The 125198-nt window shown below is 47.5% G+C and overlaps 5 protein-coding genes, 1 long non-coding RNA gene and 1 other non-coding gene across 21 annotated transcripts in view; 4 read left to right on the plus strand and 3 right to left on the minus strand.

Moving 5' to 3' along the window:
- Positions 1 to 2518, plus strand: part of Med20 (mediator complex subunit 20) — a 13436-nt gene extending 10918 nt beyond the window's left edge. For both annotated transcript variants that reach the window (XM_059244058.1, XM_059244057.1), the window contains exon 4: positions 1074 to 2518. In XM_059244058.1, the coding sequence (XP_059100041.1) occupies positions 1074 to 1289 (216 nt within the window). In that variant the 3' untranslated portion in view covers positions 1290 to 2518. The remainder of the gene's footprint in view (positions 1 to 1073) is intronic.
- A 3268-nt stretch (positions 2519 to 5786) lies between these two features.
- On the minus strand, positions 5787 to 7661 carry LOC131893904 (uncharacterized). The gene is made up of 2 exons (XR_009374765.1): positions 7615 to 7661; positions 5787 to 7099 (listed from the first exon to the last, which is right to left on the minus strand). It is a non-coding gene; the product is annotated as an uncharacterized LOC131893904 (long non-coding RNA).
- A 745-nt stretch (positions 7662 to 8406) lies between these two features.
- Positions 8407 to 78965, plus strand: Usp49 (ubiquitin specific peptidase 49). 13 transcript variants are annotated; one of them, XM_059244023.1, is made up of 10 exons: positions 8472 to 8616; positions 9677 to 9758; positions 9920 to 10080; positions 33427 to 33501; positions 67961 to 69335; positions 70679 to 70883; positions 76883 to 76991; positions 77484 to 77538; positions 77621 to 77689; positions 78572 to 78965. In XM_059244023.1, the coding sequence occupies exons 5-10, from the start codon at positions 67989 to 67991 to the stop codon at positions 78875 to 78877; spliced, it is 2091 nt and encodes a 696-aa protein (XP_059100006.1). In that variant the 5' UTR covers positions 8472 to 8616; positions 9677 to 9758; positions 9920 to 10080; positions 33427 to 33501; positions 67961 to 67988; the 3' UTR covers positions 78878 to 78965. The 13 variants fall into 13 exon arrangements, with proteins under 13 accessions (XP_059100011.1, XP_059100006.1, XP_059100012.1 ...); XM_059244029.1 differs by lacking the exon at positions 9920 to 10080 and adding an exon at positions 44138 to 44299; XM_059244022.1 differs by lacking the exon at positions 9920 to 10080.
- Positions 21458 to 21576, plus strand: LOC131893979 (5S ribosomal RNA). The gene has a single exon (XR_009374775.1). It is a non-coding gene; the product is annotated as a 5S ribosomal RNA (ribosomal RNA).
- Positions 78966 to 84979: 6014 nt separating the features above from the next.
- Positions 84980 to 86589, minus strand: Tomm6 (translocase of outer mitochondrial membrane 6). The gene is made up of 3 exons (XM_059282122.1): positions 86347 to 86589; positions 85437 to 85537; positions 84980 to 85262 (listed from the first exon to the last, which is right to left on the minus strand). The coding sequence occupies exons 1-2, from the start codon at positions 86472 to 86474 to the stop codon at positions 85441 to 85443; spliced, it is 225 nt and encodes a 74-aa protein (XP_059138105.1). The 5' UTR covers positions 86475 to 86589; the 3' UTR covers positions 84980 to 85262; positions 85437 to 85440.
- Positions 86590 to 86943: 354 nt separating this feature from the next.
- Positions 86944 to 93193, minus strand: Prickle4 (prickle planar cell polarity protein 4). Its single transcript, XM_059282121.1, has 7 exons — positions 93060 to 93193; positions 90915 to 91054; positions 89755 to 89862; positions 88961 to 89098; positions 88471 to 88674; positions 87707 to 87908; positions 86944 to 87265 (listed from the first exon to the last, which is right to left on the minus strand). The coding sequence occupies exons 2-7, from the start codon at positions 91044 to 91046 to the stop codon at positions 86949 to 86951; spliced, it is 1101 nt and encodes a 366-aa protein (XP_059138104.1). The 5' UTR covers positions 91047 to 91054; positions 93060 to 93193; the 3' UTR covers positions 86944 to 86948.
- A 545-nt stretch (positions 93194 to 93738) lies between these two features.
- On the plus strand, positions 93739 to 103773 carry Frs3 (fibroblast growth factor receptor substrate 3). 2 transcript variants are annotated; one of them, XM_059282119.1, is made up of 7 exons: positions 93739 to 93826; positions 95365 to 95507; positions 97303 to 97391; positions 98139 to 98325; positions 100676 to 100837; positions 101635 to 101786; positions 102413 to 103773. In XM_059282119.1, the coding sequence occupies exons 3-7, from the start codon at positions 97326 to 97328 to the stop codon at positions 103325 to 103327; spliced, it is 1482 nt and encodes a 493-aa protein (XP_059138102.1). In that variant the 5' UTR covers positions 93739 to 93826; positions 95365 to 95507; positions 97303 to 97325; the 3' UTR covers positions 103328 to 103773. The 2 variants fall into 2 exon arrangements, with proteins under 2 accessions (XP_059138102.1, XP_059138103.1); XM_059282120.1 differs by lacking the exons at positions 93739 to 93826; positions 95365 to 95507 and adding an exon at positions 95526 to 96165.
- Positions 103774 to 125198: the final 21425 nt, after the last annotated feature.

A 125198-nucleotide genomic window follows, 5' to 3' on the forward strand; every position in this document is an offset into this window, starting at 1 on the left:
CCTCTGTACCTCTCTTTGTCTTATGAGAGGTCTCCAGAGCTGTGGAACCTTCCTTCTGGCATGAATATGCATATGAGATGCCTTCATCCAGTTGGTTTTTTAGTCAAAAAGATTGCTCTATTTATTGTAGGTGTAGGTGTACATGTACACAGCACATTAGTGGAGATCAGAGCAATCGGTTCTTTCTTCTTACCATGTGGGTCCTGGGGATCAAACTCAGGTTATCAGGTTTGATGGCAAGCATCTTTATTGGCTGGTAGCCTTCATCTCTGACCGTAAATATATAGGTGTTGAAAGTGGCATATGGGGAGTATGGCAGTAGATAGCTTTCCAAATCAAAGTCCACAGCCTGTTCTGTGTCCAGCATTACCTGAGGTTTTAACAAACAAAATACAACAAGATACAAGCTTGCAGGGCTTAGCTTTTGAAATGTATCCTTTAGTAAGCAAGCAAAGCTGAAACACAAACTTTTTTGAAGCTAGTTTAGAAATACCAGCTGGGCAGTGGTGACACACACCTTTAATCCCAGCACTTGGGAGGCAGAGGCTGGCGAGTCTCTTGAGTTCAAAGCCAACCTGCTCTATGGAGCAAGTTCCAGGACAGCCAGCACTGCACAGAGAAACACTGTCTTGAAAAAAACAAAAACAAAAAAAACCCTGAAAGGCATTTGGCGTAGGGAATCAGGCTGTTGAGAGTCCTGCAGACTGTAGTTTCCTGTAGAGCATGTATAGAATAAGGATTCCCAAGGCTGGTGCATGCCTCCTGTCTCAGCACTTTGGAGGTAGAGGCCAGAGGATTCTGAGTTTGAGGCTAGCTTGGCTACATAACAAGTTCAAGGCCAGCTTGAGCTACACAGTTAGATCCTGTCACAGAATAAGAACCAGAGGAAAGTGATTCTGGGGAGTATCCCTGGTAGAGAAATGTACCCTAGTGACAGTTTCTTTTCAGGAACCTCCAGGACCAAGATCCTGTAGTCTTTTCAATGTGTAACTCTGAATGGTAGCAGTGGTAGTAGGAGGGAGAGAAGCAAGCCTCGTCCTTGTCCTTACCCTTGCTGTCTTCTTCTGTCCCAGGTGGAGTATGGCCCTTGTGTGGTGGCTAGTGACTGCTGGAGCCTCCTGCTTGAGTTCCTACAGAGTTTTCTAGGTAGCCACACGCCAGGGGCCCCCACAGTATTTGGGAACAGACATGATGCTGTGTATGGGCCAGCAGATACCATGATACAGTACATGGAACTCTTCAACAAGATCCGAAAACAGCAGCAAGTGCCAGTGGCTGGCATCCGTTAGTGACTGGCAGCTGCCTACCTGCTGAGCTGTCACCAGGGTACTGCCCAGGAGGAGCAGGTGCTGCACTCGGGGTCCTGGGCCCCTGGCCCCAGCTGGTTTCCAGCTGTAGCCCATGTGCTGGGGCTCTGGACCCCCCTCCTGACCCATTTCAGCTGTTTTTTACTTCATGCCTTAAATGGATTTGGCTTGTCCTCAAGGATGGTAATTGTGAAGAATGGAGAAGCTTGGGCCTTTCCTGCTGTAGGTTATCGGCAGGACAGGGTTGTCCCTGCCAGCTCTGAAGGTGAAGACTGTCTGTGACCCCAGCTCCCGAGGATTTGGTATAAGACACAGTGGCCACACACTGCTGTATGTGGCTGTACTGGGTGGAGCCCCTGCTTGAGGACATGGCTGGCCTCTCCTGGAGATGGTTGGGTGGCATGACGGGATTGCTGTTGCTTTCTGGCTGTTGGCCGTAGTGATGGCGAACAGAACTGAGTCTGCTCGAGTGTTGCTTTCATCCTTTGAACTATGATGGCCTCCCTTTCTGTTTTGGAGTGTGTGAGCCCATAGGCTAGGCTTCTAGCAACACCAAAGTGTGGGCTCTTCCTGCACATTTTATCTTTTCTTACCCAATAGTTCAGAGGCAGTCAGTTCCCCAGGGCGAATTAACTGTAGGGTTAGCACAAACTAGGCTTCTTACGTCTTATTGTTGGGTCACCCCAGTAATGTTTTCCTTACCACAGGATCTGAGCACACTCATTTGCTCCATGTTCACAGTCCACTGAGGGAAGAGAGAGAGAAGGGAGGTTTCCCGCCAGAGTTGCTCAAATCACTTTGTTTAGGATCTCCTGCTGTGCTTCACAAGTTGTCTTCTTGTCAAACGTGAGCCTTGAAGTTACTCATTGATACCATTGCTTACCTACCTCATCCCTGCCACAGAAACAGTTAACCAGGCTAACATTCGAGATGCACATAGATAGGCTTGGGAAAATTGTTAGTATACAAAGTGTAGGGTGTCACTGAGAGTCTGTCCTCAAGTCCGCTAAGCAGACTTCCCAGCGCATGTTTTACACACCGCAGCTGCCAGGCGCTGCTCACACTTACCCTAGCTCTGGCTGTAGGGTCTGTTATCCACGTTGCTCACTGCTCCTTTCCCTCGCTTTTGTTGTTAATGTTTGTTCGTTTTGTTTCTGCACTTTAAAAATTGAGGTATGTTTTGGGTATCACAATAAAATCTACAAATACTACATTTGGGCCTTCTATGTTTGGTCTTGTTGCAGTCTATTTACTTTGTACTCTCTATAGGTTGCCTCAGATCTTTTGTGGTTGAGACAGTGTGCAGGCAGAATTTGGAACATACATGCTCCTGAAAACACAGCTGTTAAATGCAGTAAACATGGACTCCTGGCACCTACATAAGAAGGGGCCCAGTTCTTAGAAGATAAAGAGAAGCGTGTACAATCAACATCTTGTTAGTTGTAGTTGGCTTACTTGCACATTCCCAGTGTTCTTTATTTTGGTGTTTTTTTTTTTTTTTTTAAGATTTTTGTTTTTAATTATTTGTGTGTGTGTGTGTGTGTGTGTCTGTCTGTCTGTCTGTGTCTGTGTGCGCGCGCACACTCCACGCCATGCCCGCCAGGCCATGCGCACGGTCCCCTTAGGAGCCAGAGGGAGGCATCCGATTCCCCGGCTCTGGTGTTCCAGGCAGATGTGGGTGCTGGGAACTGAGTCAGTCTTCTGTAAGAGCGGCAAGCACTCTTAACTAGTAGGCTGTCTCTTCAGTCTTTCACTCTGTTCTTTTCCATTTGAACTCAGGTCTGACTAGCTTTAAACCTAGTGACATGAGATGAAGCTTGAAGAATGGCCACATGAGTGCTTTGCTTTGTCCTTGTCACTTAACGGGAGCATGGCACTGAAAGAACCTGCCTCAGCAGAACCCCTGATAATGGAGCGGGTGACAGCTCTGCTGGCAGAGCACCAGAACTGAACTGTGACTGGTGGGAAGGCCGTGTGTCATCTGGCCACCATGTGCAAATCTGGATGCGGCTTCTTGGAATACTGTGGGACACATTTGACATCATGTAACTGCTTGAAAGTTCCAGTTGCGTACACGTTGGGATTATTTGTATAAATTTAAGGGAAAGAGGGATGATTATCATCATTTTATAAATACTAGAATCTGGGGCTTCTGATTCAGCCAGACTTGCTGGCCAGCAAGCCTCAGGAATCTGCTGCGATTACACACGTATTCCTCCACACTTGCCTTTTTACCTGGCTGCTGGGGACTGGACTGAGGTCCTTGTGTGCCCAGCAAGCACCTCACTGACAGAGCTATCTCCTCAGTTCCAAGGCAGAGTCTTTTTTTTTTTTTTTTTTTTCTTTTTTGAGACAGGGTTTCTCTGTGTGGTTTTGGTGCCTGTCCTGGATCTCTCTTTGTAGAACAGGCTGGACTAGAACTCACGGAGATCTGTCTGGCTCTGCATCCCGAGTGCTGAGATTAAAGGTGAGCGCCACTGCCGCCTGGCTAAAGATTCTTGATTTTCTTGCATTCTGTTTCATTTTCCAACATAGCTATTCTAGGCCCTATCACATAGTACAGGCTAACTTTAAAATATTTTAAATTGTGTGCGCGTGTGTGTATGTGCATGTAAGTGCAGTGCCTGAGGAAGCCAGAAGAGGGCATATGCCCTGGAGCTGGAGTCATAGATAATTGTGAACCTGCTGACCTAGATGCTGGGAACTGAACTGGGTTCCTCAAAAAGAGACTTTTACACTCTTAATCCCTGAGCCATCTCTCTACCTACATATAGGCTCATTTTTAAGGGTTATGTAAATTATACTGAACTTTCTTTGGAGTTCATTAAAAAGAGAATGCAGCCCAGCACACCTTTAATCTCAGCACTCGGGAGGCAGAGACAGGAGGAACTCTGAGTTTGAGGCGAGCCTCTATATCGTGAGCTCCAAGACATCCAGGACTATATAGACACTGTCTTTTTGTTGTTGTTTTGTTTTTCGAGACAGGGTTTCTCTGTGTAGCTTTGTGTCTTTCCTGGAACTCACTCTGTAGCTCAGGATGGCCTTGAACTCACAGAGATCCGCCTGGCTCTGCCTCCTGAGTGCTGGGATTAAAGACTCGCGCCACCACCGCCCGGCTGACACTGTCTTAAAAAAACAAAAGTAAATAAGCCTTGCGAGAAGGCTTGCCAGGTAAAGGCACTTGCCGCTCAAGCCAAGCCATCTGAGTTCAGTCCAAGGAAGGTGGAAAGAGAAGCAAGCCCACAAACGTGCTGATTTCACAGGTCTGGGTACAGCATGTCATGTGTGTACTCCCCCTAACGTGCGCACATGCCCGCACACACACTAAATACTTCAAAAGGGAAGTTTGGAGAGTACATTTATGTCACCTGGGTTGTCCTGGAACTGAATCTAACAGTGGGATCTTTCGTTGTGTGGGAAAGGCAAGGCTGGGCTTGTGACAGGTGTGCTGGGGTTGCCAGTCAAAGGGGTGGGTAGGAGACAGCTGACTGGGAGCTAGCTGTAGTACTGGGCTTCACTAAATCAAATTTGCTCTTTGGGTTAGATCTGTATTGTGGGAATAAAGCCTGCCTTCTGCATAGTGGAATTGTAGAGATGTTGAAAGAGAAATAAATATATTTTGCTTTGTGAACATGGAGATGCTGTCTCTGGCTTCTCTTTTATCTTTATCTTTTTTTTTTTTAAATTTATGCTTTGTCTGCATATATGTGTGTGCCCCACATGTATGTCTGGTGCCCACAGGGGCCAGAAGAGGGCACAGTTACAGATGGTTGTGAGCACCCATATGGTGCTAGAATCAAAGCCAGGTCCTTTGGACGAGCATCCAGTGCTCGGAACCACTGAGCCATCTTTCCAGCCTGTCTCTGGCTCTTAATAGTTCTGATGTTGATGATGGACTGGAATGTTTAAGGTGGAAAGTTAGGCATTGAGGCACATGACTGTAATCTGGCCACAGGGAGGCAGATGCAACAGTTGAAGGCTAGCCTGGGTTATAGAATGAGAACCTAACTCACAAAAGACAGAAAGCAGACTGGAAGAAATGATGGGAGGTTGTGGACTCATTGCTTAGTAGCAGGGCACAATTCACTTGATACAAAGAATGTTCTGTGTTAGGGAATGAGAACTGTGGAGTCCAGAGAAAATGATTTGTTACACAGCTTTCTTCTTAAGACAGTCTTACTGTGTACCTCTGGCTGTCCTGGAACTGGCAATGTATGCAAGGCTCACCCCAAATTCACAGAGATCCATTCTGAGTGCTGGGATTAACAGTGTGGGTCCCCATGTTTGGCTGATGTTAGTGGTCTATCTTGGTTTTTAGAGACAAGGTATCTTCCTGTGGCCCAGACTGTTATATACTCTAGACCAGCCTCCAATACTCAGTGACCCCCCTGCTTCCCTCCCCTAATAATATGGGTGTAGTTTTTGGAACAAGGTAAATGAGCTATGGTTGTATAGATCATCTGTGGACTATATATATAAAATCTGTAATATATGTATTTTATTTATTTTGAGAAGTGTTTTGGGGTTTTGTTGTTAAGAGTTTGAGACAAAGACCAGTCTGTAGCCCAGACTTGTGTAGAACACATTATGTACCTTCAACTCGAGGTGATCTTCCATGCCTTACAAAAACAACAAACAAAAGAGAATTTGGGGGTTTGCTTGGGCTTTTTTTTTTTTTTTTTTTTTTTTTGAGACCGAGTCTCATTTACCTAGATTGACTTGTACTCTCCATGGATCTGAGTATGACCATGAACTTTTGCATGGACCTAAGTGTTGGGATCCTAGGTGTGTGCCACCATACCTGGGGGATGTCTACTTAGAACTAATAACTTTTAGTGTTTAACCTGAGATTTAAGTGAGACAGCTGTTTTTGTATCGTGCCATCAAAGGACACTTGGATGCTACTTTGGTTTCTTGCAACTGATTTGTGCCTTTGTGGTAAGTCAACAGCAATTGTATTCATTGTTCTTTTTCTGTTGTTTGTTGGTTTTTCAAGACAGGGTTTCTCTGTGTAACAGCCCTGGCTGTCCTAGAACTTACTTTGTAGAGCAGGTTGGCCTGGAGCTCTCAGAAATCCCCCTGCCTCTGCCTCCTGGGATTAAAGGCGTGCGCTGCTGCCACCACCACCCAACTTCATTGTTCTTTTTAAAACTTTTTCAAAATTGCATTCACAATTTGTATGTGTGTGTGTCTGGGCACACGCATGCTGCTGTGAGAGGACAATGTCTGGGAATTATTTCTCCTTCATGTAGTCCCTGTATCAAATCCAGCTGTCAAGCTTGGTGCTAAGTGCTTCATAGGCTGGATCACCCTGCCAGCACTAACCTTAAGTCACATTCATGCATGCGTACGTGCGTGTGTTCCTGTTTTGTTTATTGTCTGGAGGTCAGAGGACAACTTGCAGAAACCTGTGCTTTTCTACTGTGTGCATCCAGGGGATGGACCTGGAGAGGCAGGCTCAGCAGCAAGTGCGTTTACCCTCTGAGCATCATGCTTTGCCCTTACTGTTCTTTTTTATTAGCAATGTAAATGACATTCCCATAACAAAGAGCGATTACTTCCAATATTATTTTAAAACTAGTTTGGGTCTCAGAGAACCTCTGGCGGCAGACTTTGAGCGCCACAGATGTAATGTGTGCTCACAGTGGTGGGACTATTTTCCTTCTAGCTAGGCTGAGCACACAGCTTCCTCAAATTTTAAGTGGCTTCCAGATTCCTCACTCAGAAAAGCACCTTGTTAGGAACATTGAATAAGATGCTTAAATGTCTTCTCCAAGAAAAGTTGTTGGGAACTGGGAAAGAGAAGGAAAAACAGCCTTTAAATTTTTATTATTGCATTCACTTAAGGTAAAGAGTTACACCTTAGAATTCCATAAAGAGAACTGTTAAAGGTGACATGCCTCCACCAAGGTAACTGAACCTAGGGCCTCAGTCCTCTCCCAGGAGGCTCTTTCCTCCTAGGCTACAATCCAGACATGGTCTTGTTACTTAGTTAAAACTGTCCCTGAATTCATCATGCAGTCTATAGAGACCAAGAACTCAGTGCCATCCTCCTGCCTCTGTCTCCTGGTTGCTTTGATTACCACGTCCGGCTTTATTTTTTAATCTGCCTTTTTTGCTTCCTTATTTCATATTTACAGACATAAAGCCTTGATCCACTGTAGCATATACTATACATTTATTTCTTAAATTAAAAATGTCTTTACCAGCCTTAGCCTTGTCTTGGGTGTTCTAACACTTTATCTTATTTGGAGGGATCCTTCCCTGAAAGGTTTGTCAGGGCAATGTGCCCAGGAAGCTTGCCTACCTTGCAAGCCAGTCTTTCCTTTCTGTTTCAGAATGGACTTCATCCTTCTCGGAAGTCCTTAGGACCACTGCCACCTCGGTCTGATTTATTTCCCAGGCCCCATTTGGGAGCAACAACGATCTTTTCCCTCTCCCGTTGAAGAGGATTTTCATAAAACAGCTGAATCCCGCCTGGGTCGTCAGTGGTAAAAGTCCACACGTGTGTGCTTGTCTAGGCGCCAAGAGTAACTTTTGCAAACGCTGCCCCGGGGAAACTCCATGGTTCGCTGGCTGCCGCCGCACCGTAAAGAAAACAACAAAACCAAAAAACAAGCAGGAGTGGAAAAGGCCTCTTTGGAGCGGTGAGACATATTAAAGGTAAGCCGCAGAGTAAGCGGAACTCGCGCAAATTTCCTTTACGGGTCCGGGGAGACCGAGGGCTGGGAAGAAGGAGTGGCGCTCCGAGAGTGTCTGGCCCTTTAAGGAGGAGGGCCAGACACTAGTCTCTGCACCTTTAAGAGTCTCTTTGTCTAGAAATCTTCTGTACCCTCTTGTGCCTCAACCAAACTTTGCCTGCGACTCCCGCGCCACTCCGCGCCTGCCCTCTCACGCCGGCCGGCCACCCGCGCCTTCACGGCTGACCCGAAACTTGGTGCCCGCGGCCCGAACCCGCGGAGAGGGCGCTGAGGCCAGGGGTCGCGGCCGCAAGGCGCGCCGTTGGCGCAATGCGGGGCCCTGGGGGCGGGGCTCTGGCAGGCGGACCAATGGACGGCAGGGGGCGTGGCCTGCTCGCTTGTCTCGCGCCCTGGTGACAGCTCGCGCGTGCTGATGATGGCGGTAAATAGAGGGGGGGTGGGGAGGGGGCGGAGGGCCGGCGGAGCGGCCGAGGGGGCGGCCCGGGGGGCGTGGGGGGCCGCGGCGGCTGGGATCCCGCGCAGACACTCGGAGGCGGGGACACGCGGCCCCGGCATGCCGGCCCTCCCCTTTTAAAGGAGAGGAAAAAAAAAATCCCCTCAAACACCGGGTGAGGGGCGACAAAGGCGGCGCGCGCCTGGCGGGCGGGAGGAGCGGCGGCAGGGGGCGGGACCGCGACGCCGGCGGTCCTGGGGCGCCCGGGGCGGGGACGACGGGCGGCGACAGCGAAGGCGCGAGCCCCGGCGCGCGGGCGCTGCGTTTTGGCGGGGTGGGCGACGTCTGGGTTCTGAGGTGAAAGCCTTGAGGGGAGAGAGGGGCAGGCAGGCTGCGGGGGGAGCGGTCGCGGAGTGTGAGATGCGGAGGATTAGGAGAAAGGGTTAGAAGCCGGGGAGAGGAGTGGGAAGGAAACCCAGGCTGGCTCCGGGATGAGGTTAGGAAGCCCCGGGCTGGGAAGAGGGATCCGGGGTCAGGGCTGGGAGCAGGGGTCTGGAAGAGGCAAGGCTTGGCAGGTGGGTGGTGCTGGGGTGAGGGTACCAAGGGCAGAAGAGTTGCAAGTGGAAGACAAGGAGCAGAACCGGGTAGTAGTTGGGAGTAGGGGAGAGAGAGTGATTAAGAGCCAGACGTGACAAGGGTGTGAACTAGTGCGGAGCCAGGGATGAGCTGAAGGGCTGGGATCGGCTGGGGTGGGAGCGACAAGGTGTGGGTCAATAGCTGGGTGGTGGGTGTGAATTCTGCGAAGTGAGGGAGGCAGAAGAGACCTGGATTACAACCAGGTGGAGTCAGAAATTGGAGCCTCAGTGAAAAGGAAAGCTTGCGTAGAGCTAGCTGGGCGTTAGTAGGACAGTTCTGGGAGAAAAAGAAAAAGCTGAAGGGACACTAGAAGAAGCAAGGCTTAAGGAGTGATGGTGCTCTGGGACAGGGAGACTGGGGAATTGTGGATGGAAGAGGGAGGTTCAGCCAGGTACAGATAGGGGAGTGCAGGGACCGGCCGAAAAGCAGCCTGAGAAGAGGAGCAAGGAAGAGATGGGCCCTGGGATTTAGAGGATGGAGTGGGGAGCAAGGGAAGAGAAGCAAGGCTAAGGGGAGCTGGGAGAGTCCTGATGGGTAGAACAGGGGTGGGCTGCACAGCCGTGGGGACTGAATGTGCGTTTTGCCCTGAGGTGCCCCAGAAGGTCTGGAAGGGGCAGGGCACAAACGCTGTAGTGAAGAACACAGTGTGGGGGCCGTTGGTGAAGAAGATAAGGAACCATGGTGAGTGAAAGGGGCCCTAGAAACCAGGATAAAACCTGAAAAGTAGGGGCCCAGGTGGGGTGCAGCAAAGGAGTTCTTTGTTAAGAGAAATGTGGATTGAATTTGTGAGTCCTTTTGTCCCTAAAAGTGGGAAATTCCAGAAACCTTGTTCTCTCTTCAAGGAGTCTTGGCGCCGGTTTCCATCTTTCCTTGCTTGAAAATCCACTTTCATGTCCACTTTGAGAGATGAGACCCATTTTGGTTGCATTTTGTTCTTGTGTAATGGAAAAAGTGGCAGCCTTAGGTGCTTAAAACCCTTTTGATTTCACCAACGTGCTAACAGGTAAAGTGTTTATTTTCACTGTGCTTGTGTTCTGCCATAGTTTGGGTGGGTGGTGTAGTAGTTTTGTACCTGACAAGTGCCGGCAGGGCATCTCATCGACAGCATTTCCTTTTCCGTTGAAGAGTGCACCATTGGGATAGAGAAGGATAAGACCCTTTTTGTTTTCATTGATCAGCCAGATTTCTGCCTAGCTGTTTTCAGGGACTGAAGAATGAGGATAACTCATTCAGAGAAAGGTGAATAACCCACCAGGGAAGTTTACTGAGGGGGAGATTGAAGTCAAGGCTCTGAGAGCCTTGAGTTCCTAAGCTGCTTTCAGCTTTGTGGGGGACATTTTTGTGGAGTTGCTTACTCCCCAGTTTTGCAGACTAAAAAAGAAAGGTGGAGTGTAGAGTTGTGGAGAGTCTTAGAGCTGTGGACTTATCTTTTAGATTATATAATGAATTTATGAGTACCTTTTATGAAAAAAAAATTCTGTAAGATAAGATTGTAGTCCTTCTGCCTGCTATATTTTATGATTGTGAATAGGAAGGGCATATTAATATTCTTTAGAACCTTTTGATTTGTAATACTTATTTTTAATTAAAATATTTACATTTACTTAATTGTATGTATGTAGAGCACATGTGGAGGTTGGAGACAACTTGCGGAAGTTGGTTCTCTCTTTCCATCATGGGGTTGCTAGGAATCGAACTCAGATTGTCAGGCTTGGCGGCAAGCTCCATTACCCAATAAGCCATCTCCCTGGCCCTGTAAGACTGAATTGGAGATTAAAAGGAAGATTAGAATTTGGGGACAGAATTTAGGTTATTCTTTCTTGGTAGTGTTTTAATGATTTTCATTATAAAGTATTTACATTTAGCTAAAAATATTGATGAGTATTTACTTTGCATTTGATAATGTGAAAGTAATGTATAATTCTCTTTCATGGGGAGAGAGGGTACAAACTATTCTTGAGAATCTTTTTTAAGATTAAATTAAAATTTAATTTTTATGTGTATGGGTGCTTTGTAGGCATGCATGTATGTCTGTATACCACATGCATGCCTGGTGCCTGCAGAGGGGCACTGCAGAAGAGAGAATCAGAGCCTCAGGAACTGGAGTTGCAGGCAGTTGGGAGCTGTATGTGGGTTCTAGAAATCTAACCTGGGCCTTCAGGGAAGAGCATTCAGTGCTCACCTGCTGAGCATCTTTCTAGTCAAGATTATTTCATTGTGTACATTCAGATACACAGTGATACCTTTTCTCCTTGAAGTCTGGTAGAGGTTACAAGTGTTGCTGATGGTCCAGCACTTGTCTAGCATGTGCAAGGCCTTGCATTGGTCCTAGCACTGCGAGCTAGACAGCAGACTTCAGCAACCCTAGTCTAGGGACTTGGGGTGTAGCTCAGCTGGTAGAGTGTTCGCCCAGCATTCCTGAAGGCCTGGGTTTGATCGCCTGGCACTCTATGGTAGTGCATGCCTGTCATCCTAAGCACTCCAAGGTAGAAGGGTCAGCCTTGCCTACATGAGTGACTTTGAGGCCAGCGTGGGTGACATGAGACTCTGTCACAAACAAACAAACAAACAAACAAACAAAAGGAGAAGCAAATACCCACCTCTGGGATTAGTGCTCTCTCTAAAAAGCAAAGCCTAGCCCTCTTTTCCAAAGTTGTGTGATTTTACATTGCTCTTGTTTGGTGGATGTTTGCATAAGTAGCAAAACTTAGGTTTCTGGCAAAGTTTGCTTTTGATTTGTGGATATCAGAAACACACACACACACACACACACACACACACACACACACACACGGATAATTTAGAATCTGAACTCTGGGTTAACTTTTAACTGCTAGGGCAAGCTTATCGTTCAATGGTTTATTTTCTGGATTCTTCTAGGCAGATTCAAGGTAGGTAGATTTATTTACCAACTTATAGAAAAATTTAATTACAAAGTTTTGCTTCTTAATTTGAGATTAGTCTAGAAATAATAACTTTGGAAATGAAGAGTGACTTTAATATGAGATGCCTGTTTCTGCAAGGTATGTGCGCATGCCTTTGTAGCTGTGTTTGGCTGCCTGTACTCTGATTAAGATAGTGCCGTTTTTATGATGCTGTTGTCAAAAGGTGATCTGTTTATCTGTCTGCCTGAAAATACAAGCTACAAGCTCAGTCAAAAGAAGGAGCTTATTTGAGTCTTTATTTTGTTTCCGTTACACTGCTGTAGTGTGCTGAGCCACTGTTGTTGTGAATGGTTGTTTCACAACATCTCCTCTCTCCCTTTTTCTTTCCTCCTTCCTTCACCCTCCTTCCTTTCTTTTTCTTCCTCTGTGCTGGTAGTGAACTCCAGAGCATCACACATGCTGGCCACACTCTCAGTCCTCAGTTCATATTTCCAAAACTGAAAATGGATGATCTTTTCTGTTTTTGAGACACTGATCTCAGTATGTAGCCCTGGCTGGCCTGGAACTTGCTGTGTCGTCCAGGTTGGCCTTTAACTCACAGAGATAGGCCTGCCTCTGCTGCTGTTATGCTGGAATTAAAGCAGTGGGTTACCATGCCTGGCTGAAAATGGATGATCTTTTAATATAGACGCTATTACTTATTATAAGGACTCCAATGTTAAATTTAAGCTGTGATTTCTTTTGTTCTCCAAGTAGAAATGTTTTGTGTTGAGACAGGGTCTCACTGTATATCCCTGGCTAGCTAACTTACTAGATAGACCAGACTGGCATGAACTCATAGAGACCCACCTTCTGCTTCTCCTATGCTGGGAGTAAAGGTGAGCTTTACCACACCTGGCTTATCTCTAGTTTTTTGGTTTTGTTTTGAGATCCGACCTCACCCTGTTGAAACTGACTGTGTAGTCTCACCTAGCCTTAAAGTCATGGAGATCCTCCTGCCTAGTCTTAGTGCCAGGACTGTAGGCACTGGCTGCCATACTCAGCTCTCAGTGGAACATCATTTTTATTTTGCTTATTGTCTTATTTGCTAAGAATAAAACTTATTTATATTTTTAGATTTGGATGAGTAGGTTGTACATAATTATTTTTTTTTTTCTGGTTAATCTTAGAGTCTTTGGTCCTTGAAAGGACCTTGGGTTTATCCTGCAACTTCAGTCAATATCCCACCTAAATCATCCCAGGTAGATCAAAACACCCCATTTTCTTATAAATCTTCAGTGGCAGGAGGGCAACCTTGTAGGTAATCTCTTCTAGCATTTTATTATTATTATCAGGAAGTCTTTTTTTTTCTAATCAGCACACATTTAATGCTATATTTGTATTTATTCTTGCCTTATCCTCAATCTTTTACTAGAAAAAAATAACTGCTTATTATGGTGTTTATAAAAGCTCTAGCTGGTGTGGTAACCCATGACTGTAATTCCAGCATTCAGGAGGTTGAGGCAGGAGGATTTCTAGGAGTTTCAAGCCTAGCCTAGACTATGTAGTAAGTTCCAGGCCAGTCTGAGCTGTAAGGTGAGACCTTGTCTCAAAAACAAATAAGCAGACAAGCAAACAAACAAAAAATGAAAACCTTACTTATTCCCTGGTACCAGAAGGTATCAATGAAATGCATGACCCTCGTTCCAGATTCTGTTGGAAGTCAGCACCTCACAGTGATCCTAAAGCAAGGTCTACTGTATTGAAATAAAGTGTCTTTTGAGATGAAGTGACTTGCCTATATCTATAAAGACGTACTTGGTTGTTAATAGTCTCTCAGCACAAATACTGTTTTTGTCAATTGTTAACTCAAGGATACATTTACTCTTATTTTTGATGATGGGGATTGTACCCACTGCTTCATGTACACTAAGCTTGTGTTCTACCGCTGATACCTCTCGGCTCCTCACTCTCGTGTGTGCACATGTACGTGTGCAGGTGGAAGTGTATGTTCTTCCTCGTCTCTCATTCCCCACCTCTTTCTGGGACAAGGTCTCTCTAAATCCGGACTTCCCGACTAGGCTGGGCTGGCCAGTCAGGAAGCCTCAGAGTCTGTCATTTCTGCTTCCCTAGTCCTAGAGTTACAGACAGTGTTACCCTGTCCGGCTTTTTATGTGGGTACTAGGGATCTAAACTGTGAGATTAGGCCTCTTAGGGGCTTTGCCAGTCTTTAAATGCTCTGTGGTCTGTTTTGAAACAAGTCTCATTCTTTTTTGTTTTTGTTTTTGAGATGGGGTTTCATATGGTTTAGATTGGCCTAGAATCTGAAACTGTCTATGTATAGAAAAGGATGACCTTTAATTCTTTGTTGTTGTTGTATTGTTGTTTGTTTGTTTTTCCAGACAGGGTTTCTCTGTGTAGCCCTGGTTGTCCTGGAACTCACTCTCTAGACCAGGCTGGCGTCAGAGACCCACCTGCCTCTGCCTCCCACCAGGATTGAAGACCTGTGCCATCACCCATGGCTGACCTGGAATTCTTAGCCTCCTGCACTTACCTTGGTTCTGGGTTCCAGGTGCCTGCCTCCATATGCCACCCTCTGCTTCTTGTGGTGAACCTAGGACCACAAGGGTGCCATCTCATACACATATGGCATCAAAGTTCTCCCGTGTTTTTTCTTAAATTTTATTCCAAGATTGTTCTTACAAAACCAACAACCCCAAACCAATTTTATAGCATCTTACTGTGTTGCAAATTGCCTGTCTACTTTTGAAGTTGGAAAAATATTTTTCACTCAGTTGAAAGATTATTGCTGTTTGAGGAAAAAATGGAAGTTATGCTTCAGCGCAGATATCCATAAGTAAAAATCTGTTCAGAACATTGCTATTTTACTTTTTTTATTTTCTCTTTATGTATGCCTGTCTAAAAAATGTACTAAGTACTCTGCTTTTATTTGGTGAAATAAATCAATTTATTCGTTAAAAACGTAGCTGGCCTGAACCCACAGGGATGGGCTCTCCCAGCCTTGCGCCTGCTGAGATTTAAGGTGTGTGCATGTTTGCACTAGGGTCTGGTGTAGCTGTACTTGCCTTGGACTTTTGAACCTCCTGCCTCCACCAAGTTCTGCAAGTGTAGGCCTGTGATACAGTCTAGGGGTCTTGAAAGGGTATGGATTTGGTTCGTTTTCTCTGACAGTTAAAGAATAACAAGAGAGGAAAAATCTGAATCATGACAGGCAACACCAGAGAAATCTCAAGCACCGCAGCTAGAATGACAGTTGAAAAACAGCCGTTTATTGGGGTAAGAAAACACATGCACCAGGCAAAGCAGAGGGGAACTCGGAGGCTGTTCTTTAGGGCTGGGGTTTAAAGCCTTGGAGAGTTTTCCTCCTCTAACTTAGGGTGGCCAGTTTGAAGACAGGTAGGATGGCTGACTGCTCTGCAACTGTTGTGTGACATGTTCTGATCTGGCCTTGGACTTGTTGAGTGGGTCCATCAGCAGGGCCTGCTGGTGGGAGACAAGTCTGAAGGGTGAGGAAGGAGCTGGCCATCTTGGAAACTTGACACCTTTATTACCTATCTATGACCTTTCTCCCTGTCTGTCTGTCTGTCTATCAGGGAGTCTGTCTAACTCACTACCATGACCTGCAAAACTATTTTTTTTTTGGTGACTATGGGTTTTATTACAAGTTTTCCATCTGGAGGAAAGTTACAGAAATGATACTCAAAATTGCTACTTGTTTTCACATCACCTGACTTGCTTTATATTTTCTAAGTATTTTTAAACAAATAAAATAGGAAAAATTAATATGAACACATTTGTTTTAAAAAAGAAAAGGGGGGGTTTACTGATGAGGTGGCTCAATGGTTAAGAGCACTTGATGCTCATGCAGAGGATCCAGGTTTGGTCCTCAGCACCCACATGGCAGCTCACGATCGCCTATAACTCCAGTTCCAGGGGATCCTATGACTTCTTATGTTCCAGCATCACCAGGCCTGCATGTGGTGATCGCATATACATACGGGCAAACACACTCATGCACATAAAAAATTAAAATAGAGGCCAGGTGTGGTGGCCCACACTGGAGGCAGAAGCAGGAAGATCTCTGAGTTTGAGACCAGCCTGCTCTATATAGCTCCAGGACAGCCAGGGCTACATAGAGAGACCCTGTCTCAATAAATAAATTATTATCTTGGGGAAAAATGAAAGGGAATAAGTTTGGTATAAATTTTATTTTAGTCAAAGCCTTTAGGGCAAAGTAATGTCAAGATGGAATTTAGAAGTCAGAGGTATTGGTACAGGGCCTGGAATCACAGCACTCAGGTTGGGCCATAGGGTTACCATAAATTCCAGGCCAGCCTGGGCTATATTGTTTCTGTACAGCTTGGGCTAACAGTGAGACCTTCTCTCAAGAAACCTAAGTAAATAAATATTAGGAGGACTTTGTAAGGTTATACAGTGTGCTTTCTTTAGTAGATGCCAGGAAAGATTCTGTGACCTGTGAATGACAGATGTTTAGGCCCCTGCTATTAACAAAAAATTGTGTTGTCAAATGCTTTTCTGTTGAGAACTTCTTGGAACTCGCATCCTTAGGATGTGGTAGCTGCTAATATTGCATGATGATGATTGTGTGAGAATCAGGACTGTTAAGCCATGCCATGAAATATTTGAGATGAAATTCCTACCTTGAAGATCTCTATGCAGCTTCAAGGAGCCAGAAAGGACCAATGTACACAAGGGTCTACTTCAGAAGTGTTGACCTGAATTCATGCAAATAGGTCTGCCTTACAGTGAGGTGATCCACAGAAATAGTAACATGGCCACCCCCCCCCCCGCCCCAGACGGAAATGAACTGACCCCATCGTCTCCAGTCACTCTCCAGTGTGTAGGATGTTAAGTGTGTGAATGGAGACAGGCCTGTCACACCTAAGCCAGAAGGCTGTTGTTGCATCCTGACAAATGTGAAACACAGAACTGGTGGGCTTCGTCTCCTTTTCTCCCTCCTCTTTAAGCTGTTATCAGAGCTATGAAATATAGCTCCTTATAAAAGCTGATTGTAATAATTAGAAACACTTTCCTTTCATAAGGACGAGAAAATTACAAATTATTTGGGAAGCATTGTTTCTAGTCATGTGTTATTGTTTCTGAGACACGGACAGTTTTTAAAGACTATAATACTATTCCTTTCCATTCACATGTTAATAGAAGTCTGGGAAGTAAGGGCTCCTCTGAAATGTTCAGGGCTGTTTGTATTATATGTCAAGTTGTAAACAGCACTCTGTGACAGGTATTTTCTCTCTTTGTCTTCCTTTGAGCTAATTAGTAATTTACACTCTGGTAGCATCTCTCCAGTCTCGCTGTGTGAAATGCCTGCTGCTCCATGCCTTCCATGCAGTGGGGCTGACAGATGACTGGGGCAAACGTTGGCTAGCACATTAGAGGAATCAGGATAAAAATTAGTTTTTTTCATGTTTTTGATAGGCTTTTGTATGTGTCTCTCTCCCTTTCCACCATGCCCTCCTTAGATATAAGAATGTTAGGAACTTCTGGAACCCAGAGCTACTGCCCGTGGTTCAGTTTGATATTTTGTGTGCTGTTTCCCACCCCCACCCCAGAGCTGTGGGATTTGGGGAGGATTAGCACAGCACTCTGCATAGTTTACTGCTCCCACCCCATTAGAAGAATAGCAAGTGTCCAGCATTGTCCTTAGAAGCCACCCGGCAGTGCTGCTCTACATGGGCAGTGACTCCTCAGTGGTAGGAGGGCAGCATCGTTGCTGGTGCCTTAGGAAGATGCTTTTATCTGCTGCTCAGCTCTCCAAAGGAAAGACAGTCTTGCTGTGGTATCAGCTTTTTCAAAAGGCAGCTGAGTTTTAGCACATATCACATCAAGGTCCTGCTCTTTCCAGCCTCTTGCTCTCTTTCTTCGTTCAGTCTGACATGGAGAGTATGTGTAGGGTCACTTGTGTGTGTTCACTTGCACAGACCCGTGTGGGGGTGTGAAAGCAGCAAGAGCATTTGACTCTTAAAGTAGCCTGAAGGACCCCTTTATCTGTGAATGTAAATTTTACTTGACAATTGACTAGGATGGGTAGAGGTTTATTGGGTTATCAGTTTTGAGCTGAAACTCTTCTAGAATAGCAGGTAAATTATGGTACTTATTTTTATAATAATAGCTACTGATTTATCAGGATAGTAAGGTCAAAGTCCCTGTTAGAGCTAATTTGATTCTCCTTGAAAAAAACTGTTACCTGGAGATAATCTTGAAGAGAACTGGGTAAGAAAATGTGTGACTAGCTTATTTCAGCCATCATTGCTAATAGGTTTATCTTCATAGGCATGAGCCTTTGACAGCGAATCAGCACTTGTGAACAGAGGTCATCTCATTTATGTGATTACTTACAGAGTATGTGGGTCTGAATTAGTGTTTTGTTTTTATAAACTCAAATCCCAGCCAGGCATGGTGCAATCCCAGCACTTGGGGAGGAGGGGTGGAGGCAGAATGAGCTGGAATTCAAAGTAATCTGTAGTTTTCATACCTAAGCATCACAGGAGACTAGATTTTGGTTCTCAGGACTACTTTGGGTATCTGAAAACTATCTGTTACTCTAGCTCAGGGGATCCATTGCCCTCTTCTGGCCTCTGCAGGCACATAAACCTAGTGCACATAACCCCCACTGCCTCATACATATGTACATACACACAGTAATAATAATTATAATAGTAGTAGTAGTAGTAGTAGTAGTAATGATAGGCTGGAAAGATGGCTTAGTGGTTAAGAATTCTTATTGCTCTTATAGAAAATCCAGGTTTGGTCCCAGCACCCACAATGGCAGTTCACAACTATCTGTAACTCCAGTTCCAGGGACTCTAACATCCTTTTCTGGCCTCCTCGGGCACCTGCACCTATGTAACGTCCATATACTTACTCGGGCATGTGCACTTACAAAGAAAGTAAGCAAATCCTTAAAAAAAAGAACTCTTTAAGTCTATTAGTCGTTGTTTTACTGCTGTGAAGAGACACCACAGCCATGGCAACTCTTATAAAGGAAAGCGTTGAATTGGGGCTGGCTTTGGTTTCAGAGGTTTGTCTATTATCCTCATGGTAGGGAGCATGGCAGCATACAGGCAGACATGGTAGCTGAGAATTCTACATCTGAATCTGAAGGCAGCAGAAATAGAATGAGCCTCTAGACCTGGTTTGGGCTTCTGAAACTCCAAAGCCTACCCCCAGTGACACACTTCCTCCAATAAGGCCACACCTACTCCAACAAATCACATCTCTTAATCCCTCTCAAGTAGTACCACTCCCTAATGACCAAGTAGTCAAATATATGAGCCTACAGGGACCATTCCTATTCAAACCTCCACATTAAGAAACAAATCTCAGAATGTCTAGGATATCCTCATGGATAGCTAAACTTTAATCTTTTTTTAAAAATTATTTATTTAGTGTATGTGTGTTGTCTGCATATGCTACAGATTATTCATGGAGGTCAGCGGACAATGTGGGAGTTGGTTCTCTCCTCCCACTAATGTGGGTTCCAGGGATCAAACACAGGTCATAAGGCTTGGTGGCAAACGCTGTCACTCGCTGAGCCATGTTGGCTGGCCCCAACGTTTACTTTTCTGTTCCTTTCTCTGTGTTCATTACAGCTATCTATATCTTAATTTGATTGGATACTCAGGGTTAGACATCAATTGCACCTTTGTACTTTATAACATGTAGAAAAGATCAGATTCATTAGCAACACTACATAAAATGTATTGATCAGAGAGATATTATCAGTAAAGAAGAGCTCTAAAGGCTGGGGATGTAGTTCGGCAGTTCCCTAACATGGGCAAGGCCCGCGTTCTGTTGTCAGTGTGGCAAAACTAAGTAAATGCATAGACAGGAAAGTGAGAACGTGACTGTAGAACCAAATGCACTCTTCAGTGTCTCGAATGTACTGAAGAGCCTAATGACCTTGTCACTGCATGTCAAGTGAAAGGCAAATAAGTATGCCTTGATGACACATCTGTGTCATTTGGTTGATGCCGTGGTGTACCCCATGCTGAAATTCTTAGTTTGTAAGTGACACCAGCTTCCCCGGTTACACTGTTAATGTGACTCTTGACTTTTTTCTGTAAGCAGCTCATCTTAGTCTACAGCTATTATTAATTGTAAAATGCACCTGAGCTTTAAATTCAGTAGTTTAAAACATTTAGATATAAAATGAAACATAGTTTACTGTACCTGGAAGACTGGCGTTTTAAGTCAGTGCTTGCCAGTAGGCTGTGGGAAAGCCGAGAACCTCTTACACTGTGATCAGGAATGGGAGCTTTTGTGGAGGTGAATTTGGCAGTGTTTGTTAGAATTTAAAATGTGTATATTCCTCTCTAGGAATTTGTCCTATGTTCATATATTTGAGATAAAAAGAGAGGGACAGGCTGGGCACGCCTTTAATCCCACACTCGGGAAGCAGAGCCAGGTGGATCTCTGTGAGTTAGAGGCCAGCCTGGTCTACAGAGTGAGATCCAGGACAGGCTCCAAAGCTACACGGAGAAACCCTGTCTGGAAAAACCAAAAGAGAGAGAGAGAGAGGTATAATGCCCGACATGGTGGCTTATGCTGTAGTACCAGCACTGAGGAGGCTAAGGCAAGTTGACAACCACATGTTTAAGCTAGCCTGGGCTACATAGCTAGACCTTGTCTACAAAGATCAGAGAAAAGGGGGAAGGTAACAGTTTTGTTTGTTTTTAACCCCATGTTCTGTCCTAAGAAGATGTGGAGTAGAACTGTGACTTTGCACTGAACACGTTAATCGGGTTTTTTGTACATGCATGAATGTACATGTGTGTGTTCAAGTGTGTGTGAAGGTCAGAGGTCAAACTCATGTCATCCTACAGGAGTCATCTATGTTGTTTTTTGAGAGAGTCTCTTACTGGAACCTGGGGCTGGCCAGCCAAAGAACCCAAGGGATCCTCCTGTCTCTACCTCTCTGCCACCATGCCTTACCTTGTATGAGGGAACGGAGGTCCCCACGGCATGTGCAGTGAGGGCGGAACTGACAGCCACCTGCCAGTGTGAGTCAGTCTGTGTTAGCATGTGGTCATGAGCACATGTGAGGACCAGTGTCAGGTCCCCAGTCTGCCTGTGCAGTCTCTCAGAGCAGGGGAATCTGCTGAGACGCTTCCTGAGCAGGTGGAAGGTTTTGTGTTGTTGTTCGCCTGTTGTTGAAAATTCTCCAAAAAGTAGTTGTTTTTCCAGTGGAAGTGTGAGGGAACGTGTCTTCCTTGTGGACTGAGGCATGACTGTCACTAGAGGTTTAGATTTTGCTTTTGTGTCCCATCCCAACTTCTTGTTTAAAGAACTTAAAGCTGCCTTTTAGTATTTCTGTTTCATTTTGTTTTTTTTTTTTGGAGATAGGGTCTCATGTAGTTCAGGCTGACCTTGAATTTGCTATGTACCTAGCATTAGTCTTGATTTCTTGATCCTTCTGCCTCAGCCTCCCAAGTGCTGGCATTAAAAGTGTGAGTGGTCTACGGCCATACCACCCTGAACGCGCCCGATCTCGTCTGATCTCGGAAGCTAAGCAGGGTCGGGCCTGGTTAGTACTTGGATGGGAGACCGCCTGGGAATACCGGGTGCTGTAGGCTTTTTTTAAAAAAAAAAAAAAAAAAAGTGTGAGTGACCGTATTTGGCTCTCAAAATATATTTCTATTTTATGAACAAAATTGAAGGATATAGCTTAGTGGAGTATAGCACTTGCCTAGTGTGCACCAGGCTCGGGTTTGAGTACAGCTTCATTTAGTTTTAAGAATGATGAGTTCTGAGGTTAGAGAGATGGCTCTCAATGGTTAAGAGCACAGCTGCTCTTCCAGAGGACCTGAGTTCCGTTCTAGGTTATCTGATGCTTTTTTCGGAAATCTATGGGCACAAATGTAGTGCATATACGTACATACAAACAAAACACTCATACATATAAATAAAATAAATCTTTTTTTTTTTTTTTTTTTTTTTTTTGGCTTTTCGAGACAGGGTTTCTCTGTGTAGCTTTGCGCCTTTCCTGGAACTCACTTTGGAGACCAGGCTGGCCTCGAATTCACAAAGATCCGCCTGGCTCTGCCTCCCGAGTGCTGGGATTAAAGATGTGTGCCACCACCGCCCGGCAATAAATCTTATTTTAAAAAAAGTTATGATCCTGGGAGATTGCTTAGTCAAGAAAGTGCTGCTCCTACAGTCTCAGTGCCGTAGGGCCAGGGAGCAGAGAAGCTCATCAGCCAGCCAGCTTAACCAAATCATGAGTTTCAGTGAGACTCCACCTCCAAAACTAAACAATGGTGGCACGTGATCAAGGAAGGAAACCTGGTGTTGACCTCTAGCCTCCACATGCACATCCACACACATTCAGAAGTACACACACATACAAACCCACAATAACAAGTACATACAACACAGACACATGTTGAGCTTCTCACTTTGTAGTAGTAATATATATAATTGACTTGTCCCCTGTATGTCTATTTAAATGTAACTCTTGCCAGCTAAGAGATTTTAGAAGGTTTCATTGCATCAATTAATGTATGCATGAGTACAAAATTGTTCTTCAAATTTTGGGAGGTTTTTGTTTTGGTTTGGTTTTTTTGAGACAGATTCACTATGTAGCCCTGATTGGTCTGGAACTCACTGTGTAGACCAGGTTGGCCTCAAATTCACAGAGATCCAGCTGGCTCTGCCTCCTCGGTGCTGGAATTAAAGGCTTGTGCTACCATACCTTGCCTTTTAAGAAAGATTTTTTATTATTATTATTATTATTATTATTATTATTATTATTATTGGGTGTATGTGTAGGCTGAAGGATAACTGTGGGTGGGAGTTGGCTTTCTTTTTCTGATATATCCTAGGGATCAAAACCAGCTCATCAGGCTTGGAGACCTTTACTCTTCCATGGTTTGGGCACTCTTGCAGTGGACAAAGGCCTCTGTTCACCTTTCCCGTATTCCTTCCCTAGAGAATCCTCCCTAACCTAGCTTATATAAGCTCTTAATTCTACATACATCTTTGTTGTAAAACATTTAGTAATTGGGTGATGTTTATCTTTAGTCACAAAATATTTGGTTCCACCCTGCTATTTTAGAATTTGGCTTTAGAATCTCTTGGAAATGCCGTCTTACTCTGGTTTTCACTTTGTTTACTATTTGAAGATCTATTTATGCTGGATACAGACTTAGCTAATTGGTCTTAACTGTTGCATAGTATTCCATGGTGTACGTAGATCCCCATAGCAATGGGTACCTAGGCTACTGTAAACAATACTACCAATAGCAGTCTTGCAGTGTCTAATACGGGCATGGTTTAGAATTTCTGGGAAACAGACTCCGGCTTGCCATGATGGCATAAGTACTGTTAGGAACTGAGTGGATATATCACTTTGCACCCCACAAGCGCAGCATTTCTATACTGCCCCAGTACTTGGTCTCCTCTTTACCATTTAGTAGTAATGTCTGAATGTAACTTGTGTAAGGCACTGATGAGCTGGAGCGTTTCTTCATGTTTCAGTTGATTCCTTCCCTTTGTGCGCTGCCTCTGTATGTTCTTGGTTTCCTACAGAAACTAGAAAGTACATATGATCGTAATAATCATAAACTTAATGTCTAGACACAGTCACACAATCCCTGGTTGGTTTTGAACCATAAGAATATCTGAGTTTCATCTATTTGTCTATGTTGTTCAAATGCTTGAATTTCATGTAGTCAGACCCATTAAGACTTTTAGCCTTAATGTGTTTTCCTTATTAGTGCTTCTTGGACTTAACATTCCCAGGTTGTCTCCTAGATTTCTTTCTTTTAGCTTTATGGATTTACTTCTCCTGTTATATTTAATGTATGTAGACCCCTTCCTTCCTTGCCTCCTTCCTTTCCTTTATTTCCATCCTCCCCTCCCTTCTTTTCTTTCCTGTGCTAGGGACCAAATCTAGGACCTTGTGTATGATGCTAAGCAAGCCCTCCACAGCTGAGATGTCCTCAGTCTCCTATTGCAGTTTCGACTGATATTGTTTAAACTTTAGGCTAATTTAGCAACATCTGGCATAGCGTACACGCATACTTACACACACACACACACACACACACTCACTTATGAGCATGAAAGAATAAACGTGGTTGGTTTTTTGTTTTTAAGATAGAAGACATTTTAAGGATAGTAATCCAGTTTCTAACACTTTAAATGACACACATTTTGTAGTCTCAGATACTGGGGAGGCTAAGATAGGATTGCTTTATTATTATTCCTTTTCATTTCTTTGAAAAAATATTTTGAGAAATTGTTTCACTTTGTAGCACTGGCTGCCATGGAGCTCCCTCTGCCTCCAGAGTGCTGGAATTAAAGATGTGTACCACTGCACCTGGCTAAGTATTTTTTTTTTTTTAAATTTTTACTGTGTATTTGTGTGTGTATGATGTGTGTGTGGAGGTCAAAGGACAACTTTGTGGAGTCACTTCTCTCTTCCCCCTTTTGTGGGTCCAGGGATCAAATTCAGGTAGCTGAGCTGTGTGACAAGTGCCTTTGACCGCTGAGTCATCTTGCTGGCCCAGGAGGGTCTCCTGAACACAAGATTTCAAGGCCTGTTTGGATAACATAGAGTCTGTCTCAAACAAAAACACGTAAAGGGGGAGATCACACTTGGTGCAGAAGTATGAAGTGTGAACTCTTGCCTTCCTGATGCTAGGGGAATTTCTCCCTTGAGTGTTCTACATAAAGGCCGTGGGGCATGCTACAGTTACCCCTACCTTGCCATTTATCTTTTCTCATTGTCTTCATTCATGCTGAACAGGGACAAGTGGCTTTACTGGAGTGAACTTGGTTTAGTTTGATTAAAACCCAAAACCCCCAGTACTCAAAACTCAATAAATAGACTATCAAAAGGTATCAAAAATCATTAAGCATGGCGGCATATGCCTACAATCCCAGCAATTTGAGAAGCAGAAGCAAAGGATCAGAAATTGATGGCCACCCTCTGCTACATAGCCAGCTCAAAGCCAGCCTAGGCTGTATGATAACCGTCTCAAACAAACAAGGAAACAGGAAATCAGAGCATGGAGAAACAGCCACAGTTGCTTTCCATGGCAGAGCGGTAGTTCTGCCTGTTCACAGAGAGCCAGCATTGATCAACAAGTACAGGGTTAGGAGTGTGGGATAAAGATGAGTTGTTAGAGTGCTCATCTATCATGCACAAAGCCCTGAGTTCCATCCCCACTCAGTCCTTGCTAATACAGAGTTTAAAGCCAGGCTGGGCTACATTGAAACTATGTCTCAAAAAGCAACACCCTCCACCCCTCCACCCCCACCTCCCGCAAAAAACAAAACAAAACAAAAAAACTTTGAGATTTATTTTTACTTTTAGATGTGTATATGTGCATTTATCGTATGTGGGATATGTGCACAGATGCCCAGAGGCATCTACAATGCCCTGGAGTCGTAGTTAAAATTGGGAGCTCCGTGAATGCTGGGAATCGAACTTGGGTCCTCTGCAAAAGCAGAAAATGTTCTTAACCACTGAACCATCTCCAAATGTTTTGGTGTTTTTGGGTTTTTTTTTTTTGAGACAGGGTCTCTATTATGTAGCTCTGGCTGTCCTGGAACTCAGTGCGTAGACTAGACTGGATTCAAACGCACAGTGATCCCCCTGCCTCTGCCTTCCAAGCACTGGGAGTAAAGGTGTGCCCCCACTCCCAGCCTCCCTTAGCGTTTTTAAAATCATCTTATTTGTCTTGGTCTTTTATCTAGAGAATTGCCTTAAATATATAACTGTGAGTGTCTTATTCATTCAGGAATGAGCCACTAAAATTCTAAAGTCTGGTTTTGTCAGACTTCTTACATTTATCCAGAGTTCTTCCCTGTAAAATTGATTAACCAGGGACCTAATTTTTTTGAAGGGTTGCTGATAGTTGGCATTTGTAGGTGTTTTTCTCATAGCAGAGCTTGCAGACCTGAGTACAGCATTTAGGAAGCAGAGTGGAGAAAGAGCTGGATGCCTCACCTTTCAGGATGTTAGCTTTCTTCCTCCTTCCCCAAGTAGCCCAGGCTGGCCTCAGAACTACCAGCCTCCTGTTTGTGAGTCCCAGCTTGACAGGCATGTATCACCATTGTCTGCCTGCACGTTTCTCATCCCCCCCCCCCCCACTTTGTCACTGCTGTACTGTCCTTGGTGTATCTAAACCCAGAGTCTCTAGTCATCTTTCTGGAGAGTAAACCTCTCAGCCTTGGTCAGTGGCCACTAGGAGTTAGAGGAAATCTGAGGGTAGAAGTTTTCGCCATTCTGCAGTTCTGCCTGCTGTCCTCTGATAAGTCTTAGGTCTCCCTGAAGGCCTCTCTGCCGACACAGCAAACCGAATCAGACCGAATTGCAAAGCCCAGGTTTAATGGGTAAAGTGCTCCCGGGTGATTCCCAGCACCACAGAGAGGAAACTGGGATGTGAGACCGGAAGAACCACATGTCTGTTTTTGGAGATGCCATTTACATCCCCTGTGAGAGTGGTCTTGAGCCTCTCTGGGGGAGGAGCTGTGTTTGGTGGGCTTAGGGAAAGAGATGGAGAGGGGAGTTGAGGTGGATCTTCCACCAGACTCCTTCCAAACATACCAGACTCTTTGGGTATAGGGATGCCAGGGTGCCAGGGGTTGAGGTGGAGCTCCCACCCAAACATCCTCCTTTTTACAGGCATTCCAAGGTCTTCTGGTGTAACAGGCTTTCTTTGGGCTACCAACCAGCTCCCAAATCATGACATGGAGACTTAAAATTAGTTATGAATGCTTGGCCTTAACTTATGCTTGTCCCACTGGCTCTTATAACTTAACCCGTTTCTCTTCATCTATGTTTTGCCTTGGGACTTTTAACCTTACATTCTGTGTCCTACTCGTATCTGGCTGGCTGGCCCTAGGCATCTCCCTTTTCTTCTCTCATTCATTCTCTCTCTCTCTCTCTCTCTCTCTCTCTCTCTCTCTCTCTCTCACCTAGATTCCTCCTTCTACTTATTCTCTCTGCCTGCCAGCCCTGCCTATCCCTCTACTGCCTAGCTATTGGCCATTCAGCTTTTTATTAGACCAGTTAGGTGCCTTAGGCAGGCAAGGCGAAACAGCAACATATCCTTACATTATTAAACAAATGCAGCATAAACAAATGTAACACATCTTTACATAGTTAAAGTAATATTCTACAGCATTCTGGTGTGTCTTAGCTCCATTCAATTTGCTTTCCAGTCTCTACAATTTTACTTTTTTTAAAAAAAGACATCTCAGTTTGCCATCCTGGTTGTCAGAAACTCCCTATGTAGACCAGGCTAGCCTTGAACTCAAAGCTCTCTGCCTGCCTCTGTCTCCGTGGTGCTGGGGTGAAAGGTGTGTGCCACCACATCCAGCAGTCACCTGCACCCGAGGTTGTCTTTTGACTACCACATATTGTTACAGGCACGTGTCTGTGTTCACAAACAGGAGTGCACACATACTCATGTTGTCCGCACGCACGCATGCATAAATCCCTCAAAAGATAAAAACAGTGAATGATTAAAGGCTCATCTAAGAGTAATTTTTCTTAAATTTGAAGTGTTTTTGTGCTGAGTCCTTTGGGGTCAGGGAGCCCATTGCTCACCCTGCTTCCTCATATGGATCCGTGTTTGTAGTGTTAGTGGAGTAACTGCTGGAGCAGAGCTACAAGCCGATGTTTGGTCCATGTAGTTCCCTGGAAACCCAAGCGCATCCAGTTGATAAGACTTCAAAAGTGGATGGCTGTGGCAGCTGCCAACTTTGGCTGCAGTGGAAGAATTGTACATCGCAAGTTCATTTTAGCTCTCCTCCTTGATTAATGCACAGGATAGAGCTTGATCAGAGAATAATAACATCTGAAGGATTTTGCAAGTTAACATAATAGAACTCAAATGTTCCATATACAGATGTGGAATCTGAGATGCAGCGTAGAAGCGGCTAAGCAGTGTTAATCTTCTGTCTGGGGCTACAACAGTCTCTCCTCTAAGTGTTTCTTTCCATGCCTGTGTGATATTCTCGGCAATAGCACTCCATGGTGCTAGGATTAAACCCAGGGCCTCAGGCATGCTAGGCCAGGGATCTACCACCAAGCTAGACATTCCAAGTCTTCTCCAAATGATGTATCCGTGGTTTACCTCACCACATGTTCTCTTAGTTTACTTACTGTTTTGTGAAATTTTGTTTGTTTGTTTGTTTTGTTTTTCGAGACAGGGTTTCTCTGTGTAGCTTTGCGCCTTTCCTGGAACTCACTTGGTAGCCCAGGCCAGCCTCGAACTCAGAGAGATCCACCTGGCTCTGCCTCCCGAGTGCTGGGATTAAAGGCGTGCGCCACCACCGCCCAGCCTGTTTTGTGAAATTTAAAAGTTATATTTTTCTTCCTTGTTGGGGTCTAGTTTTATTTTGGTGAATTTTGTTTGTTTGTTTTCAAGACAGAGTTTCTCTGTATAGCCCCGGCTGTCCTGGAACTTGCTCTGTGGACTAGGCTGGCCTCAAACTCAGAGATCCACGTGCCTCTGCCTCTTACTCCAGAGTGCTGGGATTAAAGGAGTGTGCTACCACTGTCTAGCTTATTTTGGTGAATTTTAAAATTGTTAAAATCTATGCTTTATATTTAAAGATTTTTTTTTTCTTTTGGTTTTTGGAGTTAGGGACTTATTCTGTAGTTCAGGCTGGCCTTAGAACTATGTAGCCAAAACTGGCCATGAAGTCAAGGCATTTTCCCTGACCCAGCCTCCTGAGTGCTGGGGTGCCAGTACTGAAGCACCACACTAGGCCAAATGTTTTGTTTTAAAGAACTGAAATCAAGCATTGAAAGGACTTCTCTTCTACTACTGTTCCTGCTTGGTCGGTTCTAAAAGGGAGCTGTGGAAAAGGGTAGGTTCATCGTTCAGTAATTTCAAACCATAGGCACAGCACTGTAAACTGTGTTCCTTGGTCACTGGAATACACCAGTAAAGCACTGGCCCTTGCTGCCTCTATTTCCTTAGCCATGCATGGGCTAGTCATTTACTGAGCAGTCTGACCCTGCTTCGTTCTATCAAATATCACTGACACCTATCTCATTTTGACACCTGACAGCAAATGTGTTTGAGACACTCCAGCAGTAGTGATGTCTGGTAGAGTACAGTGAACATCCCCACATGTTCCCTCCCTGTTAAAGTTGCAGCTCTGTGCTTTTAAAACTAATGTCTAGTGTTTCTTGTTTAAATTTTTAATTTATGTGGTTATATATGTGTGTGCATTTAGGGTGGGGATATTGTGAGTGTGAATGCAATGCCCACAGACTACAGGTACCTGACATGGGTACTTGGGAACCAAACCTGGGTCCTTTGCAAGAACAGCCTTTGCTCTTAACTGTAGGTGGACTTTTCTGTCCAACCAGCGAGTTTCCAAATAACCACACATAGACTTATTAATTATAAATGCTCGACTGATAGCTCAGACTTGTTATTAACTAGCTCTCTTTTATTTTATTTGTGTGTGTGTTTATATGAGTGGTTTTTTGCTTGCACATATTTCTATGCACCCCCCCCTTTTATCAATTTATTATGTTTATAGTGTTCTGCCCAGAAGAGGGCACTAGATCTCATTGTAGATGGTTGTGAGCCACCATGTGGTTGCTGAGAATTGAACTCAGGACCAAGAGCAGCTAGTGAGCTTAATCTCTGAGCCATCTCTCTAGCCCCTATTAACTAGCTCTTACATTTTAAATTAACCCATATTTCTTATCTGTGCTCTGCCTCATGGCGGTACCTTTTTTCAGCATGGCAAGTTCGCCGGGCGGTGGTGGCGCACGCCTTTAATCCCAGCACTCGGGAGGCAGAGCCAGGCGGATCTCTGTGAGTTCGAGGCCAGCCTGGACTACCAAGTGAGTCCCAGGAAAGGCGCAAAGCTACACAGAGAAACCCTGTCTCGAAAAAACAAAAACAAAAACAAAAACAAAAACAAAAACAAAAAAGCATGGCAAGTTCATCTTGCTTCTCTGTGTCTCTTCTGAGACTCCTCCCTTCTTCATGTTCTCTTTTTGTCTGCAAGTCTCCCCTAACCTCTATCTGTCCAACTGTTGACAAATCAGCTCTTTTTTTAACCAATAAGAGTAATACATATTTACAGTGTACAAAGATTGTTCCACGGCAGTTAACCACTGAAGTCATCTCTCCAGCCCATTGTCTACTCTGTCAGATTCTCTCCTTGTCTGTCTCTGTCTTTCTTCTTTTTTAGAACTTTATTTATTTATCTGTGTGTGTATTGGGGGGTACCCTTGGAAGCCAGAAGAAAGCGTAGGTGCTAAGATTTGAGGCCAGGTCCTTTGGAAGAGCAGCAAGTGCTCTTAACTGTTGAACCATCTTCCCAGCCCATTTTCTAGTATTTCTTTTTTGTTTGTTTGTTTGTTTTTTGTGTTTTGTGTTTTGTTTTTGTTTTTGTTTTTTGTTTTTTGGCTTTTTCGAGACAGGGTTTCTCTGTGTAGCTTCCTGGAACTCACTTTGGAGACCAGGCTGGCCTTGAACTCACAGAGATCCGCCTGGCTCTGCCTCCTGAGTGCTGGGATTAAAGGCGTGCGCTACCACTGCCCGGGTGGTTTTTGTTTTTCAAAACAGGGTTTCTCTGTGTAGTTTTGGAGCCTGCCCTGGATCTCACTCTGTAGACCAGGCTAGCCTCGAACTCACAGAGATCTGCCTGGCTCTGCCTCCTAAGTGCTGGATTAAACCTATGTTAAAGGTTAGACTTTTTCCCCAATTAACACTATTTATTGTCTGTATAGGTATAAAAGTAGGATTAGAATTCCCAACTGATGAAATGGTAACTCCAATGCATGCTAAGGTGATTGCTGTGCCTGCTTCTGCTGCTGGTCATTATAGGTGCAGTTTGGGATTGCTTTTGTTTACATTTAACTAGCAAGATTGGGAGAAACACCAACTGAGCCATTGCTCTTAGCTCTTTTGTGTGTGTGTGTGTGTGTGTGTGTGTGTGTGTGTGTGTGTGTGTGTGTGTAAGAAGAAATTCCCAGTCCAGTAGAATTCTCATCTAATTATGTCCTTCAGCTCCTGTGAAGCTTGTTGGTTAAAACTAGATATTATTTAACTAAAATGAAGACCCAAATGCCCAACACAGTTCAGAATTCTTTGAATTCTGTGTAGATGATCTGGCTCTTTCCTCACAGCTTGCTCAGAGCTCCTGGAATGTTTGAGTACTAGGTTCTCCTCTAACCAGAATAATATCACACATGTACAGTTCTTGTCCATTTATAATGTATTTATACACATTTTTCTTATTGATTTTTGCGACATCTTTGGGAGTACAGCTGATTTTATATTCATTATAGGGAGGAAGTGTAGGGGTCTCAAGTCATAGGTGAGTTGTCCAGGGTCTCACAGCTCATAAGCCTGGGCCATAGGCTCAAGCCCCCTGATTCTAAATCTATATCTATAGCTTTTTGAAAACTTCCATGCTCTTGTGCCCCTTATAAATAAACAGGTCCTTCTAGTGTCTTATTAGATATAATGAAATACAGAGCCAGATCTCATTTGAGATTTGTGGTGCTGGAATTTGAACTGAGGGCCTTGAGCATGCTAGGCAAGCACGTTGTCACTGAGCTATATAGCCTCAGCTTCTCTTATGAAAGTGAAGGTTGTAGGCTCGGGATACAGTGTTTATTGGTAGACTGCTTGCCTCATGAGCACAGCCCTGGATTCAATATTCAGTTCTGTACTTAGCACCACAGAGCAGGCTGGCCTCGAACTCAGATATTCACCTGCTTCAGTCTTTAAAGCACTGGCATTAAAGGCATGTGCTACCACACCCAGCATGGCCTTTTGATCCAGATCAAATATAGGATGCTAAACATAAATTCCATGTGGTTACATATCCTACATGCTATTGAGTATAGAGGTGGTTAACTAGTTAGCTTAGGGGCCATCTAGATTAAAATAAAATCACTTGGTTTTAACTGTAATTAGTTTTTGGGGGTGTTGTTACTTTGGAAATCAGGTTTGGATAGGAGACTAGGGGACTGTTTGAATTTGAGGCTCCATCCATACAGTTTTGGTGTAGTTTGTCTGAGTAAGTGCCTCAGACCTGCAGCCTATAATATATAGTCGATAAAAGCTCTCCCTAAAAGTATTTGTGAGTTTCATGGTCTTGCAACTCTTTCTGCCATGTGGGGCCAGACTTTCTTGCCCCGTGCTACTGATTTGCACCAAGTGCACCCAGATGTGAAACTTGGAGCCTCTGATTTTCAGAAAGGCTCTATTCACACAGGGCATTGTGGATTTGTATACCTAACTAAAGAAAGGGAGCAGAATAGAGGTGGAGAGCCTAGCTTTGCATTAATGCAGACAACTTTCAGCTGTCCTTGGCCTGGCCGCCTCACCCCCACCCAGTCCCAGCTTGGCCCTATTGTGCTAGCTCTTCCTTTCTTCTCTTTCCCTCTCATCATTCTTCTCTCAGTCCCTTTAGGGATAAAACAACAAATTCTTCCCCTTGGAGAATGCAGAGCAATTTCCCTTTCTTGACAGCCATTCTGGGATCTTGACAGCCATTCTTCAGGGAACCACGCACTCGAAGGGGACTGGACCTGAGAGGTTGGGGCCCCATATCAAGGGTGCATATTTTTGCAAAGCAAGTTTCTTGTAAGAGGAATTCTTGTGTTCCCTGTTAGGCTGATAAAATGGAGAATTTGTCATCCTGTTACACAGCAGCTAATACACCAGTCAAGTTTTATTAAATCCTCAATAAAGTGTCAGAAGTCTAAACAATGGTTACATGTATAATTTATTGAACTCATAAACTCTAGTTATCTTTGCTTATATAGTATCCTTGTGTATAGAGTATGTTGCCTTTAAAGATACTTGCTGCTTACATATAGGACATAAACCCAGTTAACACAAAGGAGTCGTCTCACACCCTTTCCGAACCATTATGCATTTCACTTATGCATAAATAAGTTTAGCTTTTGATACTTGAATATTTTTGTTAGCATGAATTTTCAGTTCTGACAGTTTTAAAGACAATGTGTATTCTTTACAGAAATCCATTTTTTTTTTCGGAAGAAAACCTTTATTTAATTTTTTTATTTTTATTTATTTAGTTAGTTTTTTTGAAACAGGATTTCTCTGTGTAACCCTGGCTGTTCTGGAACTCACTCTGTAGATCAGGCTGGCCTCGAACTCAGAGATTCACCTGCTTCTGCTTCCCAAGTGCTGGAGTTAAGAGCGTGCGCACCACTGCTGGGCCTTTAATGCTTGTGTTCGTGGTTCATTCTCCTATAATGACTGAATCTTTGGTTGCTCTTAGCTGAAACATGGGTCATATTTTTTTCCTATTTTTTAAAATATCAATGTCAAAAAGTTGTAGGGATTTTATTGTGTTGTAGTATATTAATCCTTTTCTGAATTTATAAATAAAATTTGTGAAATTGCTTTTTTCTTGCCATGTATCAGCTCAGGCTCACAGATTGTTTCCCCTCCTAGGTAATAGAGAAGAAGAAAACCCAGCCAATGATTATGTGATAATATGGAAGAAGATGGAAAAAAGCTGTTTAATGGGTAAGGAACAAAGCTGTAGTAAAATCTTATTAATGAGAATCATTCCTGATGGTATGACCAGTCTGTCTATAGTCTTGTTGAGGGAGTGAGTGTTCATTATGATCTGTTTCTTGGTGATGTTCTGAACTTCTGATCCCAGCGTCCATCTTAACCTTGCACATTTTTCACACCATAAATTAAGAGGAGATACAGTTGTATTTAAAGATAAAATGAGCCTCGAGACTAGCAAGAATACTGAAACAAAGCTTGAAATCGATTGGTGGTTGACTAGAGACTGCACTCGCCATGCCTGTCAAGAGTAATTACCCACTCTTTTTCTCCCCGCCGTCCCCCCAGTACTGCCAGCTGCTGTGACATCAGGCTCACGATGTGTGTGTGTGTGTGTGTGTGTGTGTGTGTGTGTGTGTGTGTGTGTGTGTCTTGTTCACTTGAGCAACTGCAGATGTGTGTCAAGCGGCAATCAAATAAAATTTCACAAGCTCATAGATTTTTATTGTCTAGAATTCAAATATTCTAGACAACCAAAACTGTCCATGAATGTTAGTCCCTACCAGAGTCTAGAAGTTTATGCAGCATTTATTTGGGCAGCCTTCTTCTCTGTCTGGTGCAGTGATTCCCAACTTTCCTAATGCTGTGACCCTTTAATACAGTTCCTCATGTTGTGGTGACCCCCAACCATAAAACTATTTTTGTTTCTACTTCATACCTGTAATTTTGCTAGTGTTATGAATCAGAATGTAAATATCTGGCATGCAACTCCTGTGAAAGGTCATTCGGTAACCCCAAAGGGTTCGTGACCCACAGGTTGAGACCACTGGTCTAATGATGGAACACATGAGCTTTGATAGCAGACAGCTTTGGGGCAGTTGTTATTAGCTTGCTGGGCAAGTTGATCTCTGAGCTTCATTTCCCTGACTTAAAAGTAGAGACAATAAAATACTTAATATGTTGATGCTGAGGATTAATTAGTCTCTATGACAAATGTGCAGTGATGCCTGGAACACAGGGAGTACTTGGTAACTATCATCTACGGGTGTCAGGTACTGTCCCAGTTAGCATGTTATGCACACATGCATCGCTCTGTGATGTTACACTCTGGGGGTTCACCTGTCGTAGGGAAGGCTAATGCTGAGGGCAAGAGAGTCTTTAGGGAAAGTTTCCATTTTAGCCTCATTTCATTCTCTTGGAGTGTGTTGTTAAACTGTGAGAACAGAGTTATACACCTCCAGCTCTTACTGGGTATCTTACAGTATATATGAATAAACAACCATTCTCGGGCTATATATAGTAGTTCTACCTCAGCTTGTGTCAGCTGCTGGCGGCATGCACCAGTAGTCCAGCCCTCAGGAGGCTGAAGCAGAAGGATCATGAATTTGAGGCCAAACCTCAGCTCCATAATAAGATCCTGCCCCCCCCCCAAAAAAAAGTTCTGTCTGTGCAGGATGCACGTAGTTTTTCTTCTTTCTAGATAGCTATGCCAGATTTTTGCTTCTGAGTCTGGCAGCCTAGTTGAATGAAGAGTCCTCTGAATTTCTTTCTTTTTTTTTTTGAGACAGGCTGGCCTTGAACTCACTATGGAGCTGAGGGTGAGCTTGAACTCCTGATCCTCCAACATTCATCTCAGCCTTGGGAAGGAGATGTGTAGCCATGCCCCTGATTTTGAGTTTCTTTTATCTTATTGTACAGTATTATTGTACCTTTGAAAATGTGTTGTTGGTTTGTTTTTTTTTTTTTGTTTTGGTGTGTGTGTGTGTGTGTGTGTGTGTGTGTGTGTGTGTGTGTGTGTGTGTGTGTGTGTTTTGCTTACATATACCTGTTTACCATGTGTGCTTGGTGTTCATGGAGGCCAGAAGAGGGCGCTGTATCCCCTGGAACTGGAGTTGCAGGAGGTTGTGAGCCACTACACAGGTGGGAGAGTAGCAAGTGCTGCTTTTAATCACTGAGCCATCTCTCCAGCCCCTCAAAATGTCTTTAATGCTTTCCCCATTGCTTGTCCCCACCTTCTGAGGTCATGCAGAAGATTGCCTACCTTGAGAAAGCACATACAAAACATCTCTTTCTTGTAGTAGTTCCCTGTTGTTATCCTGGGGTGCCCTTCCATTATGGATTATCTCATCTGCTCTGGCCAGTAAGACTGTTTATTAGGGTTTATATAAACAGAAGTCAACATTTAGTATTTTGTGTTGGGCAGTGTTTTAAATGCTTTATTCATTTAATCCTGTCACCCACTCAAAAGGTTTAAATACTGTTACTAATCTTAAAGTGAGTACTAGGCATGGTGGTGTGCATCCTGTCATCTCAGCACTTAGGACGGCCACACACCTTTAATCCCAGCACTCAGGAGTCAGGGGCAGTGCGGCCGGCCTGATTTACGTAACAAGTTCTAGGCAAGGCTAGGCCATACAAAGGGGCGTTGGGGGGGGGGGGCGGTGGCAGACAATTTGTAGTCTTTTTTTTAAAAGATTTATTTATTTATTATGTATACAGTGTTCTGCCTGCGTGTGTCCTTGCAGGCCAGAAGAGGGCACCAGATCTCATTACAGATGGTTGTGAGCCATCATGTGGTTGCTGAGAATTGAACTCAGGACCTCTGGAAGAACAGCCAGTGCTCTTAACCCTGAGCCATCTCTCCAGCACAGACCATTTGTAGTCTAAATGGCAGTTTCAGGATTCCAGTATAGGCTATCTGCTCACCAGGGGGATGTGGGTTAGTTAATATAAACTTGTAAGGTTTGAGATATAAACTTAGGAATAATGTGTGACTTTAAATACGACTAGAAGGCCAAATATTTCTCAGAAAAATCACAATAACTAAATGTTTTTTCTTGTGTTTGTGAGGGAAAATTTGTGATTGTGTGTTGTAGGCTGGGGTGGGTGGGGTCCTGAGGATTGAACTCGGGGCCTTGTTCTCAGGTGCATGCTATGTAAGTACTCTACTACCGAGCTACCCCAGCTGTCTTTTTCCTCCCTTGGTCTATTTTGTTGTTGTTGTTTGAGACAGAGTTTCTCTTTGTGGCTCTGACTGTCCTTGAGCTCTGTAGACCAGAGATCCACCTGCCTCTGCCTCCTGTGTGGTTTTTGTTCTGGGCTCTGTCTTGTCAGAGGAAGCATTGGTTTTTCTTTTCTTCAAACAGCAATTCCCGTATTGTTAATGAATGAGGGAAATAGATGCTGACGGATGAAGAATGATAGTTCAAGAGTCATCACGCTGACCAAATGTCTTGGCTTTGTTCTAAGTGGCATTGCATGCAGGATGGTTTCCTTTCTCTTTTCTCATCCCACCCCATCCATTGTCTGAGCGTCTTTTCTAAATGTTGATCCAAGTATGGCTTTTAGCATTTCTACCCTTAACAATGTCTTGCAGGGATTCCAGGAACTGCTCAGACTTTTGGAGGTTGAGGTTGACTTTATTTTAATAACAATATTAAAACATGGTTTGTTTTCCATCCTTATCCATTCCTGGGAATGTGAGTTTTCAGAAGGCTCCATACTATGAAACTGACTGGATGTAGAAGTAGATGAAGAGTCTCTTTCTTAATTAGTCTTGGACTTTAAAAAAAATTGTAGAAAGTGTACACTCGCTCTTCTCTGTAGGCTTGCTATGAGCAGTAAGCCCAGAGTGCCAGAGTCAGGAGCCCTGTTCTTTGTGTGGCATGTTCCTGGCTTCTTGCTTTATAGTGTTAGCTGAGCATCTACTGTGTTGCAGTCCTGTGGTTGGGCTGGAAGCAAGGCAGTAAACAAAATGAGAGAGAGCCCATGTCTCTTTCAGCCTTTGAGTCTGTTGCCCCAGACATCGCCCTCCCCGCCCAACCCCCCAGGAGAATCTGAGTTCACAGTTACTCTGTGTGTGTGTGTGTGTGTGTGTGTGTGTGTGTGTGTGTGTACACATGTGTGTACTCAGGGTCTCATCATGAAGCCTAGGCTGGCCTTGAGCTCATAGCTCTCTGTAGTGTGTGCTACTGTGCCTGGGTATCACTGTGGATCTTACACACTTACTCAGTGACTCATATTTCCCCGGATATCTTAAGATCAATCCACATGAGTCTATTAAATGGGTAACAGAATTTATTAAGATATAAACTGAGGAAATACACTCATGATTACAGAACAGAGTAGACAGCAGAAGTCGTCCTCTGATCTGAGTGAATCCACCTCGAAGCCAGGAGCCTGGAGAAGGGGCCTGTGTCTTTTCTCCAGCTCCTTCTCAGAGGTGACTTAAAAACCACACTAAGCACCGCCTCCTTTGGGCTGTGTAGCCCAGGGTCATGGGTGGAGCAAATACCACTACACAGATGCTTGAAGGATAGTGTGGTCTGACATTTTGTTAATTTTTTTAAAAAAATATTTTTAAAGGCAACAAATGACTTAGAAAGGTTATTATCAATTATTTATTTATTTATTTGTTTGTTTATTTAGGGTTTGGTTTTTGGAGACAGGGTTTCTCTGTGTAGCCCTGGCTGTCCTGGAACCCGCATTGTAGTTCAGGCTGGCCTTGAACTTCAGAGATCCACTTTCCAGAAGTTTAGTATCTTAATGGAACCCCAGTATAGCAATAGAGATGGGTCTGCCCAGCATTTCTGTTATATCTGATTTGATTTCATTTGTTTTCAAAATTAGTGCCAGTTTTGTCAAGATATTTAATGGAAATAAAATGCCAGTTAGTTTTAAGTTTGTTCTTTCTATTATTTGAAGAAGAATGTTCTTGCCCATGTGAGATTTTCTTTGTGTAGCAAGTTGCTCCCAAGGCCCTGTAATTGTGTTGAAGAGATTTTCATATCAAAAGAGATTACTTGGCGCATTAGATTGAGTCACGTAATAATGATTTGAAGGTTAATTAATGCAGCCATCAGACCCCTATATCAGCTAGATGTCTATCTGATCACTCACCAACTCCAGCCATTTCTAACTGCAGATAATCACGAGTATCAATAGAATACTAATGAAAAAAGAAGCTGACATTCAAAATGTGAATGACCACAGAGTTTCTCTAGTTTTTATTTTAACCTCAAAATACACTTTAATTGAACTTTTTTTTTTTTTTTTTTTTTTTGGAGACAGGGTCTCTCTATATATCCCTGACTGTCCTGGAACTTGCTGTGTAGACCAGGCTGCCTTGGACTCACAGAGATCCTCCTGCCTCTGCCTCCTGAGTGCTGGGATTAAAGGCTTGTGCCACCATACTCCACTTGTAGTGTTTTATTACGGCAATAGAAACCCTAACTAATACAGTATCTAGCCAAACTTATTTTTTTAAAACAGGGTCTCATATATCCCAGGCTAGTCTCAAGTTCCTGATCCCTGATCCTCCCACCTTTACTCCTAACAGTTGGGATTATAAGAATGCACCACCACACGTTTTAAATGCGTTCCTATATATGTGTGTATTTATGTGGGCCATAATCCAGAATTCTCTGGGAAGGGAGTCTCATGAGGGATTGTAGGGGTTATTTTGATTGTGTGATGAGGTAGGAATGTTTGACCACTGTGGGTGGTACCATTCCCTGGGCAAGGGTTCGTGAGTGTGTAAGATCGAAGAAGGTGATCTGAGCACTAGCACATACGCATTAATTCATTGTTCTCTGCTCATCACTGTGAATGTCATGTGACCAGCTGTGTTGAGTTCCTGCCACCTTGACCTCCCCACAGTGATGGATGTAACCTGGAATTGTGAGCCGAATTACCCCTTTTCCTTAAGTGTTTTTGTCAGGGTGTTAACCACAGCAACAGGAAAGAAAACTAGAGAGTAGAGAAGGGGCAACTTCAGGTATCACTCTTCAAGTATTGTTTACCTTTTTATTTTTAGATTTCCTTAGTTTTAATTCTGTGTGTGTGTGTGTGTGTGTGTGTGTGTGTGTGTGTGTGTGTGTGTTTCTCGTGCATGTGTGTGCTCGGTGCTCAAGAGGGCATTAGATCCCCTGCAACTGGAGTTACAGATGGTTGTGAACCACCATGTGGGTGCTGGGAACTAAACCCAGGTCCTCTGTAAGAGCAGCAAGTGCTCCTTACTGCCAAGCCATTTCTCCAAACCCCATGTTTGTTTTCTTTCACTAGTTGGTGAGGCCCCAGCTCAGATCCTCTTGCTTGCTAGGCAAACACTTTGCGATTGAGCTATCTCCCCAGCTCCTAGATCTGTTCTCAAACAAGACTGTTGTTAGCAAAGAATCTAGATAGGACCTGACGCTTTTTCTTTTTTAGACAAGTACATATTTTGTAGCCCAAGCCCTCCCCTAGTTCTGAGTGGCAGGTGTGTGCCACCTGCCTGACACTCATTTTTTTTACGTTAGTAGTTCTTGGTGACTGACTGGTTGTTGTAAATAGGCTTTTAAGAGAATGGCAGGGCTGGGTGCTGCTCAGTGGTAGAGTTCTTGCTTAGTACATGTGGCTCTGGATTAATCATAGCCCAGTAAAGGGAGAGAGGGAGGGAAGGAAAAGAATGGGAAAGGGAGAGAAAAGAAAGAGAGGAAAGTGAAAATAGATGAATATGAATGAGAAAATGTATGTTTGAATGAATTTTATTCCCTTGCTGCTAACTGGTTTTCTTTTTGTTTGTTTGTTTTTGTTTTTTTGTTTTGTTTTGTTTTTGTTTTTGTTTTTTCGAGACAGGGTTTCTCTGTGTAACGGAGTCCTGGCTGTCCTGGCACTTGCTTTGTAGACCAGGCTGGCTTCGAACTCACAGAGATCCTCCTGCTTCTACCTCCCGAGTGCTGGGATTAAAGGCATGCGCTACCACCGCCCGGCTGCTAACTGGTTTTCAAGTCAGGTAAACCAGAAGATCATACTCAAGTCTCGGAACAGTTTATAAGTATTGAATTAAGCTGGGCCATCGTGGCACATGTCTTTAATCCCAACACTCTTGAGGCAGAGGCAGGAGGATCTCTGAGTTGAAGGCCAGCCTGGTCTACAGTTCGAGTTCCAGGACAGGCAGGGCTACAAAGAGAAACACTATCTGTAAAAAAAAAAAAAAAAAAAGAAAAAAAGAAAAAAAGAGAGAAAGAAAAGAGAGAAAGTTAGAAATATTGAATTAAGGGGAAATTTTTTATTTATTTTGTTTTTTGAGACTGAGTCTCTATTATGTAGCTCTGCTATCCTGGAGCCAGATAATGTAGACTGGACTGACCTTAAACTCACAGAGACCCGCCTACCTCTGCTGGGATTAAAGGCCTGGGCTAACACATCTGGAACAGACGCCATGTCTTTTGGACATTTGTTTGAATATCCTATTCTTGCATCATATGCTACATGTCATTAGAGACCTGCGTTCAGTAAATCATATTGTTTACTGCTATGCAATTTGTCGTCTTGTTTTTAAGCTGATTGTAAGTATTGTATTTATTTATTTGTTTGTTTTGAGACAGGGTTTCTCTGTGTAGCCCTGGCTTTCCTGGAACTCCCTCATAGACCAGGCTGGCCTCGAACTCAGAGATCCACCTGCCTCTACCTGTGCTGGGATTAAAGGGAGTATATAATTTAAGGGCCATTCTCCCACCACCCACCCTTGGAAAATAAGTACTTTGAGTTCATTAGAACACATGATTTTTTCACAAATCAATTTTTACCAAGTCCAGTAAAAAAAAAAGATTTCCACCAACAATTCACATAAAGCAAAAAAAAAATTGATATTTACCATAATTAAAGCCATACAAATGAAAAAATGTGTATATAATTTTTCAAATGTCATACTGAAACATACTGAAGATGCCACTTGTTAGGGAAACACAGCTGGTAGAGAGTGTAAAAGGGGCTTATAAAGCTTTTCTCCCAAATTTCAATAAATATATCCCTGGATGTGTAAATTACTTCACGGGCATAATTGTGTGTGTCATGGTACTTATTCAGTACATGAGTACTGAAAACATCATGGTCTCCTCTTGAAGGGGCGGTAACTATGGGTTTCATTGGGACACTTTCACACAGGTCCTTTATGTATCTTGATCATTTTCACAACTCTGTTAGCCTCCCACCCCCTCCCACTCCTGCTGATCCTCTTTCTCTTCCCAACTAACCAGACCTATTTTCTGCTTCATTTCTTTTTACTTTTTGGTGAGTCAGTGAGTTCCATTAGGGTTGTTTGCAGGAGTGTCAGTGGGAATTTATTTGACTACACCACTAAAGAAAATGTCCCTGCTGGGCATGGTGGTGCTCAACTTTAATCCCAGCACCCAGGAGGCAGAGACAGGCAGATCTCTGTGAGTTTGAGGCCAGCCTGGTCTAAAAAGCAGGTTTCAAGATAGCTAGGACTGTTACACAGAGAAACCCTGTCTCGAAAATTCAAAAACAAACAAAAAAAGAAAATGCCCCCCTACACATATTAGTTTTAAACTTTTTTATTATATTAAATTTTAAAGATTTTTAAATTTTATTTTGTGTGTATGGATGTTTTGCCTGCATGCATGCTATGTGTCATACTTTTGGATCCTCTGAAACTGGAGAATTGAACTTTGAGTCCTCTGCAAGAGCAACAGGTGCTCTTAACCGATAGCCATCTCTCCAGCCCTATTATATTGATGTTGGTAATTTTAAAAAACTGCTCTTAGAGAGTTCTAGTGATGCGTAAGACAGAGTAAGCACATTCTGTGTGGCCTCTCACCGCGAATGTAGCCAGAAATCTGCACAGAGCAGCAGCCAGGGGTCTGAATTGTAGACGCTAGCAGCTGGATGAGAGAAGAGCAGGATTTGAAGTCTCACAAGCCAGGTCCCTGGGGTGGTCGAGGCAGGCAAACCCAGAAGTGCCCCAGGCTCAGTCATGCCCCAGGCGTGACAGCACTTCAGTCTGAAGCCGCTAATGTGGCTTTACTGACTTTGTGTGTTTGAATGCGTATGTAGAAGTCAGAGGAGAACTTGTAGGAATCGGTTCCCTTCCGCAGTGTGGGCTCTGGGGAATCGGAGCCAGGCTGTCAGCCTCTGCAGGGTGCAGTCGTACTTCCTAAGCCATCTTGTTGCCATAAAGCCTTCAGTGCTGACAGGGTGGGAAGGGGAGAGCGTCCTACTTCTCCATTAGTCAGTCCCCTCAGCGGGGACCTTCCTCCTCAGTGCAGCAGGGTCTGTGGTAGTACAAACATCAGAGGAAACACCCGTTCCTTTTTCCTTCCTCTGTCCTGCAGCCTTACTCCTCTACGAGTAAAATCAATGCTCTCATAGCAACGTGTTCTAAAGTGGGCTCTCAAAGGCCTCAGTCTTCTGGCTGGCAGAGGATAGTACCTGGGAGGAGGTACAGAAAGACAGCCTATAAAAGGGTTATGAGCTCCTGGGCCTACCCCTAAATAGCACACATGGAATCTAATGCTAAATATTGATCTTGAAAGACTGGAATGAGACTATAGATCAGAGGTTCTCAACATGTGGGCCACAACCCCCTGGGGTCAAATGGCCCTTTCCTAGGGGTTGCCTAATACCATCAGAAAACACAGGTATTTACATTATGGTTCATAACAGTAGCAAAATGACACTTACGAAGTAGCAATGAAATAATTGTATGGTTGGGAGTCACCATACCATGAGGAGTTGTATTAAAGGGTTGTGGCATTAGGAAGGTTGAGGACCACTGCTCTAGTGGGTCACTACCCAGCTCCTAGAATGGCAATGGAGGTAACACTCACAAAAGACAGCCATACAGTTCTGCAAAGCTTTGTGTAAGTAAATTTACCAATATAAGATTTTCTGAAACTGACCTAAACTCAACCAGGACTATAACTTACTAAAACAGACAAAAACAAAATAAAACAAAACCCCTCAGGATTCTTGAGAGGACAGAAAGGACTCTGGGACTCACAAAATTATGCAGCCTACAAAGAACTAGCATGGCCTCAACTCATGTGGACAAGAGAACCAAGACACCATCACTGAGATGACAACTCGCTCCTTAATGTGGATCACTCCCTTCTTGTCTGTTTGATGGGCTAGCCTTGGCCACATCATGCCCTCTGATGGGCTAGTGACCATAACTGCCAGGCTAAACTTTGCAGAAAATGGCTTAGACTCTCGACTCCCCTGAGCTTGTCCTGAGACCCAGCTGCTCTGAGTCACATGGCATTGTGCAAGAGGAGTAGATACTTAGGGTAAAAAGCAAGACTGTTTTCAGTCTTCCTAATCCATCCCTCTCTAACTCCTAGGTTTCAAGGTAGGTTTTTAAATTGATTTTAGTGATAGAGAGTGCAAAGAGGGTTGAGAGGAGTTGGCTTGTCATATGGCTCAGTACAAAATTGAATAGTCCCGTTGTGTGTTTTCCCTTTGTGAGTGAGCCTCTCTCCATGTTCCATTTTTAGGCAGATGAGTAAATGCCTTGTGGCCACCTGTCACTGTAGCAATAAGATAAATAATCAACTGAAGAATGCAGATATAGAGAGCCACACCTGATCCTTTGTAGTTGAAGATGACACTCACTGACCAGCATTTGCTGTGAAGCCAGCAGATTCCCACCAGCTATACATCCCAGCCTGTGATTTACAGCCACAGAGCCCACATTCCACACTTGGCACAGTTTGCTCCTGCCATCTTCTTCAAAAAGACTCTAGATGCTCACTAGGCCCCCTAGGTAGATCTGCTACTGCGAGTCTGTGTCTCCAGTGGAGCTGTACCATTTGAAGTGACATTTCCATGTATCTGGCAAATACTGCTTGATTTTTGTCTGTTCACCCAGCAGCTACTGGAGCATGCAAAGCAGAGGCTTTCAGAAAAAGGACGCTTAAGAGAGGCTGCCCAAGTGTCGGAGCTACAGTACTACAGGGTCTCCAAGCCCCCGGTTGTGGGGGCACACAGTTGAAAGTCATAACCCAGCAGTCGAACGGAACTCAGTGGCATGGTAGGTTGTGTGGAACTAAGTGGCTGGGTTTCATTTGAAGAGAGCTAGCAATAACCCAGAGTCATGATTTCCCCAGTCATACTCTGTCCGTTACCTGGATCATTTGACTGCTAGGAAGGAGAGTTTGTGAGGGTCTGCCGAAAGGACCTCAGCAGGAGCTGGCTAGTCACGGTTAGTTTGCTTGCGGTGACTTCTGACCATAGTATCACTTGATGACATAAGTGTTTCCTGAGCTCTATTGGTGCCAGGCACTGCTTGAAGCATTTCTTACCTGTTAACTAATTGACTGATGCAACAATTCCATGTATACTAATAGGAATATTCTTTCTGTTTCCTGAAGAAACTGAGGTCTGGAGACACCACTTGTCAGTCACATAGAGTTAGCAGGAAAGCGATAGAATCCCAAGCTAGCTAGCTTGCCTTGACCTAACCACTGTGCTGATGCCGCTTACTGCTTCATTCATTTGTAAATAATTATTAAAATTTTCTCCATTCACATTTTATAGTTGTAGGACCAGAAAATTTTAAATTAAAAAGTACTTTTAGGGGTTGGGGATTTAGCTCAGCGGTAAAGCGCTTGCCTAGCAAGTGCAAGGCCATGGGTTCGGTCCTCAGCTCTGAAAAAAAAAAGTACTTTTAATGAGAAAATGCTCCAGCTCACTTGAGAGACGCTCTAGCGTGCTGTGTTCTAGAGTCACAGAACCAGAGGCTGGCAGGGCTCTCCACGCTTGCTGCTGATGGTTTTTTTGTTTGTTTGTTTGTTTTTCTTCCTTCCTTCCTCCCTCCCTCTCTTCCTTCCTTCCTTTTCTTCCTTCCTTCCTTCCTTCCTTCCTTCCTTCCTTCCTTCTTTCTCTTTCTCTCTCTCTCTCTCTCTCTCTCTCTCTCTCTCTCTCTCTCTCTCTCTCGCTTTCTTTCTTTCTTTCTTTCAACAGGGTGACAGGGTCTCACTATGTAGCTCTGGCTATCCTGGGACTCACTATGTAAAACAAGTTAGCCTCAAACTTCCAGAGATCTGCCTGCCTCTACCTCCATCATGCCCAGTTTTTTTTGTTTTAAACATTTATTTTATTTGTGGGTGTGTATTACACACACACACACACACACACACACACACACACACACACACACACGGGGTCAGAGGACAACTTGCAGAGTTGGTTCTCTCCTTCCCTCATGTGAGTCCCAGGGATTGAACTCTGGCGTTCAGGTTTGTCAGTGAGCACCTTTACCCCCAGCCATCTCATCAGCCTGGCTTTGTTATTTTTTTGAGTCAAAACGCAACTATATACTTAACACAATAAAAACTTGAGATATCGTAATAAATACATTTGTTTATCCACACACAAAACAAAATATAGTGGTTCTTCTATTCTTTTTTTTATTTTTTTTTATTATGTATACAGCATGTATGACTGCAGGCCAGAAGAGGGCACCAGATCTCATTATGGATGGTTGTGAGCCACCATGTGGTTGTTGGGAATTGAACTCAGGACCTCTGGAAGAGCAGTCAGTGCTCTTAACCTCTGAGCCATCTCTCCAGCCCTGGTTCTTTTATTCTTAAAACCACATCTGTTTCAAAGTAATGACAAGTACACATGCCAAGACTTTGTTCTCGGATGCTTGGACCTATAACAGTGGTTCCTGGTGATTTTAATTTCATGTATCTTTCAAATATGCACACTAAACTTCAATCTATTGTTTGCTCCATGAAAACAAAACAACAAAACACTTTAACATCAGGAATGTTGGCGATAAAAATCTCTGTAAAGAACCAGTGTTTCCCAAGAACAGAACTGATAAGACTCACTCTGGCCAGTGAAGACTTGTGGTTAGATGCTTATTTATCTGGGTTGCTGGGATCAGACTCCGTTTGGAGTTAGGATGGGTCACCTTGGACCAGATGAATGACCGCTGGCGGGATAGCCTTGTCCTGTTGCCCAAAGCACGCACAGGGGCATGAATGGGCAGAACACCTGCTGTGGACAGTCTCACTCTTGTCTGACCACATTCTTTTTTTAAATTATTATTGCAGGTGTACACATGGTTTGCCTGCTTGTATGTATGTACATTGCATGTGTGTCTGGTATCCTTGGAGGCTAGATGAGGTTACTGGATCCCTTGGAACTTGAGTTCCAGACGATTGTAAGCCCTCATGTGGGTGCTGGAAATGGAACTGTGTCCTCTAGACGAGCAGCAAGTACTCTTACCTGTGGAGCTGTTTCTCCAGCCCCGCTTTTTGTTCTAAAAATGGCCTGGGTGCTGTTGCTTCTAGTTCTTTAGGGTTTCCCAGAGGTATTCTGGTTCATACACTGTTACTAAATTAGACACCTTTCTGATCTCTGGCCTTGCTCAGACTGTCCCCTTCTAAGAAGAGCCTCCACATCCCCTTCTCTTCTCTTGGTTTTTTGAGACAAGGTGTCTCTGTGTAACAGCCCTGGCTGTCTTGGAACTTGCTTTGTAGACCAGGCTGGCCTCAAACTCAGAGATCTGCCTGCCTCTGCCTCCCGAGTGCTGGGATTAAAGGCGTGCGCCACCACTGCCTGGCATTCCTTATTCTTTTAGTACATACTTTGAATACTGACTAGGCATTCTAGAAAGGTGTGTGTGTGTGGAGATGCCATGGTGCCTGCTCTCTCCATCTCCTGGGGAAGGACCTCTACCTGCCCGCATCACTTTGCTAACAGCACTCTATTGCTTTTTTAAGAAAAATTTTGTTTTTATTTTGTTTTAACTTAGAGTCTTTATATATAGAAGAGGCTGGTGCACACATGCATTTTTAAGGCAGTTTGCATATGGCATTGGCATTGGAGACAAGAGGAAATGGCAGTTGCCTGGGAATCATTTACCTTCCTACTTAGAAAAGGTGTGTTTGTAAGTTGAGAATACCTGTATCAGGTAGACTAGTGAGTGGGTACCCTGCAAATGCAACAGGAGCTCAGCTCAGAGTAGGACTTCAGTTTGTGGGCCTTGAAGAGGATGTTTGGGTGGAAACTTTTCCTCAAAGATGGATGAGGCAGAGCCTTTCAGTCCTGATCTGGTGGGAGAGTTGTGCAACTGTTCATGGAAAGGGGAAGGAAAGCCAGGGAATGAGAGCATTTCAATTAGTTTTAAATAGGACAGACTCCATGTTTACTGGTCAGTGTGTCTTGTTCCGGGGCCTCAAATACTTCTTGTGAAGACTTTTAGTATTCCCTAAGAGCCAAGAATTTCCTTCTCAGCTTCCTTCAGGCCCCTCTGCCTGCTTCTGCCTTACCCACTCTGCCCTGTTGTTGAATACGGTTTCCTTAGTCCCTGCACCATGCCTTAGCTTGCCCTCCGGGTCTTTTGTTGTTGTTGTTTTAATCTTTTTCTATTTTTATGTGGAAGGGTGTTCTGCCTACATGTGTGTCTAAGCATCACAGTGCTCTTAGAAGCTAGAAATGGCTGTCAGATCCCCCATGACTGCAGTTACAGATGGCTGTGAGCTGCCATGTGGGTGCTAGGAGTTGAACTCAGATCCTTTAGATGAGCAGTCAGTGCTCTTAACCAGTGAGCCATCTCTCCAGCCCCTGTTGTTGTTGTTTTTTTTTTAAACAAACAAAACAACAAAAGGTTGAACAAAGGTTGTATTGTTTTAGCATATGCTACAGTCAGTGTAGATAAAATGGTTATAACCTCTTGAAAAAGAAATCCGTGAAAATTCAGAGGTTAATTGTAGCTAGAGTTTTCCTGCCTGGCCCACAGTTAGGACAAATCTCTCTCACCTGCCAGTCCCACAGCTGCTCAGACCCGACCAAATAAACACAGAGACTTATATTGGTTACAAACTGTATGGCAGTGGCAGGCTTCTTACTAACTGTTCTTACAGCTTAAATTAATCCATTTCTATAAATCTATACCTTGCCTCGTGGCTTGTGGCTTACCGGCATCTTCACATGCTGTTTGTCATCGTGGCGGCTGGCTGTGTCTCTCTGACTCAGCCTTCCACTTCCCAGCTTTATTCTCCTCCTTGTCCTACCTACACTTCCTGCCTGGCCACTGGCCAATCAGTGATTTATTTATTGACCAATCAGCAACACACTTGACATACAGACCATCCCACAGCAGTTAATGTTAAAGACTAACAAAAGATTGTACAGCACGGCACATGTGCTACATGCTTCACATTTAGTTCTCTTCAATATTCTGTGGTTCATGGAAGGGTTTCAAGAAATCTCAAAGGTTTTACTATAAAAAGCAGCAGTGGGGGCTGGAGAGGTGGCTCAGTGTTTATAGTGTTGGCTGCTCTTCCAGAGGACCCAGGTTTGATTCCCAATATGCACATGGTAGCTTACAAACCTGTAACTCCAGTCCCAGAGGATCCAACGCCCTCTTCTGGCCTTCACAGACATGCAGAGACATAATGCACATACATATATGCAGACAGGATACTTATACATAAATAAAATTTAAAACTGTAAGTGTAACAAAAGGAATAGACTTTCTGGGGTCTGTAGGGATCATACTTGAAGATACCCCATCAACAATTCTGCAGAATGTGTTGAACATTCTTCAGACAGAACTGTTTTGAGTCTGCAGCTACCTGGGAAACATTCATGAGTTGAGCCTTTCCTCCAGCCAGTCACCTTCACGAAGGTGATGCTGAGGAATCCATCATGGCGTGGCACCCTCGAGAGCTGGGTTGACTGTCTGTCCAGGATCATCCTTTAGATCTTAAACAGCAGTTGTATTTGCATTTCAGTGCTTCCCATTTTCCATCCTCCAGTAACCTAGCAAACCTAAGCTGCACTCAAACTGCCTTTCAGAACATTTTTTTTTTTTTGAGACAGGGTTTCTCTGTGTAGTCTTGGCTGTCCAGCTTTCAGAATCTTGTAATGGTGATGTTAATGGCATGAGCACTCCTCTCAGCTGACCACAGCCTCCCTTGCATGCTAAGTATGGCTTTGCCATCCTTCCGGCTACTCACCCATTCACCCAGGAGGCCTTACTGAGCCATTGCCTTTCTGGGAAATGCCAGATAAATGTAAAACATGGCAGCCTGTAGCAAGCTGTGTTCTATGACCTAAGGGTTACCTGGAACAGTGGGCAGAGACTGCACTGAAACTTAGTGCTCAGTCAAGCTGAGAACCTCTCTCCCCAGGAACAGCCATCACTTGTCCCCTTTCTTCTGGGAGCATCTCCCCACATCTATTGTTACAGGGTTTTCCTCTCTATTCTTTTCTTTTTTTAAGAGGTGGTTGAGTTGGGGCCTCTTACAGAATAGGCCAGCCTCAAACTTGAACTGCTGTGTATCTGAGACTGGCTTGACTTCCAGATCCTCCTGTGTCCACCTGTCAAATGCTGAGATTACAGGAATGTGCCACCACTCCTCTGCTTCTTAAATAGTCAAGTACAAAATGCTCCCAAATCAAGATACCCGAACTTTTCTTGTTTTTAACTTTACAGTGACGTGAAAGCTATGTACGTTACATAGAGACTATACTTCACATTTACATATTGCTCTTTTTCTGATCTAGCGATGTGCTCTCTTAACAACTTGGACAGTGGCAATAAGCCACAGCTCCTAGTCCACCACGTGATCATGAGGTGAGGGACCTATACACAGCTGATGAGATGGCTCAGTAGATAAGGTGCTTGCTATTCAAGCCTGCTGATCTGAACAAGATGGTGGAAATCCTCAGTTAAAGGGGAGTCTGACTCCTCAAAGTTGTCCTCTGACTTTCACATTCACACCATGGCACGCACATGCACACATACACACACACACAGACACACAATAAAAACCAAGCAAGAACCTGTACACTAGAAAATACCATGTTCTCAGCTATGGTTAGATTCAGTAAGTTTTAGGTGACATCAAGTGCATTTGATATCACACACCAAAAGGCCTCCACTCGGATTAATAACCAGGGTTTTCTATATGAACTGTCAACATACTCTTCATCACTGGGTGATAGGTTTTTGTTTGTTGTTTTATGTTTTTAATTATGAGTCTGTGTAGGGGTGTGTACATGTGAGTGCAAGTGCTCTTAGAGGCCAGAAAAAAAGTGTTGGATCCCTTAGAGCTAGAGTGACAGGTAGTTGTGAGCCCCCTGAAGTGCATGCTAAGACCCAAGCTAGGTCCTCTGCAGGAGCAGTACTTGCTCTAAGTAGTTACTTAGCCTTCTTTCTGTTTTTTGTTTGTTTGTTTGTTTATTTGAGACAGCTGAGGTGGATGTTGGATGTTTTCCTTAGTTACCTTCCACTTTATTTATGAGACAGAGTCTCTCACTAGAACAAAGTTCACTAGTCTAGCTAGCCAGCTTACCCAAGGAATTCTGTGTCCACCTCTGGAGGCCTAGGGTTATAAGCAGGCCCCCATGCCCATTTTCACATAGGTGCTGGGGATCAGAACTCCAGGCTTGCATCTCCCAGATCTTCTCCTATCCCCTCCTCCATGCTTTCTTTTTTAAAACAGACCAATTCTGTAGCCCAGGCTGTCTGCACTGTCCAGGTATTGGTACTACAGGTGTGAACTACCACCCCAGTTGCAGTTGAACATTCCAGAAAATATATTTGGGCAACATTGTATAAGCTCGTTGTGAACTTCATAGGTGTGGAGACAAAAGCAGTCAAAATGACTTTACAAAAGAATTGACGAAGAGACTGTGGTTTGGCCCAGCAAGATTTGCGTAACTTGCCTCTCTCCTAATGAGGGTGGTGTAGTAATGGGAGAGGGCAAGTACAGTGGCCCCTAGAAGAGACACACAAACCGAAAGCTTGATAGATGTAAGCAACCCAAGGAGGTTATAGAAGAGACAAGAGGGGATATTTAATTATAGTGGGGTAAAACTTGATTTTATAAAATACATCATGTGCGGACATTAACTATAAATCTCATATATGAAAAGCCACTTGAAACAAAAGACAGGCCACAGAAAAAGATTTTGATAATACCTCTGTCTGGCAAGAGCTTACAGCTTGTATAAAGAATGCTAATCATTTAATGAAAAAAAAGACAACCCAACTGAAAACAATTGCTTGATCTCTTGGACTATGTAATATCTATTTGTTTGTACTAATACTGAATCTCTAGTACCTACAAAGTAGTTTCATTCTTGGTTTGGCAAGTTCTTGTGTGGATGGCAGGAATAGTGGAGAACATGTTTTATCAGCTTATAGAAGAGAAAAGAAAATGGCTGATAAGCCAGGCATGCTTGTATTCCAGCACTTGGGAGGGCCAGTCTACATAGGAGACCTAGTCGCAAATATATAAAAAAATAAATTTAAAAATTCAAACTCTGACAGTGAGTGAATTGTGATGATGTTGTGTTTGTGATCTAACGAATAAAGCTTGCCTGAAGATCAGAGTGTGGAGCTAAGCCATTAGTTAGCCATAGAGGCCAGGCAGTGGTGGCACAAACCTTTAATCCCAGGAGGCAAAGGCAGACAGATCTCTGTAAGTTCAAGGCCACCCTGGGCTATACAAGATTGATCCAGTCTAAAAGAGAAACAGAGCCAGGCAGTGGTGGCAGCCCATGCACGCCTTTGATCATAGTACTTGGGATCTCAGCCTTTAATCCCAGCATTAGGGAGGTGGAGACAGGAAGTGATAAGGCTGGGCAGAGAGAGGAATATAAGGCGGGAGGAGATAGAAGCTGACCCCTTTTTCAGGCTGAGAAGTTGGTGAGGTAAGGTGTGGCTGTGGCTTGCTCCTTTGTCTCTCTGATCTTTCAGTGTTTACCCCGATGTCTGGCTCCGGGTTTTTATTAAGACCAGTTAGGATTCGTTCTACAGTGAGTAATCACATTTAAAATTTTTTTGTTTATTAATTTATTTATGAGTGTTCTGCCTGCATGTATGTCTGTATACCATGGGTGTGTGATGCCTAAAGAAGCCAGAGGAGATCATCAGACTCCCTGGACTGGAGTTACAGGCTGTTGTGAGCCACTATTTTGGGTGCTGGGAATCAAACCCAGGTCCTCTGGAAGAGCACTAAGCATTTTTACTCTAAACCGCTGAGCCATCTTCCCAATCACGTTTATTTAGTATTATCATCATCGTCATCATCATCATTATTATTATTACTATTTCTTTTATTTTTTGAGACAATAAATTCATGGCCTCATTTCATTCATTGTTGTTGCATACATGTATGTATATGCATATCTCTTTTTATGTCATGTGTATATATGTGTGTGTGAATATATACATTTCTAAATACGTAAGTACAATGTGCTCAGTATGTATGTTGTATATATGTTTTAGGGTTGACTATTTGGAATTGAATAACCAGTTGGTATGGTCTTCCCTAGGGAAGACTATGTTTCTTGCTCTTATTCCTTAGTTGCCTGTAGTTTTTTGTGTAGAGTTGAGGACGCCTGCCCTCGACACACACACACACACACACACACACACACACACACACACACACACACGAATGTCTATTGCTGTCCTCATTCAGCTCATATTTAGGCAGTCATGTTGGTGAGACTTTGAGTGTAGCTTCTGACATTCCCAGAAGACACAATCTCACAACAAACTCCCTGTCCCTCTGGCTGTTACAACCTTTCTGCCTTCAGTTACATTTTCTCAAAAGCCAGGGGGTTTTATTTTTGTTTTGTTTTGTTTCAGACAAGATCTCCCTGCATAGCCCTGACTGTTCTGGAGCTCACTATGCAGACCAGGCTGGCCTCAAACTCACAGAGATCTACCTGCCTCTGTCTCCTGAGTGCTGGGACCAAGCATGCCCAGTCCTTAAAAGCCAGTTTTGAAGTCTGCCACACACCTTAACCATGTAACAGCATTACAACTTTGGAGAAGGTTCTTTCTTTTTTCTTTTTCTTTTCTTTGTTTTGTTTTTTTTCGACAGGGTTTCTCTGTGTAGCTTTGGAGCCTGTCCTGGATCTCACTCTGTAGACTAGGCTGCCCTCGAACTCACAGAGATCCTCCTGGCTCTGCCTCCTGAGTGCTGAAATTAAAGGCGTGTGCCACGGCTGCCCAGCTGTTTTTTCTAAGCCTATTTATGTTTAAGAGGTGGTTACTGAGCCAGCAAGATGATTCAGCAGGTTAAGGCACCTGCCACCAATCCTAATGACCTGAGTTCAGTCTCTGGAACCCACGTGGTAGAAGGGGAGACCCAGCTCCTACAAGGTACCTCTGACCTCCACACATGCCCTGTGGCACATGCTTGTCCCCCCGCAAACATAAATAGAAAAGAAATAGATCAAATAAAAAGGGATATAGTCAGTACTTCAGCAGCTTGTCATGGGAAATACATGATATTTATCTTCCATTTTAGAATAGTTCCAGGATATAGTTTTTGATAATTGAGAGTAGGTTTAATCATTTATAATATCAGTTAATTATATGAATGTGAAAAAGCATCTTTCCCTGACTAAATTTGTGTTCTGCATGGATGGAGAGCTACCTAGTCTGAAAATGCAGCTGGCTACAAGCATCTTACTCACAGCCCTCCCAGGTGGCATTACCCCAATGCAGTTATAACTAGGGTCTGGACCTTAACGCTGGAAGTTCAGAACCTCAATTTTGTGAAAACATGATATGATGACTGGTTTTCTTGGGAAGAGGCATATGTGGTCAGAGTCACCGGAGTGAAGATTCATTTACAGTGAGGAATAGGACTGTTAAGCACACTGATCCTTGAGTGTGGTGGTTATTGCATTCTGTCCCTGAAGGCCATCTCCACGGAAAATCAATTTTGGTTTTCTGCACAAGGAGTAAGTGCAGAGAGAGCCTTGCTGGATGGTTTTAGTGACTGACTCCATTAGACCCTTTTGTGCTGGCCGCAGGCTGCTCTGCTGTGTTTATGAGTTGGGAGACGGACTCCCCTCAGCCCTGTGGGAAGAACACTGACCAGTTAGTGCAAAGACTCTGTGCACACACTGGTGAGCCCAAGTCTGTAGTCAGGCATAGGCTCATAGTCCTTTACAGTCACATTCTCTCTGGCTGTTTAAAGGTGTACCTTTGGATCACTTTGATCAACTTGTGGGTTCTCAGAACTCTGAAGTCACTTGGGTGTCTGACATCTTGTTAATACTAGACCTCAGTGTTTTGGTATTTTTTTAAAAAGATGAATTATTGTGTGTCTACTACATAACTTTCTTCATTCTCAGGTGTTAACCTAAAACTTATTGTGGAAGCATTTTATGTCATTGCTATGTATAAACTTAAAGTGGTCATTCTGTGTGTGTGTCTGTGTGTCTGTGTATGTGTGTGTATACACTAGGGTTTAGAACCTTGGACCTTGCACCTGCTAGGTAAATACTCTACCCAGTCTCTCTCCCTCCGCTTCTCTCTCCCTCTCTCCCCAGGAACTTGATATCTAGACCAGGCTGGCCTCAAGCTCATAGAGATCAACCTGCCTCAGCCTCCCAAGTTCTTGGATTAAAGGTGTGGACCAACATGCCTGGCTTCTTAAATCTTGACTATGTTCAGTGATTTTATGATGGGTTAATCTCAGTTGTCACCTTAATGAGAGCTCTAAAATTACCTGGGACAGAATGCTCTGGGCATGCCTGTGAGGGATTGTCTTGATTAGTTTCACTGGGTGCCACCATTCCCTGGGCAAGAGTGAGGGAAAGAGGAGGGAGTACGGTAAATATGAGCATCACTCACTCTGTCTTCCTGACTCGGGACACAGTATGTATAACCAGCTGCTTCAGCCTTCTGTACCCTGGAACTGTGAGCCAGAACAGGAAAAGTCTCTGTACAAACACATCACTTAATTGGTCCTCCCTCCACCTTTCCATTCAAACCCAGGTCCTGTCTGGGTCCCTCCTATGGGTTAGTTTCTCCTGGAGTCCTATAGGAACCAAGAAACTGGTCCTGACTATTATAAAAGAATAATAGCTACTATTTTACTCTGCCAATATTAGGTAGGATGTTTCTAATCTGTAGTTCCTTCAAAGCAATTTAGTTATTTGCTGTAGTAAGTTCTTCAAACGATACACCGAGTGAAGATATATGTGTTTGTACAGTTTGTTGGTGTTATTTATTTATATTATTATATTATAAATAAACTATTATTTATCCTTGGCTGTGGGCTGTTACCAACCATTAACTTAGCTTGTCTAGAATGTGAAGGGCCTAGGTGTAATTATAGTACCACAGACAAATAAGAAAAGTAAGAATAAGGGCTTTTCTTACTCTTATTAGCTCAGTGGGTGAAAGTATTTACTGTGCCAGCCCGATGACCTGAGTTCAGTTCCTGGAACCCCCAGTGGAGGAGAAAACCAACTCCAGAAAGTTTCCCTGGTTCTAGACATACTGTGCATGCACAAAAATAATAATAGTAACTAAAGTAAGTAAAACAAAAATAAATTAATAGGGACAAAAGGTTCAGACAACATGTTTCATACACGAGAAGTTTGACTTTAGGATACTCTTCATAACTGTTACATTCTGTGTTTAACTAGGCAGTGTTGCACATCTGTAGGCTAGATACTCAGGAGGCTGACAGAAGAGATAACTGGAGCCTGGGATTTGGGGGCTGGACGAGGCAACTCTGTCTTAACAGATAGTCAGATACAGGTTCAAACTAATGAATTACCTTGTCTTTGTTATAAACCTGCATCAGTGACGGTATATTTGGGCAGTATCTACAGGCAGCACAGGAGGGATGTGGGAAATGAAATGAAGACTCATGGTTTGCATTCTCATGTCTCACTCCTCATGGCCCATGTCTTCAGTCGTGTACACATTGCTTAGTTCTTCCTTCTGTGGGGGGAGCTCAGGCCGTGACTCACACTCCTCCCTTGTCCTTCTGTCTGCCTGTGTTTGCTCATGCAGTATCCTGTCACCCAGTTCTTCTTTCTGACCCCTGCTGTGGGAAGTGAACCCACACTTAGTTATTAGCAGCTGATTGGCTTGTTTGTTTCCCCAAACAGATTATATGTTTGCCTTGGTACAGACTTGGATGCCTTAACTTAATGGTAGGACTGGCTGGCAGGGCAGGATGGCTGGTTTTTATTTTTGAAACAGGAGCAGAGATGCTGAGGCTTGTGGAACTTGAACCACAAGAACATTGCCTGGGTGTGTATTGGCCTTTGTGTGAGAGCCAGGCCACAAGAACATTGCCTGGGTGTGTATTGGCTTTTGTGCGAGAGCCGGGCCACAAGAACATTGCCTGGGTGTGTATTGGCCTTTGTGTGAGAGCCGGGCCACAAGAACATTGCCTGGTTGTGTATGGCCTTTGTGTGAGAGCCGGGCCACAAGAACATTTCCTGGGTGTGTATTGGCCTTTGTGTGAGAGCCGGGCCAGTCCTCACCTCTTGGGCCTGCTCACTGGACTTGTGCACTATTCTTACACAAGGATAAGAGTTCATGCACAGCTCATGTCTTTGACACCCTTCTGCTGTGCCTTACTGAAAGAAGACCCTTTTCTATTCCTGCCACACAGCACATTCTGCAAAGATTCAGTGTGCACTCCCGCTGAAAGCCGAGCTGAGGCCAACTCAGCCTCTTTAATTCAACTGCAGTGAGCTTGCTTTTGACGTCTTAATTGGACTTTTACTATCCTTGCTCTGTGTTGCTATTAAATAACTTTGAAAGACTTTAGAAAAGTGGAAAATATTGAATAAAACCTTTCAATTTATTTTGAAAAGATAGTACATTTTCGTGTTTCTAATTTTAACATGTTCTCTAATTGTTTAACATCTCACTATGAGTACCTTGTTGGATGAAGCTCTTTGGAGGAAGTCAGGACCAGTTTCTTGGTTCCTCTAGGACTCCAGGCTCTGTAGAGGCACCCCAATAAAGCCTGCCTTAGAGACAGGGCCAGTTGGCCAAGTCTGTCAGGGTCTTGGTTACATCAGCGACTTAGGATGTATAGGGAGTCTGTGGACAGTTCTTCACTGTGCCTCCCTCCCCTCAGCGGCTTCTCCTTCTTAAGTGCCTTCCCCCCACCCTCCTTCAGAGAGGTTAGTGGGTATTAGAGAAAAAATATACTGACCACTAAACTGGAATATTATTGGAGCTGTCTCATTGGGAGAAAGACAGTCTCCTCAAAAATTCACTTCTATGAACAACTTTTAGGACCGGCTCCTGGGAAGAAGAGAACTTACCTTGCTACCTTGCTTGATATGAAATGTCAAGCAGTGATGGAGGCTCAGATGCTTTGCCACTCTGCAGTGAGCTGAAGAGGGCTGCACTTTGCTACTCCAAGCACATTGAGTTGGAATGAGGAGAGGGCTCTTTCTGAAATGACTAGTTTTTAAAATAGAATTTCTTAGGACCTCACAGTCCGTGTCATTAGACTGCCTGTCTTGACACTGTTTCCTAATGAAAGGGTGGTAAACATACGGCCCTATGCTTAACATTGGCCACCTGCCTAATACCTGAATGTTCACTTTGGTTCGTGTGTGTGTGTGTGTGTGTGTGTGTGTGTGTGTGTGTGTCCTGAGCCAGAGGCATTGGATCCCCTGGAGCTGGAGTTATAGGCAGCTGTAAGCCATCTGACATGGATTCTGGGAACTGAACTCAGGTCCTCTGCAAGAGCAGCTAGTGCTCTTAGCCATTGAGCCATGTCTCCACCCCCTCATGCCTGAATTGGTTTTAAATATTTATTTATTATGTATACGGGGTCCTGCCTGCATGTGTCCCTGCAGGCCAGAAGAGGGCACCAGATCTCATTACAGATGGCTGTGAGCCACCATGTGGGTGCTGGGAATTGAACCCAGGACCTCTAGAACAACAGTCAGTGCTCCTAACTGCTGAGCCATCTCTCCAGCCCCCTCATGCCTGGATTATTTTTTTAGAGATTTATTTATTTATTTGATGTACATTGGGGTTTTGCCTGCATATATCTCTGTATGAGAGTCTCTGATCCCCTGACACTAGAGTTACAGATGGTTGTGAACTGTCATGTAGGTTCTGGGCATTGAACCCAGGTCCTTAGAAAGAGCAGCCAGTGCTCTTAACCGCTAAGCCAGCCCCCTCATGCCTAAATTTTAAGACAACAAATACCAAGTCTCTCAGTGACATCTCCTTTTGAAAATAAATAACAATGTTTTCTCCCTCAAAGGGAGTCTCCTTTCCATCCCTACCCACATTTCCAACAAGACAGGTGGTGTGACTGATTTCTTCTTTATTCTCTGGCTTTCATTAGGTTGGAGGGCACTGTGACATATAATACAATATTTTCCCTTTGCTTTTTTTCCACATACTGTATTTTTAATTACACACATAGCCACCCCCTTCTCTGCATTTTAAAAAGATTCCATGTGTGTCTGATTTATAATAGCTTATTGTTGCTTTTATTTAGCTTTTTAGACAGTCTCATGTAGCAGGCTTGCCTAAACTCCCTTTGTAGCCAAGGATGGCCTTGACTGTCATTTTTACTCTTGAAATCAAGTGCTAAAAGTTTGTGGCTCCCTCTCTGCAAAACGCAGTGGTCTCTGTCCTAACAGACACACTCAGGCGTGTGAGGGTAGGCAGGGTGTACAGGGCTGAAAGCACAGCCCTGAAATGACCATCACTGACATCTATTCCAGAGGATCCCTTTGGAAATTCTAGTCAGATCTATTTTTTATTCACAGAAATGGTCTTTTTTTCTCTGCCAGTGGTTCTTAACATACAAATGTGGCTTCTGTGCAAACAGCCGTGTGTGGAAAGCCGTCTTCAGCCGTGTGGAGTAAGTAGGGAGACTCCCAGTTTCGCTGCTTGGGCGGCAGCAGGAGAAACAGTTGCTGGCATCTTAAGTTTTGAGCTTGAATTGGTTTTCTTTGGAGAAAATATATTTGCGCCAAGAGTAGTGCCCCATGCCTGTAATCCCACTACTTGTGGGGCTAAGGTAGGAGGATCACTGCAGTTCAAGGCTAGCCTGGGTTACATCAAGAGACCCTGTCTCAAAACAAGTACTTTTTGACAGCTAGCTGCCTGTGTGGTAGTGCTGACGCTCTGGCCTCATGTTATAGACACCTAGTAGGTTCAATGGGCTTTCTAAGAATATTTTTAGACTTATTGTTATTTTATGTGTATAGGTGTTTTGTTTGCATGTATGTCTTTGCACCACTTGTGTGCAGGGTCTTTGGAGGCCAGAAGAGGGCATCAGGTCACCAGAAGCTGGAATTATAGACAGTTGTGGACTATCATGTAGATGATGGGAATCAAATTATGGTGCTCTAGAACAGGAACAGCTAGTGTTCATAACCACTGAATCGTCTTTCTAGCCCCACCATCTTATTTTTTGAGACAGTATCTCTCACTGAACCTGGGGCTCACTGGTTCACTACAGCAGTTGACTAATGACAGCTAGACTTACGAGCTTGCATCACCATGCTTAGCTTTTATATGGATCCTGAGGATCTGAACTCAGGTCCTCTTTGAGCCACCAATCAGCTCCCAAATAAAGACAGGGGGACTTGTTAATTATGAATGCTCGGCCTTAGCTTAGGCTTATCCCACTAGTTTTTTTTTTAATAATATTTATTTTTTTTTATTTCATTTGCATTGGTGTTTTGCCTGCCTGTATGTCTGTATGAGGACATCAAATCCCCTGGAGTTACAGATAGTTGCGAGCTGCCATGTGGGATCTGGGAATTGAACCTGGGTCCTTTGGAAGAGCAGCCAGTGCTCTTAACCACTGAGCCATCTCTCCAGTCCCAGGCTGTTCAGCTTTTTATTAGACCAATCAGGGGCCTTAGGCAGGCAAAGCAACACGTCTTTGCCTACTTAAACCAGTATTCCACAGCAATCCTCAAGCTTGCACCACAAGCACATGTCTGTAATACCAGACTCCTGAGGTGAGATAGGAGGCAGGGACAGGGGAATCCCTAGAAGCTAGCAGGCCAACCAGCCTGGCCTACCTAATGATGGACAGCAAAGAGATTCTGTCTCAAACAAGGGTGAAGGTAAAGGCTGACACCACAGCTGTCCCTTGACCTCCACACATGTTCTGTGGCACACATGTATTGGACTCACACATGAACATGCACACATATACATAGATGCATATCATATACATACTGCTCCCCGGGGCAGGAGGGGTGTAGATTTGGGTCAGTGGGATGCCTTAACAGGTAACTTGCTATGCAAACTTAACCACATGGGTCCTGTTGAACAAGCATTCAAAGTATGAGCCTATGGGGGCCATTATCATTCAGACCATTACATTCCACTCCTCAGCCCCCATAGGCTTATGGCTGTTTCATAATGCAAAATGTATTTAGTCCACCTTCAAAAGTCCCCATAGTCATTCAGTGCACACCTTTAATTCCAACATTGGGGGTGGGGGGTGCTGCAGAGGCAGATCTCTGCAAGTTCAAGGCCAGCCTGGGTCTACAGAGCAAGTTCCAGAATAGCCAGGGCTACACAGAGAAACCCTGTCCTGAAACACCCCCCGCCCCAAAAAGAAAGTGGTGTGGGGAATTTTTTTTTTTTTTGAAGTCTCTTCTGAGACTCAGGGCAATCTCTTAATTTTAATTCCCTGTAAAATAAAAAAGCAGCCAGGCAGTGGTGGTACATGCCTTTAATCCCAGCACTCGGGAGGCAGAGGCAGGCGGATCTCTGTGGGTTAGAGGCCAGCCTGGTCTACAGAGTGAGTTCCAGGATAGGCTCCAAAAGCTACACAGAAAAACCTTGTATTGAAAAACCAAAATAAAAAAAAAAGCAAAATACATTCTTCCAACATATACACAGAGTATACATTACCATTCCAAAAGGGAGGAATAGGGGCACAGTGAGGAAATACTTGATCAAAGCAAGACGGAACCTCAGCAGCAGGACAAACTCCAAATCCTGTGTCTGATGTCAGAGGGCTCCAATGGCTTGCCCTTTCAGCTTTGCTGACTGCATACAGTTTTTCTCTTGGGCTGATCCCACTCCCTGTGTGCAGCACTCTTTGTCAGACATCCCACCAGACCTGTCACAACAGCAGCTCACTCCCTGGTACCATGGTACCTGTGTCTTTCTACTGCTGCTACAAAGCACTATGACCAAGAGAACTTACAAAAGAAAGAGTTTATGGAGGCTTGCTTACAGCTTCAGAGAGTTAGTCCATGACCATCATGGGGCAAGGGCATGGTGCTGGAGCAGTCGCTGACAACTCCCAGATCCACCTGCCTCTGCCTCCTGGGTGCTGGGATTAAAGGTGTGCGCAGCCAAGCTCTCTCTCTCTCTCTCTCTCTCTCTCTCTCTCTCTCTCTCTCTCTCTCTCTCTCTCTCTCTGTGTGTGTGTGTGTGTGTGTGTGTGTGTGTGTGTGTGTGTGTGTAATCTCCTAGTGAGTGCAGGATTTCTCTGAACTTCATCTCTTGCCTTCAGCCTGTTATTCTGGAAAATTAGTTAAATTTTAGGCACAGATCTCATTAGCAGTAATGTAGGGTTATCAGATCAGAAATCTGTTTGATCCTTTGATGATCTGGTGGTTCAGCGTTGCCCCATGGTGGCATTTTCTTAGTCCTTTTATTGATCTTGCTCATCTGGAGACCCAGATTCAACAGTGTAGAACACAGTGATCATCACTGCTGCCCTACAACAAAAGCACAAGCCTGCTTCCTCCGACAAGTGTCACTCACAGTGGTGACCCACAGTGTAGGGGTAAGTGTGAAATTTCAACACCAAGTTGCTGTAGTGAAGTAGAAACGTTTTCTCATTCAAATTATAGTGTGACACTATGATGTTAGTAAAAATTATTGAGCTATATACTGTTGTTGTTGACTTGAGGCTGGCCTCAAACTCACTGTGTATCAGAGTCTGGCCTTGAACCCCTCATCTCCTGCTCCCACCTCCCAACTCCTGGAATTACAGGTGTGTGTCACTATATCTGGAGAGTTGCAAAGTGGATGAGCTTGTGGTATGAAATTATTTCTCAGTAAGCAGCTTAAAAATTATCTATGGAAATTAAACATAATCCTGTATTGAAATGATACTTAAAGAAATAGATGAAACTGGAGAAGTGTGCTCAGGACAAAATTTCAAGGAAAGCCTGCATGTCAAGTAGTAAGACAGAGACATATGACAGCAGAGGTGTGGTTACAGAAAAGCAAAGGAGAGCAGTTACCCGAGGAAGTGCACAGCCACTGTAAATGCAGAATAGGAAAGCTGATGGCTATAAGGCAGGTGCTGGTGACCCTGAGAAACAGGGGCACTAAGGGATGTACTTGAAGGGAAATAATACTGTACATCATTCTCTTTCTCTTTGGCGGAGGGAGGTCTTCATAGTGTTGCCTAGGCTCAGCCCAGGCTGGCCTCAAATTCAAGACCACTCTTGCTGCAGTCTTCCTAGTGCTGGGTTACAGAGGTGCGCATGCTCTTGCCAGAGATAAAGCAGGCAGGTGATGGGGAAAGCATAAATGTGGTGTCTCACATAGTCAAGAGACAAGCAACTTGCATCTCCCTTTTTGCCTCTATCTTTGACTTATGCGATAGAGCCACTCGAGAATATTTTACAGCAGAGGAAAGGAGGCAAACAGCAGAGCAGAAGGGGATGTGGAGAGCAGGGACCCAGTTCTGGTACTTTCTATGGCTAAGGAAGTTGGTATTTGGTGCAAAGCATTTGTACTCACAGCTGTCAGTTGACATATCTGTCTTTGTCATTTCCCCCCATCATGGTAGGAATGGCTTCTTTCCATAAGCAAACCAGTGTTGTAAGCTGGGCCTAGTTCCAGGATGAGGCTCTCTTCCTTTTTCATCAACGAAAGCAGATCCTAATGTCATCGAAACCTCAGCAGGCTCACCTGACTATAAACCTGCTGTGACCGGTTTGTGACTTAGTATTAGTGCTTGGTCACTGACAGCAGACAAGAGCACACACACCTTGGGAGGGAGGGCCTTAGCACACTGAGCACACCAGAAGCTGTCATCTGTGGCCAAGGCCCATCGCCCATTCCCTGCCTGCCTTTCTTCCTTCCATCCTTCCAGACAGGGTCTTTCTTTGTTCTGGCCAACAAAGGTTGGCCTAGAACTTTCTGTGTAGCCCAGGCTAGCCTTCATTTTACTGTGATCCTCCTGCCTTAGCCTCCCGAGTGCTGGCATTAGAGGTATGAGCCACCATGTCCAGGTAAAAACCTTTTACTTTTGGGGGTGTGGGGGGGGATAGTTTTGTTGTCATTGTTGTGGTTTTTGGAAGGTCACTTTATGCAGCCTTGGCTGTCCTGGAACTTGCTATGCAGACAGGCTAGCCTCAAAAGACTAGAAAACTGTCCAAGTGCTGGGATTAAAGGTATATACCACCACACCCATCTTAAACACATGTTGACAACAAATTATATTTTTTCCTGTGCCTTAAGAATAAAATATTAGTAACAAGCGAATACCCTATGTGGCAGAATATGGTGCAGGAACACCACAAGTTCCAGGTGCAGAAACTTAATGCAAGGTGGGGGAGGGGCACTGCAGCGCGGCAGACCCAAGAAAAGGTAAGTGGGTCATCGCCCCAAGAAGGCACGCTGTGCAGCAGCAAATGCGACAGAAGAGCCTAGCCATGGGGACCCGGGAGAAAACTGAGTACGATGCACTGACAAAGGCCAGCTCCAGGCTACCTAAGAAGCTGGCACTGTTGAAGAAGACAGGCCACACTCCTAAAGACACCAGGATTTTGCAGGTGACCCCACAAACTGGCTGGTCTTAGGGAAGAGAACCCTGCTCCAGTCTTGTGGCACCTGGAACAGCAATGAGCAAGTGTGCTTAGGCCAGCTCCCCAGGTACTGAAGAGGCAAGCAGCTTCCTCTGGCCTTAGGACAGACTTCACTGGTGTGATACGTGGTGATAGACCTGGCTCTGTTGATCCTCCAAAAACTCACCCTCATTTAACACATTTAAAAGCGTCTTTACCATGTCGCCTCTACAGTCTGTGTAAATTTTGTGTGAGACTCAATTCTGAGTTCATTTAGTGAATGGGAGGGTTAAAATACCCAGCGAGATTGCATGTGGCAGTGAGCAGAATCACAGATGTTGATAATACCATGTAATTAATATTCTTTTATGTAACTGAAGGCTGTAAGCATGTTACCATAGTGTCTACTCTCTCTGAGCTGGGATATATGCTATTTGGTCTCACCAAGACCAAGGAGGAATTCCTTGGTCCTTAGGTAAGAACTGAGAAAAGAAAATTAAGAGAGAGAGAGAGAGAGAGAGAGAGAGAGAGAGAGAGAGAGAGAGAGAGATCTTCCTGTAGAGATTTCCTTAATTTGTTTCCTATTCATTGAAAATTTCTGATGATGTAGTTACACATTGCAAACACATTTTTGGTGTGAGAATAATGGGAATAATCCAATTAAAAGACATTTCATTTTTGTCTTGTTTTTTAAACAATGATAATTTATAATGTTCATCATCTCTTGGAGAGATGGCTTAGTGGTTAAGAGTGCTTCCTGCTTTTCCAGAGGTTCCAAGTTAAGTCCCCAGCACCTGCATCTGGTACCTCTCAACAGATAGGATTCTAGCTCCAGGGCATCCAGCTTCCTCTTCTAGCCTCCATAGTCATTTACACATACATATAATTAAAAATAAATAAATCTTTAAGCATTTTTAAATCATGTAATAAGTCTAGAACTTTCTCATCAGAACAAAGGCAATGGTTGAGGTTTTGCTAACACTCTATTTGACACCTAGGGATAGTTGATTATGGAATCATTTAAAGCATTGATTCTGCTTTTATACCCAGCTGCTTTAGCTTTTGGCTTCCTCTCCCTCCATGGTGACTGAGAATACTGAATCTAAAGCACGAGGAAGTGCTTTCATTTCACCTAGGGACGTCCTTCCTGAGATCAGATGTGCTGTCCTTTAGAGAAGCTAGTCTGCCTAGCTGAGGCAATCGGTGTGCACTCTGTCGTGTGGCTGGCTGTGAGTCGCCACTACAGATGTGTGATGGGGAAAAACTGAACAGGAAAAGATGTGTTCGACCAGCAGTTTAGACTGAACGTGAGGTCAGAAGGAAAGGTTTTCCGAGCACCCTTTTCCTTCAACGGTCTCCACAGAGACAGTGTGGGTTGTTTGGGTGGGGCCTGCTGCTGCTGTTTCTCCATTTAATTTTAGCCCAGGAGCTGGTTTTAGAAGACATCAGTCTTCTGGTGCTGTGTTTCATGGCATCAGATTTGGTGGCAGCTAACTTCCTGAAGACACACCAGGGCAAAATGGGCATTTGCTGGCATTGGGATCTTGTGAGAGGAGGCCATTTCCATATGAATCCGAAAGCCTCACTCAGCCTGTCCTGGTGTGGTTAAGCCTGTGTTATCACAGACTGTAGTCACCAGCCAGATGAGACTGTTTTGTTGTTGTTTGGTTGTTTTAAGATAGGGTCTCACTGTGTAGCCTTGGCTGGCCTGATTAAAGTCACGAGACACCATGCTCAGCTTCTCATGACTGTCTAAAATCAATGGAGTTAAAAGTTCAGTCCTGCTGGGCAGGCAGTGGTGGTGCACTCTTTTAATCCCAGCACAGGAGGCAGAGGCAGGCAGATCTCTATGAGTTCAAGACCAGCCTGGGCTACAGACCTAGTTCCAGGACAGCCAGGGGTACACAGAGAAATCCTGTTGTCTTGGGGAAAAGAAAAAAAAAAAAAGTGCAGTCCTTCAATCCCATTAGGCACATTTCAAGTGCTTGGTAGTCACATGTGACGAGTTACTTCAGTACTGGAAAGCAAGAGAGAGAATATTTTATCATTTCAGGCAGTGTTGGTCTGAGTGGAAGAATTTAGAAAATAGCCAGGGATGGTAGAGCACACCATCTCTATGAGTTGGAGGCCAGCCCACTCTACATCACAAGTGCCAGGCCAGCCAAGGCTGCCTGGGGAGACCCTGCCTTTGGGGAGGTGGGAAGGGCTTTGGAGAAGGGGTTCTTCTCTGGTTCCTGAGTTCTTCATCCCTAATTTGTTGAGTTAAGACAGTGTTTATAGGGTTTTATGTGTGAGTGACTCATCCCTGGAGTTGTTTCAAATGGATATGTAGGCCCTCTGCAGGTCCTGACTCATCAGGTAGGAAGTAGGAAGTGATGGCTAGGAGCCTAAGGAAATCTGATGCTGCTAGGAGTTCAGGGACTAGAATTTGAAGAAGGGAAACTTGCCAGTTCCCTGTTTTATTCTGTTTTCCCTTTCCTTTCTTCAGGGCTGATTCTGTGTCCCCAGTGGCTGATTTTAGAGCACCATTGGTAGTGTCCGACCTGCACTCATTGAGTATCATTTGTCCTTTCATCTCTTCAGTTTTCAATTATGTGTGCTGTAATTTGGCTGTGCCCCAAAAATGCTTATTTCAGGACCGTTTCACTGGGAGAATAATTCTTTTCCCCACTAGTGTTGAGAGTTAATCGTGTGCTCTGGCAGAGCTATGTCCCCAGCCCCAGAGAGAGTCATCCTCATAATACTGTTCAACCTATAGTTGAACACTCCTTTATAAGGGAGTAAAACAAATATACATGAACCCCTCTCTAAAGAAGGTTATGTCCAGTCAGAATGAACAGACACATCTAGAGAAATGATAAAGGGCACATAGCTATAAGTCAGTAGGAAATAATGAGAGTAAGAATGAATAATGTTTAGAAAAATAATGCAATAGAAGCAAGTACTCAAAGGGAAATCATTATCTTGATTAAGATAGTTCCTGGACATCCAGAACTACATAATAGTGAGACCCTGCCTCAAAATAAATAAATAAATAAATAAGTAGATAGCTTGAGAATTTAGAGAACTGCCTGTAGGATTTTTTTTCCTCCCCAAGACAGGGTTTCTCTGTGTAGTTCTGGCTTTCCTAGAACTCACTCTGCAGACCAGGCTGTCCTCAAACTCAGAGATTCACTTGTCTCTGCCTCCCCAGTGTGGGGACCAAAGGTGTACAACGCCACCATTGGCACCTTTAGGGTATTTTTAATCCTGGGAAAACTTAAGGTTTCCAAAGAATAAGACATTTTTAAAATATTCGTTCAGCTTAATTCCCTTGGAGAAGTTGCCTACTATATTTCCTTTATGAAGAGCATTAAAAAGCAACATTAAAAGCCAGACAGACATGGTGCACACCGGTGATCCCTGTACTGGGGGTGCAGCGAAGGTAGATCTCTGTGAGTTCCAGGCCAGCCAGGGTACATAGTGAGACACTGTCTCAAAACCAAACAAACAACAGACACAAACAACAACAACAAAAAGACAATGTTAGAGATCAGTTATCCTAACACTTGTTTGCTGGGGCAGGAGGATTACCACCAATTTGGGCCAGCCTGGGCTACAGAGTAAGTCTCAAAATGGAAGGGCAGCAAGCTTGCTTCTGTTTTCTTGTTTTTCGTGTCTGTGTCTTTAGCTTGAACACTGTGGTCCCAATAGCCATACCTCCTCCTGTCCTGTCAGATTCATTTGTGTATTGACTCTTCAGTAAAGATGTGAGACTTTTGCCATTCTTTACAAAAATGTGTTCTCTTCAGAAAGGCCAGCTTCTAAAACGGTACTTAAATTGAGGCTCAGGCTCTGCCTCCTTAGGTGTCATCTGACTTTGTTTTTCTTATCTTTTCCCTTATTCTGTACCTTTGCTTTGAAATACACTGAAATTGACCTAAGGTTGTCGGGTTGGTTTTGTTTTGAGGCTTCTATGTCTCTCCTAGTGGTACTTGAAATACCACTTTCGACTTTCAAAAGAACAGATTTTGAATTAAAAACTAATAAGTCTTGCACAGAAATGCCAATTGCAACCCTTTATTCTAGGAAAATATTTTGCTGAAATTCTGCTTCTTTTTTTTCCTTTTGGGGGGCTTCGTGATGCCAGATTAAGAGAGTGGCGACTGTGCTAAAACATGGATAGATGCAAACATGTAGGGCGGTTACGGCTCGCCCAGGACCACTCCATCCTGAACCCTCAGAAATGGTGCTGTCTGGAGTGCTCCACCACAGAGTCTGCATGGGCCTGCCTCAAGTGCTCCCACGTGGCCTGCGGCCGCTACATTGAAGACCATGCATTGAAACACTTTGAAGAGACCGGACACCCGCTGGCCATGGAGGTCCGGGATCTCTACGTGTTCTGCTACCTGTGCAAGGACTACGTGCTCAATGACAACCCCGAGGGGGACCTGAAGCTGCTGAGAAGCTCCCTCCTGGCGGTTCAAGGCCAGAAGCAGGACCAGCCCGCGAGGCGTGGGCGGACGCTGCGGTCCACAGCTGCAGGCGAGGACGTGGTCCCGCCGCAGCGCACTCCTCAGGGACAGCCGCAGATGCTCACGGCTCTGTGGTACCGGCGCCAGCGCTTGCTGGCCAAGACGCTGCGGCTGTGGTTCGAGAAGAGCTCCCGGGGCCGCGCGCAGCTGGAGCAGCGGCGGCGGGAGGAGGCACTGGAGCGCAAGAAGGAAGCGGCGCGGCAGCGGAGGCGCGAGGTCAAGCGGCGGCTGCTGGAGGAGCTGGCCAGCGCGCCGCCCCGGAAGAGTGCGCGCCTGCTCCTGCACGCGCCCGGACCCGTGGCCGTGCGCCCAGCTACCCTCGCTACCTCCCGGCGCGCGCCCGCCGCTGCCCTCAAGCCGCGCCGTCAGCCGGCGGTGGCCCCGGGTGTCACCGGCCTACGCAACTTAGGCAACACCTGCTACATGAACTCCATCCTCCAGGTGCTCAGCCACCTCCAGAAGTTCCGGGAATGTTTCCTTAACCTCGACCCTTCCACCTCCGAACATCTGTTTCCCCAAGCAGCCAATGGGAAGGCTCAGCTCTCTGGCAGGCCAGTCAGCAGCTCTGCTGCCGAGTTGTCGGTAAGGAGCGACCGGGCCCAGGGGTGTGAACCTCAGGGCCTCTGCTGGAACAGCGGAGCCTCCATCAGCAGGAGCCTGGAGCTCATTCAGAACAAGGAACCCAGCTCAAAGCACATTTCCCTCTGCCACGAACTGCACACCCTCTTCCGAGTCATGTGGTCTGGGAAGTGGGCGCTGGTGTCGCCCTTTGCCATGCTTCACTCGGTATGGAGCCTCATTCCCGCCTTCCGTGGCTACGACCAGCAGGACGCACAGGAATTTCTCTGCGAGCTGCTGCACAAGGTGCAGCAGGAACTTGAGTCTGAGGGCTCCACGCGCCGGATCCTCATCCCCTTCTCCCAGAGGAAGCTCACCAAACAGGTCTTAAAGGTGGTGAACACCATATTTCACGGGCAGCTGCTCAGTCAGGTAGGTGTGTACCTACCCAAAGCAAGGTGGGAAGCTTGGGTGGTAGTTTGGGCGTCCAGATCCCTGGACTAATTGGTATTTTCTGTGACTCTGCGTGTTTCACAATGGTTGCTTGTACCTGACACTGTACACTGGTGATCATGTAGGTGAACTTGGGTGTTCTCTCTGTCCAGATCTTTAATCAGTCCAGTTTACAAAACTGAACAGTTTGTGTAGAACACTGCTTCCAAAGTCGTTTGTAAGAGCCATCCCTTTTATTTTAAGGAGTAGTTGGGAGTATGCCTCAGACCAAGCGAGCCTCCTTACCGCTGCCCATAACTCTCCCCACCCCCCAAAGTATGGTCCCCAGTCGCCCAGTGTGCTTTAACTGTGCAGCTGAGGATGCTAGTAAACTTCCGGTCCTCCTGCCTCAACCTTTCCAGTGCCTGATTCCAGACTCTATGTCCTGAGTACCTTTCAATCTCACGATCAAGACCATGTCAAGACCTGAGCAAGGATTCCCAAGCCTCATAAAAATATGCACAGAGAGAATTTGTGTAGATTTTTAAAAATAAAGAGTGGACAACATGGGAGACTTGGGGAAAGCCTCTACACTGAGTTGCAGAGATTTTGTGCCTCGGTTATTAAGATTGTGAAGACTGATGAGTAGGCTAGGAAGGGAAACTGAGGCCTCTCTCCCGCCTTTCTGCATGTGGAACAGCATCCAGGAATATTATGGTAGAGAGTAAGTCTAACCATTTTGAGGCGCTGAGGACGGGATGCTGTAGGTGTGACGGTGACATGTGTCATCACTCCAGCACTTGAGAGGCTGAGGCAAGAGAAACCAGAGTTCAAGGCCACCTGGGCTATGTAATGAGTTCTAGGCCAGCAGGGAATACCCAATGAGACTCTGTGTCAAAGGAAAATCAAAGTAAGAACAAGGGGGCGGGGAAAGGGAGGGAGGGAGGGAGAAAGGAGGAGGAAAAAGAGGGCTTTGCTGCATAGAGGGACCCAGTGAAGAGGAAGTTGAGTGTGAACAAAGCAGACAGACGAGCCAGTTCTCAGCCAGTTCCTGAGTGCCCCCAGGTAACTGGCTGTCTCCACTGAGGCAGCATTCATTGGAGAGAGGGGAAGAAGAAAGCAAGGGTGGCCTGTGCTTCCTCAGTTACAACCAGGTAGTTACAGCATGCTTAGAAATGTAGCCATGCATAATAAGCTCCAGTGCCTTTAGTAAAGTGATTTAAGTTCTCATTAACCTTTTTGGGGGAAGTGGTTGGTCAATTTATATGTCTTCTCTAAAACAAGCACAGTTGTATGTGGGAAGCATGAAAACTATAATCTGCAAACCAATCTTGTCATTCCAGGTTACATGTGTGTCATGCAATTATAAATCCAATACCATTGAGCCCTTTTGGGATCTGTCCCTGGAATTCCCTGAACGCTACCACTGCATAGAGAAGGGGTTTGTCCCTTTGAATCAGACAGAGTGCCTGCTCACTGAGATGCTGGCCAAGTTTACGGAGACAGAGGCCCTGGAGGGGAGAATCTACGCTTGTGACCAGTGTAACAGTGAGTGCTGCTCGGAGAGGGGGCGGGGATTGCAACTGGAACTCAATCTAAGGAGCTGCCTTTGACCCTTTAGTCAGAAGAAACATGAGACACTAAGTGGGTCTAAACCTTCTTTTTGAGATCTTTTTCTCAGAGTCTCTGTAAGAACTAATATGGACTTTACATATTAAAGCAGACCTGGGCCAGTGAGACCGCTCAGTGAGTGAAGGTGTTTGCCACACAAGCCTGGCGATCGGAGTTCACTCCTTAGAACCTACCCGGAGGTGGGTAGAGAGAACTGACTGCCGCAGCACACACATCTACACACACACACTTGGTCACATTGAAAACAATGGCATGGTGGGGTGTGCCTTTAATCCCAGCACTCGGGAGGCAGAAGCAGGCAGATCTCTGTGAGTTCAAGGCCAGCCTGGTCAACAGAGCGAGTTCCAGGACAGGCACCAAAAAGAATTGTGCCTCCTTTGACCCTTCTGACTGACCTTAGTTATCTGGGAAGTGTGCGAAAGTGGTCTCTGAAAGAGGGCTGTGAGAGCATTGGCATTTAGTGTCATAACGCTTCGGGGTCCTGGGCACACATGTAGTCCGACAGCTCTTATGTAGTCTAAATTCAGGTCATATACCCCATTTGAGTGCTGTAGGGTGAGAAAGTATGTTTTTGTACTGAGTCTGGAGATTTAAAGTCTGTCAAAACTCATGCTAAAAAATGATATGATGGGGCTGGGGAGACTTGTCAGTTGTAAAGGGTTTTCTTTGCAAGCAAGTGGGAACTGAGGTGGAGCCCCATAGCATAGGCAAAAAGAGTCTGGTGTGGCGGTGTGTGCTTTACACCCATCACTAAACAAGAAGATCCTGGAAATCCCTGAGGCTCAAGGCACCAGCCTAGCCTACTTAGCAAGTTCCAGGCCAGGGAGAGCCCTCGTCTCAACAAGAACAGCAACCGAAGCCCCCAGGACAGCCCCTGAAGAGTGACAGCCACAGTGTTTGCTGGCCTCCACAGGCACGTGTGCACAAACATCCCCGACCGCACGGCACACACAGACCAAAGAGCTGGGCTGCCAAGACGGCTCAGCAGGCCCTACATGGTTGACAAAAAGAACAGCCTCACACAAGTTATCATGTGACCTACACACACACACACACACACACACACACACACACACACACACACTGTAAGTAAATAGATAAGGAAATAAATGTGATTTTTGGGGTGGGGGGCGGTTTCAAGACAGGGTTTCTCTGTGTAGTTTTGGTGCCTGTCCTGGATCTCGCTCTGTAGCCCAGGCTGGCCTTGAACTCACAGAGATCCGCCTGGCTCTGCCTCCCGAGTGCTAGGATTAAAGGTGTGCGCCACCACCCGGCTCAATAAATGTGACTTTTAAGATATTGGTGCACATAGCCAATGCAGCGTGTCTTCTGGCCCTTGATGAGTGGCAGCTGCATGGGTAGTTTCCATTTTTTTCTTCACATGCTTGCAGAGTTTGCATTTCAGAGAAAGTCACAAAGAAGGGTCTGTGTCGTTGATGTAATTTTAATGGGGTCTCTTCCTGGGTGGTTACGTGGGCAACCCGTGCAGGCCCTTCTGTCACCACACTGACATGTAGTGCTTCTGCTAGCCCAGCATGCAGAGACAGAAGTGCAGCAAATGGATGGACGCGCGTGTCTGGGGCGGTGTTAAAGACGATCCATCTGACGTCTGTCTGCTTGTGTGTACACCTGTGTACCGTGTGCATGCCTGATGCTGTGAGAAGTCAGAAGAGGACTTCAAATCTCATCCAATTGCTTGGGAGCTGACATGTGGGCCTTGGGACCCCACCCTGATTGTCTCGGAGGAGCAGCCAGTATTCTGAATGCTGAGCAATGTCTCCAACTCTAGTGTCTGGATTTTATGGCATATAAAGCTTTAGAAATGAACAAATACAAAATTATGGGTTATATAATTGTTAATCCCACCGATCGAGAATAAGACCATTACCACAGTTTAAAGCCAAATTTGAAGCAAGCTGGCCAGGCGTATGGGCTCTGGTCAGGTCCATACCCAGGTTCCTGGGAAATGGCCCAGAATCACAGTTTGCAGTAGCTTAAGAAGGAAAACCCATAATTCATTGCATCTCCCATCAGGTCCAATCAGGGGCAAGCATGCTTCCTGACATATTTCCTGCCTGTGAACCTCCTGCCCGCATGTGATCAAGCACATTTGGTGCAGCTAGGTCAAACAAACTTGTTTAAGGGCGTGAAAACATGTGGCTTGTTAACTCCCATAAACAATAACCTCCAGCATTTCAGGAACTATCTGTTCTTGGGCAAGGGGCTTGCAGATCAGAGACATTTTTGTTTCATGGATCTCTAAGGCACAGTAATTAAAACTTAAAATGTAACTTTGGCTCCCATACAATGACCTAGATATCAGTTTACTACTATATAATAATAGTTTAGAGATATGCTGGGGGTTTTTTTTCGTGGGAGAGGGTTCATTTTCTGTGTTTTTGCTCTTGTTTTTTTTTCTTTTTTCTTTTCTTTTTTTTTTAAAAAAAGATTTAGCTATTTATTATATATACATATTCTGTCTGCATGTACACCTGCAGGCAGAAGAGGGCGCCAGATCTCATTACAGACGGCTGTGAGCCACCATGTGGTTGCTGGGAATTGAACTCAGGACCTCTGGAAGAACAGTCAGTGCTCATCTCTCCAGCCCCTGTTTTTTTCTTATTTGTTTGAAACAGGGTCTATTATATAGCCCTGGCTGTCCTGAAACTCCACTATGTAGACCAGGCTGGCCTCAAACTCAGGGATCTATCCGCCTGCCTCTGCCTGCCGAATGCTGTCATTAGAGGTGTGTACCACCACACCTGGCCAAAGCTTTTTACCTAAAAGAACAAAGGGGCAGTAACAACTTTGTATCATTCTTGGATGTGACAGATTAGGCGGGAAACACTCAGTTTTTTTCAGGAAGTCATTGTTTTCTGGGTTAGTCTGGATTAGGGTTTCTCTATGCCTAATGCAGAAGAATGGCTTCAGCAGGCATGAACTACGTGCTTGTGAAGTGTAAGGATTGTCACTCTTCCTCCTCTCTGGATCTTACCGGAACTAAATGGAGACAAAACTGCTCCATCCCAACTGAGTCAGGAATCTTTTTTCTTTGTGAACTTTCATTTAAGGAAACAAAGACAGTCTACACTGTGTTCATCTTAGCTCCAGTACTCCCTCTGCTGTGGATTGTGGTCATTGCCCGTTTCCTAAGCAGAGCTACAGTCCTTTTCAAGGGTCTGGTTGTCAAGAATGGAAAAGCTGGGCAACGTCCCTCTCTCTGTGCATCTTTGCATAGCCCACAAGTCATGACTGCATCATTGGTCAAGGTCCTCCAGCAACACACACACACTCTGTGTGTGTTATCACACAGGGCTGTTTTCACAAGTTCTACAAACAGAATTTGAAATCAGATGTCATGCTTTCTACTCTGAGCCTTCAGAGCAACAGCCTAGAGACAAGCAGCAGGCCCCCTGCTGGACCACAAACTTTGTGTTCCAGTCTGTTCACTTCTAACGGATCAGTAAGTGCTTACAGAGGCCTCTGATTCAGAGACTGATTCCCATTGTCTATTTTCTAAGGATTTAGGGCTCCATTGCACTTATAAGTCTATAGTTTAGAAACAAAGTTAGTCAGCATTTGTTCTTTTGGACTAGAGCAGTGGTTCTCAGCCTTCCTAATGCTGTGACCCTTCAATACAGTTCCTCATGTTGTGATGACCCAACTATAACATTATTTCATTGCTACTTCATAACTGTAATTTTGCTACTGTACTGTAAATATCTGTGTTTTCCAATGGTCTTTGGCGACCCCTGTGAAAGGGTCATTTGACCTCTATGGGGTCATGACCCAGAGGTTGGGAACCAACCACTGGACTAGATGACCTTGGCTATCTTCCCGCCTTGTTTATAAGAAACACACACTTCAGGGGCAGGAGAGGTGGCTCAGAGGTTAAGAGCACTGGCTGCTCTTTCAGAGGTCCTGAGTTCAATTCCCAGCAACCACATGGTGGCTCACAGCCATCTGTAATGAGATCTGGTGCCCTCTTCTGGTGTGCAGGCGTACATGCAGGTAGAACACTGTATACAAAATAAATAAATATTAAAAAGAGAGAGAGACAGAGAGAGAGAGAGAGAGAGAGAGAGAGAGAGAGAGAGAGAGAGAGAGGAGAGGAGAGAAGAGAAGAAACACATTTCAGCCAGGCAGTGATGGTGCATGCTTTTAATCCCAGCAGGCAGGTGGATCTCTGAGTTTAAGGCCAGCCTGGTCTACAGAATATGTGTTACACAGAGAAACCCTGTCTCAGAAAAAAAGGGAGAAAGAAAGAGAAACACTTTTCAAAAACTATGGCATAAACACAGAACTGCTGCCCTGGTTAGCTTTCTGTTGCTGTGATAAACACTGTGACCAGAAGCAACTTGGGAGGAAAGGCTTTATTTTAGCTTTCGGGTTATATACAGCCCATCATCAAGGAAGTCAGGGGAGGAACTCAAGGTTAGAGCTTGAAGCAGAAACCCTGGAGGAAATCTGCTTCTCGGCTTGTTCCCAGCTCCAATCCGCCACCTTTCTTATACCGCTAGGCACAGTTGCCCATGGGGAGTGCACCCACAGCAGGCTGTGCTCGCCTACATCAATCAACAGTCATAGACATTCCACACAGACATGCTCACAGGCCAACCTGATGTAAGCAGTTCTTCAATTAGGAGTCCCTCTTCCCAGGTGTATCAAGGTGATAACCAAAATTAGCCATCACGATTACCAAAGTTTTTTTTTTTAAGGTTTGTATATGCCATAAGCAAAACATATTGGGGAAAAAAAAACTGCTCTCATGTTCTGTCCTTTAGTAATCATAATTTATTATCTTTTTTCGAAGCCTTAAATATGGAACATTCAAAACAAAACAGAGAGCTGAGGCTCTGAGTTTTGAGTAACTTATTCATTTGGCCTACTGATAGTTAGGAGCAGGAAGTGCAGCGAGACCTAACTGGTGAGAAGAGAAAGCCTTTTAAACATAACGTGCAGCTAATGTAAGTATAGGAGTGGAAAGTATAGAACCCCGGTGTACTCAACTCTGTGTTCACTGTGGTGGCAGCCATCTATTATATTCCATCCAAAAACTCATGACACCTGCAATATGCTATCCTGAACCCATATCACTTCTGGAAGCTGCTGACAGCAAAAATTTGAAAGCAGATGTATCAGGAACGGTTTGGCTGCTTTTAAGAGCCCAATAGCAGTGACTGTCATTTAAAAAGTCTGGAGGACACCCCAATGTAGCTAGAGTTTTCCTGCCTGGCCCACAGTCAGGACAAATCTTTCTCACCTGCCAGTCCCACAGCCGCTCAGACCTGACCAAGTAAACACAGAGACTTATATTGGTTACAAACTGTATGGCCATGGCAGGCTTCTTGCTAACTGTTCTTACAGCTTAAATTAATCCATTTCCATTAATCTATACCTTGCCACGTGGCTTGTGGCTTACCAGCATCTTCACATGCTGTTTGTCATGGTGGCGGCTGGCAGTGTCTCTCTGACTCAGCCTTCCACTTCCCAGCTTTATTCTCCTTCTTGTCCCACCTGTACTTCCTGCCTGGCCACTGGCCAATCAGTGATTTATTTACTGACCAATCGCAACACACTTGACAAACAGACCATCCCACAGCACCCCAAGGCTAGCATGTGGCTCCCTGGTCATGGGGAATGCAGGCTCCTACTGTTTGACTATGCGGTGCAAAGCTCCCATCCTCAGGTACCTCAGGTCCCATCACTCCTTTCATCTTAGCCACAACTCCAGAGCCGCCGCATTCAGGCCTGTGAAGCTGGGAAATGCAAGACGTATTTGGGATGTGTCCCATTATTACCATAAATAAAACTGAGGTCGAAGTTTTGAAAGCTAAGGAGAATGTCTACTGAGTGGTCAGTAACTGGTTGATGCTCCTCACTGCCTATGTCTTATACCTTTCCAAACGACACAGGCAAACGACGAAAATCTAACCCCAAACCCCTTGTTCTGAGTGAAGCCCGAAAGCAGTTAATGATCTACAGACTACCTCAGGTCCTCCGGCTGCACCTTAAAAGGTTCAGGTGAGCTTTGGGATGAGCTTCCTGGAGGGCTTGGGGAGGACAGATGCCCTTTTTTGGTGTGGGAAGGAGAATCCTGTTCCTGTGGGGCCTTGCACTTGCTGTTGAGAGTCAATGGTTCTTGTCCAGTAAGAAGAGCTGATGTTGGAGCCAGCAGCCTGGGCTTCGGCTCTCTTGCCCTGTTTTCATTTCTAGTGTGCACCTAATGTCTGCTAATACTCTCCTCGCCTTGTTTGGGCTTATGCAAGTTCATCCCGAGGATTCAGTATAAAATAACAGTGAAAGGGGCAAGCAACAGACTATACAGAGGCCATGCCTGAACTGTTTCTTTAGGGGTTTGTAGGTTCAAATACTCCATGGAACTTTCACAGCAGATATACACATGGATTTTGATTAGCCGGGGGCAAAAGCAAAAACAAAAGCTATTTTCTTAGCTCCCTGTTTAACTAGCTTATACCAGTCTGAATGAGTAAGAAATTCATTTCCACGTTCTAGGTGGTCTGGCCGTAATCATCGCGAGAAGATTGGGGTCCATGTCGTCTTTGACCAGGTATTAACCATGGAACCTTACTGCTGCAGGGACATGCTCTCCTCTCTTGACAAAGAGACCTTTGCCTATGATCTCTCCGCAGTGGTCATGCATCACGGGAAAGGGTTTGGCTCAGGACACTACACAGCCTATTGCTACAACACAGAGGGAGGTGCGTGCCTTTACTCTGGGGGTCGGGACATGGAAAGGGGGTTTGCTCACACCTTACTGCTTTTCATTATCTCCAGCCCCCTGGGTCAGCTAGGGACAGATTACAGACATTAAAGTTCAGTGAGAAGCGTTATGAAAGTTGGAGCTTTGGTAAGAATGTAAGGTTATGCTAGGACTGAACAGAACGACCCATATCAAAGTACTTAGATCCAGTGCTAGAGATTATCACAGTATCATCAGTAGTGTTGATTATTGATGGCATTACTATGGCTATGGTAATGATAATTCTGCAGACCTCAGCTTCCTTCTGGGTCATGCAGAAATAATGGGGCCTTTGTGACTTCCTGGTGGTGTTATAAATCTCTGGCCTCACTCAAATAACTCTGAGGACATTTGGGGCACTTTCTGAGTCCTCATTAGCTCCCTTACCTTGAGGAGTGTGGGTATCAAGGGCCCTCCAAAGGAACTTCAGCCTTACCCCAGGGCAGTCTCCAGCTGCTGCACGGATACAGATGGGCTGTAAGTAGGTTTTCAGCAGCCCATGCCTATAAACAAGTACTGTTGTCAATCCCCTCCACTTCCCGTTCTCTCCCCCTCTTCCTCTGCTTAGTCTAAATTATCCTGGCTGTCTCTGTGGAGGCTTTAGGAGACAATAAAAAGGCATAAAGGAAACAAGGACAGAAGATTGGTCAGTCAATACTGTAGGCAAGAGTCTTTGTGGTGGTATTTGGTGGGATGAAAGCCAGAGGTTATGGGGAGCACGGTGTCATTCACTTGTAATCAGAAGGTGGCTCCGTCCCCACTGTCCCCTTCCCATCTCCTGGTTGCACTTGTCTAGAAATGTAAACTAGGTGGTCATTTTCTCTCTCCTTTGGCTTCCTAGGTTTCTGGGTCCACTGCAATGACTCAAAGCTGGATGTATGCAGTGTCGAGGAAGTGTGCAAAACCCAGGCCTACATCCTTTTTTACACTCGAAGAACAGTTCAGGGCAGTGCAAGACTTTCAGAACCCCAACTCCGAGCTCAGGTGCAGTCGAGCAGCAAGGACGAAGGCAGAACGTACACATTCCCTTGACTGGGAGGCATGCATCCAAATGTCCTTACATTTTTCCTCGTGGGTAAGAAGGCTTGCCGTAGTAACAGGTTACTGGGTTTGCCTCACTGGGCCTAGAGGAGACAATGCCAGGTGATTCCTGCCCTGTCAAAAAGTTGGTAGTCACTGTCTTTTGAAAACATTTGGAAATTCCCTCCTTTCATAAAACAAATCTAAAGGAGTAACTTCTATGAAGATTCTTTTGTCAGTTGCTTCTGGATAATAGAGGGACCCGGGGTGGGGGCAGGGGAAGGAAGGGGTCAAGTGATCATCCAGCCAGGAGAGCAGCCATGAATGTCTTCTCTCTGTCACAAGTCCCCACTACTCAGAACCTCCCTGCAGCACTGCAGAGTACATGAGGAGGCCCCAGGCTGACAGCCGGTGGGAAGGATTGGTTCCGAAGTGGAAGATAAAGTCACAGGATTTATTCGCACAAAAGCGGTAACCATCAGGGATACAGCTTGCAAGCTTCCTTTTTTAGGAGAGAAAAGTTGGAGAGTGGAGTGAGGGGCATGGAGCAGATTTCCCCATGGCAAATAGGAAGAAGGCTTTCAGAGCTAGGCTTCTCCCAAGCGGCTGCTCTCATCTCCTCACTCTGCACTGGTGAGAAGAGGAGGCGTGAGCCGTCCCTTCCCATTGAAGAGGCAGTCATAGGAGGAGGCATAAGCCAGTGCATGGTTGGTCTGTGCATGTTAAGCCATGGATGCTCCTGACTCCCCGAGTCCTGTAGCAGGAGCCTGGCTCAGGTCTGGAGCCAGCATATGGTTTTGTCCAGATTGGTCTTTGGGTCAGTGGTCAGAAGCCTTCTCAGAATTCAGTGAAGGTGAATGGGGGTTGTCCCAATGCCTGCTGCCCCTAGGGTCTCCTCTGTGCTCTCCTGCACCTAAAACATTGGTGCTCACAGGTTTGGGAGCTTTCGCTTCCCTAGGGACTGACTGTGTGTCTAGCTCTTGCTCGTAACCCTTGCCTGTTCTCTTCCCACCCTGCTACTTATTCTTGCCTGCTGCTCTGGCCACCTGCCCTCAGTCTACGAGGGTACAGTGAGACTCCTTGTACTCTGCTAGTAGTAAAAACACCTCTTTCAAATTCGCTCCATTTCTAAATGGAGTTGGAGTGTCCAGACAGAGGCACTACAGACCCTCATTCTCTTGTAGTGGCCTCTGCAGTGCCCACAGCCTCTCCCGTGAATAAGTAGCTGGTGTTCATGTGGTACAGTTGTCACTTGAAGGGAGCAGACAGGGAGGGAGTTGAAGGGGTGGGGACAGGGGCAGTGAGGCTGAAGGAGGCACGGTTTCCCAGGCACGTCTGTAGCCTCTCCTGCTGCCCTCCTCTGAGATGAGCTCTCCCTCCGGCAGGCCTGCCAGACATCACTGAGACATAGAAAAAATCAGACAGAAAATGGCTCCCCTGACAGGGATGGTGTGGCTAGATTTAAACTTGCTTTTTTACAACACTGTGAGGTTTCTGTACTTAGCTTTTATTTGGAAGCGATAATGTATGGCATTTTTGTGCTGTTTGGTTTTTACTGTCTACTGCGGGCTATTTTGTGAGCTTTGCGTGGCCTGCTCCTCTCCTGGACACTGTTTTAAAGTGTCCCGGTTGCCCACGCTGCCTGAGGTTGATATAAAGCTGTACCCTGAGGTCCACATTACCAAGATGCATGATGGTGATGATTTATTACCATGGTAGGAAAGCCCATTCAAAAACAAAGACAAGTGTGCTGGTACACCCCTGGGAGGCCAGCACTTGCTAGGCTGAGGCAGGAGGATTATGAGTTTGAGGCTACATTGTGAGACCCTGTCTGAAAAACAAGAATAACAAACCATTGAGAGTGAAAAAGGAAACAAGACTGGATTGCAGCTCCTCTTAAACCCTGTGTTGTTTACTCTAGAAACAAAGAGAACTTGGAGGCAGAGAGTGCATAGCTGTCTGTCCAGAGGGGAAAACATTAATCAATAGAAACACTTAAAGGAAAATTAGAAGGTTCTAATTGATTTTTTAAAAAAGGTCTTATGGCAACTATCAGCAAGACTGGTAAGCAAGTTAGGGACTTTATAAAATAAATGTTTGGCTGACCTGAACACCCACATGAGATTAATGAAATCACTTCAAATGGGTTGCCCTGAAACCAGCTGTGTCCACTGAACCACCCTCCTGAAGGTGCCACTGCAGCCACAGCCGCCACCTTAGGCCCCAGAGGCAGCAGCATGAGTTAGGGAGTTGGTGCTTCAGGAGGTCTCTGTTGCAGAAGCACTGTGCACTGTGTCTGGGCTGCTGTGCTGTGCGGTCTTCTGCCTCTGGTGTCTGCATAGCCAAAGCAGAGGGCTGTGTCAGTTACATCACACTGAAACATTCTAAAGAGAACAGATAGACCTTGACTAGCTGGCTCCAGGTCAAATGCCAGGTGCTGCTCTCCCAGCAGCAGTCTCTCTGTGAACCCTTTCTAATTGGCTGGTGTGTTTACTTACCACTATAGCCGGCCAAGATGAATACACCCCAGCCCTCAAAAACGATTTCTTACCTCAGTCTAGCCTGGCCCTCGTGCTTGTGGCTGCCTCTAAGAGCAGCGCCCATGCTAATGCAGAAGTAGCAGGGATACCTTTGGCAGCCAGAAACTGCAGCTCTCATCAAATGGCAGGCAGAGCTCTTGCCAGCTTTAACCAGCCCCTCTGGCTGAAATGGGAGGGCAGTGCCACATGGTGAAGAACTTCTAGATGTCTCTCAAAATGTCATGAATAAAATTGGAAACTGTACAAGTGCTCATGCGTCCTATGGACTCAACAGCAGAGTTTATTTTTGTTCACAATGTACGAGTTCCCTGCTCTGGCTCTGCCTTCAGCTCCATCCACATTCAGGGGAAGAACCAATGAGGTGGACTGGTTGGCAGTGTCCAGAGTAAGCTGTGAGGTGGTTGACAGTAGTGCAGAATGAAAACTTGGGGCTGGGGGGTGGGGGTGGGGGGCAAGGGAGATCTGAAATTTGTTTTACTGATAAAGCTTTGTAAACTAATTTTATACAATTCATAAAATTTGGTGCCTTGTACTTAATTATGGTTTGCATGCGATTGACAAGTTAAGGGGAAGGGTTCCTTTTGTTATGTCAAGTGGCAGATGGCTCTGTAGTGTTTAAAGGATATGTGCTATCAGATTTTATAGAACATTCTAATCTCTTGTGTACAAATGCAAATTGTTCTTACCAGCAAGTTCTAGAGTTTCACTGTCCATGACTGTATTTGTAATCATCCATCAAATGGCTGTCTTTCAAGGCAACCAACATATACTGTTGTTGTTCTTTGCCTCTTGTATATGCCAAACATTAATGCTAGCCTTTTCTGGAAGGTGACCCTTTCCTGAATGTGTCTCACATCCCTATCTGGGGTTGCAGCTTATGTGTGGAAGGGTTTCCAGCTAGTTGGGAGAGCCAAATGATCAGAAAAGCCTTTATCAAAACCATGACTGAGGCTAGGCAATCAAGAGCAGTGGAATCTTCATCAATTCTAGAGTCCTTCTGCACAGACCATCAGGAAGCAGTGTAGGAAACAATCCCCTACATGTGAACCTCAAGATTGTAAGACAAACCAGTACACTGTGTAATATGCAGAGTGAGTGATGCAAAAATGATGTCCCTGTCACCGCCACCCTCAAGACTTCCTGGGCAGATGCAACTGGGATGGTGGTAGGTGGCTGTGGAAGGTGGTAGGTGGCTGTAGCAAGACCAGTCTGTTGAGTTAGGGCTCTTCAGGGTCTGGTTCTTTCACTCCAACCACAAGTTTCCTGCTGAGCTTGTGGGACTTCCCCAAAGGTGTTGACAAGCTCACCATTCAACGCACACTTGGAAACTGGGTCCCTCAGCCTAGTTCCTGGACTATTTAGGTGAAGAGTTATATCTTTGGGGCGAAATTTCCCAGGGTCACTTGGTTTTTCACCAGCTAAGTGTGGGTCTCTCGGGTGGTTCTCTTTTTGTCAGTGCTAAAGCGCCTTCTCAGGACTATGAGCTTGTCTCTTTCACAATCCTATCTGCTCTCAGTCCAGAGCTATCACTTGAACCTCTATGTACTTGTCAACTCACACGTGGCTCTAACACACCGTAGCTTAGCAGCTGTGAGGCAAGCAGTCACTTTTGTTAGCTCTGTCCATACTGATGCTGGCATGTTTCATTTAAAATACAGCTAGCTGCTGGCGAAGAGCTCATTTCTAGAGCACTTAGCTAGAGGCATGGGCTCCATCCAGCTCCACTAACCCCGTTTAAATGAAACTGCCAAACCAGCATTATGGCTTCAAAAAGCAACAGTAAACGTTACTTGAAATTATATCTTAAATGTGGAATGAAATTTCATTTCAATTATACTTTTGAAAGCTATCATGTCTTAATTCTGTCTAGATTCTGGTTTCAACACAGAAATTTTTTTTAACTAAATAGAACTACTCAGTTATAGGATCATATAGCATACTTTAAGGTTTCATTCTGTGAAAAAAAAAAAAATCAGGCTGCTATTTCCGAGCTTAGCCAAGGTCATGTGGGGGTCTGCGTCTGTCATGCAGCTTAGAAAGCCGCTTCCTCATCACCTTGTGGGCTTTGGAAGTAAGGGCTTCAAACCCAAGCCTTATCCTTGTATTCATATTCATGACCCTGCGTCGTCGTCGTCATCCCCCTCCCCCACCCCCACCCCACCCTTTCTTTTTTTTTTTGTTTTGTTTTTTTGTTTTGTTTTTTTGGTTTTCCGAGACAGGGTTTCTCTGTGTAGCTTTGCGCCTTTTCCTGGAACTCACTTGATAGCCCAGGCTAGCCTCGAACTCACAGAGATCCGCCTGGCTCTGCCTCCCGAGTGCTGGGATTAAAGGCATGCGCCACCATTGCCCGGCCCACTCTTTCTTTTAAGGCATGGTCTCACTTGTAGCCCTGGCTAGTCTCGAACTTACTATGTAGACCACACTGGCCTCAGAGGTCCACAGGCTCTGGGATTGTGTGCCATGAGGCCCAGATCTCTTAATGATTTCTAAAACAAACTTCAGAGTATCTGTGACTCAGAATAAATTCTAGGGTCTTGATTCATGTTAAGCCAATTCTAGGCCTGAATTTACTTATAGTTTCTCCTAGCCATCACCACATCTCACAGGTTTTACCTGATAAACATTCACAAGAAAATGGTAATCTCCACCCTATATATGGCTAGGCATGTAGCTCAGTAGAGTGCTTGCCTGGCAAGCCTAAAGCTCAGAGTTTGATCCCAGCACCACATAAAACCAGGCATAGTATATAGCACACCCATAATCCTAACAATTGGTTGGTTCAGGCAACAAGATAAGGAGTTCAAGGCCATCTTCAGCTATGTAGTTAAGTTTGAGGACAGCCTGGGCTACAGATAACCCTCCCTCAAAAAGCAAAACTTTCTCAATTGCCTCCCCCCCCCTTTTTTTGGTGGGTCTTTGGAGGTCAAATTCATGAGTTTTCTGCAGTGAGCTATGCTCCTAGGCCCCAGGAACTGATTGAATGAGATTTAATCTGCAGATCTAGGAAAGGGACAAGAAGTAACTCTCTCATGGTCATGCAGCTGTGGCCCAGTCACACTGACCCTTCCTCACTTATGCCGTCATCAAGACCAGCTCCAAAGGGGCCTTGGCACATAAAAGCAGTATTTATTTTTAAATGCCCAGTAAATTGACTAAAGAAAGCTATGGAGAGCCTATTTCTAGCACCACCTCATCCCACGGCCACAGGATTCTTCCCACGCTGGCTCGTGCTCGAGACCACCCGACAGTGGCACTGGCATTAACCTTGGGTAGGAAGCTGCTCCCCTGCGCCCACTAACGAGTTTGCCTCCACCCACGTGTCAGTGCCCTCTCCTGCCACCAAATCTGTCCCAACAACAGTGCCTCCCTAGTGCCTGGAAAAACCCACCCAGTGAATTCAAACACCAAACACCACCAAATGGCTTCCTCTAGGACTGCTCAACAGAAGAAGCCCGAGAATCGGCTTTGTAGCAGGTCTGCATCCCTGTGGAGTAGGTGGTTCCCTTTCAATTGCTTTTTTTCCTTTTCTCTCTTTTAAAAAGAGGCAAAACATCTCCATTACAATCTGTGTTTGGGGCTCATTCCTGTCTCTTGAGTGTGAAATACAAATCATGTTTTTTGATTTTTGTAAACCTGACTTTTTACACCTTGGTTTTGAAAGAAGTTTCTTATTAAAAAAATAAAACGTCTGTCTTTGTGTGCAGGCTTTATTTGAAATATTTTTCTCAAGAACCATCACTACTCCTCAGGACAAGGGCAAAGATCACCCTCTGCAGAAACTTGGGAACTGCACACAGAACTGTGCAGAAGCAACATCTCAGCTGAAGCTGGGGGCTGCCTGGGGGTGGAGGGGTAGGGTGGAGGTTCAGAGAAGGAGAGGTGTCAACTTCAGCTGCCACCAGGTAGTATCTTGTGGTCCTAGACAGCAGGCTGTCTTTGGGAAGTTTGAGTACAACACAGGAATTCCATTATCTGCAACCAGATAACAGGTGGTATTAAAAATGGGAAAACACAAAAAGAAAACTGCTTTCTCCTAGAAATCCAAGGGTGAGGATTTACACCAAGTCTCTGCTACTATTGCTAGCCTCATCTTTTAGGAACCTCCCCCGCCCCGAAATAGGCAGAGACGGAAAGTTAAGTGCTTACTTGGCTACACCCCTGGCTGAGGGGCCATCAAATCAATGTCACTCAAGTTCCTGGCCAGCCAAACTCCGGCGGCAAAGAGTCCCAAATTGAGGATCAAGTTCCTGGGTAGAGAATATACTTAATTAACACTGAAGTCACAGAGTCCCAAGAAGCTAATGACATACCATGGGAAGTTTCCCCTCAGCACCGCCTTCTGGAGTGATGATTGACACTTGATACGGTGGTTTGTCGCCCAATATGCACGTGACGATTTGGAGTTTACATCTATTCCTAGCACAAGCAAAGCCAACTTAGCACTCTTCAGGGCTAAAACACCTGTTTATGCGTTGGCAACCTCTTCCCTGCCTCCTAGGTCAGGGTGGCTTTTTTTGGGGGGCGGGGGTTCGAGACAGGGTTTCTCATGTAGTCCTGGCTGTCCTGGAACTCGATCTGTAGACCAGGCTGGCCTTGAACTCCCTGAGCTCCACCTGCCTCTTCTGGAGTGCTGGGATTAAAGGCGTGCGCCGCCGCCACCACCACCCGACTAGGGTGACTTTTTGTGTGTATGTGTGCGATCGTGCATGTTGACACAGTGCAAGTGTGGAGGTCCGAGTACAGCCCGCAGGAGTTGGTATCTCCTTCCACCTTGCGGGGCCCCAGGGATCGAATTCATGTCCTCAGGCTTGGCAGAAAAAGCTTTCACCCGCTGAGCCATCGCTACAGCCCAGGGCGACATTCTATATACCTTGAGAGCCACGTGACAGATGTCTTTTGCCACCAGAACATTTTCTGAGCCTACGGCCTCAACAAAACACAAAAGACACCATGAGACCACTATGTTGTCAGTGAGGTAAAACCCCTGGGAATGCCAGCCTCACCAGGAAGGGAAATGTAAGTTTATGAGGACCAGAGAGAAGCCAGCCTCGGTTACCTCCGGAAGTCGTTCCGATCGGTGGCGAAGCGGTAGACGCCGCGGAGCCAGTCTCCTACGTTGTCTGGAACCTCGGGGGCCTCGTTGGCCGAGCCGGAGGCGCTCACCGTCATCCCACTAGAAGCCATAACAGCACCGAGCACCTCCGCACAGGCTGCGCGCGGCGCAGAGTCGGCGCAGGTCGATCGCGCAACTTCCGACCCTGCACTTCCGCCGGCTGGTGGTAACAAGCGAGAAGGCCCGCCCCCGGCGCTCCCACCAGTTCAGAGAACTTGAAATCCAGGCCGGAGGTGGAGGCCCTACTTGCTGCCCCACCTCCCGGTGCCTGGAGCCTGTTACCGTGCTGTTCCACCACTCCGTTAGTTTACGCAAGGTGCTGACGGTGGGGCTATCCCAGCCCGTGGGGATAGGGGCTAGCTCACCCAGGAAGTTCTGGGTAGTGGTGTGTCCCCAGGAAAGTTTTCTTCAGGTTAGAGCGCGTGCAGTGTGGATGGGACTGTCCCGCGTGCCTGCCTTCAGTCCCGGGTCTTTTACACAGCAGAGTCTTGTTATCCCGCTTCACAGGTCCCCCATGCCACTACCCTGATCTCTGGGCCGCGCCACTAACAAATGGTGCAGTGCTTCCTGGAGATGTCTCTGTCCTCTGCCTGGAGGTTTTCCGGGGTCTTCCAGGGACCTGGAAGGCGCTGGCCGAAGAAAAAACCTTCGGGTTCCGACTCAGAGGAAGAGGAGCAGGTGGGGCAGGGGCTGTCCTCTTTGGGGTTTCTGGGCGTCTGTGGGCGGTCCTGCCTTTTGGACGCCCCGCTCGGGGTTTCTAGGGTGGGGCTGGCGACTGTAGAGGGAAGCGCAGCTCGGGAGGTGATTTTGTCATCCGAGGAGGCACAGTTCCAGCTGATGCGTGGATCGGGTCTTGTTTCCCCTGTTTCGGACCGGTTAGAAATGCCCATCTCAGAGCCCCCAAATCCCTGGGCTAGAGGCGGGCCAGGGCTGCGTGCAGCCTCCCGCCCCGCCCCAGGCTGTGCCGTGCGCGCCGCCGCCGCCGCCCGCCTACCCCAGGGGCCCCCGCCTCCGTCCACCAGTGGGCGACCGCGTCCCCCGCCCGGGAGCGAGTCTGGCGCTGCAGCCCCGCCGGGTGGGTTCAGGAGGCCTTCGGAGCGCGCAGGCCAGGGACGCGCGGTGAGAGCTACGGGCCCCGTTGCTCGCGTCTGGGGGTTGCGGTGGGAGGACGGGGCGCTGCTGGAGTGGGCAGGACAGCATGGGGATGGGACCAGGGGTTCCGACCCGGGAGATTACCCCCTTCTATGTTTAGCCTAAGCCGCCGCCCCCTCCCCCTTTAGATCTGCACCGTCCCCTCCTTTACCAAGGGACGCCTGCCCTTCCAGTGCCCCTGAGCTAGAGCCTGCACTCTGGTAGCGGCTCGCGAAGCAGCTGGGGCAGCAGGGACTGCCCCCGGGCAGGGCATAACGTCCTGCACCCAGAGGCCCGGCGCAGTCTTGGCAGCAGAAGTGGTTCTCGTGCCAGCGCCGTCCCTCGGCCTCGGTGCAGCGCTGAGAGAAGATCAGCTGGGAGAGGTTGAGGAAAACGATTGATTCCTTCACTCATTCATTCATTCATCCACCCAGTAACGACGCCTTATATCCATTAACGATTGGAGTACTTTGTCATTCTTGGATTCAGGGAGGGTGACTGGCTTTGGCCGGATCCTCTGCGTAGCAGGTGGTACGGCCAGAAGTTGGACCCCAGAGCTTCCCTGACTCCTATCCCAAGGCTCCTACTGTCTTTAATGTTATGTTAGAGTCTTTCTAGCATGTTCAAGCTCCGCACTGAGCATCGGCATAGTGATGAGATAAATATCTATTCAAGAATCTAGAAATGTTCTGAGTCCAAACTAATTTAAGGATCTCTGCTTGCACTGGGGGAGAGCAGAGGTAAAGGCAGCAGGTCCCACATGCCCAGAGCTCGGGAGAGAACACAAGGCAAGAGAGTGGCCCTGGCTATTTCCTAGTGCTCTCTACCCTGTTTCCCACTTCTATTAGGAGACCTTACAGCCTGGGAAGGTGTTCCCTGCGCCCGCATTGCTTCCCCAGGGAAGAATTACCCTAATGTCTCCCCTGGGTGCTCTACCTGGTCACAAGCAGGACATCGAGGTCGCAACAGCTCTGCATGATGGCGGCCACAGTAGAGATGCCCATCGTGGTAAAAGTAGATGAGGTTTATCAGGGCCTGACCACAGGCCTGGCAAGCAAAACAAGGTCTGTGCCAGCAGCACCGCTCACCGGCCCTGGCCGCAAACACCCCATACTCTCCTGGATTCAGCAGCTTCTTGCACTGTCAAAGTAGAGGCACTGGGCTGGTCAGAAGGCGAACTTTCTGAGCTTCTCTCGTGCTCCTCAACCACACCCCCAATCGGGTTGTTCGTATGGTGCTACAGGCCCATCTCCACCACAGAGGCCAACTCCCCAAACCTGGCTTTCCCCTTTCCCTAACATTTACCAAATCACTGATCCTGAAAACATTTCTCCACTAAACTCCCAAAACCCTTGCCACAGACGTGAAAGAGCAAAGGGTAGAAGAAGGGGAGGCTCGGGGCAGAGAGAGGAGAGACACTCCCTACCTTCTCACAGGTGTGTCCTTCAAGCTTGGGAGGTAGCAGGCGGGCCACCCCCTGCCCTAGGGATTTCTGCTTCCGCTGGGCACAGAAGAGTCGCAGTTGGGCCAGTTCCTCCTCCCCTAGGGCCAGACAGTAGCGCTCCTGCAGAAACAGGCCCCGAGCACCCAGACCTCGGTCAGAGCACCACTAGACGCAAGGTTCTCTAAGGCTTAGATGCTGATCAGAGGGAGTGACAGGACCTTGGGACAGAACAGTGGACGTGCTCAGGAGGGAGGGAAGAGAACACAATTAAGGGCTTAGTTCGCTGTGTGCCGGGAGATGGCCGTCACTCAGGGCCGCATAACACTTAGTACCATCACCAGACAGATACAGTGGCTCTCGTCCCCATTGAGCTAGACCTCAGTATCACTTTGACTTCTGTTTTCTCCGCTTCATAGATTGTCTTGCCTCCCCTAGTAAATTGTAAGCCTTTCGGCTGCACGTGGTGGGGCCTCAATAAATACTAAACAACCATATTTCTACATTTGTGCATTCCATTCTTGATTTCAAATGCCGTTTCATGTCCATTTTCCCATTTGCTCTTGAGCTAATCACTGTGACACGCAGAACACGTATTACTGTACCTGTTATTAGGTGTGGAAACTCAAGCTACGGGGAATTATTTCCTCCAGCTGCTGGCAGAACTGGGCCTTTTAGTCCTGTCTCCTGAATTCTAGACCAAGACTTTCTACACAGTACGTAACAAGGTGTGGAGAGAGAGCGAAGGAGGAGAGAGGGGAATCAGAGGGGTGACCCACATCACTGTCCTGTGGAGGAAGCTGCTGAAGGAGGGTCCGAAACCCAGGCCAGTTTGAGGCTTGGCTGATATCCAGGCAAGGCGGGCCCAAGCTTGAGCCTGGAGGAACCTGAGGAGAGACAGGAGGAGAAAGGGGGCTAGGTTTTCCCCTTCCTTGTCCTTATCACTTTCCCTCCATCTATAGCAACTCCCAAGCGCCCCTCTCCACTTGGAGGGGAACCCTTCCTGTCTGTCACTAAGCAAGAACAGTAGGTCAGCTGGTCGTGGTGGCACAGGCCTTTAATCCCAGAACTCAGGAGGCAGAGGCAGGCGGATCTCTGTGAGTTTGAGCCTGGTCCACAGACTGAGTTCCGGGACAGCCAGGGCTATGAAGAGAAACCCTGTCTCAAAAAACCAAAAAAAGAAAAAAGGAACAGTAGGTCCACTCCTGATCTGTGGTCTGCCTGGAAGGAACCCCCCAAACACCACTCCATGTATTTGGAGCTCTCCCGTTCACTGTCCCTGACGACTCAGACAGACCGAGGAGAGGTACTATGTGTTTGCAGGAATGAACTCCTGAGAAGAGAACAGGCCTACAGAGTTAGGCAAAGCTGAGGGGTGTGCATCCCCACAGTCCCACCAGCGGGAGGCTGAGGCAGGAGGACTGAAAGTTCAGGTGCTGAAAAACAAGATCCTGCCTCAAAGTGGGGGAGAGGGACAGGGAACAGCAAGGCGGCTCAGCCCGAGTTGGATCCCCTGGCCCCACACAGTGGAAGAACAGAGCTGACTCCCACAGGTTGTCCTCAGACTCCACACGAGTCGTGGAACACACACATACACACACTAAGTAAGTATTTAACCAAGCTTGGGTTTTCTTTGTTGTTTGTTCTGTTTGAGACAAAGTGTCTCTCTGTAGCCCCAGGTAGCCTGGAACTTGATACTCAGCATATAGACCAGGCTGGCCTTGTACTCACAGAGATCTGCCTGCGTCTGCCTCCTAAGTACTGAGACTAAAGGTGTGCACACCACACCTGGCTAATAAAGGTTTGGCTGGGTTTTTTTGTTGTTGTTTGTTTGTTTTTTAAACAGAAAGAAAAATGCAGACTATCTCCTGGTTGGTAGAAGGGGAATGGGGGCCAGAGGCTGAGAGCATGGTGGTCTCAGAAAGAGTGGGTCTCCTACCTGAACAGAGGTTTCCTCATAGCCCTCCACTGGCTGGTGGCCTGAGTCACTGTCTGAGTTGACTGGTGGATCTGGCTCCCTGAACATAGGGCTGTCCTGTTGGAGGGACCAGTCAGAATCCCGAACTGACATTGGTCTGCCTGAAGAAACGCACAGGGACACCTCCTTCAGCGCGTCTTCCCAGCATGCCAGGCAATGCAAAGCCCTCCACAAGTGCTGTCGCACAGGCCTGTCAACAGCCGGGGACTCGGGTGGCACTGTCCCCATTTTACAGATGGCCAGGCTGGGGTTCAGAGAGCACTGATAGATAACCAAGGTCAAACATCTGATAAGTGGCAAAGTCAGATCTTTGAGCCCCTGGGTTTGTGAAGTTCAGAATTCTTGGGTCTTGCAAAGCTGGGTGTCGCAGGAGAGGGGGGCCACAGTGCAAGGGACCATTTTGCTCTCTCGTGAGCCTCTGGGCAGGCTGGACCTCTCCTACTCACCTTCCCAGTCTTCCCAAGGTTCCTCAGTGAACCCTCCCTCCCCCGACACACCTGCCTCCTCACTACACCCTACTCAGGCTGCATATTTCCAGCTATGCACTTTTGGAGCCTGGTTGAAGGTCTCCTCACCAGGAACCTTCCTCAGCTTCTCTGGCCTGCACCGGTTCCCCCTGCTGAGTGCTCAAAGGAAGCGTAGGCAGTAGCCCCGAGTTAGCGCCCAGTGTTTCCTCACCTAGTCTAAATGCCTCAAAGGTACAAGAAAACTTGTCCACTCATTCTCCGTGATCAAACCCACAGCCTGCCACAAACCAGGCAAGCCCTCTTCCACCAAGCTATACCACCTGCCTTTAAAGCAATACAAGGTAGGGTGTCATAGCGCCAAGGCTAGCCTTGAACTCCTCATCCTCCTGCCTGGACCTCCAAAGTGCAGAAGTGCAAGGCATGGACCACCACACCCAGCTTTATAACAGCAGTGTTAGTGGATAGTCCTAGTGTACCTCTTTAGGCACAGTTAAAGTGGGGTCACAGTGTCTCTGGGTGGGACTATTGAAGTCCCACCCAGATGGTCCCTGCTCTCGATGATGTAGGCTAGTGAGCAACAAATGTAACCAGAGAGAACAGGGTTCATGTGCATGTATTCTGGGTGAAGGGTTGGGTTGTGTGGCATGGTGATAGCCAGAGCAAACTTCTATGTTTATTCAGTGTCGGTGACTATTCTAGAAATTTCCATAAACAGTCCATTCTTACAGTCCATTGAAGCAGTTTCGTCTAAACGGTTTTACAGTTGAAAAACCAACCATCAACCAATCCATTGACCAATGAGCAAACTAGAAGGCTAAGTTTTTTGGGATTTGGGATGTAATTTACCTCAGAGCAGCAGCTAGGCTCAGGAGGACCAACAGTAAATCACTAGGCTTTGGGGTGTTGTGCAGGTTTCCTTTATAACCATCAGAGCGCCTCCCAATTCTAAACACCCCGTCAGTGCCCCTTCAGATGTCCAGTACCACCCTTCCCTCCTTCCTGGCTCCACACCCACCTGCTTCCTTCCTGTTAGTGCCCCAGGTCAGGTTTCCTGTGGAAGGTGGCCAGAATGGACTGTCCACACTCAGGAGTAGGAACAGCCACACCCCTTAGCGGCACTGTTTCAGCTCCATTAACAAGGGAGGGGGTGGTTCCTGGGGCCCCAGAAGGGGACTTGTACCCTCTTCCAGATTAGCTCTAGTTTGCATGGAACTGTCTGGCACAGAAATAACTATCAGAAATCAGACCTCTACCCATCACCCTTCCTGTCCCCCGCCACAGAGCAACCTAATTCATCTCCAGCTACCATTGGACCCCATCTTACTAATATGCTGGTTTCCTCTCATAATTCCCTCCTCTCTCCTTTCAGGTAAAAACAGGCCAAACACTGGCTCCCGCCTCTCGCCCCAGATGCAACCAAGCTCAGGGGTTCGGCCTCCCCAAACAACACCTATTCTTGGAAGGATGAGCCCCAGAGGCCCCAGGGACTGGAGAGCAGTAGACATGGGAGGGTGTCCCTGAACCAGAGGGAAAGGGAGGGGCGTGCACATTTTCATAAAGTGGCCTCTCGACAGAGCCCCAAAGTTTCCCTAGGACTTTGCAGGTCCACCCGCAGGGCGGAGGCTCGACGTGTGCTTACCGAGTTCGCTTGGGGTCCCTGTCTAGCTGCTGGTTTAGGAGTGGGGACTCAAAGACTCTCCGGCAGGGGTCTCAGAGTGGCCAAGTGCAAGCGCCCGCGCCGTTCTGGGGGGACCCGCCGTCGGGCCACGCCCCCAGTGGTCCCGACCAAATGGGTGCTGCAGCCTGAGGAAGGCGCCCGCGGGTCTCAGGGCGGGAAGGGCGCCGGTTTCCATGGACTTGGCGACGCGATGCACCACCGCCGAGCCGCCAAGGGTCCGAGTCTCTCGGCCGGCCCCCGGCCTCAGCCCCGCCCCCTCCGCGGGCCTCTCCAGCTCCTCCCCTCCGTCCCCAGCGGTCCCTCGCTACTTTCCCTCCGGGATTCCGAATCCTGCCCCGCTTCAGTCCTCCGCTCCGCTGTCTTTCGTGACTCTCTCCTGCTCGAGGGACTGCTGGTCCCCCGGGTCCCCGCCCCACCCCGCGCCGGGCCCCTTCTCAAGACAGGCCACGCCCCTCGGGAGTCCCAGTCCCCGGCCCCGAGCGCCCTCTGGCGTCTGCGCATGCTCTCTGCCCCCGACTGCAAAGTCCTCCAAAGGGACCTTCTAGGCTGCCTGCCGGTCGCCCCCGCTCGGGTCGGCCGGCCCGCAGCGTCTCGTTGGTGCAGCCGGCGACCTCCGACCCCGCGGGAGCGGGGCGTGGCGGGGCGGGAGGCCTTAGCTGCGGGCGGGCGGCGGCTGCTGCAGCGGGACCCGGGAGCGGGGCCCGGCGCCGCCCGGGCAGCGGGGCGATGTGAGTCGGGGCGCGGCGGGGCGGGGACCAGGCGGCTCTACCGAGGCCGTGTCGTGCCTCGCCGCAGTCTCCGCTCCTACCCGAGAAAGCCCCAAGCGGGCGGGCTAGCGGCGGACCCGAGGGCTGGGGGCGGGGATGCAGGCTCGGAGCGCGGCCGCGACCTCCGCATTCCGTCTGGGTAGCTAGAAAACCTGTAACCAGTTCTGCCTTTGGCTCCCCAGACCCCACCCTCTCCCCTCCCCCTGGTTACACCTTCGGGTCTCCAGGGTCCCGCAGAACCACCCCCCCCTCCCCCCCTCCCGCACTCACTCTCCCAACCCCCTGAAATACCCACAGACACATCTCGTTCTCCCCTCAGTGGCCCAAAGGCTTCCGCAGTCACCGTCCTGAAATTCCTCAGCCTTTTCATTCTCTCTGCACCATGCCCGATTCAGAATCCTTGCCCATCTTCTCCCAAGGCTTTCTATACATTTTCAGACCTCATACCTCCATCTAGTGCCTGGTCCCAATCCTACCTACCTCAGACCGGAGCCTCCCCGCCCCACCCAATGTAATCCCACTCAGTGGGTTATCTAATAATGTGTTGATATCTGGGAGTCGGAAAAGGTGCAACCCCTCCCCCATCGTGCATCCAGTAGCTCTTGGCTTCACATCCCTTCCCAACACCCTGTTGATAGTTTAAGCCCCCACGGTCTTTTCAGTACCTGCCTTTAGCCTGCACACACACCCTTCAGCCTGCTTCCTCCTTCCAAAGAATTAGCCAGACCAAGAATGTGGGGTTCTTTTACCTAAGAGTTGTGCAGGGATGCAGGGCTGGTGGGGGGGGGGGGGGGCACTGGGAAGTACTGGAACAGGAAGGAGGGATTTCAAGAGTTTTCTTCCGAGTCCTGGTTTGTTGATTCATCTACCTGGGGCTCAAATAATCTGAAAATTTGCCTCTTGTTGTAACTGGCCTTTCTGACAATAGGAACAGAAAGTCCAGCTTTCAAATGGGAAGTGCTTTCTTTATTAATACCTACTTCTGGAAGTTACTTCAACTAGAACTCCCATAGTTACAGATATTTCCTCAAAGAGGGGGGCAGGAGTTAGAGATGGTGGAGGGAGAATGACAGAGCCCCCCCCACACCCAGATATGTCATGGCAACAAAACATTCTAGAACGTTGGTTTTTCAGTCTTAAACAGGTGCTCTTGCTGAACTAGCATATTGTTATATTGTTCTGAGAAAGAAAACTTTTGTAGGATTAAAATTCTCTGCACGGTCAGATGATGGTCAGAGTGGCACTTGTACCAGGATTCAGAGGGGACTTCAATGGTGGCTGTGCTAGACATCTCAGAGTTCCTCGTCATTGGTCCTAGGGCTGAGAATTGGTGGTCCTTTCGTCTGAGATCTTGTGTTCATTGGTCTTTCTAGTAGGACCTAGAACCCATTAGGACCCAGACCAGATAATGGAGGTGGGATACGCTGATAAGTGTTTCATGAAGAGTTGGGGCTGAGGATAGGTTTCCATTAATGTCTGGTTTCTGTCTCCTGTGCTAGGTGAGCCCCAGTGTGACCCACAGGGATCCAGGTGACTTCTCTGCAGACTCTTTGCCATGACATCCCACCAAGGACGAGGGGAGTAAAGTGGGAATCCTTTCCCATGCCCCTCCCATGGTCGGCTCCCCAATGGCCTGGGTGAGGTAAGAACTGGGGCTAGGTGTCACTCTTGTAGAGTATGTTGGGAGGAATGTAGGGAACAGGTCAATGGGTTGTTCCAGGTTCTTCCAGAGCAGCAGAAGTTCCTGGATAATCCACAGCCTCATGGCTTTTTGCAGCAAAGTGAACCTCTTTAAACTGCTGGCGGGGCCTAGAGTGTCGCTCCACAGCGGAACACTTGAGTAGTGAGCACAGAGAACGGGATTGGATTTCCCACACAAAGACCAAAACAACAACAAAACCTCTTGTTGGGATCTGTCCAAGTATTTCTTGTTCCCTCAGGTCACAAAGGTCTGAGTGGTTTCCTCTCCATATTAAGGCAGAAACCTGTCTGTCGAGACCTGTCATCCAATTACCAGTATCCTGAAGGGAAAAGCTGGCTAAGGTCTCTAATCTCGCTTGGTCTTTGGGAAGAAAACAGCATTTTGTTAGTTGTTTTAGTTTTGGAGTGCTGGGAATTGAATCTGGTGCCTCATATAAAGTATCTACCCCTGAGCTACATGCTCAGTCCCAACATTTTTTTTTTTCCTCAGTGAAGAATTGCCTAATCAAGGTTTTAAAAAAATCATGCTAGTTTGAGCCCAGCCTGGTAGTATGTGCTCTTACCCCCAGCACGTGGAAAGTAAAGACAAGAAGATCGCTGTGAGTTCCAGTGTTCAGTCATTAAGGGTGGGTTTGTTCTTGGTGATGGTGGTGGTGGTGGTGGTGGAGGTGGTGGTGGTGGTGGAGGTGGAGGTGGAGGTGGTGGTGGTCGAGGTGGAGGTGGAGGTGGTGGTGGTGGTGGTGGAGGTGGTGGTGGTGGTGGTGGAGGTGGAGGTGGAGGTGGTGGTGGAGGTGGAGGTGGTGGTGGAGGTGGTGGTGGTCGAGGTGGAGGTGGAGGTGGAGGTGGTGGAGGTGGTGGTGGAGGTGGAGGTGGAGGTGGAGGCGGTGGTGGTCGAGGTGGAGGTGGAGGTGGTGGTGGTGGTGGTGGTGGTGGAGGTGGAGGTGGTGGTGGAGGTGGAGGTGGAGGTGGTTTGGCTTTGTTGTTGTTTTGTTTTGTTTTTTTGTTTTTGTTTTTTTCAAGACAGGGTTTCTCTGTGTAGCTTTGGAGCCTGTCCTGGAACTCACTCTGTAGCCCAGGCTGGCCTTGAACTCACAGAGATCCGCCTGGCTCTGCCTCCCGAGTGCTGCAATTAAAGGGGTGCGCCACCACTCCCGCCCGGCTCACTGTGTTTTATGATCACAGTGTAGCAACAGTTTACTTGAAGAGAATATCAGAAATACTAATTTCCGGTTGATAGTGGGGTGGGGCAAGGGAGGAAAGATAGAGCATGGACAGAGTGGAATGGGTAGGTGAAAATGAGGAAAAGAGAAAGGACCAAGATGGTGTCTGGGACACCCAAGTGACACCGTGTTTGGTGAATCCACATGAGGACCTCAGGCCGTCCTACCGCGGAGGCAGCCGCTCCCCGAGCCCCGTTACAGCCATGCTGCCTTGCTAGCTCAGGACTCCATCCTATCACTCCACGGGTCAGAATCCCGTGTGGTTTCCAGGGCCAGACTGACCGTTAACCTCGGAGAAGCTTGGCGTCCTCCCACTGCAGGAATTCTTAACTCTTTCTAACTTGAATTAATGTTTACCCCAAGCGTGTTTGGCTGTGGATTGAGAGAGGATTCCCTCAGGGTGTGTCTGTGTCACGCGGCCTCTCGGCCAGAGGACATGCTCACCGTGCAGTGTTCTGCTGAGGGCCGCTTGGCGGGCGGGGTGCTGGTGACCTGCTCATCCCTGTCTCTCCCTAGGGTGGATAGGCTGCTCTGACACCATGGGGAGCTGCTGTAGCTGCCTGGACAGAGACAGCGTGCCACACAACCACCCTACCAAGTTCAAGGTACCCAGACCCTCGTCCCACCTGAGTTCCCAGTGGCCGGCTCAGTTTAGGCCTCCGGTATCTCTAGGGAAGGGGAGAGAACAGGCTGTGGTCCGGGACTCATTAAGGCACCTTGTGCTTGGCTCTGGCTTCTGAGGTAGTTTGGGGGGGAGGGGGCGGTGCTAAGCTTTCTTTTTTATTTTTGGCTCTCTACGCCCCCCCCCCTTACCACCAAGAATAATGTGTTTTAAAGAGAGCGTGCATCCCCCCAAAGAAACTATAGTGGTGTTTCACTGAACCTTAGCTCGCACATCCCCTAGGAGGTGCCTTCTCCTCACACTGGGGTTTCTGGGGGCCAGTGTTTCTCCTTCCCGACTGGAGAGGGAGCCCTGGGCAGGAGGTTGGAGGTTGGAGGCTGGCTGTATTTGTTCTGCCTCGGGCCTGTCAGCAAGTCTTCCGACTTTGAGTTAGCAGTTAAACCCTTCCTCGTGGACATCCTGGCCTTTAAATATTGAGCCCCAAGAAGTCCTTGAACATTGAACAGCTAGCCACCTGGCCTTGGAGGTCAACAACCTCCTTGCTGTCTGTGCAAATGACAGAGAACTGTCATGACCGGTGGCACTGCTCTGTGTGACCCAAGGGAGCCAGCATACCTGTGGTACAGCTAAGAGCAGCTCAGTCTCCTGGCCCTAGCCCTGCATGACACTGCCTCCCAGTGGCTCAGACTTCCTGGGTTCTCTACTGACCCTGGCTCCACTCTCCCTCCAGGTGACAAACGTGGATGATGAGGGCGTGGAGCTGGGCTCGGGGGTGATGGAGCTGACCCAGAGTGAGCTGGTGCTGCACCTGCATCAGCGGGAAGCCGTGCGCTGGCCTTACCTCTGCCTGCGACGCTATGGTTATGACTCCAACCTCTTCTCCTTTGAGAGTGGCCGCCGCTGTCAGACGGGCCAGGGTGAGTACCCGCTCTGCCTCCAGGACAGGGATGTGAACTGGTTATAGAATTGGAGAATGGCCCTTAACATCCTACCCTCAGACAGCGGACTTGGTGGTGGTGCTCAGAGCAGGGAAGAGCCCAGCCAGGGGCCCACAGCCTGTTTTATGAGAATCACATGGACCCAGGCCAGTACTCTGCACTCCTCAGTCACTGCTGTTCCTCCGGGGAGCCTTTGGGGGAACACTTGTTGCACAGTCCATGAAGTAGCCAGTGCTCCTAGGCCAGAGCCTACCTAGGAAAGACAAACCACTGTTCCCATTGTTGCCATGGTTCCAGGGTCCTGCCGCCCTCGCGGTAAGGAAAAACCTTCTGAGCTACCCTGTCATACCCCCTGAGCCCATACACAGTGAAGAGGGTCAGGTGAAGACTGGGTGTGCTACCATGTCATACCCTCTGGGCCCATACACAGTGAAGAGGGTCAGGTGAAGACTGGGTGTGCTACCATGTCATACCCCCTGGGCCCATACACAGTGAAGAGGGTCAGGTGAAGACTGGGTGTGCTACCATGTCATAGCCCCTGGACCCATACACAGTGAAGAGGGGTCAGGTGAAGACTGGGTGTTCTGGACTGAGTGGCTTGGGATGGAGATCTGGGGAAACAGGATCTTGGGTCTCTCGTATACAGATTAACCTTCAAGAGCCCGACCTTTGTCTGCCGTCACCTGTGGGCAGTGGAGTGCCCTGGATCCCTGACATGTGCCCTCTGCAGCCGAGGTCGGGGGCAGAAGGTTGTTCCTTAGGTCTGGGCTTGCCTGTTAGGTCCAGATGTGGCTCAGCACAAGGAGTCCTTAGGATTGTGCTGCAGGTGAGCAGAGGTAGAGGAGATCAGTGTCTCTCCTGAGACAGTGACAAACCAGTGAGTCTCCGGGTTGACTGCTGTGAGGCCCTTCCCCCTCCCCTCATCCCTGTAGTGGGTACAGGAAAGCATGGCATGTAAGCAGAGAGGTGAGGCGGGGCAGTCTTGCTCCTGGCGAGATTGATCGACGCTTGGCACCTGAAAGGGCTTGTCCTGGTTCCCAGTGCAGGGCTTCTCCTGATACCAGGCTTTCTCTGACCAGCCCCCCCCCCACACCCTCCTCCCTCCTTCCCTCCCTTCCCTCCTCCTCTTCCTCCTCCTCTCCCCCACCCACCCCCTTTGTGATGGTCTTGTTATATGTGGCCTTCACTGGTCTCCAGACTCAAGGTAAGTCTCCTGTCACGTCCCAGTGCTGGGATCACAGCAGGTGTCACTGTCTCTTTGTGTCTTTTCCAGCTTTTACGTTTCCTGCCGGGATAGCCCTTTCTTTCCTCCCTATCGTTCTCATTCTGTTTCTACAAACTTCTGTTACCCTATACTAGGGCTGGTGGAGAACATTGTAATGGTAATACAATGTTCATTGTCCATGTTCCCATTTAACTGTATTTATCATTATGGGGCTGTGGTGCTGAGGGTTAAACCCAGAGCCTGTGCGTGCTAGGCAAACGTTTTACCATAGATTCCACGCCTCCTCCTGGTTTTTTGAGACAGAGTTTTAATGGGTAGCTCAGGCTAGCCCTGAACTTTGTGACTAACTAGGAGTGTGAGGTGCCATACCTGGTACTGTCTACCATTGCCGTGGATGTGTGCATAAGGTGTCCCTGTAGCTTCTCCTGAATCCCATGATCCTGTGTTACAGAGCTCCAGGCTAGCATCTTCAGAGCCATTGAATTCCAGGTGCTCAGCCCAGTCCTCCCACTTTGGGGACAGACTGGGCTTGGAAGGGCTTAGAGGCCAGCTGCACTCAGGAGCCGCAGGACCGCCTTGCCCTGTCTCTCTTCAGCTCTGCCCAACTTTTCTTTTTGCACAAGAACCCAAGCTCTGTGAGTGACCGATGTGCAGAGACAGGAGGCCTTTGCTTTCTGACTAGCCTTTGGGCTGAATGTTCTATGAATGATCTGAGAGTAGGTCAGACCCAACTGTCCTTAGAGGGCCGTGAGGTGGATTTGGCTACTTGCTGGACGAAGCTTACTTTTCCTGAGGGGCAGGGAGTGGTAGGAACAGGAAGACAGGGTAACCCTCTGTGGTTTCCCCTCACCCCAGAAGGCACCCATCCTTATGAAAACATCTGTACCTTGGAGAATATGGCTGCAGTGCTGGGTCTTGGGATTGATAGTGGGTAGTGGAAGAGCCAGATGCTTTGGGTTTACCCCGTCTGGGGTTCTGGGATGCCCCTGGGACAAACGCTCAGGAAGGGAGAAGCACCAGTGTGGGACTGGTGGAGTCAGGGACGGTTCCTTTTGACTAGTCAGTCGGGTGGGAGGAGCCTCACTACTTCTTTGCCTTCTCCAGGGATCTTTGCTTTCAAGTGCTCACGGGCAGAGGAAATCTTCAACCTGCTGCAGGACCTCATGCAATGTAACAGCATCAACGTGATGGAAGAGCCAGTCATCATCACCCGTAACAGCCACCCCCAAGAGCTCGACCTCCCCCGAGGGCCCTCACAGCCCACTGGTGAGGAGACCCCCACCCCAGGAACCCTAGGGTATATACTCATGAGCACAAGTCTAGGAGGCCCAAGTCAAGCTAGCAGGTAGGGGACAGCTGGATTGAGCCAGCTTTTCTGGACATTCAGCCATCATCAGAACCACTCCTGAGGATGGATCAGCCCTGGGCAGGGCCAATTGGGTGACTCAAGCTGGAGCTGCAGAGTCCTGGGCCTTGGGTTGACTAATGGTTGAGGAGCAGACAGGAAGACGTTGGGTTGCCATAGAAACAGCAGTCTGGAGCTTTTTGCTTCCTTCTGTCTCCTGGGCTGGGTATGTACAGCATGCACCTCTCCTGGCTTGCTGGTGCAGCCATCTCTGCCATGACTGTGTAGAGGTTCCCACAGTCTGTGCTTGCTGGGTCACTGAGTCAGACCGCACAGCTGCTATTGCTGTGCGTTCTCTGGCCTGGTCTGTGAGGACCAGAAGGGATAGAAATGGCCCTGTGTTTGTGGAGTGTCTGTGGTGCTCACTGGCAAAACTTGACTGGGGTCATGGGACAGTCCAGGGGTGGTGACAGGTGTACCTTCAGTGTTTAAAGGAAGGCTGTGATAGAGTAGGAGGCTGGGTCAGCCTCATGATGGCTTCACAAGGCAGGGCAGGGTTCGATTGCAGAGGTAAAGGAGAATGATAGGGCTTCCAGTTCAGTGTGGTTAGTCACAATAGGGGCCTTGAGAGTTGCAAGGCACCCCACCAATGTGTGCATGTGATTGTAAATGATTGTCAAGTGATTCCCATACCTCTCCCCTTGCCCGCCACCTCTAGGCTACACTGTCTCCAGCCTCTCCAATGGCTGCCCTGGCTGCCCTGGAGAGGGCACACGGTTCTCCGCTCCCCGCCGACCCTCCACAAGCAGCCTGCGACACCCCTCGCTTGGAGAAGAGTCCACCCACAACCTCATTGGCTCCGATGAGCAGGTGTGCACGTGGTGGGCTGCACTGTAGGTGGGGATGGTGTGGGAATTCGTGGGAGTCCAGCTCCGACCTGTGGAAGGGTTCTTGGGGGGAAGAGAGAGGAATGATGAAGTATTAGATAGAAATATAGACATAGATGGAAGAAAGACAGAGACACAGGATAGCTTCGGGAGGGCCCTGGGTCAATATCCAGCCACCCAGAGCTTTATTCAAAGGGGCTTTTTATAATATGCCAAGGGGAGAGGCAAAAGACCTCCCCCTTGCAAGATCAAAGCACAGATGTACAAAGTGTAGACCCTTCAAAACACCTGGTAACCATGCCCTTGGCCAAATCATCCCATTATGCAGCCCTGCTGGGTAAAGCAAGCCCAGAGTCTCTGACCTTGAGTAAGGCCTTACTAGGAAGCCTCTGTGGGCTCCCACAGGATGGGGCCTAGGAAAGATTGTGGGAAGGAACAGAAACTCAGTGGGCCCTTTCTACCCCCAGAAGGGTGGCAGCGTGTTGGGAGGTTTGGAGGCAGCAGAAGAAACTCTGGATCTTTTCCTGTCCTCTCTCATGCTGTCCCTCTGCCTTCCCCTTCCTCCCAGTCCTTGAACTCACTGTTTCACTTGGCTTCTTTCCCCTGCAGTCCCACACCTATGTCAACACACCGACTGGCGAAGAAGACCACCGCAGGAGTCGCCACTGCCTGCAGCCACTGCCTGAGGGCCGGGCACCCTTTCCACCACAGACCTGGGGTTCCGACCAGCGGGACCCACAGGTGTTCTTGCAACCAGGGCAGGTCAAGTTTGTGTTGGGCCCCACCCCTGCTCGGCGGCAGGTGATGAAGTGTCAGAGCCTCTGCCCCAGCATGCACGACCCTCCCCATCACAACAACAACGAAGGTCCTTCTGAGTGCCCAGCCCAGCCCAAATGCACCTACGAGAATGTCAGCGGGAGCCTGCGGCCAGGGGCTGGCTGGAGACTGAGCCCGGAGGAGCCAGGGTGGAGTGGCCTGGCCCACCGTCGGGCTGCCCTGCTGCACTATGAGAACCTTCCCCCGCTTCCCCCTGTGTGGGAGAGCCAAGTCCAGCAGCTGGGCGGGGAGGCTGGGGATGATGGGGACTCCAGGGATGGGCTTACACCATCCTCAAATGGCTTCCCCGATGGTGAGGAGGATGAAACCCCACTACAGAAACCCACCAGCACCAGGGCCTCTGCCCGTAGCCACAGCAGCTTCCCTGTCCCACTGACCCGCCGCCACCGAGGCTCCCCAAGGGTCTTCAACTTTGATTTCCGCCGGCCAGGCCCTGAGCCATCAAGGCAGCTCAACTACATCCAGGTGGAGCTTAAGGGCTGGGGCACAGACCGTCCCAAGGGGTCCCAGGACCCCTCGGTATCTGGAGCTCCTGGACCCACCCCACACCCTGCTCGCAGCTCAGACTCCTATGCCGTGATTGACCTCAAGAAGACCGTGGCCATGTCCAACCTGCAGAGGGCTCTGCCCCGAGATGACGGCACTGTCAGGAAGACTCGGCACAACAGCACCGACCTGCCTCTGTAGACCCGTCCTCCACCTGCCTCTGCTCCTGCAGGGAGACCTCCACCTCACCCAGCAGCCCAGGACTCACGGCTGCTTTGCAGAAGACGCTGGGGTGGACCACGTGTTTCCCTGCATTGCTGGAGTCCCCAGGGATGTCAGCCACCGAGAGTCCAGTTCCCCAAGCTGGGGAGGGGAGAGGGTGAGCTGGAGAGGAGGGAGCCGTGGTGTAAACTGTGAAGGGTTCCCAAGGTTGCATTTTGCACCCTTCCCTAATGTCCATTTGTCTAGTCTGTCAGCTGTCTGTCTGTGTGTGGTTTCTTTTTCTTTTCTTTTTTCTTTTTTTCTTCTTGGTTGGAGTTTTGAAACATTTTGTACCTGATGATTTTATTTATCAGTTTATTTTTCTATTTATTGTTTTAAATGTAACTTAACATATTTATTATTAATATAATTATTTTTAAATTCTGCCTCAGTGAGTGCAGTCACTTGTGCTGTCTTTCCTGGCAGGGGTCTAGAGAGCAGAACAGGCAGGCCTCATAGAGAGAGGGCCTTCATTCTGGCCAATCCAGGGCTGTGGTGAAGTCTGTGGTCATTGCTGTTTCTTCTCGAAGAAGCCCCAGCATAAAACTTAACAGTTGCCAGGGATGGACGAGCTCTTGCAAAACAAGTCCCCATTGCTGGGAGCCCAGATGCAGAAGGAACCTGGAGATGAAACTCACCTCACAGGCTAGCATGGACCAGGGAGAGGAGGAGAACCATTTTACAAGACTCCTCTGCAGCCCCTCAGGGAAGCCCTAGGGACTACTGCTGTCTCTTAGTATGTTGGCCCAAAGGTAGACCACAGCTTCTCCTCAAACACCCCAGCACAGCTGAGCCCAGGCCAGAACCTTCACACAGGATTTTGCTAAAATCCCAGAAATAGCTCAAGGAAAACCATATGACAGGTGACTAGCCTTTCAGCTTGTCGTTCAAGGCCTTCCTAGAGAACCACCTCAGGATGGGGCACCCAGGGGTCTCTACCACTCTTCAGGCCCAGTAGGCCCAGCAGACCTCCTGCCAAACCCCGTCACTCAGGCCACCTGGTGCCCTCTTGTGGCAGGGACTCCATTCTTCCTCAGGCTGTTTGTGCCTCCTCCCTGAAGCCTGAGAGGAGAGCCAGTTTGCCCAAGACCTATAGACGGTCCTTTTCTCTGGGTGCGTTTTGTGTGCCAGCTCCCTGTCCTGTGCAGTGAGCATGTGGCCCTCTTCACCAAGGCAGCAGTCCAGGAAGGGGCTCACTGCCTTCCCTCTGCCTCTGTCTGGCCTCTTTTCTTGGACCTCTTCTGTGTGGGGAGTAGACTGAGAACACCCTCCTGACCATGGATGTTACTTATATTTTCTAAATGGACAAGGAGGGCTGGTCACAGCAGGATTGAGAGAGTCCCCTCAAGCGGGGCCCAGCAGGATCCAAGAGCAGACTACTGCCTTACCCAGGAGCTGCTGGCCACAGACCCTTCTCCCTCCTCCGCCCTGTTGATCTCTGAACCGGAGGATAACTCTCTGCAGAACAGACTCACTTTGGCACTGTGGCAGGTGTTCCTGGCCTTTGCAGCCTCTACTCCTGTGTCCTCCAGCACACACCTCTGTTCTTGCGGCTTCTAGTCAGGAGGGCTTGTGTCTATACACAGGAAGGTCAACTGAGGCCCAGGGGGACAGGGTGGAGGAGATACGGCTGTGCCAGGATCAGGCCTTGGGACCCTGGCCACACTTCAACAGTTATGGGTCCATGCTGACAGACTGGCTCCCCCCCCCCCCTCGTCTCTTGCCCTTTTTCTCTCCTCTCCCTCCACTCCTGTGGGAATGGAACCCAGGGCAAACAGTCCATGCTGAACTACACCCCCAGTCCTCCAGACTCCTCCACACAGCCGAGGGACACTGCCAAGGGGTGCCCAGAGGCTGCTGTAGTCAAGAGACCAGATTCTGTCCCTGGCTCTGCCACTCTGCAGGGTTAAGCAAGTGGGCCTCACTCTGCACCTGGAAGATGCGGAGCTAACAGGACAAGTAGCCAGCCAGATGATGAACGGGGTTCCACTTTGAAAGTAGACAGATGTCAAGTATGGCGCCTTGAACCTTTAGTCCCAGCACTTTGGAGGTAGATGTAAGCGGACCTCTGAGTTTGAGACAAGCCTGGTCTGCACAGCCAATTCCAGCCCAGCTGAGATATATAGTAAGGTCCTGTCTGAAAAGCAAGGAGCCCAGCTGTTCCTGAGGACGACAAGCAACAGTTGTCCCCACTCTTGAGGCCCCCCACTTTAGACTTGCTGCATTCCTTTAGAGAGCCTTGTCCTTGTTCTCGTGGTTCCAAAGGCTGCTCTGACTCCCTGGGTCCCCCAGAACAAGCCACCATTGCTTCAGTGGGAAAGTCCAAGACACAGGCCCCAGAAGTTGGACCCCAGCCCAGTGGGGCCCTCAGCCTTCCCCCTCTGCCTCTGACCCACATCCACTACAGGAATGTTCCTCTCCCAGGGACAGGGTAGAGCATGAGAGGACTGCTTTCCTACAGGAAGGGATGGACAGGCGAATGGGCGCAGTGCCCAGGAGGGTAACAGCTGCCCTTGTGGTGGGACCTGTCCCTCAACAGTCAGGGCTGGAGCTTAGATGGAATCAGCCATGTTGTCCAAAAATCATCAGCCAACATTAGCGGCTGGACACTCCCTTCTTTAGAAGCAGGCGCTGCTGGCCCCCTGGGCTTCCCTCAGGAAAGGACAGGATCCAGCATCCTGTCTGAGTGACATTTCAGGTCAGACCGGAGAGGCCCTCCCGAAACCCATCCCTGTGAATAACAAGGCCTCACCGAATACACACCGAGCGGCTTTCCACAGAGGTTGAGACCATTTGTCTCTGTCAGGCCTCCCTGGGCAGGTTTTGTTATCGCTGTGTCCAGGAGAGGAAATAGGCCGGGAGGTGAAGAGACTCACCTCAGGCTATGAGTTAATTAACAGCTTGTACTGGGGCTGCATGCCAGTCGTGTGTCTTTCCTACCCCTTCCCACCCCTGCTCTGGGCCAGGCCTGCCTGGGAACCGCTCCCCAGCCCAAATGACTCCATTCTTCCTAGAGCCGCATTCCAGTGGCCCCACTTAGAAAGCCTTCGAAATTCCAGGACCCTGCACCTCCCAGCCTGTCCAGCACCCACAGACCCACCCCGCTCCTATTCTCTTGTACATCCTCAGGGACAGCTCCCTCTGTCCATGGGAGGGGCCAGGGCAGGTGTGTGGGAGGCTTGACCTTGCCTGCCTTGATTTCTCCTTGTGGATAGGAGGACCTCTCAGGTCAGGTCAGGTTAAAGGATCCCAAGTACGGGGTGCTCCAACAAGTACCTTAAAGTGAAATCCTACTCGGAGGTAAAGGGGTCATGTTAAAAGCCATGGCAGTCTGTGATGGAGAAGAGCTGGGCCAGGGTGAGCAGAGTGCCATATCCCAGCCCAGAAGTATTAGTGACATGTCTGTTGCTGTGACAAAAATACCTGACAAAGCCGGGTGGTGGCGCATGCCCTTAATCCCAGCACTCAGGAGGCAGAGCCAGGCAGATCTCTGTGAGTTTGAGGCCAGCCTGGTCTACTGAGCGAGATCCAGGACAGGCTCCAAAGCTAAAGAGAAACCCTGTCTCGAAAAACCAAAAGCCAAACCAAAACAAAACAAAACAAAAAAAAAAACAAAAACAAAAACAAAATATCTGACAAAAACAGGTAATGGAAGGGTGTGGCTCACAGTTTGTGGTACAGGGAAGAAGGGCAGCTTCCCACGGCATCCATTCAGTCAGGAGCTGACGGTCATCAGCTCACTTCCTGCTTGTCCTGTCTCTGGACCCCAACCCATGAACAGTGCTGCCCACATGTATGGTGGGTAATACCTTCCTACTTCCTACCTCAACTAAACCAACCTAGAAACTTCCTCACAGACATTCCCCCAAAGTTTGTCCCCTAGGTGATTTTAAACTTTGTCAAGTTGGCAATCAAGGTTGACCAGTTGTGGGCTGGGAGATGGCTTGGCGATTAAGAGCACATCCTGCTCATGCAGAAACGCCAAGTTCAGTTCCCAGCATCCATGCTGGTCAGCTCACACCTCATGTAACTACAGCTCCAGAGGATCCGGCACCCTCTCAACCGTCTCTATGGGCACACATACATGTAACACAGACATAAATAAAAGCAATTTTTTTTGGCTTTTTGAGACAGGGTTTCCTGTGTAGCTTTGGAGCCTGTCCTGGAACTTGCTCTGTAGACCAGGCTGGCCTCGAACTCACAGAGATCTGCCTACCCCTGCCTCCCAGGTGCTGGGATTAAAGATGCGCACCACCACCACCACAGTAAAAGAAAAATCTTAAAAACTGGATTAACCGCCAGGTGGTGGTGCACACCTTTAATCCCAACACTCAGGGCAGAGGCAGGCAGATTTCTGAATTTGAGGCCAGCCTGGGCTACAGAGTGAGTTCCAGAACAATCAGGACTACACAGAGAAACCCTGTCTCAAGAAACTAAACCTCTGCCCCCCTCAAAAAGGATTAACTGTGGCAACCAGCTGGAATTCCAGCACATGCCTGCCTGCCATGGTCCCTTCACCAGTCTGTCATCCAGTCTGTTCAAGCCCTTCCAGGGACAGGGTCGCCACCTCAGAAGTCCGCTCTCCTCTCCACCCAGTACTAATTCTGCAGTAGCCTGCACATGACCAAGGCAGCCCTCTCTGCCAAGGGTGCTGAGCCCTGAGACTCGGTGGCACCATTTGACCACTTGGCATCCGTTTTTTCGTTGGTCACATAGGGATAATAACAGTCCCTCCCTCCAGGAATTATTGCAAAAGTCACATAAGAAAATGTCCCGCCAACATTAACCACGCAACTGGCTTGTAGTTAGGTGCTCAGGAAACGGTGTCTGGTGCCACTGTCACCTGCATTTGGTTCTTCCCAGCATGCCTTCTGAGCTCTTGTTTGAGCCGTGGCCGAAAGCAGCACCCAGGCCTGGCCTTCACTTACCTCCAACCCAGCACTGCCCTGTTTTAGACATTGCAATTCAACCAACACAGACCCTAAGTGTTCACTTTACTACCGGTTCTTGGGAACTCAAACCTGGCCTGAAACCATCCTCTTTTTCTGTATAAACACCTGCCGTGATCCGTGTCCCCAACTCCATCTAGCATAGGAGTTCTTGGCAAATCAAACTCTGAATGGTCCATGCATCCAGGTGTTATTGCCTCTCAGCCCTCTGAGTATGCCCTGGGATTGAGTGGCACTGATTCTTGCTATGGGCATGGAGGTGACAGATGCCAGGCATGGGAACTCGGGTTTCAGAAAGGGCCTGGGAAGGGTGTCTTCACAGGGGCTGGGTCATGAGAGTTTGGCTTCGGTGTCCCTGCCCCTTGGCTTAGTGCCCCTGGTCATTCTGTGCCAGGGATGGGCAGGAAAGCACCCTGGTCACTGTGGCATCTTCTCGGTCTCCTGTCTCGCTCTTTGGGTAGACACCTCTCCGGGCCCTGTTTCTCTAGGATGAACACTGCTGGCAGAATGCCCCTGGAGAGGACCTGGGAGGTCAGGGGGGTCAAGGGCATCTCGTGCCAGATGTGAGGTGTTATTATCATGATCACTGTTTTCGAACAGTGCAGGTGTGGCGCTCCCACCGAACCTGTGACCTAGGTGGCTGTGCCTTCCCACCCCTTCTTCAGCCCTATCTGTTAGCAGGGAGCTGTGGCCCCTGGGGGGCAGGGCTGGGGGAAGACTCTCCCTGCTGCTTCCTTCCATCTGCTGTCCTTCAGCCTGCCCCAGTTTCCCCCCAGGTTAGTCCCAGAAAGAGTGAGGCAGGGAGAGATGAGAACCAAAGCCTCTCACTCACCAGGGAAGGAATGTGACCAGTGAAGTGGCCCCTCTGCTCTGGACTCTGGGCACTAGACTGGAGCAGCCCTGCAGTGCTCCGAGCAGCTGAGGCTATGGCTGGAGGGCATCGGCCTGCAGGGTGGGGTGGGGAAGAGGTACCAGGTGTTCCCGCAGGCTCCTTGTCTCCCTTTGCCTAGGAACATATCAACAGATTGATACATGGGGGGTGAGGCCCAGTGTACACAGGTACAGTGGCCTTGATTTCCCAAGTAAACATTGGACGTCCAGGATACAAATGGACTGTGTGAGGTAAGCCCTCACAAAGCCTCGAACTCCCTGAAGCTTTAAAAGCACAGGATTATGGAGGATGTGCCCATGTCTCTGACAGCTGGGGGACCTCAGGCATACCCCTCAATAACTCTGAAGCCGTTTCTTCACCTATTATGGGGAATGATTCGTACCTAGAAAGTTGCTGAGAAAAATAAAAAAGTACACATGAGGACTGAGATGGCTGAGTGGGTAAAAACACTGGCTGTATAAATGTTAAGTTCGATCCCCAACAATTACATAAATAGCCAAGTGTGGCAGGACACACCTGTATTCCCAGTAGCAGGGAGGCAGAGACAGGGTCATCTCTGGAGTTTGCTGGCCAGTCATTTTAGCAGCATCAGTGAGCTCCAGGTTCAGTGAGAGATCCTGTCTCAGAAATTAATCTGGACATCCACTGGAGCCAAGAAGTACACATATGCACACATCCCTCACACACGTGTGCATGCACACATACACACACAGGCACATAATATTCTCAGTGGCTACTGATACTAAGCATGAGCTTAGCCTTGTTGTGGTTTTCATAGCAACAGCCAGCTGATATGGGAGTGTTCCTGAAGGAGGTGGGCCCTGATCGTGTAGATCTGGGGAAGGAGAGGAGGGTGTGGGCTTAGCAATTGGCCTGCTGAGAGAGGAGAGCCTGGACTGTAGAGAGCAAAGAAGTAGGTGGGGAGGGGCTGAGGAGAGTAGCTTGGGGTGAGCAGGGAAATTAGAGGCGACCTCCCTCTGTGGTCTATGGAATATGGATCCATGTACCTGTGAATGGCCTTTAGGGGCCAGGCTGTGGGTGGTGAGGTGGCTTGGGTTTCAGTCCAGTGCCAGTGCTCATCCATCAATCCATCCAACAAAGTATTTATTGAGCATTTACCTGCTAGGGTACTAGGCACTTTGCTGGGGACCTCGCCTTGATGCAACCGATGAGACCTCGCCCTCACAGTCCTGCATTCCACTATCAAGAATGACCTCGGGGAGGTTAGATTGGAGCAGAGATGTGAGTGGAGACAGAGACTGAGGAATGGCTGAGGGAAGGAAATTCCAAGCAGAGGGAATTGCAGGTGCAAAGGTCCTGGGGTAGGCGTGGGACAAACAGACTTGAGTTCTTGGAAGAAGGGTCAGAAAAGACCAGGGAAGCTGTTGCAGAGAGAGGAAGACACAGGCTGGGGTTACAGAAACAGGACACATGGGCCAGTGGCAAGTGGACTTTATCTAAGAGCAGTAGGATGCTTTTGGAGGGTCCTGAGCAGATGCCATGTGACACAGGGTATAATTGGGGTGGATGGCAGGACTGAGGAGGGAGTGGGATGGAAGCAGAAGTCGGGAGTTGTTAGTGAACTAAATGTTTGTGCCTTGCTTCTGTATGCTGACACCTACCCTCCGTTGAGATGGTAAACCTAATGGGACGCTGATCAATGATGCCCACATTGCTATGGGGACCCAGAGGGTGTGAGTGGAGGAGGGAAGAGAGGAGGCCTCCGAGGCTTGGGACTGGAAGAAGGGTTCACTTCCCGAAGTGGAGAGGGAATACGGGGGAAGGAACAGATCCTAGCAAGAGACCCAGAGGACAAACTCTGGACACTTGCGTCCCATCCCTGGAGCCAGAGCGTGTCCTCTGCCATACCCTCTCTGTCCTGGAGGCCAGGCCTGGCTCTGTGGGGCTCCACATCAGCAGCCCTGTACCTCCAGTCTGACCTCCGCTGTCCGAGGACGGCCTGGGTGGCAGCACCAGGACACCTTGGACTTCAGAAACCAGGGTAGCAATGCTAAGGCTGAGACCACAGTGATGTCCACAGTAGGCCTGAGGGACTCCAGCAGAGAGGACCCTGGGAACTCCTCCTCAGCCATGAGGGCCACAGCTTCAGCTACCCTAGAAACGGGGAGGGTCTCTGCACCCTGCATATTTCAGAAAGCAGGTCCCCAAGGGGAGCTTCCGACAGAACACCTATGGGGTCACTTGAGGCCTCTGGATCCTTCTTTTGCTGTTCCCATGTAGAACATGAAGACCCTCTGAGGCCATCAGTCCCTTGCCTGCTCCAGGCCTCAGTTTCTCATTCTGTGCAGAGCTAGAACCTCCATATCTGAGTTGTATGGCTTCCCGTTCTTGTCAAGGGCATCTCTCAGGAACTTTCCCATCCAGGCTCTCTATTCCTCTTGGACACATCCCAGGCCCCGTCACATCCCGGGAAGCCACCACAAGCACACCCGAACTCAGAAAGAGCCAGGCACACCTATACAGACCCAAGCAAGCCTGGCAGGGCAAGCCTGGCAGGGCCGCCCAGCTGAAGCTTCCCTGGGGGTTGGTGGCAAGGCCTTGGCCGCACCAGATGGTCCTGAGCTCATTATCAATGTTTAGCTTGGGGCTTTTGGATCAGGTCCGGATCCTGCTCCTTATCCAGGGCCCTGATTAGACTCTTTGGACTTTGATGTATCCACAGGACTCTTACTTCCCTGCCACTCGGTCTCCAAACTCAGCACCGCCCTCACCTAAGGACACCCAGCTGGGTATGGCCTGCTGAATCCCAACAACCCTTCCTCATGGACTCTTCCCCTCTGCCTCCTGCTGCTACCACCACACCTTCCCTGTGCCTCCTGAACACAAAAGCACAGGCGTTTGGGGCCATGCAAATCTAGGTCCTTGAGACAGAGGCAGGTCAAGACCAGAAGGGCAGGGCTCTCCGGTAGCTCACAGGCCCCCACGCTCCCTGGGCCCTGCTCTCGATGCAGAAAAGGAGGAAGGCCGTGGGCACCCACAGGTGGGACCAGGATGGACTGGCCATCTGGTGCTGCTCTGGGCCCATCCGCACCCATTTCTGCTCTAGTCACCATACAACTGCCTTCCCTGATCGCTGCTCAGCTGTGGTGCTGCTGAGGGGTCCTGGGCCGTCACTCGTCACTCGGTAGGGGCCCAAGGGAAGCAGGGCCTGCTTGTCCTCTCCAGGGGGACAAAGGAGAGGGGGAGGGACCATAGGGAGGTCTTCGCCCCCCTCCTCCCAGGAAGGTGCGGCTGTGCCATGGAGACACACGGAGACACATTTCCTGTCCCTGGCTTGCTCCACCCACCCACCCAGTGCAAACATATCCTCACTCAGACAAGTGACCCAGCGAAGATGTCCTCGCGGAGCCCATGCAGTGGGGCCATCTTGGACAGGAAGACAAAGACAGGGCTGTTGCAGGAAGCCTTTGGGGAAGACAGGTACAGGAGCGAGGTAGATGTGCAGCCTGCATCTGCATGGATGAACGTGAACGTGCATCGATGCATACTTCTGCGTGCAGGCTTGTGTGTGTGTACATGCACTTGTGCTCAGGCGTATCTCTGAGATGGTTCATGCCGTCACAGGACAGCTCTGAGCCACCACCTGACCCATTCTTTCTGGTCTGTGGCATCGAGAGACCATCTGGGCTAAAGTTGGCTCAGTGGTTAAATGCTTGACTGACCCATCGTACAGAGGACAGGGGTTTGGTTCTCAGCACCCATATTAGGCAGCTCACAACCACCTAAACTCTAGTTCCAGGGACTCTGACATCTTCTTGCCTCTGCAGGCACCTACATTCACATGCACATAAATAAATAAATCTTTAAAAATATGTTTTTAATGTAAATCAATGAATAAATAAATACAGCTGGGCATGGTGGTGCACACCCTTAGTCCCAGCACTCAGGAGGCAGAGGCAGGTGGATCTCTGAGTTCAAGGCCAGCTTGGTCCACAGAGTGAGTTCCAGGACAGCCAGGGCTACACAGAGAAAACCCTGCCTCAAAAAACAAACAACAAATGAAGTTTTGGGTTTTTTTTTTTATTATTTTTTTTTTCAAGACAGGGTTTCTCTGTATAGTTTTGGTGCCTGTCCTGGATCTCACTATGTAGACTAGGCTGGCCTCGAACTCACAGAGATCTGCCTGCCTCTGCCTCCCGAGTGCTGGGATCAAAGGCGTGCACCACTGCTGCTGGCCATATGAAGTTTTAAACAAACAGAGAGAGCCTGAGGCTGAGGCCGGAGCTCAGTTGCTACAGTGCTTGCCTAGAATGCAGGAACCCTGGGTTCCACCCCCAGCTCCCCACAAGCCAGCTGTGGTGGCATATAAACTCCCATAAGCCAGTTCTTGCGAAGTAGGAGCCGGAGAATCAAGGTGACCCTCAGCTGCATGAAGAGACAGACCCAAGGAAGAGAGATGGAAAGAGACAGGTGGGGGTTGGGGGGAGTGCTCCTTACCAGCGGGCTTGCTTCATGATGTGCAAATGGAGAAGACCCACCATTCGGAAAGGCCCTGTGTCCAGGGAGCTCGGCAGGGGGCCAGGCTTGTCCTCTGTAATTGGAGGGGAAGATGGGCCCAGCTGGGAGGCTCTGAGATTCGATTTACCTCTTGTTCAGCCTTGCCTTGCCTGGCCTCAAGACACCGTGAACACAATGTGTCCCCACACTGTGCTCCTGAGCTCCACCCAGATCCCAGGTCTGTCAGAGGGCCACACACTCATTTTAATTTGCAGCCCCCTCCTGGGGTAGGGGATGGGGAATACTGCCTCATGCCTCCTGCCCCACAACAACCCTTCCAGACTGCACCCCTATGCCACCTGTCCCCTTCCTGCTTGGGCCTTTCCCCAGCTCTACAGGCCTGTTCCTGTTTTCTCTTATTTCCTCAATAATGTCCATCCTGTCCGACCCTCTGCTTCCCGAGGCTCATGGCCTAGCTCAAGACCCCTTTCTCTCCAGGCAGACCTGGTGAAGAACTGAAATTGCTTGTAAACCCCAATTACCCCTGTTTCTCTGGAAAGCCACTCAGGGGCAGGGGTGTAAAAAAAAGAGCTGGGTTGTCTCATACCTGCTGTCACCCAGGACCCTGGAGCACTGACACTAGAAGGTCCTTCTGAATCCTGGCCTCCAAAGGTTTGCTTGTGGCGTTCCTGCGAGATGATGCACGCCAGATACACTGACACCCTGTTCCCTGTCCTGCCCTGTACCCTCTCCTTAAAGGCTTTCCCTGCCTTCTTTAGAACTTCCTGTTCAAGATGGCCCTAGTGCTGGACTCCACCTTGGGGTCTTCAGTAGCGTGCTAATCTGGGATGAGGATATATTTACGTACTGACTGGTTTTATGTGAATTTGACACAAGCTAGTGTCATCAGAGAGGAAGGAGCCTCAGTTGAGTAAATGCCTCCATGAGATCCAGCTGTAAGGCGTTTTCTTTATTACTGATCAATGGGGGAGGGAGGACCCAGCCCATTGTGCCTGGGCTGATAGTCCTGGGTTCTATAAGAAGGTGGGCTGTAGATGGCCAGGAACAGGAAGCTAGATGGCTCAGAGACCTAGGATAGAAGCAAACATGACTGACAAAAAAAAAAAAAAAAAAAAAAGTCAATGAAATGTTTCCTAATGACATTGTGCTGTACTCATAGATCTGTGCCTAGCCCAATCGTCATCGGAGAGGCTTTAGCCAGCAACTGGCGGGAGCAGATGCAGAGACCCACACCCAGATATTAGGCGGAGCTTGGGGAAACCGGCAGAAGATAGAGAGGAAGGATTGTAGGAGCCAGAGAGGTCAAGGACACCACGAGGACACAGCTCACAGAATCAGCTAAGCAGGGCTCATAGCAGCTTTCCGAGGCTGAAGCGGCAATCATGGAGCCTGCATGGATCTGCCAGGCCCTCTGCATACACGCTGTGTTTGTTTAACTTGGGGTGTTCGTGGGATTCCTAACAGTAGGAGTGGGGCTGTCTCTGACTCTTTTGCCTGCTCTTGGGACCCTTCTCCTACTGGGTTGCCTCATCCAGCCTTGATATGAGGGATTGTGCCTAGTCTTACTGTAACTTGTTATGCTGTGTTTGGTTGACATACCTGGGAGGCCTGCTCCTTTCTGAAGGGAAATGGAGGAGCAGTGGATCTTGGGGAGAGTAGATGCGGGGGTGGGGTGGGAGGAATGGATTGAGGGGAGGCTTTGGCCAGGATGTATTGTATGAGAAAATTAAAAAAATAAATAAGGCTGAGCAAGCCATGGAGAGCAAGTCAGTAAGCAGCACTCCTCCATGGCTTCTGCATCAGTTCCTGCCTCCAGGTTCCTGCCCTGCTGGAGTTCCTGTCCTGACTTCCTTTTATGATGACCTGTGATGTGGAAGTGTGAGCCAAATAAACAAGTTTCTTTGGCCAGTGTTTCATCACAGCAGTAGTAACCCTAAGACAATTTGCTTCGAGGGCAGCTGGAGGGAGGGCAAGCTGGAAAGCTGAGGGAATGGGTGGGAAGATTTGCGGTCCAAGGTGAATTTAGTTTTGTTGTGCATGACAGGGTCTCATGCAGCCCCAAAGTTGCTACGGAGCTGAGGATAAAGATTATAGTCATGTGTTACATGGCTTGCAAGGAGACTGGCCTGGTCACCTACCTGAGCGCTCTGGAGAGAGTGGATTCTCACACTTACCTCTTTGCCCTTCACTATTTCCTCTGCACAGCAGTGGCCAGAGCCTGCCCATCTGCACTATCAACATCAGCGCCATTGAGTTCCCACCGCTGGGCTTCATCCATCCTCCCTCACTCTGCTGCCTCCCTTCCCAGCTGGGATGGAGAAAGCCAAGCAAACATGGGCTGGGGAATGACCACTCTTCAACCCAAAGGCCCGTGGCGTTGGGCTTGGGAAGGGTATTAGGGGTCATTTGAGCGGCCTTCCCAACTGAACAAGCTACTACCCCCTCCCCTCCTTCCTTTTCCCTCTCCCTCCCTTCTCCTCCCCCACTCTTCTCCTATCCCCTCTCCTCTTCCCTCTCCTCATCTCTTCTTCTCCCCTCAGTTCCCCTCCGTCATCTCATTTCCTCCTCTTTCTTCTTCTCGCCCACGCTCCCCTCATACCTCTCTGTGGCTTCACCTGCCTGGAACTTACGATCCTCCTGCCTGCCCTCTCCCTCCGTCAGCATTAGCTGTGTGCAGTGTACAGGGTGCGGATGAACTCAGGGGAGCCAATGGGTCAGTGCACCTTAGTATACTCTCTCTGCCTCACTCCATCCACCATGCAGGTCTCAGCAGTGGGTTGCGCTGTTAAAGCCCTGCAGCTCAAAGAACCTGAGACTTGCTTTGTGTCACATGGTTAGCCACAGGTGGTCAAGGATCCAAACCCAGGCCCTCTGACTTCTGAGCTAAAATTGCTTTATTATTATTATTATTACTTTAAAGACTTATTTTATTTATTTATCTATCTTTTATTTTATTTATTTATTTTGGTTTTTCGAGACAGGGTTTTGCTGTGGGATGTTCTGTATGGCAAATGTGTTGCTGATTGGTCAATAAAACACTGATTGGCCGTTGGCTAGGCAGGAAGTATAGGCGGGACAAGGAGAAGAATAAAGCTGGGAAGTGAAAGGCTGAGAGAGAGAGACATTGCCAGCCGCCACGATGACAAACAGCATGTGAAGATGCCGGTAAGCCACAAGCCATGTGGCAAGGTACAGATTTATGGAAATGGATTAATTTAAGCTGTAAGAACAGTTAGCAAGAAGCCTGCCACGGCCATACAGTTTGTAACCAATATAAGTCTCTGAGTTTACTTGGTCGGGTCTGAGCGGCTGTGGGACTGGCAGGTGAGAAAGATTTGTCCTGACTGTGGGCCAGGCAGGAAAACTTAAGCTACAGGGTTTCTCGAGACAGGGTTTCTCTGTGTAGCTTTTGGAGCCTGTCCTGGAACTTGCTCTGTAGACCAGGCTGTCCTCGAACTCACAGAGATCTGCCTGCCTCTGCCTCCTAAGTGCTGGGATTAAAGGCATGTGCCACTGTCGCCCGGCAGATTTATTTTATTTTTTTAATTTTATGTATGTGTAGGGGGTGCTGTGCATATGAATATGGGTGCCCGAGGGGGTTAGAGGCATTGATCTCCTGGAACTGAAGTTACACACAGTTGTGTATCTCCTGACGTGGGTGCTGAGAACCCAACTCAGGTCCTAGGCAATTGCAGTGTGTGCTCTTAGCCACTCAGCCATCCCTCCAGCCGCTATGACTACTATTATTTTTTTAAAGAACAGTCTTTACGTAGTCCAGGTAGTCCTGGAACTCATTGTGTAGCAGCCCCAGCCTTCCCTCCCCAGTGAGTACTTCCATACTCAGCTTAAAATCCACCCACCCCCATCTCTCTTTTTGAGATAGGGTCTCATTTGCCCTAGGCTGGCCTTGAACTGAGTACCTGGATTAGATGCTCAGGACCTCCAACAAAGTGGAAGATGAGGATTGACTCCCTAAGTTGTTCTCTGGTCTCCACATATGTGCTGTGGCATGAGCACCCACAAATGAATGAATGAATGAATGAATGAATGAATAAATAAATAAATAAATAAATAAATAAATAAATAAATAAAAACCGTGGGTGCTGTCTTTTGGAATAAAACAAGCAGTTGAATAAGGAAGTCGGGTGAGTGGGCCCCTCATGCCGACTCAGGGGTGACGGTTCTGTTTTCCGAACAGCTCCTCCTGATTGCTCTCTGTACTGGCACTACTTAAGACTGTGCAGCTCTGAGGTCTGGGAGGACAGGGGTGGGCTGGGTTCCCTCCCAGCTTCCAGACTCACACAGGCACCTTCTACAGAGGACCAGGAACTAGGGAGGACGCTGAGGTGCGTGGCCTCTGGCTCTGCAGCCATGTGGACACAACTGAACTGAGTTACCTGCACATGATCCCCCACCACATCTCCCTTGGTATATGCCTGGGCCAGAGGACAGGATGGATGTTTCTGGAAAGTGCCCCTCCTCCTGGGGCTGGCTTAGGAGCAGACAGATAGAGAAGTCCACACTTGCAAACTCCAGAGTCCCCCAAGTGGCTCTCAGTGTCCTGGATGACTAACCTGGGGAGCAGCTAGCTCCTCAGGAGTGAGGAAGCAGACCTTGAAGAACTCCTTGTCATAGTAAACGTGTGGCTGTTCAAAGGGGAGAGATTCCAGACTCTGACACCCAAAGCCTCTGCCTCTGTTTTATGGGTGGCTATGCAGTGTCCCCAGCAGACCTGAGAGCAGGACTAGCCCACATTGCTTGGAGTTCTTTGAGGATACACATTCCCCTTCCCCTCTCCCCTTCCCTCCCCTCCCCTCCCCTCCCCTCCCCTCCCCTTCTCTCCTCTCCCCTCCCCTCCCCTCCCCTTCTCTCCTCTCCCCTCCTCTCCTCTTCTCTTATCCTTGTTGGGATTCCTGGCCACTCCTCCATTTACATGGCCACATGTGCACAGTTCAGTAGCCAAGCAAAGGGCCTTACGGCCTATGTATCCATGCACTGTGTGATCGCACAATCTGTGCTCAGTGTGATCACGCAATCTATGCACATGCGTGGCGTAGCTCCGGTAAGCACATATGCACATGTGCAGGGGTGTCCATAAGAATCAGGTCGCCACAAATGGATAGTGGTATCAGGACATAATATCATGAATGTAATAAATCAATACAATTAATGTAATTAATAACTATCATAAATATAATTATTGAATGAATAATGCGAATGTAATCAATGAATACCACAAATGTAATTAATATCATGAGCGTAATTAATGAATATCATGAGTGTAATTAAAAAAATAAATAAATGAAATAAATAAAAATAAAAACTACAATAGTAAAAAAATAAGAAGAATCAGGTCACAGACTCCTCCCCCCTCTCCCCCCCCCCTTCTTCTCCCCCTCTCCCTGCACATGTCTTCCTCAGGCCTGGTCACACTCTCTTCTGTCCCTCCCTTCTCCTAATAAAGCTCCGATACTGGGTTTTGTGGTGCCTTGTGGCCTTTCTCGCTCGGTAACAGCACCGCTTAATGAATAACATTGTGCCCCCGCCGCTGCCGCTGCCTCATTAAAATCAACAATCCTTATTCGCTTTTCTTGGCAATACTGGAACCCAGAGCCTAAGCTGGCCTTGAACTCACTCTGGGTTTCTTGTTTTCTGAGACAGGCTCTCCTGCAGTCCAGGCTGGCCTTGAACTCTCCATGTAACTGAGGGTGACTTTGAATTTCCGAAGCTTTTACCTCCACCTCCTGTGCTGGGGTTACAGGCATGGCATGCTGTGTGTATGTGATGCTGGGAACCAGACCTGGGGCTCTGTGCATGCTAAGCCCTCTACCAGCTGAGCCACAGCCTCAACCCTCTTTGAACTCACCCTGTCGCCCACAGAGGCCTTGAATTTGTGATCTTTCTTCCTCAGACCTTTACACCAGGCCTGGCCTAAAACCGTTCTGCCTTCTCATCCTCTGGTTGTGACTGTGGTGAAACCGAATTATGTGGCTACAGCGCAGGGCGGGTTTTCTCATCTCATTTTATATTCAAGCTCACCAAGGCTCAGACAGCAAGTGGTTTGTTGGAGCCAAAGAACAGATAGATGGTAGAGCTGGTTTCCTAAAGAGGAGCTAGTGGCAAGTCACATCCTTTCACACACAGGAAGAGGCGTGAATGAAGGTGGGTGCAGGGTCCGTTGGCCGCCCCAGAAATGTGGGCATTTCAGACAGTGTCGGCCCAGAAACATCCCCTTGCTCCTCTTGAGGACTTACTTCCGAGTGTTCCTGTCCTCTCTCTTCAAGATGTTTCCAGAGGGAGTAGCCAGGACCCAGTAGGTTCCTACCTGCTGGCCACAGTGGATGGGTCCAAGAGTAGGTGCCTGACCCAACAGAACTTTGCTAGGAATTGTGATCTCATTTTTTCTCTAGAAATGAAAATCTTAGCCCTTTTTTGTCAGTGATATGGAGAAAGCAGTTGAAGCCAGGCTGAGTGGTACATACCTATAATCTCAGCATGGGCCAGACGAGCATGAATTCAAGGCCAGCCTGGGCTACACAGCAAGACCTTGTCAGAGACTCAGATAGAGATGGGGAGGGATCACACTTGGAGAAGGAGGAGCCACAAAACCGGAAGGAGAAACAAACAAACAAAACATCCTAGGGGTGTTTGATCCGTGGCTGAACTGGATCTGGGGCCCCACCCCTCCTGTCCTTCCCGGGGCTGGCCAGCTCTGTGTCCAGCTGAGCATTCCCACCTACCCAGAGTATCCCCTTTCCAGCAAGGCGGCGAGCACTCATCTGTGAGCAAGCATAAGTCAATCAACAGACCAGAGGACAAAAACAATCTGCCTTTTGATGTATCCATTGATGCAAGGAGATTTCTTTCCAGATATTTAAGATAAGAACAGATAAAACTGACTTCTCTGTAGAAGGGGACAAGGTGAGTTATCTGTGGGGCAGTTGTGAGAGTCCTGGGATTAACAGACACAAAGAGCCCCTCCCTGCCTAGTGCTCCCTCAGGAACGGGAGGAGGAAGGCCGATTTCCACCTTAGGTCCAGTTCTTGCTTGCAGCAGAATCCTACTTAATAAATTCAAAAGGAGTGATGGAGATAGGGAGTCACCACCTGACAACACCGGAGTAGGGACAGCTGGAGCTGGACCCAGCCACCAATGTTAGCATCCTGAGCAGAAAGCTGGGCGTGGTGGTGCACACCTGTGACTTCAGCACTGGGGAGGTGGAGGCAGGAGAATCAGGAGTTTAAGGTCGTCCTCAGCAAGAGAGCCAGTTTGCACTTATCCTGGCCTGCAGGAGAGCCTGTCTCAAAAAATCCAAAAACTGTGGGTCACCAGGTCTTATGGCCTGAGTTTGATCCCAGGATCCACATGGCAGACGGAGAGAGCCAAGTCCATCAAGATGTCCTCTGACTTCTGCACTCATACTGTGGAATATATACCCCTCTACACACACACACACACACACACACACACACACACACACACACCATACTAGTGTAAATTTAAAAACTGAAAATATCCCAGCTCTCAGGAGGCAGAGGCAGGAGGATCTCTGTGAATTCCGTTTAACCTGACCTACATAGTGAGTTCCAGGCCAGCCAGGGTGACATAGTGTGACTCTGTCTTCAAACACAACAGTAAGACAAAACCAAAAATTCAAAATATCATCAATAAAAAGGCTCAGGCTTGTGATCCTGACACTTGGGAGCAGATGCAGAACTGTCTATGAGTTCAAGGCTATTGGGGCAACAAAATGAGCCTTGCACCCCTCCCCTCAAACAATAATAGAAACAATAAATACAAAACTCCCACAACACTTCAGGAAAAAAGTAAAAATCCAAGCAAATACGAGAAACTGTAACGAAAGATTCATGTTGTGAGCTGCCAAAGACAAGCTCAGACTTCCTGTCACACAGGAGAACTCCAGGTCAGGGCCCAGTCTCACACCCAGGGCAAGCCTCAGAGTGCCTCAGGAAGGGTCTTTGACCCTCTGCTTGCATACCCCTGACCATGGGAAACTCACTACTCCGTGCCTTTGGCTGCATCCTAGCGTGGGAGCCTGAGCTATTGATAGCAATAGGAAACTGGAAGGGGCCCAAAAGAGTTGGGCCAAGTACTCCCAGCTACCGAAAAGATACAGCAGCGCGCAGCCTTCGAAGCCGATAAGGGCTTGGCCTCTCTGAATGCATGGAAACGTGTTTCTGTGGAATCCAACCCGATAAGGACAGAACAGAAGTTGCCTTGGCATAGGAAGTGTGCTTGTGTTAAAACATAAGTGTGTACAATAAGTGCTGCTGGATAATTTTGAAAGGTGTAAACACTTGCAAGCTACCTAGATATTTTTTTTTAAATCTTTCCCCCACCCCCCCTTTTTTTTTTTTTTTTGCTGATGTTGGTCCTTGAACCTAGGATCACATGCATGCTAGGCAAGCACTCTACCACTGAGAAACACTTTAGGCCCAGCTTAATTTTTATAAAAAGTGATGTGTGTGTGTGTGTGTGTGTGTGTGTGTGTGTGTGTGTGTGTGTGATTTTAAATGAAATTTAGAATTCCTAGTTTTTCTTCAAAATCTTTATATTTTTTAAAATATATTTTGTTTATGTATTTTGCATGTGTGTACCACTGCACATGCGTAGAGATCAGAGGACAGTCTGTGGGAGTCCGTTCTTTTCTTCACTGTGGGGCATACCGGGAGCAAACTCAGCTCATGAGGTTTGGCAGCAAATGCTTTTACTCTAGCATTCAAAATTACAAAAAAAAAGCCGGGCGGTGGTGGCGCACGCCTTTAATCCCAGCACTCGGGAGGCAGAGCCAGGCGGATCTCTGTGAGTTCGAGGCCAGCCTGGACTACCAAGTGAGTTCCAGGAAAGGCGCAAAGCTACACAGAGAAACCCTGTCTCGAAAAAACAAAAACAAAACAAAACAAAACAAAAACAAACAAAAAAATTAAAAAAAAAAATCACAGCTACAACAAAACAAAACGAAACAAAACAAAACCCACTTTTGATTCAGTGACTTGGAAGCTGGGGGATGGCTCAGCAGGTAAGCTCAGAGAGAAGCCAAGCCTGGTGGTGCAGACCTGAGATTCCAGGGGTGGTGGGTGGAGAGAGGAGGGCCCAAGGTCTTGGTAGTCAGCCAGTAGAGATGAAGCAGTGAGCTTTAGGATCAGTGAGAAAGTCCATCTCAAAAAAATATGGTGAATGGGACTGGAGAGATGGTACTTCAGTACTTGCTGCTCTTTCCAGAAGATCCAAGTTCAGGTCCCAGCACTTATTCTGGGTATCTCACAACCATCTGTAACTTCAGGGGATACAATATCCAATTCCAGTCTCAATGGTGTTCACACACATGTGCCACGCACTCACGTGTATATGTGTATATGTGTGTGTGTGTGTGTGTGTGTGTGTATCTTAGAAAAATAAGGTGGAGAACTGATTAACAAAATACATCCTGTCATTAACCTCTGACGTCCACATGTGCTTACACAGATAAGCACACCTCTTACACACACACACACATACACACATATGCATGCACACACACATGGGCTTGGGAATTGTTGCTTTATGAATGACTGAGAAGGGCTACAATCTGAAGTCTAAGGCCCTGTCTGAACACTGTATGAAAGAATAACATAATCTATTAGTGATGTCTGCCAAGGTTGACTTGATTGATTAGTGATGTCTGCCATAGGTGAAGGATAAGTATTGGTGAAATTATTAAGGCCACTCCACGTAGTTAAAAGGGAGGTTTATTAGTGGCGTAACTTACAAATGAAGGGATTGGTAGTTCGCAGGGTCTGGGGAAGATGCAGCGCAGTCTGGAGAACTCTGCTCGGTCTACCTCTAGCATCCAGGGTCCAGGAACTAAGAGAAGACAGCGGCGCATCTGGATCTCAGGTCTTCAGGGTCCTCTCTTGGCCCCGCCTTGTAGGCATGATAGTTACCGAAGCCTCAATGGGGGTTGGAACTTCCAGATCAAGGTTGGAATAGCTACCCACTACAGATAAGCAATGGTTGTCATATTCTTTTTTTTTTTTTTTTTTTTTTTTTCATACAAAGAACTCACTACATAGACAAGGAAAGCCTCAGACTCACAGATATCTGCCTGCCTCTGCCTCATGAGTGCTGGGACTAAAGGTGTCCACCACCACATCTAGCTTAACAAGCATCCAACTCTGGTTGTCAAATTCTAGAAACACTGCCAGCTCCCTGGGTGACTTTGTCTTCAACTGTTTAAGAAGTTGTGTGCAGAAAGAGACCCTGCCTTTGAGTTAGAGGTTGTAGAATTTGGGTAAAGTCATGGGGCTAGGAAATAAACACCATAAGGAAAAGAAAATCAGTTTTCCACAGTGGTTTCAGAGTAGGTGGGCACCACAGGGAGGATTCTGTGGGCTTTGTCTGGGTCTTGAAAGGGGAGGTAGCTTTCACGGGTGGATGTGCAAAGTGGGAAAGCAGTGGGACTGCTAAGGAGAAAGCAAGGAGGATGTGTAGATAGAAATGGAAGGTCGGCTTGGGGTAGAAACCTGACCACTGGGGTAATAGGGTGTGAGGAGCAGCTAAGCCCCATTGGAAGCATTCTGGTGGGGTTTATCAACTGTTCTTGATTTCTGGAGCCTGAGACAGGTATGGGGAGGTGAACACTCAGCCTCTGCCCACTGGGAACTTCAGAGAGGCGAAGTGCACCAGGGCAGCAGTAAGTAGGGTGAGCAGCAGTGGGATGGCTCAGTGGGTCAAGGAACTTGTTGCCAAGCCTGCCGATCTGTGTCCCATCCCTAGGACCCACGGGATGAAAGGAGAGAACTGACCCCAGCCAGTGGTCCTCTGATCTCTACCTATAAGCTGTGGCACGTAAGTGCCCATGCATATAAATGCGCACACAATACATACATATGTAAATAAATTTAATTTAAAAATACCCCAGGAAACAGCTGGTGACCCATCTGAGACTGGTAGAGATCGAGTGCCAGGCAGGCTGCGCTGCGGGGGTGTGCAGTGTGTGGGGACAGAGGATGAACTTAGGCTGAAGCCAGTGGGTCAGTACTCTATACATACTAGACTGTACAGAGGAAGATGTCCTTGGTGACTCCTGAGATGTCCTCAGGGCCTGTAGATCCATGACCCATTAAAAAGTGAGCTTTATAAATATTGAGTAGGGCGACAGACCAGGGGCGGTGAAGGACTTGGGACATCTGGGAACCCTAAAGAGACTGGCAGAGCTGTCAGAGGGTCAACTTGGGTACGCAGGGGCTGCAGAACCCCAAGGGGCTGTCAGCTGAACAGGAATGTCCTGGCCTGCTCTGTAGATGTGGGGGGACTTGGCCTAGAGGTTCTGCTGAAAGGACTCTTGGGGTCCTAGCAAGTCAAAGAAAGGTTTTTGAACGGTGAGGTTGGGGGATCCAGCAGTCCTACAGAACTTAGAACATCCCACAGGTGGGCAAGCTTCCAAGGATTCTCTTTTTCCTGCCCTCCCAAATCTGAGGGTCCTCTACTT

This window comes from Peromyscus eremicus, chromosome 16_21, assembly GCF_949786415.1.
Source record: "Peromyscus eremicus chromosome 16_21, PerEre_H2_v1, whole genome shotgun sequence".
NCBI lineage: Eukaryota > Metazoa > Chordata > Mammalia > Rodentia > Cricetidae > Peromyscus > Peromyscus eremicus.

Excerpts from the sequence above, each read along its gene's own strand:
- Frs3 (XM_059282119.1), top strand. The coding sequence starts at position 97,326 with ATGGGGAGCTGCTGTAGCTGCCTGGACAGAGACAGCGTGCCACACAAC. Across the intron at positions 97,392-98,138 it reads ACCACCCTACCAAGTTCAAG|GTGACAAACGTGGATGATGA; the intron begins GTACCCAGACCC and ends CTCTCCCTCCAG. Across the intron at positions 98,326-100,675 it reads CCGCTGTCAGACGGGCCAGG|GGATCTTTGCTTTCAAGTGC; the intron begins GTGAGTACCCGC and ends TGCCTTCTCCAG.
- Prickle4 (XM_059282121.1), bottom strand. The coding sequence starts at position 91,046 with ATGTCAGTTCGGGATTCTGACTGGTCCCTCCAACAGGACAGCCCTATG. Across the intron at positions 89,099-89,754 it reads TTCCTCCACAGGACAGTGAT|GAGCGCTACTGTCTGGCCCT; the intron begins GTGGGTCACCCC and ends CTGTTTCTGCAG. Across the intron at positions 87,266-87,706 it reads GGAAGGGCAGGCGTCCCTTG|GGGAAACAAGACCCGATCCA; the intron begins GTAAAGGAGGGG and ends GGTCCGAAACAG.
- Tomm6 (XM_059282122.1), bottom strand. The coding sequence starts at position 86,474 with ATGGCTTCTAGTGGGATGACGGTGAGCGCCTCCGGCTCGGCCAACGAG. Across the intron at positions 85,538-86,346 it reads GATCGGAACGACTTCCGGAG|GAACTTGATCCTCAATTTGG; the intron begins GTAACCGAGGCT and ends TTCTCTACCCAG.
- Usp49 (XM_059244028.1), top strand. The coding sequence starts at position 67,989 with ATGGATAGATGCAAACATGTAGGGCGGTTACGGCTCGCCCAGGACCAC. Across the intron at positions 70,884-76,882 it reads CGCTTGTGACCAGTGTAACA|GCAAACGACGAAAATCTAAC; the intron begins GTGAGTGCTGCT and ends CAAACGACACAG. Across the intron at positions 76,992-77,483 it reads CTGCACCTTAAAAGGTTCAG|GTGGTCTGGCCGTAATCATC; the intron begins GTGAGCTTTGGG and ends TCCACGTTCTAG.